The sequence below is a fragment of the Taudactylus pleione genome, unplaced genomic scaffold, assembly GCF_031769625.1.
Source record: "Taudactylus pleione unplaced genomic scaffold, aTauple2 ptg000887l, whole genome shotgun sequence".
Taxonomy (NCBI): Eukaryota; Metazoa; Chordata; class Amphibia; order Anura; family Myobatrachidae; genus Taudactylus; species Taudactylus pleione.
In genome coordinates, this window is record NW_028285288.1 from 835,942 (window position 1) to 980,120 (window position 144,179).

Sequence of the window (144,179 nt, forward strand, 5' to 3'; positions counted from 1 at the left end):
AAAACACTAAACGGTCTGTGCCCCTGCGACTTACTCATCACTCCCCTAGTGGGCACTACATTCACTTTCAATACATTTTAGCAGTGAATAAAGTAATTTACCATTAAAAATTGTTAGACACAATTTTTGATAAACATTTCAATGAAACATACATTTGGGGGGGCTCTCAGAATCAGTGCGATGGGGCGGGACGGGACGACATATGGCATCACGGTACAGTATACGTTGGAAGGTGTATAGAGAAACAGCTCTAGTCGTCAGCATGTGGGTCAGGCTTGCCTACCCTCCCGATTTTCGGGTGCCGCTCCCGGCCCCCCGGGAAGCCAGGCAAGCCTCCCGCAAGCCGCCATCCCTCCCTACCCCCCTGCAGAGTTACTAGGGAAACCCCCGCAGCGGGGAGGCCCGGTGACGCGGCCGTTTACTCCGGCATTGTGATGAGGGGGCGGAGCCGCGATCTCGCGGCCACACCCCCGGCCCACACTGGCCACGCCCCCACAATGGCATTATAGTGCGGCCACGCCCCCCGCTGTAAGCTGACATTCAGCCCCCTCCCGGAAGGTGGGAGCTGAATGTCGGCAACTATGATGTGGGTATGTGCCCATTGCGGTGGAGGTTTACCATTGATTTTGTAGCTCCCAGCTATGTAGTTTGGGGGAAGAGATTGCCCCCTGATATGTTTATTAGCTAATGTCAATATCCTACTATAGGTCTTGTAGATCAGCAGTAACATGTATGTACATATAAACGTGTGGCGCCAGCCGTCACTAATTATCTTATTCTGCATACTGAGTGCAGCTCTAACCACTTATCCTTATTCTCCAGGATTTATAAGTTAACATTTATTGGAGAAGTATATTAATGTACAAAAAAGCACATAAACCTTCTATCGGATGGGTGTGGTATAAGAGATAGACAAAAATTAGTTAGACAATGTCTAGATCTACCCCAGTTGTTAGACAGTCAATAGATCGACAGGTACAAAAGGTCGACAGGTATAAGAGGTCGACACACTTAAGGTCGACGTGTAAGAAGGTCGACAGATACAAATGGTCGACAGGGGCAAAAGATCGACATGAAAAAGGTCGACACGAAAATGGTCGACATTTTTTTTGCGTAAATACCATTGAGCCCCTTGCGGGCACGATGGCTTGCTTCGCTAGCCACATGGATTTATTCCCCCTCCGTACCCACTTGGATGGTAGGGAATGACGTTGGATGGTAGGGAATGACGTTGGACACTGGCTCATCTTATGTGCCTAACCCTAAACCTAAAAAAAAAATAAAAAAAATTTGTGTCGATCATTATCATGTCGACCTTTTGGCCCTGTCGACCATTTGTACCTGTCAACCTTCTTACATGTCGACCTTTAGTGTGTCGACCTTTTGTACCTGTCGATCTATTGACTGTCTAACAACTGGGGTCGGTCTAGACATTGTCTAACTAATTACTGTCTATCTACAGTCCGGCATCCCTATCGGATGAGGTGTTGTCATGTGTGCAAAACACTTATCCAAATAAAATAAAGACACCGAGACGTGGATTTGGCAGATAACTTGATGGCGATTTATTGGAGCAATAATAATAATTTATTATTTATTTAAGGATGTTTGGACGGCCAGAAATCAACCAAATCTGCTATGCCCACACACAAACAACAAAAGGCATAGCAGGCGTAGATCGCCCAGGGTGCATAGACGTAACCATGTAAACCATATCATCAACAAAAGGTAACGCTCACCCTCTACCTTGACTACCTACCCTTTTAGATGACGACACTGCCCCCCGTTAGGTCGGTACAGCCAACTACCAGTCAACGAAGGGAGTGCCCTCAACTCATAATTGCACCCGGACTGGTGACCTGCCGTTCTTTCCCGCCATACAAAAACAAAATCCACAACAAAATGCCAAATATAACAGGGGAGGGTGGGGAATCTGGAAACAAAGAGGCTTTGGACCACACTTCTAGCCCCTTATATAATGTCCCTATTAAAAACCCGCCCCTGCTTGCCATAGGCTAACTCCAACTAGTAATTTGCATACATGCCGGGCCCCCATCCTAGAGGTTTAAAGCACCTCTTTTCTTATGTAATCTTTCGGTTTCTCTTATAACCGAACTTGGGAAACACAACATGATAGGGTTTCTAAAGGTCGTGCATCATGTGATTAGAATACTTTACAGTCCGGGGATCAATGGTCGGCTCATCTAATGTAATACAAAGATCAATAAGTACTGTATACCGTAGCAGCCAATCAGATGTCATCTTTCATTAGCCTGTCTTCTCTGCCTGCTGAAAGCCGATGTCTGGTTGATTGCTTAGGTATACCGCATTGCTATTCGTACCATGTTATTAAATAAATCCTAAATACATGCCAAAAACCAGAGATGTAGGATACTGTGACGTAGATCGTTGAATATATAAATATGAGGGGAAAAAAATTTTTTTTCGGCAGACACAGCCTATTCTTCCGTCTTAGGTCCATGTACACCTGGAAGCAAGTTCCATTCTCAGAAGAATGAAGAGTCTACTTCATATTTTTTTCCAGCCAGTCTTTGAAAGCGACGACTTTCGTGTAACCTGTAAAGAGCTCTCGTTGGCAGGTTTTGTCATAGCCCCAGCTGACCATTCCTATTAGTTGCCATGTGGCCCCCGGTGACGCTGTCCCGGGCAACAGAGCAGTAGCAATCCCGCCAGTCTCCGAGGGACAAATCTGGGGTGTGGTTCCCGGTACCTGCTTGGCGCAGAACATGCTTTCCGTTACGCTGACTGAGATCCCGAACTCTTCATACTGCTGCTCACACATGAGGGAGTCCACAGGCAGCACCAGACCTGCTCGTATCGTCTCGTTCTTGAATCCTGGGGCTTTGGGGTCAGAGAGGATCCTCCAGCCGCTGATGACGATCCTGGAGTCCAGCGTGGACAGATCCAGTTCTGAAGAGGAGGTGAGACACACTGGCTGCACGTAGTCGCTGACTCGGGCCTTGTCCAGCAGTTTAATGACAGCGATGTCGGTATCCAGCAGGATGGGGTCATAGTTCGGGTGGACGATGACTGCCGAGATCTGGAAAGATAGAAGATACAGGACCTGGTCAGTGTACACGGACAGAGCGATCGCTGCAGGGAGCAATGTTATGTATTTCAACAGCCATTCAAAACGCAATGACTGCAGTTCAGTCGGAACATGATGGGGGCTAATTGAAAGTACCTGTGTACAACATGCACATCTCACTGCCTGCCGCTGGAATAAACGCAGAGTCGGAAGCAAGTGAAATGCACATGTATCTCCAACTGCCGGGCTATAAACGGGTCTCTCAGAAAGTATCTAATTCTACCTAACTAATCTTCACCAAGTACCCCTGATGGCTGTATGCAGCACCGAAACTAAGATTTTTGTCACCCGGGACAAGACCATAATTTGGCGCCCCCCCAAAAAAATACAACATCGAGGATAAAAAGGGTGTGTGGTTTTGTGAAACAGTAATGCCCCTTACAACACATTATGCAACACACTAATGCCCCTTACAACACATTATACAACACAGTAAGGTCCCCTTTACATTATGCCACAGTAATGCCCCATATACATTATGCCACAGTAAGGCCCCTTTTACATTATGCCACAGTAAGGACCCTTACACATTATGTCACAGTAAGGCCTCTTTTACATTATGCCACAGTAAGGCACCATCTCCCTTCTCTTACCTACCAGGGCTGTGCCGCAGGTGAGCTCAGGGTGGCGCTGGACGGGACTGCCACACGCTGGGGAACGGTCAGTACTGCCGTCATTGTAATGTGATGCCGCTCGCAAACCAATTGGAGCTCATGGACCGGCAGCCTCTGTTGATTGGCTGCTGGTCTGCGAGCCCCGATTGCTTGCGACCGTCACCACATTAGACTGACTGTCTCTCAAGGCCAGGATGCGGCTCCAAACCCACAAGAGCAGCAACCTAGCCTCCCGGCAGCCTCTCTCCGATACCCCCTCAAGTCCGGCACCTGGGTCACGTGCCCCCTTAGCCCCCCCCTAGTTGCGGCCCTGGCTGAATGGATGGCTAAGTGATGCCAGGGTTCAGAATGGATGGCTAAGTGATGCCAAGAATGGATGGCTAAGTGATGCCAAGTGATCCTGGTGGTCAGAATCCAGACGCCAGCATCCCGAAAGGGCAGTATGCTAACACTCCTCCTCTCCCTACCCTAACCCTCCCCGGTGCCTTACCCTAACCTCCCCCACTAGTGCCTAAGACAAACCTCCCCCTCTCCGGTGCCTAAACTTAACCCTCCCCACCTAGTGCCTAACCCTTACCATCCCTTAAGTGTCTAACCCTAACCCCGTTACGTACCGTCGGGGTGCCGATGCCGGGATTCTGACAGGTGTATTCTGGCGCTGGCATTCTAAGCACCGGGCATCCCGACTGTCGGGATTTTAACCGCATCCCGCACAGATTGTTTTGTTGCTGGCATTATCGCCAACAGCATGTGTGCCCAGTAATAATCCCATTGGCCCTGCCTGAGTAACAGTCATATAGAGTACACCCTTAAATGGGGTAAGAAAATGGCCGCTAGCCGGTGTCACAGTTATTTTCAGTAATGGACCATAGTGCGTACCAGAAGGGACAAGGACCCTCGGTTCAACTATTTACCCAATATAATTTACTGCTTAATTAGGGACATATGTGGAGTTATAATGAATTGTACAACACTCTCTCTCTCTTACTCTGCGGGGTCACAAAGCACAGGTCTATATAGGACTGGGCGTGAGAACGTGAATGTCTGGGGCAGAACGGAGGCAGAAGGGGCATCACTGGCAGAACGGTGGGTGCTCCCAGGATTAATTTAGATAAATAGAGACATCACGGGCCTTTTGGGAAGACCTTGCAGTAAAGCAGCCCCCTTCCCACGTCTATTGTTGTGAACACAGCCTGCACCCCCTGGGAATAACGCTGCCATCCTATACATTCCTGCTCCCAGTTGCCATGGTTACTGACATGCAAATGCTGCTGCATCTTCTCGCTGCGATCGTCGTCTCTGTAGAATTTCCCCAGCACAACTTTCAGGTCTGACACCTTGATAATGGTGCTCTTTCCGAGGTCAGTCACACAGTGAGCGGCTATCACCACCGTGCGTTCGTTTAACAGGGCGCCGCTACACACCAGGACCCAGACACCCTTTCTCAGGTTGGCGTCTTTAACCCCGTTAGACCTGCGATACAGAGCAGCTTGCCACGGCCAACGCGTTCCTGGTATCTGGGGGACCGTGAAGTTACTCAGCTTCCCGCAAACTGCGAAAACAGAGAAAGAATTGGTCATTATGGCTGAGGATAGAGAGAATACTATTTATTTTTATCTTAGAAATGTTCAGCAAAGCACCTCTGTAAGTCATCGGTAATGGCAGCCTGATGCGTCTGTGTATTTGTGCTAATTAGTGAGTGCGCAGCCATATCCCCCATAAACTGTAATGGAACAGAGCTCCGCGGGGCCAAATTATTACAATAGACTATTATTTGTTTTGCTTTACAAATGAATAACTTGGGAACAAAAGATTGCAAAGCATGGGCACAACATTGTAATATTCATTTTCTAGTGCGATTTAAAAAAATAAAAGCCATCATTTACATCGTTGCTACGGGTTATAATCAATGTTAAAAAATAAAAAAACAGTATATTTTCCTAGCGTCTGGTACACGCCTGACCTTTGGGACAAGCTGGGGAAAATACAAGCTTAGAGCACATCCATCCCCTCTCGCCCCAATATGGAGAACCCCACTCTTCCCTTTGGGACATTAAGTTCTCCTCCCTTGGGCTAGGTCAGGTATAGTGTCCTGTGAGTTCCTTTTCTGAACGTCAATTTCAGTAACTTCCTATAAATTAAAGGTTTCATTCCTGCCTGCAACAAATCTTCCAAACTCGCAGCCCCGATTCAGAGATTTACGCAATGCCGATATTTGCGCAGATCGCGCGATTGTTTGCCACTGCGCATGCGTGTAACTGTAAGCCGCACTGCGCACGCACAGCAATTGTTTTGCTAATACTGTCGCACAGAGGATTCATTCACAAAGTGAGTGACAGGTAGTCAGCGTTTGGGGGAGGTAGCGGGGGTGATTAGGCAAACGCAGGAGTGTCGGGACCATTTAAACACCGTTACATGGACGTGCATAAATAGTCACCGCGATCTCCTTTGCAGCATTAGAGCGCTCTGGATGTCAGGGGAGACGCTGTGTTTGGAGACAGGTCAGACTTGCCACATATGCTGCATAGCTGCCCAATCTGAGTCTATGTTACAGATGTGTACGTTGGTGCGTGACGTCGGACGGATACCAGATGGCAGTAGTGGGCGCTCCTATGCCCGGATACGCTTTCTGCAGCTGCGTTCTGTGCATTAGTGCATCTATTTACAGCAGAACAGGTATGGCTCTGCATGTTACACTCACACTGTAAAACAGGTATGGCTCTGCATGTTACACTCACTGTAAAACAGGTGTGGCTCTGCATGTTACACTCGCACTGTAAAACAGGTGTGGCTCTGCATGTTACACTCACACTGTAAAACAGGTGTGGCTCTGCATGTTACACTCGCACTGTAAAACAGGTATGCCTCTGCATGTTACACTCACTGTAAAACAGGTATGGCTCTACATGTTACACTCGCACTGTAAAACAGGTATGGCTCTGCATGTTACACTCACACTGTTTCCTGTAGAACAGGTATGGCTCTGCATGTTACACTCACACTGTTACCTGTAGAATAAGTATGGCTCTGCATGTTACACTCACACTGTTTCCTGTAGAACAGGTATGGCTCTGCATGTTACACTCACACTGTTTCCTGTAGAACAGGTATGGCTCTGCATGTTACACTCACACTGTTACCTGTAGAATAGGTATGGCTCTGCATGTTACACTCACACTGTTTCCTGTAGAACAGGTATGGCTCTGCATGTTACACTCACACTGTTACCTGTAGAACAGTTATGGCTCTGCATGTTACACTAACATGCAGAACAGGTATGGCTCTGCATGTTACACTCGTACTGTTTCCTGCAGAACAGATATGGCCCTGCATGTTACACTCACACTGTTTCCTGTAGAACAGGTATGGCTCTGCATGTTACACTCACACTGTTTCCTGTAGAACAGGTATGGCTCTGCATGTTACACTTACACTGTTTCCTGTAGAACAGTTATGGCTCTGCATGTTACACTAACATGCAGAACAGGTATGGCTCTGCATGTTACACTCGTACTGTTTCCTGCAGAACAGATATGGCCCTGCATGTTACACTCACACTGTATCCTGTAGAACAGATATGGCTCTGCCTGTTATACTCACACTGTTACGTGTAGAACAGGTATGGCTCTGCATGTTACACTCACACTGTTTCCTGCAGAACAGATATGGCCCTGCATGTTACACTCACACTGTATCCTGTAGAACAGATATGGCTCTGCCTGTTATACTCACACTGTTACGTGTAGAACAGGTATGGCTCTGCATGTTACACTCACACTGTTACCTGTAGAATAGGTATGGCTCTGCATGTTACACTCACACTGTTTCCTGTAGAACAGGTATGGCTCTGCATGTTACACTCACACTGTTACCTGTAGAACAGTTATGGCTCTGCATGTTACACTAACATGCAGAACAGGTATGGCTCTGCATGTTACACTCGTACTGTTTCCTGCAGAACAGATATGGCCCTGCATGTTACACTCACACTGTTTCCTGTAGAACAGGTATGGCTCTGCATGTTACACTTACACTGTTTCCTGTAGAACAGTTATGGCTCTGCATGTTACACTAACATGCAGAACAGGTATGGCTCTGCATGTTACACTCGTAATGTTTCCTGCAGAACAGATATGGCCCTGCATGTTACACTCACACTGTATCCTGTAGAACAGATATGGCTCTGCCTGTTATACTCACACTGTTACGTGTAGAACAGATATGGCCCTGCATGTTACACTCACACTGTTTCCTGTAGAACAGGTATGGCTCTGCATGTTACACTTACACTGTTTCCTGTAGAACAGTTATGGCTCTGCATGTTACACTAACATGCAGAACAGGTATGGCTCTGCATGTTACACTCGTACTGTTTCCTGCAGAACAGATATGGCCCTGCATGTTACACTCACACTGTATCCTGTAGAACAGATATGGCTCTGCATGTTACACTCACACTGTTTCCTGTAGAACAGGTATGGCTCTGCATGTTACACTCACACTGTTTCCAGTAGAACAGGTATGGCTCTGCATGTTACACTCACACTGTTTCCAGTAGAATAGGTATGGCTCTGCATGTTACACTCACACTGTTACTTGTAGAACAATTTCATCTGAACCCTAGCCATGCCTCCTAATCTATAATCTTCTATTTCCCCTATTTGCACCAGGAATCAGTAATGACACTTACCGGGGACACAAGATGGCGCTCTCCCGCTCCACTTGCCGGTTTTCAGACAGGTCCTCCTGCTGCTTCCGGTGCGTCGGTAGAAGGGAGAGGCACATTCATATTGCAGTTGGGTGTGAAGATGCTGGTACCCCTTAGGGAGCTCCAGAGGGGGCAGTAACGTCTTTTTGGTGGGGTAAATGTCAATCTTTTCCTTGGTGAATGATGAGGAGTACAGCTGGTGAAGAGGCGTCTCCCTAAATAAAACAGGGGACGTCCATCAGTGCAGCCCCAGGCAGGGGTATCAAGGAAAACATTCTTGCCTGTATCGCTGTACAGTGCAGTTAGGGGCATGCAGTCATCCATCCCTACAGGGGTCCCAGCAGGACATTTTTCCTGCCTAGTAATTTACAATAATGACACCGCGATTATTTATACCACAGACTTCTGTCTCTGACCTAATCGTCTGACTCCCTGTGACATGAGAAACCAAATATCTGCAACTCCATAACTAGTAGCTGGAATAAAGAAGTGGCCAGCGCCCCCTACTGTACTGGAGGATACTAGCATCTTTTTAATTTCCTACAGCAGGGATGGGGAACCTCAGGCCCGGGGGCCATATAAGGCCCGCAGAATCATTTGGTCTGGCCCTTGGAGCTCTTTTCTGCTAGCCTCATCTGGCTGGCAGGGTACCTTGAATGGCATCCAACAGCCAGAATCTATGCAGCAGTGCTCTCTGGAGCGTCCTTAGGACACTTCAGACAGTCACACCGGTGCCCTTACAGCTCCCCGGAGCATCCTCAGGATGCTCTCGGCATTGTTGTAATCACCGGCGATATTGACCCCGCCCTATGTAACGTCACATGTGGGGGGCGTGGCTTGCACTGGGCCCGCGAATAATGTTATATATATCAAAATGGCCCTCGGTAGCAAAAAGGTTCCCCACCCCTGTCCTACAGTGATGTTACAAGATGTGATATATAGTATCTCCAGCACAAGTGATGGTGTTACATATTACCGCCGGCCACCTTCTCAGTGCCGCGCCACATGCAAGACAGAGGTTAGAAATGGACAGTATAGGAAAGATAATAAGGGAGTATCTAGACCAGGGGTCTTCAAACTTGGCCCTCCAGATGCTGTGGAACTACACATCCCAGCATGCACTGCACATAGTTTTAGCATGCTGTTATATCAAAAAGGTGGCAGTGCATGCTGGGATGTGTAGTTCCACAGCAGCTGGAGGGCCAAGTTTGAAGACCCCTGATCTAGACGTGTATGCTAGTATAACGTGCAGGGCCGTAGAGCGCTGTGCCGGGCCCTGGTACTTCTGGTGGGCGTGGCCTAATATAAGGAGGCGTGCTCACGCCTCTTGGTAATTTTCAAGAAAAAAAAAATTGTAATGTGCCGCTCAACCAGGAGCAAATCCAGAGCAAGGAGAGACTGCGGCCGCGGGTAACCAACATCAGCAGTCTCCCAGGACCTACCGCAACCCAGCGCTGAGCTGAGCTGGATGAGACACACGCTGCTGCCGCTGACCGGTATGGGAGGGAGGTTTGGGGGTCCGGGCCCCGCCATCAAGTCCTCCCCCCCTATCTGTGCCCCTGATAAAGTGCTTCTATACAGAATTTCCCTATATTAAGATGATGTAATCATATCATGTGAACAGAGGTAAAAGCTATAACCCACATGAACCAACTTTATTGAGGCCATTGAGTAAATGACAAAAGTCCACACGCTGCAATATTTAAAATTTTATGTATCACCGTAGATATTGCGGCTTGTGAGGCCAGAGCAATAAAATTAAATGTCCGGTTGTTATGGTTTACATTACATTTGTGCTACATTCCAACACATCATTTAATACATCTGATTACAGAATTCATAGGGATTGACAGGAAAACAACAAAAATATACTGTATAGGGATCAACAGCTAAAATCATATAAAAAGTTGTGAACATATTAATCATTCTGCAGGGCTCACACACACATGTATCACAAATACTGAATATGGAAGACATGTTTTAGATATATTATGTTATTGTTGTGATCCCTATGTGACCTGGCGACGCAGCAGTAATCTTTGCCGCAGCAGAGGGCAATCAATTTTCTGTACTATATATTGATTTTTTTTTTTTCATCTACACGTACTTTACAATCATATGTCACAGAACCCCATAGTCTCCAAGGTAGAGATGGATTATATAGGGAATGCACAAAATGCATGACATAAGGCTGGATTATCCCTTACATGCACAATCCTCTTTTTTTTTTTTTCAGATACAACTAATGATGTATTTCATGTTTAGTAAGTAGATCGGCTTACACCATACAGCGCCAGAAACAGTAATCGCAAGAGCTCACCGTGACGGAACTAGCGAAGGCAGCACTTTCTGACGCACCAGATCAGGAATCTTGGGCTCCCGGCAAGCTGAAAAAAAAATAAAAATTAGATGTCAGCGTCTCTTTGTTTAAGCAGTAATCCTAGGGGAAAATCAGCGGGGTTATTTCTAATATACATCATGTGACGGGCTTGGTTTATATATTTCTTCTATTACCGATTTATAATCCTGCACAGTGTCATGTGATTACCATGACAACCACAGTCACTTAGCACATGATTTAGCGCGGGATGTACTAAAGGGAGAAGTCAAACAAAATGCATAAAACTGCCGTTTTTCGGCGTTTTGGCCGCATTCCCCATAGGTACCAAGTTCCAGAATGCGACACCTCCTGGAGCTTGGACCAGTTAGGCAACTCCATCTATACAATAGAAGCCTATGAGCTTCTCACCACAATGTTCATTGAAAGGAATCCAAATTGGATTCATCCCAGTGTTCCCCCGTGATGTGCGCATCACCCAACGCATGCGCAGAGAGACTTCTGGGGGACATCTGGGTCATAAACCCAGGTGTCCAATCATTGCAAAGGACAGCTCTTTTCAGAAGAGCAATTTTAGGTACATACCGGTGTTATTCACACCAGTATGTACCCGATAAGTGGTGGTATGTCCTGCATCCAAAATGCAATGCGTAGTACATCCCGCCCCAAGTGAGATTTTCAATTGCCCCTTTGAGCTCTAGTGCACTGGAAAACCTTTACCCACCTTCTCAACCCCTCTCCTGTCACATGACATTGTGTCTGTGTACGCGCGTCTGGCAGCCATAAGTATCTACCCTTCAGAGAGTTTTTGAAAAGGAGATAATGATTTGTAGGAAGACCTTGAAGAAAATGTTCATCTGATGTATAATTAAAGGTATTTAACTAAGAGCCTGTTTCGTGGGATTGTTGCTCTAATAATGATTTTTGTTTTACTTTTTATTATTATTATATTAGGCAAATGCAGGATGATGTTCTGCACATAGAAGTCGTGTACAGAGGAACATGGAAAACCAGCATGGCCTTGCACCAATATTCCGCAATGCTCCGTCCAGTTAGATTAACGAGTGTGCTACGCTCTGCCACCACAAAGGCAAACTTGTGCCTCAATGTGCCTCAGTGTGTGGAGGGCTAGGGAAATCCGTGGAGTATAATAGCGTTATTCTCTGTGCAAAAGCGTAAACATCACATCAAAATACAACCCGCTGCCCCATTAGTTCCGCTCCGTTCAGTGACAGACATGTAATAAATTATGAGAGAGGGGACAGGTAAACGGTGTTTCATACTTCTGCCACGTTTGGGTGTGTGAAGCTTGCTGCATTGCTTGGAGTGTGCCTAAGAAAAAAACGTGACTCCTCTTCAGTACAACATGGAAGCTCAAATGGGTCCCATCAACTCAGCAGATTCCAGTAATTGGCAACAAAACGCTCACTATACAGCCTGGGATAGTTCCCCAATAACAGGGAGATCTGCTTGGAAAAGCACTGGGGTTCTTCCCAAGCCTCTCGTAGAGGAAGTCATGGTAATTAAAATAACACTGGGACCCATGGAGTGTCATAGATAGATAAATAGAGACAGATAGATAGATAAATAGATAGATATATATGAGATAGATACATTGGACCTCATTCAGAGCCGGTCGCAGAGAGCGTGCGGTCGGTCTGAATGAGGGGAGGACATCTTGAATTTTCAAGACGGCCTCCTTTGCGGTGGTAAGGCTGTGGGTTAACACCCACAGCCTTACGACCGCCTAAGGTGATGGTGTCGATGGTCAAGACCATCGCGACCATCGGGGCTTACGACGAGACCCTAGGGTAGGGTCTCCCTTGTCGTAAGCCCCGGAGAGCTTCTGGCTCTGTCTGAGCCGGAAGCTCTCCACTGACATCACTAGTGATGTCAGTGGGGCCGCCCCCAAACGGTAGGCGTTCCCATGGGAACGCCCCCGTTTGGGCTGCCACTCCCCGGCCCGCCTTCCAAACAGGGCGAGCTTTCAATCAACATCGACAGCTCGCCCCCTTTGGATCGAGACCCGCTACGACCAGCGCTGTCAGTCGTAACGGGTCTCACGCATGCGCACGACGGCGACGGCGCCGTCGTGCGCATGCTCTGTGGGGTGACATCAACCCGGTCTGAGCGCATCGGCGCTAACGACCGGGTCTGAATGACCCTCATAGATAGATAGATAAATAGATATGAGATAGACACTCACTGTGTAGCCAGTCAGAAGCATCCAGAGTAAGTATTTATCATTTTTTAGATGAATTTGGGTTTCCTTTAGCCCCAGCACCTCCCTTCTGCAGGGGATACAGATTACTGAAGTACCATTCCATTGAACACTGCACATAAATGTCTGAGCTGTCAGCAGTCACTCATACATAGCGCTTGCTGGCCGCCTCCCTGCAGTCCCACACTGCCACTAACAGTGCCTGTGTGTGGCTGCATATGGCAGCGTGCGGCCATTCCTATGCAATGTCAAAACACAGAGCAGAGATTTAAAGCCAATGCCCAAAAGATGTTGGGTGGGCGTGCATGGAGTTTTCTAGTTCCTTATATTTATAGGTCTTTGGTCAGGGGTGGCAATGCAGGGAATAACTGGTCCCATCAAATATATAAGCCTTACACAGCGGGGGACTCTTCACCCTCTAATTTCTGTGCTGCTTCACAAAATGAATCGGCAGCACAGTGGTGCAGGGGTTAGCATTGCTATTTCACAGCATTGGGGGTCATGGGTTCAGTTTAGACTAGGGCACAGGTTCTCAAACTCGGTCCTCAGGACCCCAAACAGTGCATGCTTTGCAGTTCTCCTCACAGAATCACAAGTGAAATAATTATCTCCACCTGTGCATCTTTTAAAATGTGTCAGTGAGTAATGAACACACCTGTGCTCCTGCTGGCTGACCTGGAAAAAGTGAACTGTGTGGGGTCCTGAGGACCGAGTTTGAGAACCACTGGACTAGGGGGTAAATTTACTAAAGTGAGAGTTTTTAGAAGTGATGTTGCCCATAGCAACCAATCAGATTCTACTTAACATTTAACTAGCACCTTATAGCATATAATAGCTAGAATCTGATTGGTTGCTATGGGCAACATCTCTTCTAAAACGCACTTCTAAAAACTCTCACTTTAGTAAATTTACCCCTAGGGCTCTGTATAGAGTTTGTATGTTCTCCCAATGTTTGCGTAGGTTTCCTCCAGGTTCCCTGGGGTTCAACCCATACTCCTAAAAACATACTGGTAGCTATATTGGCTTCTGACAATATAATCCCGGTCTGTGTGTGTTCATGCAGGAGGGAACATATAAACTTATGTAGATGATAACAATATTCTCTGTAAAGCGATGTGTAATAAGTAGGCGCTATATACAGGGTACTGTTAATAAATACATAATACATTAGTTTATCTTACTCCACAAACCAATGTGCCCCAACAAGCCAACACTGTGGCACGTAGCAGGTCCAAGACTGCATTTGCGCTGCCGAGAGGCTACTTTGTTGCAGCTGCCATATTAATTGTCTGGCTGAGGTAAACTGATAATGTATGTACATAGAATCCATATTGTGAAACATTAATGCATAAAGAGTGGTGTATTTATCTATCCTAATATGGTTGCAATATAGTCACATAGGCTTTCCCACATGAAGGCCTTTACTGGAGGTGCCCTCTACATAAACAGCCTAGTGTACGAACGTCACGTCTCATAGATGGGCACTAAGGCACCGGAGGGTCATAAAAAACAGAATAGGACCACAGAAAGCTGCAATATGAAGCACCTGAGACATGAGATCCACCCACTCATCAATGCAACCAGCAATCTCAAGGTAAAAGGTGAATATTTCTCTCATTGTGCTCCCTACTTTATTCCCACTCATTTCATCTACAAAATGACTAGTCCTCCTGGATTGCCATCCGCCTGGCAGACGGCGGCAGCAGCGGTGCTTATAGGCTATTGTCTGCTTCCCTAATCCAGCCGTGGGCGGACGGAGGGTACAGAAGACAGCCTTACACATATTTCTCCCATTATATTCAGCAATTACCCTCAACTGAAAATGGAATTACTCTGAAAATATCCACTTTCAATTTATCTAACCGCACAAGTGTAATCCGGATAAAAGTCCCAGAGAACATTCGGAGAGAGAGAGAGAGAGGGAGAGAACAAGACAGGGAGAAAATGAGTGAGAGAGAGAACGAGAGAGGGAGAGAGAACGAGAGAGGGAGAGAGAACGAACAAAAGAGAGATGTCTGCTATCTGTCTACCGCAGATGCCTAGGAAGCATCACATGTCTTATACTGTGTGGTCAATTCCAGATAGCAGGCAATAAAGGTAAAATCCATTATTCTGGACTTTTTCCAGGGTATTGAAGGCACATATACTACTGTTCTCTCCTGGTGTAACCCAGGCACATATACTACTGTTCTCTCCTGGTGTAACCCAGGCGCATATTCTACTGTTCTCTCCTGGTGTAACCCAGGCGCATATTCTACTGTTCTCTCCTGGTGTAACCCAGGCACATATACTACTGTTCTCTCCTGGTGTAACCCAGGCACATATACTACTGTTCTCTCCTGGTGTAACCCAGGCACATATACTACTGTTCTCTCCTGGTGTAACCCAGGCGCATATACTACTGTTCTCTCCTGGTGTAACCCAGGCACATATACTACTGTTCTCTCCTGGTGTAACCCAGGCGCATATTCTACTGTTCTCTCCTGGTGTAACCCAGGCGCATATTCTACTGTTCTCTCCTGGTGTAACCCAGGCGCATATTCTACTGTTCTCTCCTGGTGTAACCCAGGCGCATATACTACTGTTCTCTCCTGGTGTAACCCAGGCACATATTCTACTGTTCTCTCCTGGTGTAACCCAGGCACATATTCTACTGTTCTCTCCTGGTGTAACCCAGGCACATATACTACTGTTCTCTCCTGGTGTAACCCAGGCACATATTCTACTGTTCTCTCCTGGTGTAACCCAGGCACATATACTACTGTTCTCTCCTGGTGTAACCCAGGCACATACACTACTGTTCTCTCCTGGTGTAACCCAGGCACATACACTACTGTTCTCTCCTGGTGTAACACAGACACATATACTACTGTTCTCTCCTGGTGTAACACAGACACATATACTACTGTTGTCTCCTGGTGTAACACAGGCACATATACTACTGTTCTCTCCTGGTGTAACCCAGGCACATATACTACTGTTCTCTCCTGGTGTAACCCAGGCACATACACTACTGTTCTCTCCTGGTGTAACCCAGGCACATACACTACTGTTCTCTCCTGCTGTAACCCAGGCGCATACACTACTGTTCTCTCCTGGTGTAACCCAGGCACATATACTACTGTTCTCTCCTGGTGTAACCCAGGCACATACACTACTGTTCTCTCCTGCTGTAACCCAGGCACATATACTACTGTTCTCTCCTGGTGTAACCCAGGCACATATACTACTGTTCTCTCCTGGTGTAACCCAGGCACATATATTACTGTTCTCTCCTGGTGTAACCCAGGCACATATACTACTGTTCTCTCCTGGTATAACCCAGGCACATATAATACTGTTCTCTCCTGGTGTAACCCAGGCACATATACTTCTGCTAGTAAATTACAAATTATTATACAGGGGCATAGCTAGGTATTTGAAGGCCCCAACTATCCAATGGTGAAAAAAATGAACACATGTAACTTTGACAAGGAAGATGGGGCCCCCAGCTCTGGGCCCCATAGCAGCTGCGCCCCTTGCACCAATGGTAGTTACACCCATGGCATTATACAGTTATGATATGGATCACATTCCAGCATATTTGGTTGAGTTCTTGTTTGTAACATATGTTGATATATAAGGTCATAGTGGTGCATATTTTGCCTATGTCAATGTGTCTTTAATCCATCACTCTGACTGATCAGTACCTTTAATGCAGACAGGCTGCTTCCCGGACCACTGACCCGTCTCCAGACACTTCCTCTCCTGGTTTCCGCTCAGAACATGAGAGTTGTTACAGAAGTAGTGGATGGTGGAACCTATATTGACATGTCGCCCGAGTCTAGGACCCCCTTGTTCGGACAATTTCCTGTAGCCGTTGAGCGGATTTCCTGGGTCCGTGCAGCTCTTCTCCTCTATAACTAAGAGCAGAAATGGCGCATTTCATGACAGATTTCATCACTTGTGTTTCATAGACCAATAAACCTAAAAATACATAGGGTCCCATTTATCAATGATACATCACCCTCTTACCACTTGCTACAGGGGTTATGTCATGTTTTCAATATTTAACAAACAGCGGTAATCTAAGATTACCGGTGATTGTCACTGTTACGCTCTCGCTATGTTTAGATTGTCGGCAATGGGAACGCGGCAGCAGCCTTTCCGGCTTCAGCGAAGCCTTCCAGGCACTGCGGGGTCCCCGCAGAGTTTAACATTCATGCTCATGAACAGGCAGACCACCGCGCATGCGCATGACATCGAAATCGGATGCTGGCAGCGACAGTCTACCAGCAGCTGAACGAAAGACATTCTGGATGAGGCCCATCATGCACAGTTTATACATCGCTCCATTACTGGGATAAACAGCTTTATAGAAGATCATTCTTATGTTTTACATGTAGTTTAGATTTAGTTGGGCTTTCACATAAATCCGTACTCTCGGGATAAACATACTTTACTTTCAGCGATCGCAATTTGTCAGTTACACACAGGACAATAGGTTACTCCAAACTTGTGCTGCGGTTCTAAAGCTTCTGTCTGTCACAACACGAACCTCAGTCTTATCACATTTACTGCGAAATTCACTTAGCTCCGCCATAATTGAGATCAAGACCTCAGTCCTGTGTGATTGGCAAGCTTGTTACAGGACCTGCTGTGTGCTGATTGCATTAATAGCCCTCGTACAAATTGACATTATTTGCACAATATATATCAAACCAGGTTGTACAGAAGTCTTACACACTGTGCCAGGTACTGGGATAAACTATACAGTGAGACAAGATTTCAGGATAATCCTCAAGTGACAAAACGAGAAACTAATTCTCGGAATCACGACAAAATTGCTCGCATCAAAAAATTCAATTATAATGAGCGAGGAGGAGAGTGACAGGAAGCATCTGGGCTGCAGGATTAATGAATAAAATGCCCATGAAATGTTCATGTACTCTGATGATTAACAATGAAACACACTTTTCTCCCTGTCCTGATAAATTGCATATAAAGTCAATCTGGAGCCGTCTGCCCCTCTGCAGAGTCACCTAAATAGAAGCAGACAATTGAGGTTTAAAGAGATTCTACGATCATTTTTTCCCAATGGTATTATTCATCTCCTTTTGCACAAGCGAAATACATTTTACAGGTATCGGCACAGGTTTACGGGCAAAGAATGGATGTGAGGTATAAAGAAAGATTAGGCGAGGTATAAAATGTTTGCGCCATCCCGTGAGAATAGCGATGTGGACAAGGAGCATGGCTTGAAAAGTGCGCACTGAGCACATGACTGCGACCACTTTGCATTAAAGTAAATACAATATTATATTGAATACTTGACCAGCCTAGGCCGCGCCATGGTGCGGGACTTTTATTCTTTTTATAAGTCGCTGTAAACACACTGGAACGCTGTGATGTCTGGCTTCAAAACGCGCTGGATATTGCCATGTTGTCGCGGCTCATCCTCCAAATTGCGGGCTATTTCATCCCGCATCTTGGAATCCAAAATTGCCAGAGTGACGCCACGATTTTTGTTTAAACTTGTCAAAACAATACCAACAAAAACCCTCCAAATCTACAACAATCTGACTGGTGAGAAAAAAAACATCACAGTGGTTGCAGTACCACTCCTGACCAGTAAATGTCACTGTAGAAAATGCTTATTGCAGTGTTTCCCAAGATGTGCGCCGTGGCATCCTGGGGTGCCTCGGGACACTTGCAGCGGTGCCTCAGGTTGGTGGTCCAGCACCAAATCAAATTATTTATGGTCAATGTAATGTAAATATGTGGACAAACAGAAGCGCACACCTGTCCACCATCACATAACTGAACCCAAGGATGACCGGTCAGCACAATTGACTTCACTTTACTAAATTTTTTTCTGAATTTCTCAAGAAGAAACTTTTGGCTTAGGGGTTGCCATGAAAACATTGCCGATACTGTAGGACGCCGTGATTCAAAAAAGTTTGGGAACCACTGGCTTTTTGGCATCTGTCTGGTGTAAGTACAGTTATGCGGCTATTTTTAGACTTGGCGCAGGTGCGTTTGTGCATTTTAAATACGTGTTTTGTGCAAAACTTGCTGCATGCTGCAGCGCCCATTGCGCTTGGAGAGGCAGGGCAGAGGCGTTCATTGGCATGTGGAGTAGAATAAGGGAGTGGAGAGGACTCTGGTTTGAAGGCAAATGCACAGCACCTTCTGACATCCCAGCATGCATCTCTGCACTCCCGGGGAGGTTGCACATAAGATGTGACTTACACAAAATATAATGAGCAACTGGGCGCACACGAGAAGGGGCATCTTTTATGCCCGACACGGTGCCTACGACACAACTGTAATATATATGTGCACAGTAACGTCCCGTTATACCTAGGCGTGTGTGATATGTACACGGCCAGGTTGCATACGGACAGCATGGCTCTCCATCTGCTGCGCTGATCGCAGCTGATTCTATGTGTAGACTGGGACTAGTGAAACTCTATGGAGACATTCTCACGGGGTGCTATAACCGCCGCAAGAAGGTAAACTGTGCGTTAGCGCACCGCAGACATGGCAGCCTAAAAGGCAGAACTAGAACACAGCACAAATAGCGCACAGCAACCAGGCATCAACATTTATTATCATGGCGCATATTGTACTGGACTGATCAAAAGAGAATATCTACTTGGATCACGTAGGCTAGAAGCATCATTCCTAAACAGGGAGAAATGTGTAACTGTTCATATGTAACCCATCACCCGTTGTTACACCCATTGTAGATCTGCGCGAGGCTGCCAATATAAATCCGTGTTTACGGATCACGGAGATGTTCATGTTGGTGGCGGCTGTTTATCTCACTGCCCGTATATAAACCGCCTGGAATCTCCCACTCCGCAGCGGCTGAGGAACAACTGGCAGAGGGGGTCATTCAGACCCACTCGCAAGCGGCAGTACGCTCGCAAGTGGGTCGACGTTCCCCACTGCGCATGCGCACGACAGAGGGAGCTCCGTTGTGCGCATGCGCGAGACCCGGACTGCGACAGCCAAGCTGTCGCTCCGGGTCTCGCACCAAAGGGGGCGTGCTGTCGATGTTGATTGACAGCACGCCCCCTTTGGTGGGCGTGCCGGGGGCGTGCCTGCCAGACGGAGGCGTTCCCATGGGAATGCCTTCCGTCAGAAGCCGGCCCCACTGACATCACTAGTGATGTCAGTGGGAGTGATTTTGGCTCTGATAGCCAAAATCACTCCAGGGCTTGTGGCAGCGAGAGGCTACTGCAGGGTCTCCGTCGCAAGTCCGATGGTCGAGATGGTCAAGACCATCGCGACCATCTTTTTGGACACTCATATATGCTGTGGGTGGTGACCCACAGCTACACGAGCATCCAGGAGGACGCTCCATTTTAATGGAGGAGGGCCCTGATTCAGAGCGAGCGCTCTGGTCAGAGCGTCCGGCTCTGAATCAGGCCCAGAGACCACTCTGTAGTGTACTGGACTTTATAGCTGTAGTATATTTGTATCAGTGGGAAATAAAAGGCATCTGATGAGGATAGAATAAAAGCCTGCAGCTCCCAAAGTAACTCACTATCTCTTTGCCTGAGAAGTCCCAGAATTGGGCAACCTGTTCCGCTGCTGTAGAACTAAAAGTCACAGCAATTTGGAATTTGTGGTCCTATAATAAACAGGCATGTTGTTGCCGGTTCTATTTAATAATGACTGGTCACCTTTTCCCATGCCTCTGGTGTCTTTCTTCTCTACATAGGTGGGTTAGTGAGAGAAGTAGTCAGAGCCTGGACTGATGAGTCGAGGACATATAAGCTGTATTAGAGACACCAGCCCTGTACTGATCAGTCCGGGAGCAGGGGATGATTATAATGGAGGTACCTATTATAGGGATAATACGGCTGGCTTGTGCTGGGGTTGATAATAGAATTTGGAAGGGAGGGGTGCGTGCTGCCCCTTTGCAACTATTTATGTTATTTCTGTACTGACAGCACATGTCCCATCTCGATAAGAAGAACGGGTCATCCTCAGAGCCGTAACTAGACTTTTTGTACCCTGTGGCAGAAAGAGCATTAGCGCCCCCTCATTTTTCAAAGGGACATAATGCACCCAAAAAAGGGCCATGGTCTCATGGGGAAGGGCCAGGGAAGAGATAGGGGAGGTCAGGAGATGCTGGGGATAAATAGGGACATAATATAGTGCACCTAAGATAGGGCCATGGCCTCATGGGGAAGGGCCAGGGAAGAGATAGGAGAGGCCAGGAGATGCTGGGGATAAGTAGGGACATAATATAGTGCACCTAAGAGAGGGCCATGGCCTCATGGGGAAGGGCCAGGGAAGAGATAGGAGAGGCCAGGAGATGCTGGGTATAAATAGGGACATAATATAGTGCACCTGAGAGAGGGCCATGGCTTCATGGGGAAGGGCCAGGGAAGAGATAGGAGAGGCCAGGAGATGCTGGGGATAAATAGGGACATAATATAGTGCACCTGAGAGAGGGCCATGGCCTCATGGGGAAGGGCCAGGGAAGAGATAGGAGAGGCCAGGAGATGCTGGGGATAAATAGGGACATAATATAGTGCACCTGAGAGAGGGCCATGGCCTCATGGGGAAGGGCCAGGGAAGAGATAGGAGAGGCCAGGAGATGCTGGGAATGAAATAAGAGGAAGCTACAAGTGAGAATGATAATAAACAGAAATTTGACAGGCCCAAACAGCGCCCGATGACCTGTGCTGCCCTGAGCGATGGCACCGGCCGCATTACCCTAGCTACGGCCCTGGTCATCCTATAGATGTAGAACCAGCACAGCTATAAGAAATACACAGCAAACTTCTCAGTATTTCTGTAACAAAGACCCGGCTTCTTACTAGCTCTGGAGCGTGGATCCTCGTATTTCTGAACTTGTGATCTACTGTAGATTACCAGGATCTTGAAACTGAAAGTTTACCTGGCCTCATAGTCATTCTCTCAGTTTAGCCCTTGTTATTAGTCTCCCAACGTTTGGTCGTTACATATTCTTGGGATGGAGTTAAGGCTGCAATACATTAGGAGAGTGTGAGGTAATGTCTCCAGCAGGTGTGACCACAGTAAGTGTGTTTACCCTAGAGTCACAATTGTTGTCACTATCGGTCTCCATTGTGAGTTGCAAGGAAAGTACCTACCGCAAAATGGGACATGTGCCAATCACATGATGATGGGACAGTCCCTAGTTGTCAGTATAGCAACAGATTCAGGCAGAGTATTGCTTGAGAAATTGTACGAGAAGGACAGCAGGTGGTGCTGTGTCTTAAGCTGTCACTGTTGTAGACACTCTTTGATGTGTTAGTATTAGGGGTGAGTGGGTTCGGATTTCTGAAATCTGAACCCCCCCGATCCGAGTCAGATCCGAGTCAGGCTCGACTTTTCCCGCCTGACTCGGATCTGAAATCGAGGCAAAACGTCATCATCCCGCCTTCCGGGTCTCGCGGGTTTTGGATCCTATATAAGGTACCCGCGTCGGCGCCATTTTCTCACTCGGCTGTGGACAGTGAAGAGGGAGGGTGGGAGTTAGGGCTGGCTGGGCTGTGTAGTGTAGTGTAGAGTAGTGTTGTGCTGTGCTGCGCTGTGCTGCTGTTGTCCACTACTTCAAAGTCCATAGGGGCTGGCTGTGTTGTGCTGTGCTGCTGTTGTTAATAGGGGCTGTGTCCACTACTTCAAAGTCCATAGGGGCTGGCTGGACTGTGTTGTGCAGTCAGTTCTCCATAGGGGCTGTGTCCACTCCAAAGTCCTGTGCAGTGTCTCAGTCCTAAAGGGGTGCTGTAGTGTTGTCCAGGGGGTGCTCTGTCCATCAGGGGTGCTCCCCCCAAGTGCTAAAAAAATTATATTTTTTCTGTGTTTGTGAATTGTGTGCGCAGTAGCCGCACATGCATCAACAAAGTAGTGCCAAGCGTGCGCCTGTGTCATAAGTAAAGGGCCGGCTGGCTTGACCATTAAAGGGTGCTGTAACCCCCAAAGTACACTCCAGTCCAAACCAAAAAAAAAAATATTTTCTGTGTTTGTGAATTGTGTGTGCAGTAGCCGCACGTGCATCAACAAAGTAGTGCCAAGCGTGCGCCTGTGTCATAAGTAAAGGACCGGCTGGCTTGACCGTTAAAGGGTGCTGTAACCCCCAAAGTACACTCCAAACCAAATAACAAAATATTTTTTCTGTGTTTGTGAATTGTGTGCGCAGTAGCCGCACGTGCATCAACAAAGGAGCAGCGCCAAGCGTGCGCCTGTGTCCCGTAAGTAAAGAGCCAGCTGGCTCATTTCTTAAAGGGTGGTGTAACCCACAAAGTGCACTACTCTCCAGCAAAAATAAAAAAATATTTTCTGTGTTTGTGTGCGCTTTAGCCGCACGTATATATCAATATAACATAAATGGAGGACCAAACTTTCTCCGATAAAAATAAAATAGGGAAAGATCAAGAACCACTTCCTCCTAGTGCTGTTGCTGCTGCTGGGAGTTGTTCATCATCCCAGAGAGGAAGTAGGAACATCACCATTTTACTAAACAATTGACCCTCCAACAGTCCCTAGCGATGAGGATGAAGTACAACAGCAGTCATCCTGAAACAAAACGTATAACTGAGGCCTTGACTGCTATGTTGGTGTTAGACGTGGGTCCGGTATCCGCCATTAGTGCAGTGGGATTTAGACAATTGATGGAGGTAGTGTGTCCCCGGTTCCAAATCCCGTCTAGATTCCACCTGCATCCTCAAAGCAGCAGCGACAAGCGTGCATCTGTCTGTTAAAGGGTGGTGTAACCCTCAAAGTGCGCTCCACAAACAATAAAAATATTCTTATTTTTTTTCTGTCTTTGTGAATTGTGTGGGCTGTAGCCGCACTTGCATCCTCAAAGCAGCAGAGACAAGCGTGCGTCTGTCTGTTAGAGGGTGGTGTAACCCTCAAAGTGTGCTCCACAAACAATAAAAATATTCTTCTTTGTTTTTTCTGTCTTTGTGAATTGTGTGGGCTGTAGCCGCACTTGCATCCTCAAAGCAGCAGCGACAAGCGTGCGTCTGTCTGTTAAAGGGTGGTGTAACCCTCAAAGTGCTCCAAAAAATAAAAAATATTTTTTTTATGTGTTTGTGACTTGTGTGCGATGTAGCCGCACGTGCAGCAACACAGTAGCAGCGCCAAGTGTGCGCCTGTGTCATAAGTCAAGGGCCGGTTTGGACATCTGGTCCGGACTGAAGGACGTGGCAACAATTTCTGACAAGTCTACTGTCACTGCATATGATACTGTCCTCAAAGCAGCAGCGACAAGCGTGCGTCTGCCTGTTAAAGGGTGGTGTAACCCTCAAAGTGTGCTCCACAAACAATAAAAATATTCTTCTTTTTTTTTCTGTCTTTGTGAAATGTGTGGGCTGTAGCCGCACCTGCATCCTTAAAGCAGCAGCGACAAGCGTGCGTCTGTCTGTTAAAGGATTACATCGGTGACAGCATCCAAGCAGGCATGTCAGACAGTCCGTACCTGTACTGGCAGGAAAAAGAAGCAATTTGGAGGTCCCTGTACAAACTGGCTCTATTTTACCTGAGTTGCCCCCCCTCCAGTGTGTACTCCGAAAGTGTGTTTAGTGCAGCCGGGAACCTTGTCAGCAAAAGGCGTAGGAGGTTGCTTCCACAAAATGTGGAGAAGATGATGTTCATGAAATTAATTATCAACTCTTCCAGGGAGACCAGCCTCCAGAACGTACAGAGGGACCTGTGGTTGTGGATTCCAGCGGGGACGAATTAATACTCTGTGAGGATGAGGATGTACACAACACTGAAGAGGGTGAGGAATCGGAGGATGAGGACGACATCTTGCCTCCGTAGAGCCAGTTTGTGCAGGGACAGATTAATTGCCAGCTTGTTTTGTGGGGGCCCAAACGAACCAATCATTTCAGCCACAGTCGTGTGGCAGACCCTGGCGCTGAAATGTTTGGTTTGTTAAAGTGTGCATGTCCTGTTTATACAACATAAGGGTGGGTGGGAGGACAATTCCATCTTGCACCTCTTTTTTTTCTTTGAATTATGTACTGTTTGGGGCCTAGTTTTTCAAACTGCCATCCTGTCTGCCACTGCAGTGTCACTCCTAGATGGACCACGTGTTTGTGGCTCCCACTCTTATCTCTTAGCATAGTCATCCAGCTACCTCGGTGCAACCTTTTGGATATAAAAACACTATTGTGAGGTGTGAGGTGTTCAGAATAGACTGGAAATGAGTGGAAATTAAGGTTATTGAGGTTAATAATAGCATAGGAGCAAAAAAACCCACAAATTCTGTGATTTTAGCTGTTTTTATGCTTTTTTTAAAAAAAATACAGATCCAAAACACAAAACCCAGAACCCAAAACACGGAAGGGTGGTTTTGGCAAAACCAATCCAGATCCAAAACACGAAGAAAGATCCAGATCCAAAACCAAAACACAAAACACGAAAAGTGGCCGGTGCACACCCCTAGTTAGTATATTCTCTTCCGTAATCCTCCATGTTCACTTATGATGCATTACATGAGCCATTATGGTCGCAGTAGAGTTTACCTGACAATCTTTTGCTACGTGTTTGATACTTGAATAGAGATGCAAATTCTGCCACAATTAGTAGCTTAGGAAATTCAACCCAACTTGACGTTTGATCAGGGACTGTTCTGTGGCATGTTTGCAAGTGGCCTCCTAGTTCCTTAGAACCTCAATTTAGAGTATTAATGTTTGTAACATTTTCAATGATTACAATTTTCTCATTATTATAAGGATGGAACCTCGCCAGCTTGCATTTACAAATCCTGGCTTCCTGCACTGTAACGGAACGATTGTTTGCCTTACAACTTAATTTACTAATTTGTATTGAAACAATATCTAACTTGTTAATAGTTCTAGACAATTGTCTGCCAGCAGCTTTATTGGGGGAATCTGAATTGTGACCCTGGGCTAACAACTTGCCTCACGGTATTTATTAAAACTCCAGCTGTAATTGGAACAAAACATGTTGTACTGCTGAAATGGATACAGTCAATAGCTCTAGACCAGTGGTTCCAAAACTCTGTCCTCAAATGGTTCCCAAACTCGGTCTTAACAGTCCAAGTTTTCAGGATATCCATAGTTAAGCACAGATTATTTAATTAGTACCTCAGTCAATCTACAAAGAGACCAAAACAGGTTTTGAAAGTACTCACAGGGTGTGCTGTCTAGCAATATGCGATACTTACCACTCTCGCAGTGTCTTCCAGTATACCCAGCTAGACATGCGCACTTATAGGTCCCGGTCTTCTCCACAATGCACCTCCCATCATGAAGGCAAGGAGATGAGGAACATACTGTAAGACACATGCTATGATATTACATTTAAACACACTGATTTGGTTGCACTATTTTTGCAACAAGTAAAATGTTAACATGCAAAGCAGGCAAGAAAAACTAGACCAAATATTAAGGTTTCTATTAGCACCAAGAATGGCTAGGTTCACAGTAGATAGGGTATACCGAGTGGTTAGTTGATTAGTTAAGCTCCAATCAATCACTAATTGGATACATCAATAAAAACAGGAAAAAAAAGTCTGTAGCAGAACAAACGAGGGTTCCTGTAATACACTCAAGGAAAGATTGGAAATGTTGAAAATAATGGATTGCGCTGACCTTATTCTGTATATTGACAAATATGTTGAGCCACGATTGTGCATAAAAATATGCACAATTTATTCAGAGCTAAGCAGGTTATACATATAAACCAAAAACTCTTTTAAAATCATGTAAAAGAGCCCATGAGTCCTCAGAACACAATGTATCTGATTGAATTCTCTTCATAAAGCACACTTCAGTAACAGACGGTGTAAATACAGCCACAGATTTAGGAGATCGCTGTTCATTCAACAGTAGTAAACTTCAGACAAAACATTAATGTCCTGTAAAGTCCACAGTTTATAACAGAAGACCGTGCTTCAAATGAGAAAAACATCCACAGTGGACGTCAATTATAAGAAAAATAAAAACAAGCAATACAAGGACCATAATATTTATTTATATATTACCAGCTGTTTATATAGCGCACACATATTCCGCAGCGCTTCACAGAGAATATTTGGCCATTCACATCAGTCCCTGCCCCAGTGGAGCTTACACTCTATATATCAAATGCTCACACACATACACAGGGTTAATTTGTGTTGGGAGCCAATGAACAATAAGGTCAGCGCAATCCATTATTTTCAAATTTTCCAAAGCAGGTAAGAAGCATTTGGTGGAAGGATGTATCACTACTAGTCTCAGGGACACTCATTTGCCGATTCAGAAAGGACGCGGGATTGACTCTCAAGGACATATGGCAGTGTATATTGAGCAACTGCAGGATTTTCAGGAGTATAAAGAATTGTTTGACATTTATAGTATGTTGAAATATTTTCGTGCTGTATAATAAAAAAACCTGTAATTATAATAATAATAATAGGTGATTAAAGTACAAACAAATGTTACATACGTAATTACGCATGAGTAAAACAAAATGGCACTCGATCAGTATTCTTATGCTTTGACTCTGCTGAGTGTGGCATATTTTAGACAAGATGGTCTCTAAGTAGTAACCTAGGGCCTGATTCGCTACGGATCGCAATCCTGCAAATGCACACAGTTCAACTGCGAACGCAAGCCAAACCACTGCGATTGCAATGCAACCTCAGCACCACATAGGGGCGCCCACTTTACCATACGCACATCCGTAACACTTAGCAGAATAGCAAAACCATCGGTACACTAGAGTACCATCGAACCCATGCGCACACTTGCACAAGCCCTGACCTTACTCAGGAATTGATAACGAACACACATGCTATGAGACCTCACATTGCATAGGGCTTCACAGTGGATAATTTATGCACGCCCCTGTAACGGCGTGCGAACGCACTGGCACGCCTGCGTTCGGCCGACCACCTCTCGTCACCATCCACAAACGGCACTTCCTGTCAATCACTCCGCCATGGGTCTGCGTATCCTCTGTGATCGGGACTGTCCCAATCGCAGAGGCTAGGTCACGGACGCGCACTGCGATGCATAAGCATGCGCAAATCGCAACAATTGGCCGATTGCGTGCGTATAAGCAACTGCGTTCCTTGCTGAATCAGGCCCCCAGTAAGTAGTAAATTAGTAACCAATGTAAATAAATATTACCGGGTAGCCTAGCAGTAAATATTATGTGCCCAATGCATTGTCAGAAGTAAAGCTAAATACCGCTGCAGCTTTTTTAAATGAGCGACCCAAGCGATTCATCTCACAAGACGGCTACCTGCACTCCTGACAAGCGATGGGTTAATCTTACGAGAACAAGAGCGAGTTACCTGTAACTTCTTCAAACGTGGCGTAGAACCCATCAAAGTTCTTGGAGCCGTCGGACTGAAAGAGAAGATGCAGAGCGTTCCCTGAGCTGCGGATGGACAGCGGACGCTCGTTGCCACAGAAGCGTTTGATGATTTTCGCATCCACGTTATCACCATCCCGCACTTCCAAGTAGTCATACTGACACATGTAGTCATATTCCAAGCTAAGCATAGCAAACCTGGGCAGGAGGACACGGTCACGCGTGTCAGTGCTGGTAACCTTTCTTTGCATTACATGTTAATGTGTTTATAAAATACATTTCTATATACGAAGCAGTCAGGTGTAAAGCTGGGTACACACTATATGATGTATTGAGCTATATATTGTTCACATCATATAGTATGTACTCCTAATTTGTAGTTCACGACAGTCATTCAGCATCGTGTTACATGCAGTATGTAATAGCACATTGCGCCGAAGTACACTGGATTGTGCTGCATGTACAGTATGCTCCATGCAGTGGTGGAACTAGCGGCGGTGCAGCCGGTGACTTGCAGCGGGGCCCGCTGTGGTGCAGGGGCCCATAGCCACCGCCGCACCCACCGCTAGTGTCCCCCAGGCCCCACAAATACAGTTCAGACCGCAGCGAGAGTGGTTAGCACTACACAGTAACAAACACACAGCCGCCAGCGGCGGGCTGTGTGTTTGTTATAGCAGCCAATGAGAGTCAGAGAGACTCTCATTGGCTGCTGCGTCCACGGAGGGAGCCGGTTGGAGCTCACTCATGAGCTCTGCCTTCCGGCTTCCCCCGCAGCGGGTGACGTGAGAGACATCATGACGTCTCTCCCGTAGTGTAGAGCGGGCCGGGAGAAGCGGACAGCAGCATTCGCGGCAGGAGCGAGGATTCAGTTAAGTTGTGTTGTGTGTGTAATGGGGCATGGGAACTGGCACACCATAGGGGGAGGCGCTACTGGGGGCACTGTATATGGGGGACTATTACTGGGTGCAATGCATAGGGGGAGCTACTACTGGGGGCACTGCATAGGGGGGACTACTACTGGGGGCATTGTATAGGGGGGACTACTACTGGGGGCACTGCATAGGGGGACCACTACTGGGGGCACTGCATAGGGGGACCTACTACTGGGCGCAATGCATAGGGGGAGCTACTACTGGGGGCACTGCATAGGGGGGACTACTACTGGGGGCACTGCATAGGGGGGACTACTACTGGGGGCACTGCATAGGGGGGACCACTACTGGGGGCACTGCATAGGGGGACCACTACTGGGGGCACTGCATTGGGGCGACCACTACTAGGGGCACTGCATAGGGGGGCCCAAAGCATATTCTTGCACCTAGGCCCACCACTCTCTAGTTCCGCCACTGGCTCCATGTATCGTCGAATTGCATCACTGGGTCACACCGTTGTACGGTGTGTACCCAGCTCAAGACAGTGGAGTCTCCTTGTTTTGTAAGAACATCCTCATTTACTACACGGTAAAGTCTCTGCACAAAAAGTCTATTCATTCCATTATTATATATCACCATCTTTAGAATGTCAACTTTCTTAAAACACCATTCTTGGACTGTGTTTTAGGCTGTATCTATGAAGGAAAGATCACTGTACTAGTCTGTACACACACTCATACACAAAAGCCCTTTTTGCCGGTCGAACCAATAGAATATATAATTTAGTAAATGCACGATGCCTCTGTGGTGTCATTACTTGCTAGGTAATAAGTAGAATGCCGTCTCAGATATTGGTTTGGCCCACAAAATGGCTGAAGTGTCCCATGCTTCAGCGGTGATGTCACTGGCACCTAGTGAACTGATGGGCTGTATTAGTTCAACTGACAAAATGGCTGCTCACACTATGGAAAGGTGACATGACCACTCTACCTCATATGCAGGCACAAAGATGCCAGACAGGGGTTAAACGGTGCATTACAAATTTTGGGCAAGGGCATGACAAGACTGCTGCAACCTCGCGGCCCCCTTCCAAGCTTTAAAGAAAAAAAAAGAAAAGCTTTGGCCTCTTCTGGGCATGACCTGCTGGCAAGAGCAGCAGGTCCTGATCGCGATATGGGGACCCCAGGTGTGAGGTGGGTCTATTGTGATCCGTGAATCAATGTAGAGACTCACATAGTGGAGCAATAATAGAGGAAGATCAGTCTAGCCACTGCTAGATTTAGGGGAAGACCAATAAGGAGAGTATTGCAGTAATCAATGCAGGAAATACTGAGGGCATGAATTAGAGTTTTTGCAGTATCTTGTGCAAGATCTGGATATATTCTGGGGATGTACATAACAGCACTTATGGTGCGTATCCACTACACGAGAGTGGAACGACTGTACGATTAAAACACTGTAATCATGCAATCATTCATCCTGTTCAGTGGATAATGGGCCTGATTCAGAGCCGGACGCTCTGACCAGAGCGCTCGCTCTGAATCAGGGCCCTCCTCCATGAAAATGGAGCGTCCTCCTGGACGCTCGTATAGCTGTGGGTGACCACCCACAGCTATAGCGAGCGTCCATGATGATGGTCGCGATGGTCAAAGACCATCGCGACCATCGGGCTTGCGACGAGACCCTGCGGCCTCTATCAGAGCCAAAGTCACTCCCACTGACATCATTACTGATGTCAGTGGGGCCGGACTCAGACAGTAGGCGTTCCCATGGGAACGCCTCCGTCTGGCCGGCACGCCCACCAAAGGGGGCGTGCTGTCAGTCACCATCGACAGCACGCCCCTTTTGGTGCGAGACCCCGAGCGACGTATTTGTCGTCGCTCGCTGGGTCTTGTGCATGCGCACGACGGAGCTCCCTCCGTCGTGCGCATGCACAGTATCACAACATCGACCCGCTAGCGAGCGAAATTTGCTCGCGAGCGGGTCTGAATGACCCCCAATGTGCCCACACTGAACGATATGTCCTTCAGTGCAGGCACCCTCCCTCATCCCCGAACATGCCCAACCTGTCGATATCGGCAGGTTGCCTGGCATGTTCAGACGATGACAAGTGCTGACAACGACCAGCGGGAACGCGCATCGCTGGTCGTTTGTCTGCATTTTACTGCACGATTAATGAGCGATTGATAATCGTTCATTCGCTCATTTTTCTCGTCTAGGGGATACGCGCCTTTAGATACAGATTGAATGTGAGCAGCAAGGAACAGTTCCAATTCAAGCATAATACCTAGGCAGCGGGTATGCGGGGCAGGGATCTTAGTTGTGTTGTGGCAGGTCGGTAACTAAATTGATTTCAAGATGACATGAAAAGAGACATTCACTAACGCGGACTTTTGGGGTTACCAGACCACTCCGGTTCCCGACGTATGGGTTAATTGCATAATTTATCAATAATTACTCAACTGCACTGTTTATAATGCACCATTTATCTGGTATTACTCTCTAACCCTGCCACCGCTTAGTGTAAAAGGCCTCTACAAGCCTATACCCCAACAGAATGGCGTAACTCTGCGTCACTTAGCTAGCCAGTTACTGCAGTACTTCCCTCACCAACAATTCATAAGGGTAAGGTAGCAATATGACTCAGGGTAGGGATCTGTAGGAAGAAAAAAAGGATATCACTTATTAAATTGGAATTTAATATACAAGAAAAATGTATTACAGAATTAAAAAGAGTGATGAATAACTAAAGAGTACAAAACAGATATTCAAATACAAAAGCAAAATAAAAGGGAAATTTAAGAAAACAGAATAATTAACTTTCCAGATTACACGAGGGAACCGAGGGCCTGATTGAGTGTTAAATTGTGTCCTCGGCCTGGGCCCTGCTGAAAAATCTTGTTCAAAAGGCAGAAAACCGCACCAGTGTAGGACCCTCCCCTTAAGATAACATCCAACTCGATGTAAATTTTCCCCCAAAGAGGTGCTACCAACTATATAGTACAAGTATTTAGCAACAACAAAAGATATTGGGCCTGATTCAGAGGCTCTCGCGGTTTGCGAGCGCTCGCTCTGAATCAGGGCATTTTTTTTGGTTTCGGCCTCCAGACCACTCGCAAAGCTGTGGGTGACCACCCACAGCTAGTGCGAGCGGCCTGGCGATGGTTGCGATTATCGCGATCATCGGGCTTGTGTCGAGACCCTGCCGGAGGGTCTCGGCTCCCGCGAGCCCGAGTGGACTTCCTGCTCTTAGGGAACGCCTGCATTTGTGCAGCCAACCCCCCCCCTCCTACAAAACAGGGCAAGCTGTCAATCAACATCGACATCCGCCCCATCTTGTATTGAGCCCTGGAGCGATGGAGCTCACTACACATGCATGCGCAGGGGGGTGAACATCGACCCGCTTGCAAGCGATGTGCGGTCGCGAGCAGGTCTGAATCAGGCCCATAGTTTGATGGTGCAATAGGTCACAACAAATTAAAATATAACTTAAATTAATATAATTTATAAAATCATAACACCAAAATAACCCTACATATATTGTATAATGTTCAAGCAAGTAGGGTGAGAAAATATTCTTAAAATGCGTGGCAGGATTATTACAACAATACACTGATAATGAATTATGGGCCTGATTCAGAGCCGCTCGTAAGCGGCCGCTCGTTCGTTCTGACCGATGTTCGCACATCTGCACATGCATACGGATTGTAATACGCATGCGCGAACCAGTCAGTGCGGCCGAAAATCGTTTGTTCGCTATATAGCGAATGCCTGCTATTTTGAGTGACAGGAGGAGGCGTATGTGGGTGGTAACAGGGGAAGGTGCTTGAAAACGGGGGTGTGGAATTAGATCGCAGGCGTGCTTAAAGGTCAAAACGGGCGTTTTAAGGGAGTGCATAATTAATACAGCAGCGTCATTGACCACGTCACTTGGTTTTTTTTTACCCCGAACTGATCGCAAAATAGCGGTTGAAAAAACCAGCCACAAGAATAGCGAGCAGTTCATACGCTGTTCGATGTGCTCGATTAATCTAAAAAATAGCGGACATGACGTAGGATTCGAGCGGCCAGGGGGCATATTTTTCAGAATTACAACCGCAAGTTTTGCTCGCTCGTTCAGACTTAGAGGCGTGAACAGACCGCAATTAGCGAACGGTTCATTTGAATAGCCACCCCTTGTTTTAGAACGAACGACCGCAAATAGCGAGCGGCTCTGAATCAGGCACTATATCCACTGGGATAAATAGTCCCATTACAAATAAATTGGTCTCAAAAAGACTCTGTATCCTTCTGTCACCAGTGACTTGCTATTATTGCAACAAATGTTGCAACTAGCCTCAAGAATAGATAATATTAGAACCGGGATATGGGATGGTTAGATAAGTAAGATAAGAACCAGGATAGTTTCCTGCAGACCTGGGGGGCGGTTAGATAAGTAGGATGAGAATCAGGATAGTTTCCTGCAGACTTGGGGGGCAGTTTATAAGTAAGCTGAGAATCAGGATAGTGTGCTACAGACCTGGGGATGGTTAGATAAGTAGAATGAGAACCAGGATAGTTTCCTGCAGACCTGGGGAACGGTTAGATAAGTAAGCTGAGAACCAGGATAGTGTCCTACAGACCTGGGGATGGTCAGAGAAGTAGGATAAGAACCAGGATGGTTTCCTGCAGACCTGGGGGACGGTTAGATAAGTAGGAGGAGAACCAGGACAATGCCCTGCAGACCTGGGTGGCGGTTAGATAAGTAGGATAAGAATCAGGACAGTTTCCTGCAGACCTGGGGGGCAGTTATAAGTAAGCTGAGAATCAGGATAGTGTCCTACAGACCTGGGGATGGTTAGATAAGTAGGATGAGAACCAGGATAGTTTCCTGCAGACCTGGGGATAGTTAGGTAAGTAGTATGAGAACCAGGATAGTTTCCTGCAAACCTGGGTGGCGGTTAGATAAGTAGGATGAGAACCAGGATAGTGTCCTGCAGACCTGGGGATAGTTAGGTAAGTAGTATAAGAATCAGGATAGTTTCCTACAGACCTGGGGATGGTTAGATAAGTAGGATGAGAACCAGGATAGTTTCCTGCAGACCTGGGGATAGTTAGGTAAGTAGTATGAGAACCAGGATAGTTTCCTGCAAACCTGGGTGGCGGTTAGATAAGTAGGATGAGAACCAGGATAGTGTCCTGCAGACATGGGGACAGCTAAATAAGTAGGATGAGAACCAGGATAGTGTCCTGCAGACATGGGGACAGCTAAATAAGTAGGATGAGAACCAGGATAGTGTCCTGCAGACATGGAGATGGTTAGATAAGTAGGAGAACCAGGACAGTGTCCTGCAGACGATTAGATAAGTAGGAGGAGAACCAGGATAGTGTCCTGCAGACCTGGGGACGGTTAGATATGTAGGAGGAGAACCAGGATAGTGAACTGCAGACCTCAGGGCGGTTATATACGTAGGAGGAGAACCAGGATAGTGTCCTGCAGCCCTGGGGACGGTTATATACGTAGGAGGAGAACCAGGATAGTGTCCTGCAGACCTGGGGACAGTTAGATATGTAGGAGGAGAACCAGGATAGTGTCCTGCAGACCTCGGGATGGTTAGATACGTAGGAGGAGAACCAGGATAGTGAACTGCAGACCTCGGGACGGTTATAAACGTAGGAGGAGAACCAGGATAGAGTCCTGCAGACCTCAGGGCGGTTATATATGTAGGAGGAGAACCAGGATAGTGTCCTGCAGACTTGGGGACAGTTAGATACGTAGGAGGAGAACTAGGATAGTGTCCTGCAGACCTCGGGACGGTTATATACGTAGGAGAACCAGGATAGAGTCCTGCAGAACTGGGGACGTTTAAATAAATAGGATGAGACCCGGGACAGTGTTCTGCAGACCTGGGGAGTGTCAGCATTGGTATGTGATGTGTGACATCAGTGTCACATGCATGAGAGATGTAGGAGAATTACTTAGCAAATGAACCAATCACTGATCATATTAGTCAGCTGCGGAGTGAAAGCCGGGCTGAAGATGGTACAATAGGATGTTTGCAGAAAATACCCAGAAGCTTAGAGGGGCATGGAAGTTCAGAGACGGGACGTGATTGTTTTCCCACTGCTGGCCTTGTGGTGCTGCCTGTGTACTTGCTTTATCTGTCGATGTAATAAAGCAGAGTGCTTTTCCTGCTCGCTGATGTCTTATATCACTTATATCCGGTAAGAAAGAAGCTAGTGAGGCATCTGTGCAGACACATGCTAAGTTTGTCACACGCTTGTCACACGCTTAAATGTATTACATGCTGCTGATACCGCTCTTCCATGTGCCAGCTGCGGGGAGTGGGAGGGGTTAAGCAACCAATGCGAAGCCTATTTATGACTGACAGACCAATGTCGCAGCTCACAGGGAACGAAGCCGTCGCTCAGGTGAGGAACTGGAGAGTACTGAATTATAATAAAGTTAATATTATTATTTTAATAAAAGAGAGATTCGGTGTCAGCGTGGAATGGACCTGGGGACCCGGCTCTGCCTAATCTGTCATTTCATATCTCTCGCTCTCGCCCTGAGCTACTGGCGCCTTATTAATCTTATCCCAATATGCCGCATATTAACAAACGGTTCAGCAGGGAACAGGGACGCTGAATAATTTATACTAGTCACCGTGAACCCTGTGCAGAGCTACGGTCTAATTAATAGCAGCAAGGCGCTGGCAAGGTAAGTACAGTAATGAGACCTTGTAGTTTTAATGAAGCCTGAACCCGATTGCATCACATAATTAACCCTTCCCTTACTGCGGGCACAGCGTGATCAAGCAGCGTTCATTGGCTGAAGGGCTGCTTGAGTAGAAGTGCTGTATGCGCTAATGTGAGAGGCGTCATGTCTAGGGTGACGAGTAATGTAATGGATGCTTCGCTTACCTTTTATTGGGTGGTTCTCCTTGGTGCCTGTTGGAATGGGCGCTGGGATCAGTACACTCAATACTTTAACATTGACGGAAGGTCAACATGACCAGGTCGACATTGTGAATGTTGACTAGAGAATGTCAACAGTTGACGTTATGGTGATTTTAGGGTATGGGTTGGGCTGCGATGAGAATTAGGGTTAGGGCCAGGTTTTGCAATACTCACCGTCGCCGCGGACATCTGCACGCTTGACATGCTGCCGCCGACATTTTGGAAATGACACCATGTCATCCGCCCATCTATGTTGACATTCTGAATGTCGATAAATAGTGTCACACCAGTATGCTGGTGATATGGGGGGGGGTATGGGATCCCAGCGATCAGGATGGAGGCGGTCAGAATATCGACAGCGGCATTGCGACAGTCAGAATCCCCACACCCTCCCTCCCTAGTGCCTGAACCTAACCTCCCCCTCCCCGCACCCTAAACCTAACCCTCCCACCTTAGTGCCTAATCCTAATCCTCCCCCTAACCCCTGATACTTACCTTCGGGATGCTGACTACCTCCTGCTGGTGATATGGGGTACACTGTTTAATGGTCAAATGTAATAGTTTATCATTAGAATATTAAGGCATCTACTCACCATTATGTGGCGGTAGGAGACACTTTCTTCAGCAACCTCTCAGAGATATATAAATACATCTCTCTCTGCAAATTATCATTATAGGCTCTACGGGCAGCTGCCCAGCCCCCTGGCTTACCGCGCTCCCATACACCTTACCGCGCTCCCATACACCTTACCGCGTTCCCATACACCTTACCGCGTTCCCATACACCTTACCGCGTTCCCATACACCTTACCGTGTTCCCATACACCTTACCGCGTTCCCATACACCTTACCGCGCTCCCATACACCTTACCACGTTCCCATACACCTTACCGCGCTCCCATACACCTTACCATGTTCCCATACACCTTACCGCGCTCCCATACACCTTACCGCGCTCCCATACACCTTACCGCATTCCCATACACCTTACCGTGCTCCCATACACCTTACCGCGCTCCCATACACCTTACCGCGTTCCCATACATCGAACTGCAGCACCGGAATTGGGCTTCCAGTTACAGTTTTAGAAATTAAAATATCATACTGAAAAGATTATAATATTTCAATATAACTATGAATAGAAAAATGCTTTATTTTATTAAGTAACATTTATTTCTTTACCACTTTCCCCGGTATCAGCATCCTGAGATGGCGAGAATGGTAAGAGGAGTGAGGCGGTACTAGCCCATAAATAGGCTTCCCATGCCTTGCATAGGGAAGGAGACAGCCAGCTGGCACTATCACCAGGGATCCCGGCTATGGCACTATTACCGGGGATCCCGGCTATGGCACTATCACCGGGGATCCCAGCTATAGCACTATTACCGGGGATCCCGGCTATGGCACTATTACCGGCTGTGGGGCTTTTCAATAGGGAGAATCTTCATCTACAATGAAAAACAAGTTTTCTACGGATTAAGAGCTCTTCTCTATATGATAAATAGACCCTCTAAATAAAGAAGTATTGTATATAGTTATACACGGAATTGGTATGAATGACCTCCGGACGAGGGCCCGGCGGTCGAAATCCCGACGCCGACAGGCCAAACAGCGCAGATCCCAACGGAGGTAAGTAAAGTATCTAACCTTCCCTTCTCCCCCCCCTAACCCTGACCCTCCTTTAGGGGTGCCTAACCCTAACCTCCCCCTAGTGCCTAACCCTAATCTCCCCCAGGGGTGCCTAAACCTAACCATCCCCTCCCCGCACCCTAAACCTAACCCTCCTGAGGGGAGGGGGTGCCTAACCCCAAACCCCCCTTCCCCTAGCCTAACACTAACACTCCCCGGGGGGGTGCCTAACCCTAAGTCACCCTGAGAGTCCCTAAACCTAACCCCCCCATCCCCGGCTACGTGGATACTTACCCCCGGCGTTGGACGATCGGTCTGGTGTCCTGTCGGGGTCCTGCCGTCGGGATTAACATAGGCGCCTATTTTAGGTCCCTTGCCAGGATTACACTGCCGGGATTGTGAATTGCGGGCGCCGGTCACATGACTGCATCCCGTTATACACAGACAGAACAGTATATCACATTCAGGCAGTACAGTGTATAGTCATATACAGGCAGCACAGTATACAGTATATAGTCATACACAGGCAGCACAGTATACAGTATATAGTCATACACAGGCAGTACAGTATACAGTCATACACAGGCAGCACAGTATACAGTATATAGTCATACACAGGCAGCACAGTATATAGTCATACACAGGCAGTACAGTATATAGTCATACACAGGCAGTACAGTATACAGTCATACACAGGCAGCACAGTATACAGTATATAGTCATACACAGGCAGTACAGTATACAGTCATACAAAGGCAGCACAGTTTACAGTATGTAGTCATACACAGGCAGTACAGTATACAGTCATACACAGGCAGCACAGTATACAGTCATACACAGGCAGTACAGTATACAGTCATACACAGGCAGCACAGTATACAGTATATAGTCATACACAGGCAGTACAGTATACAGTCATACACAGGCAGCACAGTTTACAGTATTTAGTCATACACAGGCAGTACAGTATACAGTCATACACAGGCAGTACAGTATACAGTCATACACAGGCAGCACAGTTTACAGTATGTAGTCATACACAGGCAGCACAGTATACAGTATATAGTCATACACAGGCAGCACAGTCTATAGTCATACACAGGCAGTACAGTATACAGTCATACACAGGCAGCACAGTATACAGTCATACACAGGCAGCACAGTATATAGTCATACACAGGCAGCACAGTATATAGTCATACACAGGCAGTACAGTATATAGTCATATACAGGCAGTACAGTATACAGTCATACACAGGCAGCACAGTTTACAGTATATAGTCATACACAGGCAGCACAGTATATAGTCAAACACAGGCAGTAAAGTATACATTCATACACTGGCAGCACAGTTTACAGTATGCAGTCATACACAGACAGAGCAGTATATAGTCATATAAAGGCAGAGCAGTATACTGTATATAGTCATACACAGACAGAGCAGTATATAGTCATATAAAGGCAGAGCAGTATACTGTATATAGTCATACACAGACAGAGCAGTATATAGTCATATAAAGGCAGAGCAGTATACTGTATATAGTCATACACAGACAGAGCAGTATATAGTCATATAAAGGCAGAGCAGTATACTGTATAGTTCCACAGAATACTATGTATGGCTTAGATGAACTGGAGTGTGGACTTTTTTTCTCCCAATTTCTTTACATGAATATAGGGGTGCTAGATTATAATGTCACATAAGCTACTTCTATTTACCACACTACCTACTCAAATAGGATCAGAAAATGTAATTATTTGTCTATTACCAACGGTCACCTGAGAAGGCGGCCATTTTGTAGGCTGAATTAGCAGCCTATTGAGTCACTAGAAAAGTAATGTTACCACATAGGCACAAAACTACTCCACCGGTAATCATTAGAGACATGAAACATAATGAAGTCTTAAAATAGAGTAACATCTGTCCTTAGTAATGATTGTGTAATATTATAGGTTTAAAGCAGAACAGTAATGGGGTAAGGCAAGTCATGACTAGGTTGGGTGTTCCCCATATAAATGTAATTCCCGGCTTGCTGAATTTATTATACAGAGTGTGATTTGTAATCACTGTAATCACTGAGGGTGACAGGGTTATGTAACACCACCTGCGGCTGTCTGCAATCTTATTCTTTTCTCCAGGAAAATACATTAAAGGTGAAGTTTGATGTATTGTCATTATCACTACACTAACAATATTTCACATGATTTTAGACCACCTAATGTGTTTACCTACTGTCTGTCTGTCTCTACATAGGATATAAGCTCCCCCACCTGTGAGCATCATTTATGGGGTTGTTTATCACTATACGGTCATGTTTGATAGGTGTTCCATGATGGAAGGTAAAAGTAGTCAGCAAATGCCTGGAAGATACTGAGCCCCACTGCTGTATATAACACTTATCCCGCCTCTGTATATACACACACTGATCCCCACTGCTGTATGTAACACTTATCCCGCCTCTGTATATACACACACTGATCCCTACTGCTGTATGTAACACTTATCCCGCCTCTGTATATACACACACTGATCCCCACTGCTGTATGTAACACTTATCCCGCCTCTGTATATACACACACTGATCCCCACTGCTGTATGTAACACTTATCCCACCTCTGTATATACACACACTGATCCCTACTGCTGTATGTAACACTTATCCCACCTCTGTATATACACACACTGATCCCCACTGCTGTATGTAACACTTATCCCTCCTCTGTATATACACACACTGATCCCTACTGCTGTATGTAACACTTATCCCTCCTCTGTATATACACACACTGATCCCTACTGCTGTATGTAACACTTATCCCACCTCTGTATATACACACACTGATCCCCACTGCTGTATGTAACACTTATCCCTCCTCTGTATATACACACACTGATCCCTACTGCTGTATGTAACACTTATCCCTCCTCTGTATATACACACACTGATCCCTACTGCTGTATGTAACACTTATCCCTCCTCTGTATATACACACACTGATCCCTACTGCTGTATGTAACACTTATCCCACCTCTGTATATACACACACTGATCCCCACTGCTGTATGTAACACTTATCCCACCTCTGTATATACACACACTGATCCCTACTGCTGTATGTAACACTTATCCCACCTCTGTATATACACACTGATCCCAACTGCTGTATGTAACACTTATCCCTCCTCTGTATATACACACACTGATCCCCACTGCTGTATGTAACACTTATCCCACCTCTGTATATACACACACTGATCCCTACTGCTGTATGTAACACTTATCCCACCTCTGTATATACACACTGATCCCAACTGCTGTATGTAACACTTATCCCTCCTCTGTATATACACACACTGATCCCCACTGCTGTATGTAACACTTATCCCACCTCTGTATATACACACACTGATCCCTACTGCTGTATGTAACACTTATCCCACCTCTGTATATACACACTGATCCCAACTGCTGTATGTAACACTTATCCCACCTCTGTATATACACACTGATCCCAACTGCTGTATGTAACACTTATCCCACCTCTGTATATACACACACTGATCCCCACTGCTGTATGTAACACTTATCCCGCCTCTGTATATACACACACTGATCCCCACTGCTGTATGTAACACTTATCCCTCCTCTGTATATACACACACTGATCCCCACTGCTGTATGTAACACTTATCCCGCCTCTGTATATACACACACTGATCCCCACTGCTGTATGTAACACTTATCCCACCTCTGTATATACACACACTGATCCCCACTGCTGTATGTAACACTTATCCCTCCTCTGTATATACACACTGATCCCAACTGCTGTATGTAACACTTATCCCTCCTCTGTATATACACACACTGATCCCCACTGCTGTATATAACAGTTATCCCACCTCTGTATATACACACACTGATCCCCACTGCTGTATGTAACACTTATCCCTCCTCTGTATATACACACACTGATCCCCACTGCTGTATGTAACACTTATCCCACCTCTGTATATACACACACTGATCCCCACTGCTGTATGTAACACTTATCCCACCTCTGTATATACACACACTGATCCCCACTGCTGTATGTAACACTTATCCCTTCCTCTGTATATACACACACTGATCCCCACTGCTGTATGTAACACTTATCCCACCTCTGTATATACACACACTGATCCCCACTGCTGTATGTAACACTTATCCCGCCTCTGTATATACACACACTGATCCCCACTGCTGTATGTAACACTTATCCCGCCTCTGTATATACACACACTGATCCCCACTGCTGTATGTAACACTTATCCCGCCTCTGTATATACACACACTGATCCCCACTACTGTATGTAACACTTATCCCACCTCTGTATATACACACACTGATCCCCACTGCTGTATGTAACACTTATCCCGCCTCTGTATATACACACACTGATCCCCACTGCTGTATGTAACACTTATCCCGCCTCTGTATATACACACACTGATCCCCACTGCTGTATGTAACACTTATCCCGCCTCTGTATATACACACACTGATCCCCACTGCTGTATGTAACACTTATCCCGCCTCTGTATATACACACACTGATCCCCACTGCTGTATGTAACACTTATCCCACCTCTGTATATACACACACTGATCCCCACTGCTGTATGTAACACTTATCCCGCCTCTGTATATACACACACTGATCCCCACTGCTGTATGTAACACTTATCCCTCCTCTGTATATACACACACTGATCCCCACTGCTGTATGTAACACTTATCTCACCTCTGTATATACACACACTGATCCCCACTGCTGTATGTAACACTTATCCCACCTCTGTATATACACACACTGATCCCCACTGCTGTATGTAACACTTATCCCGCCTCTGTATATACACACACTGATCCCCACTGCTGTATGTAACACTTATCCCTCCTCTGTATATACACACACTGATCCCCACTGCTGTATGTAACACTTATCCCACCTCTGTATATACACACACTGATCCCCACTGCTGTATGTAACACTTATCCCACCTCTGTATATACACACACTGATCCCTACTGCTGTATGTAACACTTATCCCACCTCTGTATATACACACTGATCCCAACTGCTGTATGTAACACTTATCCCTCCTCTGTATATACACACACTGATCCCCACTGCTGTATGTAACACTTATCCCACCTCTGTATATACACACACTGATCCCTACTGCTGTATGTAACACTTATCCCACCTCTGTATATACACACTGATCCCAACTGCTGTATGTAACACTTATCCCACCTCTGTATATACACACACTGATCCCCACTGCTGTATGTAACACTTATCCCTCCTCTGTATATACACACACTGATCCCCACTGCTGTATGTAACACTTATCCCACCTCTGTATATACACACACTGATCCCTACTGCTGTATGTAACACTTATCCCACCTCTGTATATACACACTGATCCCAACTGCTGTATGTAACACTTATCCCACCTCTGTATATACACACACTGATCCCCACTGCTGTATGTAACACTTATCCCGCCTCTGTATATACACACACTGATCCCCACTGCTGTATGTAACACTTATCCCTCCTCTGTATATACACACACTGATCCCCACTGCTGTATGTAACACTTATCCCACCTCTGTATATACACACACTGATCCCCACTGCTGTATGTAACACTTATCCCACCTCTGTATATACACACACTGATCCCTACTGCTGTATGTAACACTTATCCCACCTCTGTATATACACACACTGATCCCCTACTGCTGTATGTAACACTTATCCCACCTCTGTATATACACACACTGATCCCCACTGCTGTATGTAACACTTATCCCACCTCTGTATATACACACACTGATCCCTACTGCTGTATGTAACACTTATCCCACCTCTGTATATACACACTGATCCCAACTGCTGTATGTAACACTTATCCCTCCTCTGTATATACACACACTGATCCCCACTGCTGTATGTAACACTTATCCCACCTCTGTATATACACACACTGATCCCTACTGCTGTATGTAACACTTATCCCACCTCTGTATATACACACTGATCCCAACTGCTGTATGTAACACTTATCCCACCTCTGTATATACACACACTGATCCCCACTGCTGTATGTAACACTTATCCCGCCTCTGTATATACACACACTGATCCCCACTGCTGTATGTAACACTTATCCCTCCTCTGTATATACACACACTGATCCCCACTGCTGTATGTAACACTTATCCCACCTCTGTATATACACACACTGATCCCCACTGCTGTATGTAACACTTATCCCACCTCTGTATATACACACACTGATCCCTACTGCTGTATGTAACACTTATCCCACCTCTGTATATACACACTGATCCCAACTGCTGTATGTAACACTTATCCCTCCTCTGTATATACACACACTGATCCCCACTGCTGTATGTAACACTTATCCCACCTCTGTATATACACACACTGATCCCTACTGCTGTATGTAACACTTATCCCACCTCTGTATATACACACTGATCCCAACTGCTGTATGTAACACTTATCCCACCTCTGTATATACACACACTGATCCCCACTGCTGTATGTAACACTTATCCCGCCTCTGTATATACACACACTGATCCCCACTGCTGTATGTAACACTTATCCCTCCTCTGTATATACACACACTGATCCCCACTGCTGTATGTAACACTTATCCCGCCTCTGTATATACACACACTGATCCCCACTGCTGTATGTAACACTTATCCCACCTCTGTATATACACACACTGATCCCCACTGCTGTATGTAACACTTATCCCTCCTCTGTATATACACACTGATCCCAACTGCTGTATGTAACACTTATCCCTCCTCTGTATATACACACACTGATCCCCACTGCTGTATATAACAGTTATCCCACCTCTGTATATACACACACTGATCCCCACTGCTGTATGTAACACTTATCCCTCCTCTGTATATACACACACTGATCCCCACTGCTGTATGTAACACTTATCCCGCCTCTGTATATACACACACTGATCCCCACTGCTGTATGTAACACTTATCCCACCTCTGTATATACACACACTGATCCCCACTGCTGTATGTAACACTTATCCCACCTCTGTATATACACACACTGATCCCCACTGCTGTATGTAACACTTATCCTTCCTCTGTATATACACACACTGATCCCCACTGCTGTATGTAACACTTATCCCACCTCTGTATATACACACACTGATCCCCTCTGCTGTATGTAACACTTATCCCGCCTCTGTATATACACACACTGATCCCCACTGCTGTATGTAACACTTATCCCGCCTCTGTATATACACACACTGATCCCCACTGCTGTATGTAACACTTATCCCGCCTCTGTATATACACACACTGATCCCCACTGCTGTATGTAACACTTATCCCACCTCTGTATATACACACACTGATCCCCACTGCTGTATGTAACACTTATCCCGCCTCTGTATATACACACACTGATCCCCACTGCTGTATGTAACACTTATCCCGCCTCTGTATATACACACACTGATCCCCACTGCTGTATGTAACACTTATCCCGCCTCTGTATATACACACACTGATCCCCACTGCTGTATGTAACACTTATCCCGCCTCTGTATATACACACACTGATCCCCACTGCTGTATGTAACACTTATCCCACCTCTGTATATACACACACTGATCCCCACTGCTGTATGTAACACTTATCCCGCCTCTGTATATACACACACTGATCCCCACTGCTGTATGTAACACTTATCCCGCCTCTGTATATACACACACTGATCCCCACTGCTGTATGTAACACTTATCCCGCCTCTGTATATACACACACTGATCCCCACTGCTGTATGTAACACTTATCCCGCCTCTGTATATACACACACTGATCCCCACTGCTGTATGTAACACTTATCCCGCCTCTGTATATACACACACTGATCCCCACTGCTGTATGTAACACTTATCCCGCCTCTGTATATACACACACTGATCCCCACTGCTGTATGTAACACTTATCCCACCTCTGTATATACACACACTGATCCCCACTGCTGTATGTAACACTTATCCCGCCTCTGTATATACACACACTGATCCCCACTGCTGTATGTAACACTTATCCCGCCTCTGTATATACACACACTGATCCCCACTGCTGTATGTAACACTTATCCCGCCTCTGTATATACACACACTGATCCCCACTGCTGTATGTAACACTTATCCCGCCTCTGTATATACACACACTGATCCCCACTGCTGTATGTAACACTTATCCCTCCTCTGTATATACACACACTGAGCCCCACTGCTGTATGTAACACTTATCCCGCCTCTGTATATACACACACTGATCCCCACTGCTGTATGTAACACTTATCCCTCCTCTGTATATACACACACTGATCCCCACTGCTGTATGTAACACTTATCCCGCCTCTGTATATACACACACTGATCCCCACTGCTGTATGTAACACTTATCCCACCTCTGTATATACACACACTGATCCCCACTGCTGTATGTAACACTTATCCCTCCTCTGTATATACACACACTGATCCCCACTGCTGTATGTAACACTTATCCCACCTCTGTATATACACACACTGATCCCTACTGCTGTATGTAACACTTATCCCACCTCTGTATATACACACTGATCCCAACTGCTGTATGTAACACTTATCCCTCCTCTGTATATACACACACTGAGCCCCACTGCTGTATGTAACACTTATCCCGCCTCTGTATATACACACACTGATCCCCACTGCTGTATGTAACACTTATCCCTCCTCTGTATATACACACACTGATCCCCACTGCTGTATGTAACACTTATCCCGCCTCTGTATATACACACACTGATCCCCACTGTTGTATGTAACACTTATCCCACCTCTGTATATACACACACTGATCCCCACTGCTGTATGTAACACTTATCCCTCCTCTGTATATACACACACTGATCCCCACTGCTGTATGTAACACTTATCCCACCTCTGTATATACACACACTGATCCCTACTGCTGTATGTAACACTTATCCCACCTCTGTATATACACACACTGATCCCTACTGCTGTATGTAACACTTATCCCACCTCTGTATATACACACTGATCCCAACTGCTGTATGTAACACTTATCCCTCCTCTGTATATACACACACTGATCCCCACTGCTGTATATAACAGTTATCCCACCTCTGTATATACACACACTGATCCCCACTGCTGTATGTAACACTTATCCCACCTCTGTATATACACACACTGATCCCCACTGCTGTATGTAACACTTATCCCACCTCTGTATATACACACACTGATCCCTACTGCTGTATGTAACACTTATCCCACCTCTGTATATACACACTGATCCCAACTGCTGTATGTAACACTTATCCCTCCTCTGTATATACACACTGATCCCCACTGCTGTATATAACAGTTATCCCACCTCTGTATATACACACACTGATCCCCACTGCTGTATGTAACAGTTATCCCACCTCTGTATATACACACACTGATCCCCACTGCTGTATGTAACACTTATCCCTCCTCTGTATATACACACACTGATCCCCACTGCTGTATGTAACACTTATCCCTCCTCTGTATATACACACACTGATCCCCACTGCTGTATGTAACACTTATCCCTCCTCTGTATATACACACACTGATCCCCACTGCTGTATGTAACACTTATCCCTCCTCTGTATATACACACACTGATCCCCACTGCTGTATGTAACACTTATCCCTCCTCTGTATACACACACACTGATCCCCACTGCTGTATGTAACACTTATCCCACCTCTGTATATACACACACTGATCCCTACTGCTGTATGTAACACTTATCCCACCTCTGTATATACACACTGATCCCAACTGCTGTATGTAACACTTATCCCTCCTCTGTATATACACACACTGATCCCCACTGCTGTATATAACAGTTATCCCACCTCTGTATATACACACACTGATCCCCACTGCTGTATGTAACACTTATCCCACCTCTGTATATACACACACTGATCCCCACTGCTGTATGTAACACTTATCCCACCTCTGTATATACACACACTGATCCCTACTGCTGTATGTAACACTTATCCCACCTCTGTATATACACACTGATCCCAACTGCTGTATGTAACACTTATCCCTCCTCTGTATATACACACTGATCCCCACTGCTGTATATAACAGTTATCCCACCTCTGTATATACACACACTGATCCCCACTGCTGTATGTAACAGTTATCCCACCTCTGTATATACACACACTGATCCCCACTGCTGTATGTAACACTTATCCCACCTCTGTATATACACACACTGATCCCCACTGCTGTATATAACACTTATCCCACCTCTGTATATACACACACTGATCCCCACTGCTGTATCTAACAGTTATCCCACCTCTGTATATACACACACTGATCCCCACTGCTGTATATAACAGTTATCCCACCTCTGTATATACACACACTGATCCCCACTGCTGTATGTAACACTTATCCCACCTCTGTATATACACACACTGATCCCCACTGCTCTATGTAACACTTATCCCACCTCTGTATATACACACACTGATCCCCACTGCTCTATGTAACACTTATCCCACCTCTGTATATACACACACTGATCCCCACTGCTGTATGTAACACTTATCCCGCCTCTGTATATACACACACTGATCCCCACTGCTGTATGTAACACTTATCCCTCCTCTGTATATACACACACTGATCCCCACTGCTGTATGTAACACTTATCCCTCCTCTGTATACACACACTGATCCCCACTGCTGTATGTAACACTTATCCCTCCTCTGTATACACACACTGAGCCCCACTGCTGTATATAACACTTATCCCTCCTCTGTATATACACACACTGATCCCCACTGCTGTATGTAACACTTATCCCTCCTCTGTATACACACACTGAGCCCCACTGCTGTATATAACACTTATCCCTCCTCTGTATATACACACACTGATCCCCACTGCTGTATGTAACACTTATCCCTCCTCTGTATATACACACACTGATCCCCACTGCTGTATGTAACACTTATCCCTCCTCTGTATATACACACACTGATCCCCACTGCTGTATGTAACACTTATCCCACCTCTGTATATACACACACTGATCCCCACTGCTGTATGTAACACTTATCCCTCCTCTGTATATACACACACTGATCCCCACTGCTGTATGTAACACTTATCCCTCCTCTGTATATACACACACTGATCCCTACTGCTGTATATAACACTTATCCCTCCTCTGTATATACACACACTGATCCCCACTGCTGTATGTAACACTTATCCCACCTCTGTATATACACACACTGATCCCCACTGCTGTATGTAACACTTATCCCACCTCTGTATATACACACACTGATCCCCACTGCTGTATGTAACACTTATCCCGCCTCTGTATATACACACACTGATCCCCACTGCTGTATGTAACACTTATCCCACCTCTGTATACACACACACTGATCCCCACTGATGTATGTAACACTTATCCCTCCTCTGTATATACACACACTGATCCCCACTGCTGTATGTAACACTTATCCCTCCTCTGTATATACACACACTGATCCCCACTGCTGTATGTAACACTTATCCCTCCTCTGTATATACACACACTGATCCCCACTGCTGTATGTAACACTTATCCCACCTCTGTATATACACACACTGATCCCCACTGCTGTATGTAACACTTATCCCGCCTCTGTATATACACACACTGATCCCCACTGCTGTATGTAACACTTATCCCACCTCTGTATACACACACACTGATCCCCACTGCTGTATATAACAGTTATCCCTCCTCTGTATATACACACACTGATCCCCACTGCTGTATGTAACACTTATCCCACCTCTGTATATACACTCACTGATCCCCACTGCTGTATGTAACACTTATCCCTCCTCTGTATATACACACACTGATCCCCACTGCTGTATGTAACACTTATCCCTCCTCTGTATATACACACACTGATCCCCACTGCTGTATGTAACACTTATCCCACCTCTGTATATACACACACTGATCCCTACTGCTGTATGTAACACTTATCCCTCCTCTGTATATACACACACTGATCCCCACTGCTGTATGTAACACTTATCCCACCTCTATATATACACACACTGATCCCCACTGCTGTATGTAACACTTATCCCTCCTCTGTATATACACACACTGATCCCCACTGCTGTATGTAACACTTATCCCTCCTCTCTATATATACACACACTGATCCCCACTGCTGTATGTAACACTTATCCCACCTCTATATATACACACACTGATCCCCACTGCTGTATGTAACACTTATCCCTCCTCTGTATATACACACACTGATCCCCACTGCTGTATGTAACACTTATCCCGCCTCTGTATATACACACACTGATCCCCACTGCTGTATGTAACACTTATCCCTCCTCTGTATATACACACACTGATCCCCACTGCTGTATGTAACACTTATCCCTCCTCTGTGTATACACACACTGATCCCCACTGCTGTATGTAACACTTATCCCACCTCTGTATATACACACACTGATCCCCACTGCTGTATGTAACACTTATCCCACCTCTGTATATACACACTGATCCCCACTGCTGTATGTAACACTTATCCCTCCTCTGTATATACACACACTGATCCCCACTGCTGTATGTAACACTTATCCCTCCTCTGTATATACACACACTGATCCCCACTGCTGTATGTAACACTTATCCCTCCTCTGTATATACACACACTGATCCCCACTGCTGTATGTAACACTTATCCCTCCTCTGTATATACACACACTGATCCCCACTGCTGTATCTAACACTTATCCCACCTCTGTATATACACACACTGATCCCCACTGCTGTATGTAACACTTATCCCGCCTCTGTATATACACACACTGATCCCCACTGCTGTATGTAACACTTATCCCTCCTCTGTATATACACACACTGATCCCCACTGCTGTATGTAACACTTATCCCGCCTCTGTATATACACACACTGATCCCCACTGCTGTATGTAACACTTATCCCTCCTCTGTATATACACACACTGATCCCCACTGCTGTATGTAACACTTATCCCTCCTCTGTATATACACACACTGATCCCCACTGCTGTATCTAACACTTATCCCACCTCTGTATATACACACACTGATCCCTACTGCTGTATGTAACACTTATCCCACCTCTGTATATACACACACTGATCCCCACTGCTGTATGTAACACTTATTCCTCCTCTGTATATACACACACTGATCCCCACTGCTGTATATAACACTTATCCCTCCTCTGTATATACACACACTGATCCCCACTGCTGTATATAACACTTATCCCTCCTCTGTATATACACACACTGATCCCCACTGCTGTATGTAACACTTATCCCTCCTCTGTATATACACACACTGATCCCCACTGCTGTATGTAACACTTATCCCTCCTCTGTATATACACACACTGATCCCCACTGCTGTATGTAACACTTATCCCTCCTCTGTATATACACACACTGATCCCCACTGCTGTATGTAACACTTATCCCACCTCTGTATATACACACACTGATCCCCACTGCTGTATGTAACACTTATCCCACCTCTGTATATACACGTACTGATCCCCACTGCTGTATATAACACTTATCCCTCCTCTGTATATACACACACTGATCCCCACTGCTGTATGTAACACTTATCCCTCCTCTGTATATACACACACTGATCCCCACTGCTGTATATAACACTTATCCCTCCTCTGTATATACACACACTGATCCCCACTGCTGTATGTAACACTTATCCCTCCTCTGTATATACACACACTGATCCCCACTGCTGTATGTAAAACTTATCCCACCTCTGTATATACACACACTGATCCCCACTGCTGTATATAACACTTATCCCACCTCTGTATATACACACACTGATCCCAAATGCTGTATGTAACACTTATCCCACCTCTGTATATACACACACTGATCCCCACTGCTGTATGTAACACTTATCCCACCTCTGTATATACACACACTGATCCCCACTGCTGTATGTAACACTTATCCCACCTCTGTATATACACACACTGATCCCCACTGCTCTATGTAACACTTATCCCACCTCTGTATATACACACACTGATCCCCACTGCTGTATGTAACACTTATCCCACCTCTGTATATACACACACTGATCCCCACTGCTGTATATAACACTTATCCCACCTCTGTATATACACACACTGATCCCCACTGCTCTATGTAACACTTATCCCACCTCTGTATATACACACACTGATCCCCACTGCTGTATGTAACACTTATCCCTCCTCTGTATATACACACACTGATCCCCACTGCTGTATGTAACACTTATCCCACCTCTGTATATACACACACTGATCCCCACTGCTGTATATAACACTTATCCCACCTCTGTATATACACACACTGATCCCCACTGCTGTATATAACACTTATCCCGCCTCTGTATATACACACACTGATCCCCACTGCTGTATGTAACACTTATCCCGCCTCTGTATATACACACACTGATCCCCACTGCTGTATCTAACACTTATCCCTCCTCTGTATATACACACACTGATCCCCACTGCTGTATCTAACACTTATCCCTCCTCTGTATATACACACACTGATCCCCACTGCTGTATGTAACACTTATCCCACCTCTGTATATACACTCACTGATCCCCACTGCTGTATCTAACACTTATCCCTCCTCTGTATATACACTCACTGATCCCCACTGCTGTATATAACACTTATCCCTCCTCTGTATATACACACACACTGAGCCCCACTGCTGTATGTAACACTTATCCCACCTCTGTATATACACACTGATCCCCACTGCTGTATGTAACACTTATCCCGCCTCTGTATATACACACACTGATCCCCACTGCTGTATATAACACTTATCCCGCCTCTGTATATACACACACTGATCCCCACTGCTGTATGTAACACTTATCCCTCCTCTGTATATACACACACTGATCCCCACTGCTGTATGTAACACTTATCCCACCTCTGTATATACACACACTGATCCCCACTGCTGTATATAACACTTATCCCTCCTCTGTATATATACACACTGATCCCCACTGCTCTATGTAACACTTATCCCACCTCTGTATATACACACTGATCCCCACTGCTGTATGTAACACTTATCCCACCTCTGTATATACACACACTGATCCCCACTGCTGTATATAACACTTATCCCTCCTCTGTATATATACACACTGATCCCCACTGCTCTATGTAACACTTATCCCACCTCTGTATATACACACACTGATCCCCCCACTGCTGTATGTAACACTTATCCCACCTCTGTATATACACACACTGATCCCCACTGCTGTATGTAACACTTATCCCTCCTCTGTATATACACACACTGATCCCACTGCTGTATGTAACACTTATCCCTCCTCTGTATATACACACACTGATCCCCACTGCTGTATGTAACACTTATCCCTCCTCTGTATATACACACACTGATCCCCACTGCTGTATGTAACACTTATCCGCCTCTGTATATACACACACTGATCCCCACTGCTGTATGTAACACTTATCCCACCTCTGTATACACACACTGATCCCCACTGCTGTATCTAACACTTATCCCGCCTCTGTATATACACAGACTGATCCCCACTGCTGTATGTAACACTTATCCCGCCTCTGTATATACACACACTGATCCCCACTGCTGTATCTAACACTTATCCCGCCTCTGTATATACACACACTGATCCCCACTGCTGTATATAACACTTATCCCACCTCTGTATATACACACACTGATCCCCACTGCTGTATCTAACACTTATCCCACCTCTGTATATACACACACTGATCCCCACTGCTGTATGTAACACTTATCCCTCCTCTGTATATACACACACTGATCCCCACTGCTGTATGTAACACTTATCCCTCCTCTGTATATATACACACACTGATCCCCACTGCTGTATGTAACACTTATCCCTCCTCTGTATATACACACACTGATCCCCACTGCTGTATGTAACACTTATCCCTCCTCTGTATATACACACTGATCCCCACTGCTGTATGTAACACTTATCCCACCTCTGTATATACACACACTGATCCCCACTGCTCTATGTAACACTTATCCCACCTCTGTATATACACACACTGATCCCCACTGCTGTATATAACACTTATCCCTCCTCTGTATATACACACACTGATCCCCACTGCTGTATGTAACACTTATCCCTCCTCTGTATATACACACACTGATCCCCACTGCTGTATGTAACACTTATCCCTCCTCTGTATATACACACACTGATCCCCACTGCTGTATATAACACTTATCCCACCTCTGTATATACACACACTGATCCCCACTGCTGTATGTAACACTTATCCCTCCTCTGTATATACACACTGATCCCCACTGCTGTATCTAACACTTATCCCTCCTCTGTATATACACACACTGATCCCCACTGCTGTATGTAACACTTATCCCTCCTCTGTATATATACACACACTGATCCCCACTGCTGTATGTAACACTTATCCCTCCTCTGTATATACACACACTGATCCCCACTGCTGTATGTAACACTTATCCCTCCTCTGTATATACACACACTGATCCCCACTGCTCTATGTAACACTTATCCCTCCTCTGTATATACACACACTGATCCCCACTGCTGTATGTAACACTTATCCCTCCTCTGTATATACACACACTGATCCCCACTGCTGTATATAACACTTATCCCACCTCTGTATATACACACACTGATCCCCACTGCTGTATGTAACACTTATCCCTCCTCTGTATATACACACACTGATCCCCACTGCTGTATCTAACACTTATCCCTCCTCTGTATATACACACACTGATCCCCACTGCTGTATGTAACACTTATCCCTCCTCTGTATATATACACACACTGATCCCCACTGCTGTATGTAACACTTATCCCTCCTCTGTATATACACACACTGATCCCCACTGCTGTATGTAACACTTATCCCTCCTCTGTATATACACACACTGATCCCCACTGCTGTATGTAACACTTATCCCTCCTCTGTATATACACACACTGATCCCCACTGCTCTATGTAACACTTATCCCTCCTCTGTATATACACACACTGATCCCCACTGCTGTATGTAACACTTATCCCTCCTCTGTATATACACACACTGATCCCCACTGCTGTATATAACACTTATCCCTCCTCTGTATATACACACTGATCCCCACTGCTGTATCTAACACTTATCCCTCCTCTGTATATACACACACTGATCCCCACTGCTGTATGTAACACTTATCCCACCTCTGTATATACACACACTGATCCCCACTGCTGTATGTAACACTTATCCCACCTCTGTATATACACGTACTGATCCCCACTGCTGTATATAACACTTATCCCTCCTCTGTATATACACACACTGATCCCCACTGCTGTATGTAACACTTATCCCTCCTCTGTATATACACACACTGATCCCCACTGCTGTATATAACACTTATCCCTCCTCTGTATATACACACACTGATCCCCACTGCTGTATGTAACACTTATCCCTCCTCTGTATATACACACACTGATCCCCACTGCTGTATGTAAAACTTATCCCACCTCTGTATATACACACACTGATCCCCACTGCTGTATATAACACTTATCCCACCTCTGTATATACACACACTGATCCCCACTGCTGTATGTAACACTTATCCCACCTCTGTATATACACACACTGATCCCCACTGCTGTATGTAACACTTATCCCACCTCTGTATATACACACACTGATCCCCACTGCTGTATGTAACACTTATCCCACCTCTGTATATACACACACTGATCCCCACTGCTCTATGTAACACTTATCCCACCTCTGTATATACACACACTGATCCCCACTGCTGTATGTAACACTTATCCCACCTCTGTATATACACACACTGATCCCCACTGCTGTATATAACACTTATCCCACCTCTGTATATACACACACTGATCCCCACTGCTCTATGTAACACTTATCCCACCTCTGTATATACACACACTGATCCCCACTGCTGTATGTAACACTTATCCCTCCTCTGTATATACACACACTGATCCCCACTGCTGTATGTAACACTTATCCCACCTCTGTATATACACACACTGATCCCCACTGCTGTATATAACACTTATCCCACCTCTGTATATACACACACTGATCCCCACTGCTGTATATAACACTTATCCCGCCTCTGTATATACACACACTGATCCCCACTGCTGTATGTAACACTTATCCCGCCTCTGTATATACACACACTGATCCCCACTGCTGTATCTAACACTTATCCCTCCTCTGTATATACACACACTGATCCCCACTGCTGTATCTAACACTTATCCCTCCTCTGTATATACACACACTGATCCCCACTGCTGTATGTAACACTTATCCCACCTCTGTATATACACTCACTGATCCCCACTGCTGTATCTAACACTTATCCCGCCTCTGTATATACACTCACTGATCCCCACTGCTGTATCTAACACTTATCCCTCCTCTGTATATACACTCACTGATCCCCACTGCTGTATATAACACTTATCCCTCCTCTGTATATACACACACACTGAGCCCCACTGCTGTATGTAACACTTATCCCACCTCTGTATATACACACTGATCCCCACTGCTGTATGTAACACTTATCCCGCCTCTGTATATACACACACTGATCCCCACTGCTGTATATAACACTTATCCCGCCTCTGTATATACACACACTGATCCCCACTGCTGTATGTAACACTTATCCCTCCTCTGTATATACACACACTGATCCCCACTGCTGTATGTAACACTTATCCCACCTCTGTATATACACACACTGATCCCCACTGCTGTATATAACACTTATCCCTCCTCTGTATATATACACACTGATCCCCACTGCTCTATGTAACACTTATCCCACCTCTGTATATACACACTGATCCCCACTGCTGTATGTAACACTTATCCCACCTCTGTATATACACACACTGATCCCCACTGCTGTATATAACACTTATCCCTCCTCTGTATATATACACACTGATCCCCACTGCTCTATGTAACACTTATCCCACCTCTGTATATACACACACTGATCCCCACTGCTGTATGTAACACTTATCCCACCTCTGTATATACACACACTGATCCCCACTGCTGTATGTAACACTTATCCCTCCTCTGTATATACACACACTGATCCCCACTGCTGTATGTAACACTTATCCCTCCTCTGTATATACACACACTGATCCCCACTGCTGTATGTAACACTTATCCCTCCTCTGTATATACACACACTGATCCCCACTGCTGTATGTAACACTTATCCCGCCTCTGTATATACACACACTGATCCCCACTGCTGTATGTAACACTTATCCCACCTCTGTATACACACACTGATCCCCACTGCTGTATCTAACACTTATCCCGCCTCTGTATATACACAGACTGATCCCCACTGCTGTATGTAACACTTATCCCGCCTCTGTATATACACACACTGATCCCCACTGCTGTATCTAACACTTATCCCGCCTCTGTATATACACACACTGATCCCCACTGCTGTATATAACACTTATCCCACCTCTGTATATACACACACTGATCCCCACTGCTGTATCTAACACTTATCCCACCTCTGTATATACACACACTGATCCCCACTGCTGTATGTAACACTTATCCCTCCTCTGTATATATACACACACTGATCCCCACTGCTGTATGTAACACTTATCCCTCCTCTGTATATACACACACTGATCCCCACTGCTGTATGTAACACTTATCCCTCCTCTGTATATACACACTGATCCCCACTGCTGTATGTAACACTTATCCCACCTCTGTATATACACACACTGATCCCCACTGCTCTATGTAACACTTATCCCACCTCTGTATATACACACACTGATCCCCACTGCTGTATATAACACTTATCCCTCCTCTGTATATACACACACTGATCCCCACTGCTGTATGTAACACTTATCCCTCCTCTGTATATACACACACTGATCCCCACTGCTGTATGTAACACTTATCCCTCCTCTGTATATACACACACTGATCCCCACTGCTGTATATAACACTTATCCCACCTCTGTATATACACACACTGATCCCCACTGCTGTATGTAACACTTATCCCTCCTCTGTATATACACACTGATCCCCACTGCTGTATCTAACACTTATCCCTCCTCTGTATATACACACACTGATCCCCACTGCTGTATGTAACACTTATCCCTCCTCTGTATATATACACACACTGATCCCCACTGCTGTATGTAACACTTATCCCTCCTCTGTATATACACACACTGATCCCCACTGCTGTATGTAACACTTATCCCTCCTCTGTATATACACACACTGATCCCCACTGCTCTATGTAACACTTATCCCTCCTCTGTATATACACACACTGATCCCCACTGCTGTATGTAACACTTATCCCTCCTCTGTATATACACACACTGATCCCCACTGCTGTATATAACACTTATCCCACCTCTGTATATACACACACTGATCCCCACTGCTGTATGTAACACTTATCCCTCCTCTGTATATACACACACTGATCCCCACTGCTGTATCTAACACTTATCCCTCCTCTGTATATACACACACTGATCCCCACTGCTGTATGTAACACTTATCCCTCCTCTGTATATATACACACACTGATCCCCACTGCTGTATGTAACACTTATCCCTCCTCTGTATATACACACACTGATCCCCACTGCTGTATGTAACACTTATCCCTCCTCTGTATATACACACACTGATCCCCACTGCTGTATGTAACACTTATCCCTCCTCTGTATATACACACACTGATCCCCACTGCTCTATGTAACACTTATCCCTCCTCTGTATATACACACACTGATCCCCACTGCTGTATGTAACACTTATCCCTCCTCTGTATATACACACACTGATCCCCACTGCTGTATATAACACTTATCCCTCCTCTGTATATACACACTGATCCCCACTGCTGTATCTAACACTTATCCCTCCTCTGTATATACACACACTGATCCCCACTGCTGTATGTAACACTTATCCCGCCTCTGTATATACACACACTGATCCCCACTGCTGTATGTAACACTTATCCCTCCTCTGTATATACACACACTGATCCCCACTGCTGTATATAACACTTATCCCACCTCTGTATATACACACACTGATCCCCACTGCTGTATATAACACTTATCCCACCTCTGTATATATACACACACTGATCCCCACTGCTGTATGTAACACTTATCCCACCTCTGTATATACACACACTGATCCCCACTGCTGTATATAACACTTATCCCACCTCTGTATATACACACACTGATCCCCACTGCTGTATGTAACACTTATCCCTCCTCTGTATATACACACACTGATCCCCACTGCTGTATGTAACACTTATCCCACCTCTGTATATACACACTGATCCCCACTGCTGTATGTAACACTTATCCCTCCTCTGTATATACACACACTGATCCCCACTGCTGTATGTAACACTGATCCCTCCTCTGTATATACACACACTGATCCCCACTGCTGTATGTAACACTTATCCCTCCTCTGTATATACACACACTGATCCCCACTGCTGTATATAACACTTATCCCACCTCTGTATATACACACACTGATCCCCACTGCTGTATGTAACACTTATCCCTCCTCTGTATATACACACTGATCCCCACTGCTGTATGTAACACTTATCCCACCTCTGTATATACACACACTGATCCCCACTGCTGTATATAACACTTATCCCTCCTCTGTATATACACACACTGATCCCCACTGCTGTATGTAACACTTATCCCACCTCTGTATATACACTCACTGATCCCCACTGCTGTATCTAACACTTATCCCTCCTCTGTATATACACTCACTGATCCCCACTGCTGTATATAACACTTATCCCTCCTCTGTATATACACACACACTGAGCCCCACTGCTGTATGTAACACTTATCCCACCTCTGTATATACACACTGATCCCCACTGCTGTATGTAACACTTATCCCGCCTCTGTATATACACACACTGATCCCCACTGCTGTATATAACACTTATCCCGCCTCTGTATATACACACACTGATCCCCACTGCTGTATGTAACACTTATCCCTCCTCTGTATATACACACACTGATCCCCACTGCTGTATGTAACACTTATCCCACCTCTGTATATACACACACTGATCCCCACTGCTGTATATAACACTTATCCCTCCTCTGTATATATACACACTGATCCCCACTGCTCTATGTAACACTTATCCCACCTCTGTATATACACACTGATCCCCACTGCTGTATGTAACACTTATCCCACCTCTGTATATACACACACTGATCCCCACTGCTGTATATAACACTTATCCCTCCTCTGTATATATACACACTGATCCCCACTGCTCTATGTAACACTTATCCCACCTCTGTATATACACACACTGATCCCCACTGCTGTATGTAACACTTATCCCACCTCTGTATATACACACACTGATCCCCACTGCTGTATGTAACACTTATCCCTCCTCTGTATATACACACACTGATCCCCACTGCTGTATGTAACACTTATCCCTCCTCTGTATATACACACACTGATCCCCACTGCTGTATGTAACACTTATCCCTCCTCTGTATATACACACACTGATCCCCACTGCTGTATGTAACACTTATCCCGCCTCTGTATATACACACACTGATCCCCACTGCTGTATGTAACACTTATCCCACCTCTGTATACACACACTGATCCCCACTGCTGTATCTAACACTTATCCCGCCTCTGTATATACACAGACTGATCCCCACTGCTGTATGTAACACTTATCCCGCCTCTGTATATACACACACTGATCCCCACTGCTGTATCTAACACTTATCCCGCCTCTGTATATACACACACTGATCCCCACTGCTGTATATAACACTTATCCCACCTCTGTATATACACACACTGATCCCCACTGCTGTATCTAACACTTATCCCACCTCTGTATATACACACACTGATCCCCACTGCTGTATGTAACACTTATCCCTCCTCTGTATATACACACACTGATCCCCACTGCTGTATGTAACACTTATCCCTCCTCTGTATATATACACACACTGATCCCCACTGCTGTATGTAACACTTATCCCTCCTCTGTATATACACACACTGATCCCCACTGCTGTATGTAACACTTATCCCTCCTCTGTATATACACACTGATCCCCACTGCTGTATGTAACACTTATCCCACCTCTGTATATACACACACTGATCCCCACTGCTCTATGTAACACTTATCCCACCTCTGTATATACACACACTGATCCCCACTGCTGTATATAACACTTATCCCTCCTCTGTATATACACACACTGATCCCCACTGCTGTATGTAACACTTATCCCTCCTCTGTATATACACACACTGATCCCCACTGCTGTATGTAACACTTATCCCTCCTCTGTATATACACACACTGATCCCCACTGCTGTATGTAACACTTATCCCTCCTCTGTATATATACACACACTGATCCCCACTGCTGTATGTAACACTTATCCCTCCTCTGTATATACACACACTGATCCCCACTGCTGTATGTAACACTTATCCCTCCTCTGTATATACACACTGATCCCCACTGCTGTATGTAACACTTATCCCACCTCTGTATATACACACACTGATCCCCACTGCTCTATGTAACACTTATCCCACCTCTGTATATACACACACTGATCCCCACTGCTGTATATAACACTTATCCCTCCTCTGTATATACACACACTGATCCCCACTGCTCTATGTAACACTTATCCCTCCTCTGTATATACACACACTGATCCCCACTGCTGTATGTAACACTTATCCCTCCTCTGTATATACACACACTGATCCCCACTGCTGTATATAACACTTATCCCACCTCTGTATATACACACACTGATCCCCACTGCTGTATGTAACACTTATCCCTCCTCTGTATATACACACACTGATCCCCACTGCTGTATCTAACACTTATCCCTCCTCTGTATATACACACACTGATCCCCACTGCTGTATGTAACACTTATCCCTCCTCTGTATATATACACACACTGATCCCCACTGCTGTATGTAACACTTATCCCTCCTCTGTATATACACACACTGATCCCCACTGCTGTATGTAACACTTATCCCTCCTCTGTATATACACACACTGATCCCCACTGCTGTATGTAACACTTATCCCTCCTCTGTATATACACACACTGATCCCCACTGCTCTATGTAACACTTATCCCTCCTCTGTATATACACACACTGATCCCCACTGCTGTATGTAACACTTATCCCTCCTCTGTATATACACACACTGATCCCCACTGCTGTATATAACACTTATCCCTCCTCTGTATATACACACTGATCCCCACTGCTGTATCTAACACTTATCCCTCCTCTGTATATACACACACTGATCCCCACTGCTGTATGTAACACTTATCCCACCTCTGTATATACACACACTGATCCCCACTGCTGTATGTAACACTTATCCCACCTCTGTATATACACGTACTGATCCCCACTGCTGTATATAACACTTATCCCTCCTCTGTATATACACACACTGATCCCCACTGCTGTATGTAACACTTATCCCTCCTCTGTATATACACACACTGATCCCCACTGCTGTATATAACACTTATCCCTCCTCTGTATATACACACACTGATCCCCACTGCTGTATGTAACACTTATCCCTCCTCTGTATATACACACACTGATCCCCACTGCTGTATGTAAAACTTATCCCACCTCTGTATATACACACACTGATCCCCACTGCTGTATATAACACTTATCCCACCTCTGTATATACACACACTGATCCCCACTGCTGTATGTAACACTTATCCCACCTCTGTATATACACACACTGATCCCCACTGCTGTATGTAACACTTATCCCACCTCTGTATATACACACACTGATCCCCACTGCTGTATGTAACACTTATCCCACCTCTGTATATACACACACTGATCCCCACTGCTCTATGTAACACTTATCCCACCTCTGTATATACACACACTGATCCCCACTGCTGTATGTAACACTTATCCCACCTCTGTATATACACACACTGATCCCCACTGCTGTATATAACACTTATCCCACCTCTGTATATACACACACTGATCCCCACTGCTCTATGTAACACTTATCCCACCTCTGTATATACACACACTGATCCCCACTGCTGTATGTAACACTTATCCCTCCTCTGTATATACACACACTGATCCCCACTGCTGTATGTAACACTTATCCCACCTCTGTATATACACACACTGATCCCCACTGCTGTATATAACACTTATCCCACCTCTGTATATACACACACTGATCCCCACTGCTGTATATAACACTTATCCCGCCTCTGTATATACACACACTGATCCCCACTGCTGTATGTAACACTTATCCCGCCTCTGTATATACACACACTGATCCCCACTGCTGTATCTAACACTTATCCCTCCTCTGTATATACACACACTGATCCCCACTGCTGTATCTAACACTTATCCCTCCTCTGTATATACACACACTGATCCCCACTGCTGTATGTAACACTTATCCCACCTCTGTATATACACTCACTGATCCCCACTGCTGTATCTAACACTTATCCCGCCTCTGTATATACACTCACTGATCCCCACTGCTGTATCTAACACTTATCCCTCCTCTGTATATACACTCACTGATCCCCACTGCTGTATATAACACTTATCCCTCCTCTGTATATACACACACACTGAGCCCCACTGCTGTATGTAACACTTATCCCACCTCTGTATATACACACTGATCCCCACTGCTGTATGTAACACTTATCCCGCCTCTGTATATACACACACTGATCCCCACTGCTGTATATAACACTTATCCCGCCTCTGTATATACACACACTGATCCCCACTGCTGTATGTAACACTTATCCCTCCTCTGTATATACACACACTGATCCCCACTGCTGTATGTAACACTTATCCCACCTCTGTATATACACACACTGATCCCCACTGCTGTATATAACACTTATCCCTCCTCTGTATATATACACACTGATCCCCACTGCTCTATGTAACACTTATCCCACCTCTGTATATACACACTGATCCCCACTGCTGTATGTAACACTTATCCCACCTCTGTATATACACACACTGATCCCCACTGCTGTATATAACACTTATCCCTCCTCTGTATATATACACACTGATCCCCACTGCTCTATGTAACACTTATCCCACCTCTGTATATACACACACTGATCCCCACTGCTGTATGTAACACTTATCCCACCTCTGTATATACACACACTGATCCCCACTGCTGTATGTAACACTTATCCCTCCTCTGTATATACACACACTGATCCCCACTGCTGTATGTAACACTTATCCCTCCTCTGTATATACACACACTGATCCCCACTGCTGTATGTAACACTTATCCCTCCTCTGTATATACACACACTGATCCCCACTGCTGTATGTAACACTTATCCCGCCTCTGTATATACACACACTGATCCCCACTGCTGTATGTAACACTTATCCCACCTCTGTATACACACACTGATCCCCACTGCTGTATCTAACACTTATCCCGCCTCTGTATATACACAGACTGATCCCCACTGCTGTATGTAACACTTATCCCGCCTCTGTATATACACACACTGATCCCCACTGCTGTATCTAACACTTATCCCGCCTCTGTATATACACACACTGATCCCCACTGCTGTATATAACACTTATCCCACCTCTGTATATACACACACTGATCCCCACTGCTGTATCTAACACTTATCCCACCTCTGTATATACACACACTGATCCCCACTGCTGTATGTAACACTTATCCCTCCTCTGTATATATACACACACTGATCCCCACTGCTGTATGTAACACTTATCCCTCCTCTGTATATACACACACTGATCCCCACTGCTGTATGTAACACTTATCCCTCCTCTGTATATACACACTGATCCCCACTGCTGTATGTAACACTTATCCCACCTCTGTATATACACACACTGATCCCCACTGCTCTATGTAACACTTATCCCACCTCTGTATATACACACACTGATCCCCACTGCTGTATATAACACTTATCCCTCCTCTGTATATACACACACTGATCCCCACTGCTGTATGTAACACTTATCCCTCCTCTGTATATACACACACTGATCCCCACTGCTGTATGTAACACTTATCCCTCCTCTGTATATACACACACTGATCCCCACTGCTGTATATAACACTTATCCCACCTCTGTATATACACACACTGATCCCCACTGCTGTATGTAACACTTATCCCTCCTCTGTATATACACACTGATCCCCACTGCTGTATCTAACACTTATCCCTCCTCTGTATATACACACACTGATCCCCACTGCTGTATGTAACACTTATCCCTCCTCTGTATATATACACACACTGATCCCCACTGCTGTATGTAACACTTATCCCTCCTCTGTATATACACACACTGATCCCCACTGCTGTATGTAACACTTATCCCTCCTCTGTATATACACACACTGATCCCCACTGCTCTATGTAACACTTATCCCTCCTCTGTATATACACACACTGATCCCCACTGCTGTATGTAACACTTATCCCTCCTCTGTATATACACACACTGATCCCCACTGCTGTATATAACACTTATCCCACCTCTGTATATACACACACTGATCCCCACTGCTGTATGTAACACTTATCCCTCCTCTGTATATACACACACTGATCCCCACTGCTGTATCTAACACTTATCCCTCCTCTGTATATACACACACTGATCCCCACTGCTGTATGTAACACTTATCCCTCCTCTGTATATATACACACACTGATCCCCACTGCTGTATGTAACACTTATCCCTCCTCTGTATATACACACACTGATCCCCACTGCTGTATGTAACACTTATCCCTCCTCTGTATATACACACACTGATCCCCACTGCTGTATGTAACACTTATCCCTCCTCTGTATATACACACACTGATCCCCACTGCTCTATGTAACACTTATCCCTCCTCTGTATATACACACACTGATCCCCACTGCTGTATGTAACACTTATCCCTCCTCTGTATATACACACACTGATCCCCACTGCTGTATATAACACTTATCCCTCCTCTGTATATACACACTGATCCCCACTGCTGTATCTAACACTTATCCCTCCTCTGTATATACACACACTGATCCCCACTGCTGTATGTAACACTTATCCCGCCTCTGTATATACACACACTGATCCCCACTGCTGTATGTAACACTTATCCCTCCTCTGTATATACACACACTGATCCCCACTGCTGTATATAACACTTATCCCACCTCTGTATATACACACACTGATCCCCACTGCTGTATATAACACTTATCCCACCTCTGTATATATACACACACTGATCCCCACTGCTGTATGTAACACTTATCCCACCTCTGTATATACACACACTGATCCCCACTGCTGTATATAACACTTATCCCACCTCTGTATATACACACACTGATCCCCACTGCTGTATGTAACACTTATCCCTCCTCTGTATATACACACACTGATCCCCACTGCTGTATGTAACACTTATCCCACCTCTGTATATACACACTGATCCCCACTGCTGTATGTAACACTTATCCCTCCTCTGTATATACACACACTGATCCCCACTGCTGTATGTAACACTGATCCCTCCTCTGTATATACACACACTGATCCCCACTGCTGTATGTAACACTTATCCCTCCTCTGTATATACACACACTGATCCCCACTGCTGTATATAACACTTATCCCACCTCTGTATATACACACACTGATCCCCACTGCTGTATGTAACACTTATCCCTCCTCTGTATATACACACACTGATCCCCACTGCTGTATATAACACTTATCCCACCTCTGTATATACACACACTGATCCCCACTGCTGTATGTAACACTTATCCCACCTCTGTATATACACACACTGATCCCCACTGCTGTATGTAACACTTATCCCTCCTCTGTATATACACACACTGATCCCTACTGCTGTATATAACACTTATCCCTCCTCTGTATATACACACACTGATCCCCACTGCTGTATGTAACACTTATCCCACCTCTGTATATACACACACTGATCCCTACTGCTGTATCTAACACTTATCCCTCCTCTGTATATACACACACTGATCCCCACTGCTGTATCTAACACTTATCCCTCCTCTGTATATACACACACTGATCCCCACTGCTGTATCTAACACTTATCCCTCCTCTGTATATACACACACTGATCCCTACTGCTGTATCTAACACTTATCCCTCCTCTGTATATACACACACTGATCCCCACTGCTGTATCTAACACTTATCCCTCCTCTGTATATACACACACTGATCCCCACTGCTGTATCTAACACTTATCCCTCCTCTGTATATACACACACTGATCCCCACTGCTGTATCTAACACTTATCCCTCCTCTGTATATACACACACTGATCCCCACTGCTGTATCTAACACTTATCCCTCCTCTGTATATACACACACTGATCCCCACTGCTGTATCTAACACTTATCCCTCCTCTGTATATACACACACTGATCCCCACTGCTGTATGTAACACTTATCCCTCCTCTGTATATACACACACTGATCCCTACTGCTGTATATAACACTTATCCCTCCTCTGTATATACACACACTGATCCCCACTGCTGTATGTAACACTTATCCCACCTCTGTATATACACACACTGATCCCTACTGCTGTATGTAACACTTATCTCACCTCTGTATATACACACACTGATCCCCACTGCTGTATGTAACACTTATCCCTCCTCTGTATATACACACACTGATCCCCACTGCTGTATGTAACACTTATCTCACCTCTGTATATACACACACTGATCCCCACTGCTGTATGTAACACTTATCCCTCCTCTGTATATACACACACTGATCCCCACTGCTGTATGTAACACTTATCCCGCCTCTGTATATACACACACTGATCCCCACTGCTGTATATAACACTTATCCCGCCTCTGTATATACACACACTGATCCCCACTGCTGTATGTAACACTTATCCCACCTCTGTATATACACACACTGATCCCCACTGCTGTATGTAACACTTATCCCTCCTCTGTATATACACACACTGATCCCCACTGCTGTATGTAACACTTATCCCACCTCTGTATATACACACACTGATCCCCACTGCTGTATGTAACACTTATCCCTCCTCTGTATATACACACACTGATCCCCACTGCTGTATGTAACACTTATCCCTCCTCTGTATATACTAGAGATGAGCGGTTCGGATTCTGTGGAATCCGAACCGCTCCGAACATTGGGGATCCGAGTCCACCCGAACCCTGTTCGGGTGTTCACCGCCTGACTCGGATCCCCGTTCGGGGCCGAACGGCGGCCGCCTGATGTCGGATTCTCACTAGAGAATCCGACATCAGGTCTCCTCGCGTGTAGGGCAGAGCGCAGTGATAGCGCTCTGCCCTACACAGACACAGACACACAGCCGCCAGCGGCAGCTGTGTGTTTGTTACAGCAGCCAATGAGAGTCACACAGACTCTCATTGGCTGCTGCACGGAGGGAGCCGGCTGGAGCTCACACATGAGCTCCGTCTTCCGGCTCCCTCCTCAGCGTGTGACAGAGCGGACGGCGCAGGAGCGGGGATACAGGTAAGTTTTATTTTTTTTATTTTTTTACTTGTCAAAGGTCCGGGGGCGCTACTGGGGGGGGGGTCTGCACTACTGGGGGGGGTCTGCTACTGGGGGGGGGCTATACTACTGGGGGGGCCATACTACAGAGGGGCCTGCTACTGGGGGGGCTATACTACTGGGGGGGGTCTGCACTACTGGGGGGGGGTCTGCTACTGGGGGAGGCAATACTACTGGGGGGGCCATACTACAGAGGGGCCTGCTACTGGGGGGGGCTATACTACTGGGGGGGGGTCTGCTACTGGGGGGGCCATACTACTGGGGGGGCCTACTACAGGGGGGGCCATACTACAGGGGGGGCCCATACTACAGGGGGGGCTACTACTGGAGCAGCCTACTACTGGGGGGGCCTGCTACTGGGGCAGCCTACTACTGGGGGAGCCATACTACTGGGGGGGCATACTACTGGGTGGCATGCTAATGGGGGGCATACTACTGGGGGGGCCTGCTAATGGGGGACATACTACTGGGGGGGCCTGCTAATGGGGGGCATACTACTGGGGAGCATTCAACTGGGGGCACTGCATAGTGGACCGTACTACTAAGGGGACTGCATAGGGGGCACCACTGCTGGGGGACATTGTGTAAGGGACACCGCTACTGTGGGCATTGTGTAAAAGGGTCACTACTGTGGGCATTGTGTAAAAGGGGCACTACTGTGTGTCGTAACATAAATAAGAGACACTACTTTATGGTGTAATGTGAATCAGGCCCTATGTGCGGTGTAATGCTAATAAGATTGTGCACTGTGACTCCTAGGGCCGTAGCCCACTTTGTAAACAAGTACTGTGACTCTGCTGGCCGTACCCCACTGGGTGGGTGCACTACTTTTCATTTCTGCCACTGCTGTGTGGCAATGTGTCATAGATGTGCTTTATACTGTGGTGTCTGTGTCGTTGTGCCGCTGCTTTGTCGCTTAGTAACCAGTCAGCTCACTGCAACCTTTGGCCAATAATGTTGAAAACAATATTATAAGCTGTGATATGGTCTAAATTGACTGGAAATTAATGTTATTGAGGTTAATAATACTCTAGGAAGAAAAAAAAGACCAATTTATGTGATTTTAGCTTTTTTTGTCAATTTTTGTAAAAAAATCCAAATCCAAATCCAAATCCAAATCCAAAGCCAGTCACCGCAGTTTGGCAAATCCAAATCCAAATCCAAAGCCGGACGACGAATTAGAACCAAATCCAAATCCAAATCCGGCAAAAATGGTCCGGCGCACATCCCTAGTATATACACACACTGATCCCCACTGCTGTATATAACACTTATCCCTCCTCTGTATATACACACACTGATCCCCACTGCTGTATGTAACACTTATCCCACCTCTGTATATACACACACTGATCCCCACTGCTGTATATAACACTTATCCCTCCTCTGTATATACACAGAGTGATCCCCACTGCTGTATGTAACACTTATCCCTCCTCTGTATATACACACACTGATCCCCACTGCTGTATGTAACACTTATCCCTCCTCTGTATATACACACACTGATCCCCACTGCTGTATGTAACACTTATCCCTCCTCTGTATATACACACACTGATCCCCACTGCTGTATATAACACTTATCCCTCCTCTGTATATACACACACTGATCCCCACTGCTGTATGTAACACTTATCCCTCCTCTGTATATACACACACTGATCCCCACTGCTGTATGTAACACTTATCCCTCCTCTGTATATACACACACTGATCCCCACTGCTGTATGTAACACTTATCCCTCCTCTGTATATACACACACTGATCCCCACTGCTGTATGTAACACTTATCCCGCCTCTGTATATACACACACTGATCCCCACTGCTGTATATAACACTTATCCCACCTCTGTATATACACACACTGATCCCCACTGCTGTATGTAACACTTATCCCACCTCTGTATATACACGCACTGATCCCCACTGCTGTATGTAACACTTATCCCGCCTCTGTATATACACGCACTGATCCCCACTGCTGTATGTAACACTTATCCCACCTCTGTATATACACACACTGATCCCCACTGCTGTATATAACAGTTATCCCGCCTCTGTATATACACACACTGATCCCCACTGCTGTATGTAACACTTATCCCACCTCTGTATATATACACACTGATCCCCACTGCTGTATATAACACTTATCCCACCTCTGTATATACACACACTGATCCCCACTGCTGTATATAACACTTATCCCTCCTCTGTATATATACACACTGATCCCCACTGCTGTATATAACACTTATCCCACCTCTGTATATACACACACTGATCCCCACTGCTGTATGTAACACTTATCCCTCCTCTGTATATACACACACTGATCCCCACTGCTGTATATAACACTTATCCCACCTCTGTATATACACACACTGATCCCCACTGCTGTATGTAACACTTATCCCGCCTCTGTATATACACACACTGATCCCCACTGCTGTATATAACACTTATCCCACCTCTGTATATACACACACTGATCCCCACTGCTGTATCTAACACTTATCCCTCCTCTGTATATACACACACTGATCCCCACTGCTGTATGTAACACTTATCCCTCCTCTGTATATACACACACTGATCCCCACTGCTGTATGTAACACTTATCCCTCCTCTGTATATACACACACTGATCCCCACTGCTGTATATAACACTTATCCCGCCTCTGTATATACACACACTGATCCCCACTGCTGTATATAACACTTATCCCGCCTCTGTATATACACACACTGATCCCCACTGCTGTATGTAACACTTATCCCACCTCTGTATATACACTGAGCCCCACTGCTGTATGTAACACTTATCCCGCCTCTGTATATACACACACTGATCCCCACTGCTGTATGTAACACTTATCCCGCCTCTGTGTATACACACACTGATCCCCACTGCTGTATGTAACACTTATCCCACCTCTGTATATACACACACTGATCCCCACTGCTGTATATAACACTTATCCCTCCTCTGTATATACACACACTGATCCCCACTGCTGTATGTAACACTTATCCCTCCTCTGTATATACACACTGATCCCCACTGCTGTATCTAACACTTATCCCGCGTCTGTGTATACACACACTGATCCCCACTGCTGTATATAACACTTATCCCGCCTCTGTGTATACACACACTGATCCCCACTGCTGTATGTAACACTTATCCCACCTCTGTATATACACACACTGATCCCCACTGCTGTATATAACACTTATCCCTCCTCTGTATATACACACACTGATCCCCACTACTGTATGTAACACTTATCCCTCCTCTGTATATACACACACTGATCCCCACTGCTGTATGTAACACTTATCCCTCCTCTGTATATACACACACTGATCCCCACTGCTGTATGTAACACTTATCCCACCTCTGTATATACACACACTGATCCCCACTGCTGTATCTAACACTTATCCCTCCTCTGTATATACACACACTGATCCCCACTGCTGTATGTAACACTTATCCCTCCTCTGTATATACACACACTGATCCCCACTGCTGTATGTAACACTTATCCCTCCTCTGTATATACACACACTGATCCCCACTGCTGTATGTAACACTTATCCCTCCTCTGTATATACACACACTGATCCCCACTGCTGTATCTAACACTTATCCCTCCTCTGTATATACACACACTGATCCCCACTGCTGTATCTAACACTTATCCCACCTCTGTATACACACACACTGATCCCCACTGCTGTATGTAACACTTATCCCACCTCTGTATATACACACACTGATCCCCACTGCTGTATGTAACACTTATCCCACCTCTGTATACACACACACTGATCCCCACTGCTGTATCTAACACTTATCCCTCCTCTGTATATACACACACTGATCCCCACTGCTGTATGTAACACTTATCCCTCCTCTGTATATACACACACTGATCCCCACTGCTGTATGTAACACTTATCCCGCCTCTGTATATACACACACTGATCCCCACTGCTGTATGTAACACTTATCCCGCCTCTGTATATACACACACTGATCCCCACTGCTGTATGTAACACTTATCCCACCTCTGTATATACACACACTGATCCCCACTGCTGTATGTAACACTTATCCCTCCTCTGTATATACACACACTGATCCCCACTGCTGTATGTAACACTTATCCCACCTCTGTATATACACACACTGATCCCCACTGCTGTATGTAACACTTATCCCACCTCTGTATATACACACACTGATCCCCACTGCTGTATGTAACACTTATCCCACCTCTGTATATACACACACTGATCCCCACTGCTGTATGTAACACTTATCCCTCCTCTGTATATACACACACTGATCCCCACTGCTGTATGTAACACTTATCCCTCCTCTGTATATACACACTGAGCCCTACTGCTGTATATAACACTTATCCCACCTCTGTATATACACACACTGATCCCCACTGCTGTATGTAACACTTATCCCTCCTCTGTATATACACACACTGATCCCCACTGCTGTATGTAACACTTATCCCTCCTCTGTATATACACACACTGATCCCCACTGCTGTATGTAACACTTATCCCTCCTCTGTATATACACGTACTGATCCCCACTGCTGTATCTAACACTTATCCCGCCTCTGTATATACACACACTGATCCCTACTGCTGTATGTAACACTTATCCCTCCTCTGTATATACACACTGAGCCCTACTGCTGTATATAACACTTATCCCACCTCTGTATATACACACACTGATCCCCACTGCTGTATCTAACACTTATCCCACCTCTGTATATACACACACTGATCCCCACTGCTGTATCTAACACTTATCCCTCCTCTGTATATACACACACTGATCCCCACTGCTGTATATAACACTTATCCCTCCTCTGTATATACACACTGAGCCCTACTGCTGTATATAACACTTATCCCACCTCTGTATATACACACACTGATCCCCACTGCTGTATATAACACTTATCCCTCCTCTGTATATACACACTGAGCCCTACTGCTGTATGTAACACTTATCCCTCCTCTGTATATACACACACTGATCCCCACTGCTGTATCTAACACTTATCCCACCTCTGTATATACACACACTGATCCCCACTGCTGTATCTAACACTTATCCCTCCTCTGTATATACACACTGATCCCCACTGCTGTATATAACAGTTATCCCTCCTCTGTATATACACACACTGATCCCCACTGCTGTATATAACACTTATCCCTCCTCTGTATATACACACACTGATCCCCACTGCTGTATGTAACACTTATCCCGCCTCTGTATATACACACACTGATCCCCACTGCTGTATGTAACACTTATCCCTCCTCTGTATATACACACACTGATCCCCACTGCTGTATGTAACACTTATTCCTCCTCTGTATATACACACACTGATCCCCACTGCTGTATGTAACACTTATCCCTCCTCTGTATATACACACTGATCCCCACTGCTGTATGTAACACTTATCCCACCTCTGTATATACACACACTGATCCCCACTGCTGTATATAACACTTATCCCTCCTCTGTATATACACACACTGATCCCCACTGCTGTATGTAACACTTATCCCTCCTCTGTATATACACACACTGATCCCCACTGCTGTATGTAACACTTATCCCACCTCTGTATATACACAGACTGATCCCCACTGCTGTATATAACACTTATCCCTCCTCTGTATATACACACACTGATCCCCACTGCTGTATGTAACACTTATCCCGCCTCTGTATATACACACACTGATCCCCACTGCTGTATGTAACACTTATCCCGCCTCTATATATACACACACTGATCCCCACTGCTGTATGTAACACTTATCCCACCTCTGTATATACACACTGATCCCCACTGCTGTATGTAACACTTATCCCACCTCTGTATATATACACACTGATCCCCACTGCTGTATGTAACACTTATCCCACCTCTGTATATACACACACTGATCCCCACTGCTGTATGTAACACTTATCCCACCTCTGTATATACACACACTGATCCCCACTGCTGTATATAACACTTATCCCACCTCTGTATATACACACACTGATCCCCACTGCTGTATGTAACACTTATCCCTCCTCTGTATATACACACTGATCCCCACTGCTGTATGTAACACTTATCCCTCCTCTGTATATACACAGACTGATCCCCACTGCTGTATGTAACACTTATCCCACCTCTGTATATACACACACTGATCCCCACTGCTGTATGTAACACTTATCCCTCCTCTGTATATACACACACTGATCCCCACTGCTGTATGTAACAGTTATCCCACCTCTGTATATACACACACTGATCCCCACTGCTGTATGTAACACTTATCCCGCCTCTGTATATACACACACTGATCCCCACTGCTGTATGTAACACTTATCCCACCTCTGTATATACACACACTGATCCCCACTGCTGTATATAACACTTATCCCTCCTCTGTATATACACACACTGATCCCCACTGCTGTATATAACACTTATCCCTCCTCTGTATATACACACACTGATCCCCACTGCTGTATGTAACACTTATCCCTCCTCTGTATATACACACACTGATCCCCACTGCTGTATGTAACACTTATCCCTCCTCTGTATACACACACTGATCCCCACTGCTGTATGTAACACTTATCCTGCCTCTGTATATACACACACTGATCCCCACTGCTGTATGTAACACTTATCCCTCCTCTGTATATACACACACTGATCCCCACTGCTGTATGTAACACTTATCCCTCCTCTGTATATACACACACTGATCCCCACTGCTGTATGTAACACTTATCCCACCTCTGTATATACACACACTGATCCCCACTGCTGTATATAACACTTATCCCTCCTCTGTATATACACACACTGATCCCCACTGCTGTATGTAACACTTATCCCGCCTCTGTATATACACACACTGATCCCCACTGCTGTATGTAACACTTATCCCGCCTCTATATATACACACACTGATCCCCACTGCTGTATGTAACACTTATCCCACCTCTGTATATACACACTGATCCCCACTGCTGTATGTAACACTTATCCCACCTCTGTATATATACACACTGATCCCCACTGCTGTATGTAACACTTATCCCACCTCTGTATATACACACTGATCCCCACTGCTGTATGTAACACTTATCCCACCTCTGTATATACACACACTGATCCCCACTGCTGTATATAACACTTATCCCACCTCTGTATATACACACACTGATCCCCACTGCTGTATGTAACACTTATCCCTCCTCTGTATATACACACTGATCCCCACTGCTGTATGTAACACTTATCCCTCCTCTGTATATACACAGACTGATCCCCACTGCTGTATGTAACACTTATCCCACCTCTGTATATACACACACTGATCCCCACTGCTGTATGTAACACTTATCCCTCCTCTGTATATACACACACTGATCCCCACTGCTGTATGTAACACTTATCCCGCCTCTGTATATACACACACTGATCCCCACTGCTGTATGTAACACTTATCCCACCTCTGTATATACACACACTGATCCCCACTGCTGTATATAACACTTATCCCTCCTCTGTATATACACACACTGATCCCCACTGCTGTATATAACACTTATCCCTCCTCTGTATATACACACACTGATCCCCACTGCTGTATGTAACACTTATCCCTCCTCTGTATATACACACACTGATCCCCACTGCTGTATGTAACACTTATCCCACCTCTGTATATACACACACTGATCCCCACTGCTGTATGTAACACTTATCCCTCCTCTGTATATACACACACTGATCCCCACTGCTGTATGTAACACTTATCCCTCCTCTGTATATACACGCACTGCAGTCAGCAGCAGACAGGAAATGTTGAAACACGCAGGTGGCACGTGGAATTAATACCTCTCTTGCTGAAATGTCTCAGACGATGCAGTAACAATTCAGAAGATGGACAGTGACTTTACACAGCAGAATGCGGACCCCAGGAGAGGCGACATGACCACTTTCCTCATTAATGACTCACAATGCCATGCATAATTCTGCAGACACCATGGGGCCATTAATGCTCCTCCGGAGCAAGGAAAACGTACACGTATATATCTTGCTACCGACAGTTTTTGTAACATGTTAAAGTGCTGGCACACACTGTACCAGGAAGGTACAGAACCAAAATACAGGAAAGTAAATTTACAACACACATTATATATATATCATTTTTTTTATTAATCTAGACTAGTTTTTATGCACCAAGATATTATAAATGTTCATTATTGTGTGGGGCAGCATAGTAGCGTAATGTTTAGCATTACTGCCTCACAACATTAAGCCAGTCTTGGTTCATCTGTGTAGAGTTTGTATGTTCTCCCTAGGGATAACCATTTGATGGTTTGCCATCGATAGTGGAGATCCAAGGGTTCTCGGCCATTGATGGCTTAGAGGCAGCAATGCTTTTTTTTTTTTTTTCACTCGCAACAGAGGTACTGAGCTTAGCCACGCCCCCAGCTACCCCACTAAGCCCACCCTTTCCCTGAGTGGCTTGCTGCCTGCCATTCCCCACAGCATTGGTGCTTAGCATTGATGTCATTAATGATGTTATGACATCATTGCTGTGCACCAATGATGCCCATCGATGTTTAACCCACCAATGTCCATCCCTATTTCCCCCAGGTGTTCCAGTTTTTTTTCACTTTCCAAAACACATACTGGCAGGTTAATTGAAAACTGGAGAAAGTAACAGTGGTGTGAATGTGTGCTCGCGTACGTTAAGGAATTTAGGGCCCGATGCAGAGATGGACAGTATTGCAGAGCCGCACAGATGAGGCTGTGCAATACCACCCAACGAAATGTAAATGCAGCAGGAGGTGTCTGAAGGAAAAAGACCTCTCCTTGCTGAATCTGAGATGCAGCAAGGCATCGGATCACCATCACAGTCATTGGTCGCGATGGCTGACCCTTTGGCCAGGCTGAGTAAGATTACTTGCGAGGCCAAGAAATCTATGTCCACCGATGCAGACTCTGGCTTTGTCCCTCTCGATACATCCCTGTGTCCGGAAATGCTGGCCAGGAACGTCCCCACTCTGCCCCTGTGATTCAAGCTGCAGCTGGGAGACACTGCAAGCAGTCTCGCAGATTGAGGGCTGCACATGCACAGTACACATCCTGTGCATGCGTAGTCCTCCAACAATTAGAGATGTGCTCCAACAATCAGAGAAGTGCTCCAACAATCATTGAAGTGCTCCAACAATCAGAGATGTGCTCCAACAATCAGGTTAGTGTACATCTCTGATTCAGGCTCTTAGACTTAGCAAAGGGGCAGGGCAGTGTGAGCAGCCTTGGAGGGGTGTGGCCGCACAGACCAATAGGAAGCTATTACACCACACAGTCACAATTTCCACTCCCACTATAATCTGGCGCAATCAAGACCGTTAATGGTTGGATGTAGCCGTAGCCCCAACTTACCCGATGATCACCACCACCACTGGGCAGCCAAGGGAGGCCCGGGATACTTTTCGCCACTTACACATATACTTGGAACCCCTATGTATGTGGGGTACAGCCAGTGCGTGGATTCTTCTCATCCTAGGTGTCACCGTCCCCTTATGTCATCCATTTAGCATTCGAGCCCCCCACACAAACCCATCAAATTTGACCTGACAGAAGTAGAACTGAAATTTCAGTCTCCCAGACCACAGAGCATGTGCGACTGAACTGGTAAAGCCGGGTCACATATGCGCAGGTGCCAGCAGGACTGGTTGGCAAAGAGGTAAGACTCCCCCTTACAGCTGCTGCTCAGCATCGCTGGGGCGCTGGTATTTTGTTAGGGATAAAACAGCTGCATAGGCCCAATGATAAGGACACACGTTCATTGCACAATGTTTTGACATACCATGAGCTTCACAGAACTTACTATATGCCCTATCCAGTGTGTAACACAATGCACTATGAATACACGTTTAACTATAGTGCACCGCACACGGCGCACTGACACTGGTTATCCTCTGTCACACGGAACAAAAATAATCCCCTCGTTGTTTGAGGTCAGACAGTACCGTTACTCGCACCACGGTTGGCAGCCTTACACCTGGGGGATGTCCCTGGAGCCAGCGCCAGTTATGTATTTCCTAGACAGATTGTCGTACAGCATGTCGGGATAAGTGCATTCTCTACCTGAGCTCTACGGAATATTCGGGCGAGACTTGGATGCTCCATTCACAGCGGGCATTAAACGGGTAACTCTCCAGCATGATCTCTCCGCGAGCAGCTTGTATTACCTCCCCACATCCTATGGTAGAACAGAAGAACATATAATCAAACCATCTTATCGGCAAAACAGTCCCCTGCCCGGATAAAGTACAAAATTCCTGCCGCCCCATGCCATCGGCTTACATTACATAGTATCTCACAGCAGCTCTTTTTATTTTTCTTTCATTTTAACTTTGTGTCTAGGGCCTGGCAGAGTGGGTTATATTTATTGTGTGAGGAGCAGCACCCTCTCCTGGTCACACTACTGTACTACTCTTAGTTATGTCTATCGTATCCAGCAGAGACAATTCCAGATGCACTTTGTACAGGAAAAAAGTATTTTATCCTATATAATAAAAACACTCAAACACACAAAAGCATGTAATAGGGAAATTACATGCTTTATTTGTGTTCTCCTCACGGCGCAGAGTATTTAAGCAGCCCATAGATACCGTCATCAATTAGATAGCTGTTAACATAATTGGCCACAAATGACATGAACACAAAACAGCTAAATGGCAGAGTTCTGAATAGGAGTGTAACTCTTTGATAGACTGAGCCAAATATACTTTCTTTGCTAATGTATGAGATCACAGTTTTGTCCATACAGATGCATGCATTATCGATAATCAATAATAAAATATTACACATCTAACAGATATTCACACCCTGGTCGGTGATACAGAGAGGCCAGATCACCCCCCTGTATAGGCACCTTAACATCAGGTACAAACGGTGAGGAAGAGAGCAGTAATTTAGGCACATTTCCAGCCAGACCTGCAAAAAATCCCATAGAGTGTTCTTACCAAGCCAATTCTAAGACTCGGAATTAAAGGTATACAGATTTTTTTTGTTTTATTACACAAGTACGCCTATTTCTGCATATTAGAACAGTGTAGCTGTGTGTGGTGGGGTTTGGCACCGTACAGCTCACAGTACCGCCAAGAAACGTATAGTATAACCCACCCAATCACTGACATTTTCAGCTCTGCGTGGAGGCGTACGGAAATTGCAAACCAGTTTGAAATTCGAACAAATTTTACTACTTTGATGACGGCGAAGATGTTAACATTTTTGGTCCAAGCTTTCATCTGCATATCATATTCGAGGGTCACGTTATATTTACAGTTCAGGCCTAAATGCTTAGAAATAACAAAAAATAAATATGCAATTTTATTTCAAACTGCGAAATTCGCCATTTGCGAGCAAAGTGCACTGTTAACACCAGTTTAAATGTATCCATTTAAACGACATTTGTGAGCCTGCTCGATCACATACAAACCATTATGGTTGAACCCGTGTGACTTTTTTCATTTTACCTCTATTTTTTTTTTTTTTTTTACAACGAATGGTAATTTTAGCAATTCCAGTGAATTCCCAGTTGCAGAAACGATGAGCAGCTGTTCCCAACATCTCTAATTAAAAGTTGTAGCATCTGCAGACAGTAATACATGTAACACCGTACAGAAAGACTTAAAATAAATGCTGTTTGTAATTGTTCCTTGGGCTTTGTTGGATACGCCGTGTATATAATTCATATATTAAAATCAGGCCATAAACTGGACCTGGACACAATATAATTGGACAATTGCAGCAGGTTTCCCAGCACTACAGGGGTTAAAGCGCCCTCCCCACGCTGCCGATCCTCCTCTGCTGTTGAAACCTTAATGAAAATGGAGAAGCTGCCGTCTGAGTTTTGTGTGTGGGGGTTTTGGCAGTTGCCATGGTAACAGGTACCACTATTAGGGGGCCCAAGCCAGCAGGCCAATTGGAACGCTACATCTTCCTTAATCCCTCAGGGAAGATGGGTGTGAGTTTAATAGTGCAGTTCATGAAAGGTTTATAGATTTACTATAAATAACATAAACCCAAAAATATGCCGTATAGACACGTTCTGGGATCGTTAAGGGTGATAGCGGCCCTCGCTGTTTATCATCGGATACACTATGCCCCCCAGAGAACCAAAAACATTAACTGTGTGTCTATTTATACTTCAAACACCAGACTCTACAGAAGGGTTTAGCACAGTATAGCACTCCAGCAGCTGGGGGGACTACACATGCCAGCATGCCCTACCAGAATTTTACTATTTCCCAACATTAAACTCTTCGGCATGGCACCACAAAGAGGCATGTCCATGCCGCCTAGTGCCAGACAGATCTCCCAGCGACCCAGGAGGTCTTGGTGGTCACTGTCCTGTACAGTCAGTGGGAGGCTTTTTGCATCTTCCAGGTCCACTTGAGGTGGGAAAGGACATTCATATTCCCATTTTCACCAATGAGATAAAGACATGAAAATTTTAGATAGTAACACATTAAATATAAGGTCATTACGTCCCTCTCTCTCCTGAATAATTTCCAGCAACTAATGAAGCCGAAATGAAAAGTTCCCGTTTACAAAGTCAGACCCGCAATCCCAGCAAGGTAGGAGCAGGGTATATTTATGGAGAGTGCTCCCACCTGAGTAGAAATATTATTATCCTATATTTATATGGCACCACAAGGGTTCCTCAGCGCCTCACAAAGTACATAAACAAATGAGCAAACAAGAAAAAAGCAACTTATAGTACAAAACAATGCAGGACAAGGACATAATTTATAAACATTGCTGCAATAGTGATTATAACACTCAATTAAGCAGCAGGGAGTCAGCAACCAAGTGTTAGGCGTAGACAATCATATGAGTGAGGGAAGGAGAAGCACATGAGGGTAGAGAGCCCTGCTCGCAAGAGCTTACATTCTAATGGGGAAGGGCAGACAGATAGGGGTGACATAGATGGGGCAAACAGTGAGGAAGGAGCAGCAGGTCAGGATGAGTGCTGGAAGGCTTTGATGAAGTAGTGGGTCTTGAGAGCCCGTTTGAACATTTGTAGAGAGGTGCAGAGTCTGATAGGGAGAGGGAGAGAGTTCCAAAGGTGGGGAGCAGCGCGGGCAAAATCTTGGAGGCGGGAGTGGGAGGAAGTAATAAATTGGCAGGACTGGCGGCGTGCATTTGTTGAGAGAAGTGGGCGGGCAGGAGTTTGAAGTGAGATGAGATCCGAGATGTAAATGGGAGAGGATTGGGTGAGGGCTTTGTAAGTGAGCGTAAGAACCTTGAATTGGGTTCTGAACGGTAAAGGGGAGGCAGTGTAGGGCTTGTCGGAGAGGGGAGGCAGATGTAGAACGTTTGTAGAGGAAGATGAGCCGAGCAGCAGAATTGAGGACAGACTGAAGAGTAGAGAGGTGGGAGTTGGGGAGGCCAGATAAGAGGAGGTTACAGAAGTCCAATCTGGAGATGCCAGTGAGTGGATGAGAGTTGCCTACAGGGTGAGGGTCTGATCCTGGAAATATTTTGGAGAGGACTGCGTGAGGTGCTGAATGTGTGGTTTGAAAAGAGGGAAGAGTCCAGGATAACTCCAAATAGGCCCAGCGGCACCTTTATGGTTACTTTACCGGCAGCTTGTATGTTGTATTACACATCACCTCCTAAACATTGGATGATCCACACCATGTGGGTTTGTGAAGTTTATATACTGTGCCCAGCGACGGGAATAAATTGATATTTAATAATTATTGTTTGATTAACAACACTTTTGGATTAAAAAGCTCTAAATGAACAGTGACTGCTAATTCATAAGTATTCACAGCTGGAAAATAACCTTCTAAAGGAAAATGCTAAGAAAATGGGACTAATTATTGACACTCTGCTCATAGTTTAATACATTTGCGCATGTGATGGAACGGTGACATCCCATTTACTTAGTGCCCAGAGATTTGGCATCGTGAGCAGACGGTGAAATGTGGGCACCGTGCCGCCTAAAGCCTCTTCTCATCCTGTGCCAGCACAGACTCACTGGCAGCCAGATGAAGTGTAATTAGCGGTGAGAATACAGAGCAATTAAAAAGGATCCTTCTGCCTGGCCTGAATGGTGAAACAGTCTAATTAATGGTCCGTCACTATGTGAGCGTGCAGGTAACGTGCTGCGTTCTGTAAAGGGGAAGGACAAAGAGGAACAACTTGTTGTGTTGCGCTCATTCCTGGGCGCTCTGACTAACCGCAACGCTGCAACAAACGCGGCCTTATCAACTGCCAGAAATGACAGAGGGTAAACATAAGACAATTATCAACATTGAAAGAAAAAAAAAAAGGGGAAGAACAATCCCATTCTGATAACAAATGATGGCGTTTATTCCATAGTTATTTAGTGAATAACATATTAGCGAACCCCAGCCAAAAGAATAACCCATATTGTGAACCCCGCAATTCCGGAGGAAACTCCCCATCCCATCCCCCCCCCCCCCCCGGTCCCTGTCTGCATTGATCATTTCTACATACAGATGTGTCCTCTTGTATCTTTGCCGTTTGTGCGGCAAATTGCGCCACGCATGGCGTGAGTCGCGTACCCTAAAACGGATATGTGCGCTGCGTTCGCACCCGCAACTCCGTAGTATTGCATGGTGCGAACGCAGCGACCGGCATGGCGCAGCGTGCCACACGACTGCGGCTAATCACATGGTGCGATGCATGCGCACGTTTGCAGTGCAATAGGACATATCTGTAGATCACCATCACCGTGAATTTTTCAGAAATAAGCTGCTCAGATGCAGCGGCGCGTTTTTCCTGAAATATGGAGGCAAGTATAGGAATCTCGTGGTTTGGACAGTTTATTTCTATTTTTTTTTTTTTTTTGTGTGGTTACTAAACTTGGATTACCCCGTACAATCCTACGTCTAGGGGCAGGAGCACGTTAGTCCCACGGGAGCCTCGCGTGATCTCACAGGTAAGAAACTTGGCTGATTTTTGCTCGCACAGTTATAAAGGTGCAAACAAAAATAAGCAGCGTTTTACTTACCGCAACACCCAGGCGCACACACTGCCAGGAATCACGCAAGCCTCCAGCGGGACCTTGCACTGATCTCAATCTGCCCAAAAGGGGTCACAAAAAAAGTAACCACAAAAAGTATTTCAGAATTACCCATAGAAAAATAGCAAATCACAAATCATTGGGCACTGAAGAGTCAGGAAGTTCGGCCTTACTTACATCTAACACGTCACAGCCACATAAGCGTTGGCACCGGAGATTTAACAATAATAAATCTATACATTTAACTCACTAACCCTATTTAAAGGGCATTAATTGTAAATATGTGTAACACATTCAGTAACAGCAGGTTTTACAAATGGAAATGATAAAAACACATAGGAGTGTATATAAGCTTATTACTTATTTATGTACTGTGTAAGTCGCTGCGAAACACTTGTGGCACCATATAAATAAATGCTAATAATAAGCTAGGGATATACAGACACGAAGCCTGGTCACACATTCATTTTTCCCTCCCTCCCTCCCTATCCCCCCCTCTCTCCCTCCCTCCCTCTTCCCCCCTCTCTCCCTCCCTCCCCCTCCCTATCCCCCCTCCCTCTCTCCCCCCCCTCTCTATCCCCCACTCTCCCCCTCCCTCCCTCTCCCCCCCTCTCTCCTCTCCCCCCCTCTCCTTCCCTATCCCCCCCTCTCTTCCTCCCTCCCTCCCCCCCTCTCTCCCTCCCTCCCCCCCTCTCTCCCTCCCTCCCTCCCCCTCCCTATCCCCCCTCTCTCCCCCCTCTATCCCCCCCTCTCACTCCCCCCCTCTCCCTCTACCCCCCCCTCTCCCTCCCTCTCCCCCTCTCTGCTTCCCAATCTCCCCCTTCTCACCCTCCCTCCCTCTCTCCCTCCCTATCCCCCCCTCTCTCCCTCCCTATCCCCCCCTCCCTCCCTCCCTCTTCCCCCCTCCCTCTCCCTCCCCCTCCCTATCCCCCCTCCCTCCCTCTCTCCCCCCCCTCTCTATCCCCCACTCTCCCCCTCCCCCCCTCTCTCCCTCCCTCCCTCTTCCCCTCTCTCCTTCCCTATCCCCCCCCTCTCTTCCTCCCTCCCTCTCCCTCCCCCCTCTCTCCCTCCCTCCCTATCCCCCCTCTCTCCCTCCCTCCCTCTCCCTCCCTCTCCCCCTCCCTATCCCCCCCTCTATCCCCCCCTCTCCCTCCCCCCCTCTCCCTCTCCCCCCCTCTCCCCCTCTCTGCTTCCCAATCTCCCCCTTCTCACCCTCCCTCCCTCTCTCCCTCCCTATCCCCCCTCTCTCCCCCTCCCTCCCTCTCCCTTCCTCCCTCCCTCTCTCCCTCTCCCTTCCTCCCCCTCTCTCTCCCTCCCTATCCCCCCCCTCTCTCCCTCCCTCCCTATCCCCCCCTCTCCCTCCCTCTCCCTCCCCCTCCCTATCCCCCCTCTCTCCCTCCCTCCCTCTCTCCCTCCCTCTCCCCCTCCCTCTCCCCCTCCCCCCCCTCTCTCCCTCGCCCTCCCTCCCCTCTCTCCCTCCATATCCCCCCCTCTCTCCCTCCATATCCCCCTCCCTCCCTCTCTCTCTCCCCCCCTCCCTATCCCTCCCTCCCTATCCCTCCCCTCTCTTCCTCCCTCTTCCCCTCCCTCCCGCTCTCCTTATCCCCCCCTCTGTCCCTCCCTCCCTCTCCCCCTCCCTCCCTCTCCCTCCCTCCCTCTTCCCCTCCCTCCCTCGCTCTCCTTATCCTCCCTCTCCCTCCCTCTCTCTCTCCCTCCCCTCTATACCCTTTTTATACCTCCCTCCCTCACTCACACCCTCATCCCCTTCTTACTACCCCCTCCTCTCTCTCCTTCCACATCTCACCTCCTCCCTCTGTCTCTCGCTCTCACTCCTTCCCTGTCTTTCCACGTCTCACCGCCTCCTCCCTCTGTGTCTCGCTCTCTCGTTCCTCACCACCTCTCTCTCACCTCTCCCCTCCCCTCACCCCCTCACTCACACACCTTCTTGACATTTACTAAACCAAGATCCACTACCGCAATTTCTAAATACCGAACTTGGACGTTACTTACTCATGCAGTCTCCTCCATACCAGCCAATGCGGCACTCAGCGCAGTAACTGCCCTTCACGTAGAAGTCGTCCAGCATGCCTCCCCACGATCCATTATGGCAGGACTTGCAGTTGTCAAATATAGAGCAACCTGGGGCAAGAGGAGGGAGAGGTGAGGGTCTTATGAGTCATCAGGAGGGTCCTTTCTGCCGCTCAAACAATGATAGGTAGAGGCAAACAATCTGTGCAGCAACGCACGTAAACCTTGCAAAATGCAAGAGAGCAGACTGACGCTCCTTGCCGCAATGATACCGGTACACTAGAAAGGCAACCGCAGACCCAGAGGGTCGGCGACATCAAGGTTTGAAGGCAATTTAAGGATTAATGTCAGCCGGGGACAGGTTTGGTCTCGCTGGAAGACATCCCGTAGAGAACCTTATAGATGCAGGTCAGCTCTTGGAATCTCTATAACTGTTTATTAACTTCCACCGGCTCTGTCAACATTTCAGTATTAAAGACAGACCACCCAATATAAACTCCATATGTGCACACGTTACATAAATATTTCTGTCAGAGTATCTCTACATGCAATAATGTATCACTTGCCAAAATACTGAATCCCCATGAATGTCCTGAGTTATAAATATTTCGAACATTTGCTTTAACTTATGGGTTACTGTTATGTTCCATCTATCATTTTTTGTAGTCATGTTGTGCAAGGCGTCATTTATGGACGGTAACGATGCGCTCTTTGTGCCTAAGCAACGCTGCTTCGGTACACTGTGTTTTCAGTTCTAACTGTATATCTGTATATCTAGCATATACAGTCAGGTGCATAAATATTGGGACATTGACAGAATTTTCATATTTTGGCCTCTATTCACCACCACAATGGCTTTGAGATGAAACAAACAAGATGTGCTTTAACTGCAGGTCAGGGGATTGACTTGGCCATTGCATAACATTCCACTTTTTAACCTTAAAAAACTCTTTGGTTGCTTTTGCAGTATGCTTCGGGTCATTGTCCATCTGCACTGTGAAGCGCCGTCCAATGGGTTCTGAAGCATTTGACTGAATATGAACATATAATATTGCCCGAAACACTTCAGAATTCATTCTGCTGCCCTTGTCAGAAGTCACATCATCAATAAATACAAGGAAACCAGTTCCATTGGCAGTCATACATGCCCACGCCATGACACTACCACCACCATGCTTCACTGATGAGGTGGTATGTTTTGGATCATGAGCAGTTCCTTTACTTCTCTTACCATCACTCTGGTACAAGTTGATCTTTGTCTCATCTGTCCATAGGATGTTGTTCCAGAACTGTAATGGCTTTTTTAGATGTTGTTTGGCAAACTCTTATCTGGTCTTCCTGTTTTTGTGGCTCACCAATGGGTTACATCTTGTGGTGAACCCTCTATATTCACTCTTGTGAAGTATTCTCTTGATTGTTGACTTTGACACATATACACCTACCTCCTGGAGAGTGTTCTTGATTTGGCCAACTGTCGTGAAGGGGTTTTTCTTCACCAGGTAAATAATTCTTCTGTCATCCACCACAGTTGTTTTCCGTGGCCTTCCGGGTCTTTTGGTGTAGCTGAGCTCTCCGGTGCATTCTTTGTTTTTAAGAATGTGCCAAACAGTTGATTTGGCCACACCTAATGTTTTTGCTATCTCTCTGATGGGTTTGTTTTGATTTTTCAGCCTAATGATGGCTTGCTTCACTGATAGTGACAGCTCTTTGGATCTCATATTGAGAGTCGACAGCAACTGATTCCAAATGCAAATGTCACACCTAGAATCAACTCCAGACCTTTTACCTGCTTAATTGATAATGAAATAATGAGGGAATAGCCCATACCTGTCCATCAAATAGCTTTTGAGTTTAGTCCCATTACCAGAGCCGAAACTAGACTTTTTGGTGCCCTGTGCCAGAAAGCATTGGTGCCCCCCTCATTTTTCAAAGGGACATAATGCACCCAAAAAAGGGCCATGGCTTCATGTGGAAGGGCCAGGGAAGAGATAGGAGACTCCAGGAGAACCTGGGGATGAAGTAAGAGGAAGCTACAAGGAAGAATGATAATAAACAGAAATTTTACAGGCCCAAACAGCGCCCCCTGACCTGTGGTGCCCTGTGTGATGGCACCGGCCGCACTACCCTAGCTACGGCCCTGCCCATTACTTTTGGCCCCTTAAAAAGTGGGAGGCGCATATAAAAACCATTGTAATTCCTACGCCGTTCACATGATTTGGATGTAATTACCCTCAAATTAAATCTGAAAGTCTGCAGTTAAATCACATCTTGTTTGTTTCATTTCTAAGCCATTGTGGTGGTGAATAGAGGCCAAGATATGAAAATTCTGTCAATGTGCCAATATTTATGCACCTGACTGTAGATGGGCGCAGGGCAATGATGCAAGAATCAACATCGCCAACTACAAAACTAGCAGCCTATGCAGACGGATACTTTACGACTCAAAGCTAGTGTGTATGTCAAGATCGGTGTTATAATTTATTTATTTATTAACAGTTTATTATATAGCGCAGTATATTCTGTTGCGCTTTACAATTGAAAACATTTATAGAACAAAACAGGGTAATAACAGATAGACATAGAGGCAAGAGGGCCCTGCTTGCAAGATTACAATCTATAAGGAAATTGGCATTAATACACAAGGATAGGTGCTATATATATTGCATAGTGGTCCAGCCAGAATGCAGAGTTTCTTGGTGGGCTGCATGATCCAGTCACACAGGAATGTCGGCCAAATGTCAGGAGTATGTGAAAGAAAGACAATGTGTGAGGTTATGTGTGGACTGTGAGAGGGGATGTAATAAGATATGGAAGCTATGAAGGTTATGTGGTCGGTTCTGGAATCTGATAAGCTTGTCTGAAGAGGGGAGTTTTCAGGGAACGCTTGAAGGATTGAAGACTAGAGGAAAGTCTTATTGTGCGTGGTAAGGCATTCCATAGAGTGGGAGTCCTGTAACCGTGAATGGGAGCAAGTAGTGCGTGGGGATGAGAGACGCAGATCTTGTGCTGAGCGGAGAGGTCGGGTTGGGAGATATTTTGAGATGAGTGAAGAGATGTATGTTGGTGTAATTCGGTTAATGGCCTTATAATAATGATAATAAATTATTATTAGAATGACAGCCACATTACGTCATAGATCATTCTGTAAGGGAGCTGCTGGTTTGGAGTTTCCTTCCTGCTGATTACAGCAGGAAGGAAACTCCCTCTTTCAGCCAATCAGAGAGCAGTTTATCTACGCCAATGTGTATGAACATCTACTAGCCAATAGACTTTAATTAAATGCCACTCTCTAGACCAATCAGAACACTGAAACCAGATCTAACTGTAAAAAAAACATGACGTAGTTAAAAATAATACACTGATTGTAAAGAGATTACTGGTTTCTAAATACAATATTCATGAATAAAGAGAGCTTTCAGCAACGCACAAGTAACAGTCTACAAATTAGATAAGGGACTGTCTAATCCACTCGCTTAGGTGACATACTTTCATTTTCATGTCTTACCCCAATACACTACCAATGCCCTGACTCGGTACCTGGGTGTATGAGACAGGAGTCACACTCGTTGTCCTCATTCCGGCAACAGGGGATGGTGTACCCCACTTTCTTATTGCCCCCCGGGCACACGCACTCCACCTGGTCATATTCACAGCAGTCACGGCACATGATGTTCCACTCAGCCCCGGGGCAGTTTTCATTGATTACGGTGTATTCTAGAAAAGCAAAGACAGTAATGGTCACCTATGAATATGGAATAAGCGCCCCCAGCAGGCAGCATGAGCCCTCTAACAACATCATGCTCCTATGCATCTGCAAATTCCGCCTTGTATACCGGGAGCCCACGGTTCTGAGGAAACGGTTTGCATCTCCTGCTGGATGAATCTGGGCGGACGCTCAGGGGATGCCGGTAAACGGGATTCATCCTCTATGGTCTTTGGGGCAAATATTGTGGGGTCGTTATTACACTTTCCACCATGCAAATTCTCCTCCACAATCCTGCAGACGTAGGTACATTCAGGGGGTGATCCTGGCCGTTCTGCTGCAGGTAAAGGGTAAAATTGTGGAGTATTCATTCATCCAACCCTCAAACTATAGTAATATAGATCTGTCCTGATACATCTGGCCTCAATACGGCACGCAGCGCGACTTGCCTGGCGTGAGCTAGCCGCCAGGTCTCGAGCAACTCTGCTAGCATTAGGCGACTGTTCTTTGTCGAAAATGTGTCCAAGTCGCAATGCGATACAACTAGGACGCCCAGCAGACTGTGCGGATTCCTTTGATACGCGACACTTATATATCTGTGTAGTGTTAATTCTTGGCTCAGCAACCTGTAGGGCGCCGTACCATATGAAGAGTCAGAGCTGAAAGGGGCGTGGCCATGACAATAGGGAGCATATCCTTAAGATGTGTCCCCTTTTGGTCAGACTTGGGGGTGTACCCAGCACTAATGGACATGCTAGGCTGCCCTCAAGCTCTCCCCACACTGTGAATAGATGTTGTGCAAATGCACCACAATTTTTCCCCCCTGCGGGATGTTGCAGCCCACAGATGGGGACAGCACCCGAACACCCGGTAGACTATTTTAGCAGGGCGCCGGCAGAGTGCAGGACGTATTTTGGCGCTTTAAAATCAGGCAGGGCATGGCGTCCAGCTAAAACAGCCTAGAGGGCAGACTATGGTCCGTATTCAATTAAGTACGAAAAGTTGCGTTTCTCAAAAAGCGTTCACCAGTGCAAACTTTTCGCACGTATTGCGCTATCCAATTGCCAGAGTGTTCACATGTGCGAACGTCCCATAGGCAGAAACCAGCGAAAAATTTTCACCATCTCAGAGCAGGTGATAAAATGTGCAAAATCTCTATTTTTGGCTACAAATGTGGGTACTTGGTTCAGAACCCTTTGGACACTTCTCCTAATTACTAAGTAAGCAAACAAATATTCAAATTAGCTTGATTCAACCTAATAATGACATGTCATTTTTGGGTGAAAGTGTAAAAAGTGTTGGAAAATGGGTTTAAGGTACTGGGTCGGGTATTTCGGGGGCCTGAATGGATGGGACAGGTACTTTTAGGATTGCAGGAGGGTGCAGCAGGTGTATTTTACATTTTCTAGCACCCATTTTAATGTACCCCCAATTTTAACTACAGCAATTATTTTTCCAAAAGAAATTGCTTTATATAATTTTTCCACACTTATGCACATATGCATATAACAGCCATTTTACTTAAAACACTTTTATTGAGGCTATTAATACTCTTCTATATTGATTTCCAGTGTCAGTTAGGCTTTTTTATGGGGTACAGACTGATTTCCCCAAAATGTGCTGTACTTTTCGCTAGTTTCGCCATATGCAATTATCGCACTATTTGCATTTCTGCGTGCATTGTAATTGGATAGGGCAAAAAGCTAACGCGTGCATTGAGAAAGTATGCAAAAAGATTGCATCAAAACTGGCAAATGCGGCGTTAACTTATCCATGCGAGCGCTTTTCGCCAAGCGCGGCTTTTTGCACCTAATTGAATACGTGCATCCGAGTTTGTATATGAACCACAACGGAAGTCGAAAAAAGCTAAGTGTTTATGCATACTGTGAAGGTAAAATACTGTCCTGTGTCACTGTGACATTCTGCTGCAGCACTGTTGAAAAATAAAGTGTAATGGTGGGTACACACTGGGCGATATTACTGAGCGACTGCACGATTACGACATCGTAATCGTGCAATCGCTCAGTAATCGTGCACAAATCGTGCACTTTTATGTCGGAAACTACCAGCGATGCGCACTCCCGCTGATCGTTTCCGACATGGTCCATCGCCTGAACATGCAGCACAATCTGACGACCTCGTCAGGTTGCTGCATGTTGGGGAATGGGGGAGAGAGCCCGGCGCTGAACGATATCGTTAATGATATCGTTCAGCTGGTGTGCTCAATGTCATGAACGACATTGAGCACAGCCTGCCGGGGACACACTACACGATATCGCTCAGGGAGCATATCGTGTAGTGTGTACGCACCATTACTGCCCATTCCATACAGCTCCTCCCACATCACTAGGGCAGATTTCTTATGGCATAAGTTGCAGGTCAAAAAGCTGCATATGTGGTTATCTGAGTCATTACTGCCCCTACCCGTGTGTATTACAACCAATTCACACGGAGCATTTCTGTACAGCATGTCTGCAAAGCTGTCAGTCACTCTGCATCTGCTCTACTGACAACTCTCTCCTAACATGGCAACTCACTGCAGGGTAATGAAAGCCAGGGAGCATGGTGGATTTACTGGCTTGTGTACAGACACGCTAGCTACAGTATACAGAACCCGTCCCACAGATCAGCCACTGCGCAGGCTCTCCCACATTTTGTAGATGATCCTGCAGAACTGCTGCCTATAATGTAGCATTTGGGTTCAGGTTTGGCTCAGTAATTAAACAGTAAAATGGGCTCTGAAGACAAATTTGCTCAAATCAAGCACCACCTCCAAAAAATAGGAGGAGACATTGGGCCTGATTCAGAGCCACTCGTAAGCGGCAGCTCGTTCGCTCTGAGCGATGTTTGCCCAACTGCGCATGTGCACGGATCGTTATACGCATGCGCGAACCAGTCAGTGCGGCCGAAATTCATGTGTTCGCAAAATAGCGAATGCCTGCTAATATGAGTGACAGGTGGAGGCGTATGTGGGTGGTAACAGGGGAAGGTGCTTGAAAACGGGGAGTGGAGATCCGATCGCAGGCGTGCTTAAAGGTCAAAACGGGCGTTTTATGGGTGTGCATAATTAAAACAGCAGCGTCATTGACCACGTCACTGGGTTATTTTTTTAGCCAGAACTGCTCGCAAAATTGTGGTAGCAAAAACCAACCTCAAGAATAGCGAGCAGCTCATACCCTGTTCGATGTACTCTATTAATCTAATAAATAGCGGACATGACGTAGGATGCGAGCGGCCAGGGGGCGTAGTTTCCCAAAAAACGACCGTAAGTTTTGTTCGCTCGTTCAGACCTAGAGACATGAACAGACCGCAAACAGCGAACGGTTCATTTGAATAGCCACCCCTATTTTCTGGACAAGCGAGCGCAAATAGCGACCGGCTCTGAATCAGGCCCATATGTTGGGCCATATCAGGCGCAATGTTGTGGTAGGAAAAGGCTACCACAAGCGCTGCAAGCAGCTCCGATGGCTCTCGATGTTCCCGATTAATCCTACAACTGCCGGAGATGACGTGTGTTGCGAGTGGCAAAGGGGCGTCTTTATACAGGTGCGAGCGCATAGTGCGGCCGCTCACTATTACTTAGTGGCCGGCTTTATGCGACGCAGTGTGAGCACATGATTTAAATAGCCGGCCCCTTTTAGCCAGCGAGCGGCCGCAAATAGCGTCCGGGTCTGAACCAGGCCCATAGACTGGGTATGATGTGGTATAGAGAGGGCGGTAAGACGTCACGTCTAATTCATATCGGACACCAGCAGCCAATCAAACGCAGTCAACTATTTAACTCATCCGTCATTATTAGTATGTTCATGTCAGATACATCCCCTAGGGGCATCCCTATAGTACCCTTCCTCAAAGCTGAATGTGGGAGTGCTTGTATATAGTGGCAGAATGACCGCCACTGCAAGGGGACAGCCACCATGGGCCTAGAGATCAGGACGTTCCACCACCTGAGGCCCCCCAGCTCCAGCCCCCAGCTCCAGCCTCGTGACTATGCAGCACATGTATAAACAAACACCATTGTACATGACCGGTACTGACCTTGTGATCTGCATTACAATGTGACATAGTACACTAAGAGGGGTATTCAATATGAAAGGTTAACTTCCCTGGCGAAGTTAACGTTTCATATCGGAGTTTTTTTCTGCGTAAAGGTATGGTGCGCGCTCCCGCTTCTCCCCGTATTCAATATCAAATTAACGAAAACGGGAAACTCAGAAGTTGGATTTGCGTAAAGTTACGAATTTTTCCTTAAAATAATTGTAAGACCTCCCTAAAGTTGTAAAAACATGGGGGAACACTATGGGTACCCCCGTTTTAGCCTTTAATTGAAAGTCGGGGATTTAAATAGCCGCAGCAGGTGTTTTTTTCCCGACATTGAAGAAGTGACGCAGAAGAGCACTTAGGTTATTTTTTTCGTTTTTTTAAGTGGTCCCATCAAATTTGGGGTACATGAAAATGGGTACTAGCATATTTTGATGTCCCTAAAGTAAGTTTTTAAAAATTCTGCATTTGTGCACCTGCCACTATAAATCTATTCTAGAAAACACGTGCCGCATACATGCAGAATAGCCCTGAACCTATTTCCCTATTGTTTAACAATTTTTTCCCTTTTTTTTTTTTTTTGCACCCCAATTTTTAAATTAATTTTTTGGGGTGTCCCTATTTTATTTTTTTTACTTTTTTTGACACAGTTCTTTTTTAAATGTCAATCTCAGGGGTGCAGGCTATTTTTTTTAAGCCTGCACCCCTAAACCCCAATTCTGCACTTTTTTTCGACACCTATTGAATGGTGAAAAGTTATCCCCGTTTTTTATCAAAGACATTTCAAAACTGCGATAAGTCTTTGAAATTGAATACGGTGTAAAACTAAAACAAGTGATATTAACCCAAAAACGTTAAAAAGTGCGATATTAACGCAAAAAACGATGTTATCGCACACATATTGAATACCCCTATATAAGCTGCACTGTTGTCTGTCACTAACTCGTAAAACTTCCGAACTTTGGGCCTTCTGCCCTGATTGCTCCCCCAGTCCTCCTGTCGGTTTCTCCAATGTGTACTCATATTATGGTCTGCAGAAACTCGCCCCTTGGGCCTGAGCAACATGCAGCAGCTCTTAAAAACTATTTACTATTATTTGGGTGGAAGCTCAGATACATCTGGTGATGAGTTTTCCATGAGCAACAGCATTAAAACTCTCCCACAAGACCAAGTTTTTCCCTCTTATAAACTAGAAGGTTATTACATATGCTGAATTGCAAGAACTGAGCTTTAAGAACAGCTATAATCTAGATCAGGGGTCTTCAAACTTGGCCCTCCAGCTGCTGTGGAACTACACATCCCAGCATGCACTGCCACCTTTTTGATATAACAGCATGCTAAAACTATGTGCAGTGCATGCTGGGATGTGTAGTTCCACAGCATCTGGAGGGCCAAGTTTGAAGACCCCTGATCTAGATAGAGAAATAGATTTAATTTATGGATTTCTAGCTCAAACTCTGATCAATACTTACCCAATATCCCTCTACCCTTCAGTACCCAAACACAGACATCAAAGTGTGGTCCACTAAATGGTAAATAGTCTGTAAATGGTTTACACTGGATACAAAGAGTTAACCAATCACTTAGTGAAAGCATGGAATCAATTTGTGTATGTAAATCCAGACAAAAGTTTGTGGCTAGTTAAACATTATGGAAAAAATGCTTACGCTGGTTTTGATTTGGCATTTGCAGAAAGCTATGCGCCAAGAACCACTTATCGTAAACAGATTTGGTCAATTAATAATCATTAAACATTATGGAAAAAATGCTTACGCTGGTTTTGATTTGGCATTTGCAGAAAGCTATGCGCCAAGAACCACTTATCGTAAAAAGATTTGGTGAATTGATAATCATATCTGTGACTTAAGTCATCCCTACATGAAATAGAATCCTTCCGCGACCAAAACAACTGGTTCTAAACGATCTGATCCCCACATGGCCAGAAACTTGTATACTTTGTATTGTAATTAAAGTAAAGGATGTGCTAGTCATTTATTGAAAATAAATATTAGTTAAAAATTGTAGCAATGTGGAGAAAAAAAAAAAATCACTTAAGTGGTGCTACAATTATTCAATACGTCCTCCATTGTGGTCAACAACAGTTTATATTTGATGAATGGTATTCTCTATAGCAGAAGCTAGCATGTCAGGTGGGATAGCCAGGATGCAGTATTTGTAAACTGCTGAGCAATAAATATAAGTGCATTTCTGCCATGAAGAGGATTTGGGCAGAGTGAGGACGGCAATAGTTTGTGCACCGCGCGGAAATGGGATTTCAGAAAAAGATTACAGAAATTTAAAGGGGAGGGTAGAGAGTGGGCATTTTTTAGATCTGTACTTTGCCTCAAAATGGGGTACACGGCCATTTACACGCTGCAAAAATAGTTGATGCTTGCACTAGATGAAGCTCGCAGGGACTGGATCTTGTTCTTGACTTTTAGTGGGACCTGTTTTGCACATTAGTGGAGCAAAAGAAATCTTCCCAAGCTTAATACACAGACACTTCCACCTGTTATAAAGACATTTCCACCACATCACACACTGCATGGTTATATATTAAAAAGCGGACAAGTTACCCCTCACTAAACCCTTAAACTGCTGCAGCGATAGATATGATGGGCAGCTCTCCACTATAACATGGAGACTACAAGTGTTGGGCGCCTTTGCCCTGATGAAAACTAGACCCAGACTGATCAGAGCAGGACAGGTGCCTCTTTGGGTAAATAACGCCCTAGCACCAACCATGTCTAACAGTTCCTGTGCGCCAAGGAGCCAATAACCAGCAGCCAGCATGGGCGATCAGGAACAGTGCCAGGCACACAGGACCTCATTCAGAGCCGGTCGCACAGAGCGTGCGGTCTGTCTGAATGAGGGGAGGACGTCTTGAATTTTCAAGACGTCCTCCTTTGCGGTGGTAAGGCTGTGGGTTAACACCCACAGCCTTACGACCGCCTAAGGTGATGGTCGCGATGGTCAAGACCATCGCGGCTTACGACGAGACCCTAGGGTAGGGTCTCCCTTGTCGTAAGCCCCGGAGAGCTTTCGGCTCTGTCTGAGCCGGAAGCTCTCCACTGACATCACTAGTGATGTCAGCGGGGCCTCCCCCAAACGGTAGGCGTTCCCCCGTTTGGGCTGCCACCCCCCCGCCCGCCTTCCAAACAGGGCGAGCTGTCAATCAACATCGACAGCTCGCCCCCTTTGGATCGAGACCCGCTACGACCGGCGCTGTCGGTTGTAGCGGGTCTCACGCATGCGCACGACGGCGCCGTCGTGCGCATGCTCTGTGGGGGCCATCGACCCGGTCCGAGCGCATCGGCGCTAACGACCGGGTCTGAATGACCCCCACAGTTTGGTCAATTGCACCTTTGTAAATTATAAAGGTCATAGATGAAGCTAAATCAAGTAGTATTGTAATAGAAAACCAGTAGCATTTATTTAATGGAAGAGGGTGGCTCTAAAGGGCAGGCGGCTGGACTTTAATGGGCTGGATATACTCTTACACAAAGCAAGCCATACAATCCAACTTGCTGTACATTCACGGACACCTTTAATTCATGGAGTCATCTTTTGGGCACAAGGTCTAGGTACCGTGACGTGCAGACGTGTAAAACCAGGCGTGTGGTGGTGCACATCTGTTGTGATTTACAAATGGCCTCCAATGTAAGCGATGCTTTTGTATACGGGGCCCCCAAGTCTTTGCTGAGCTGTAGGCAAAAAGCCTCCTAGGTTACTTTTAAAAAATATACCCCAGTAACTCCAAGCTGCAACTAATCTATCACAGAATCAATGACAGCGAACATTGCCGCAGATTCTGGTCTGGATCACAGAGATCCCTAATGTGACGATGAACGATATTTTTTCTATTTTAAGTTCCAAGTAACATTATCTTAAAAGCTGAAACAGACAGATACTGTAACTCCATATAACTATGTTACTGTGGACAAGATACAGTGGTAACATTTATACAAAACGATAAAGAATAAGAGTCTATCAACCAGGACTAGACACAACAAGAAGAACATCAAAAGAAGGGGACTGCGAAATTTAACATCTGTCCCGGATTCCTCAGATAACAAAGACTAAATAGCTCATGGAAGAGGCATCTAGTTATACACATGAAAGCAGGACATTAGTCTTTTCTAGTTTACATCAATCTCACCCTAGGTAAGCTCTGATTACATACGTTTAACCCCTATGGGGACGGTTACAGACATCAATGTTAGACGTGCCATATCTATACATAGGGGTTTATTTTATACATATAACCAATAAAGATGGCGACACAGTTATCGGGCATAGCTGGACCTCTTGGCCGCCTGGTAGTGCAGTGTTGGACATAGGGGTGTAGGTGCAGCATTGGAAGTAATTTGTGTGTAGTCAACGAGACGTACATATAAAATCGTACATTCAGACAGACTTCTGCGTGCGTAGCATACGCGCCTGGCTTGCTGCTAGTCACCGTGGATTACTTACACAGTGTTCCCCCCCAGAAAATTTTTGCAGCCGGATGGCAAAGAAGTAGCTGGGTGGGGACCTTCGCAATAATAAAAGGTTTTAAATCCTGACCTTATAACGATTTAAACTTCAAATAACAATTTATATATTAATTCTCTTCTTCTTAGGGGCCCAGATACTGTCCCCACTTGCAGGCTACACAGGATATATTTTTTAGACAGCTCTACAGATACTGGCCCCACTCGCAGGCTCTCTTTAATCAGTTCAAGTGACTGTTCCCGTCTGAACTTTTATACAGGAGGGATCTTTGCCCTCCAGCCTGACACCGCCCCTGCACTGTGATGGACAACTACCCCCTGTTATGTTCTGGGTTGTTTGTGGACCCGGGGTGGTAGCAGGAGCGATCACAGAAGCAGGTTTGAATAAAAAAACTAGGTTTTTTAATATGTGCTTAAGCAGACATAAATTATGGCAGTAAATAAAAGTCCAGGAATATATAAATGTGCACAAGAGTTCTGTGGTGGGAGTAATGGGTTAATGTCCAAGTAGAAACAATTAGAGCTGTCCAGGTGTGCAGGTAGTGAGACTGAAAATGATCAAGCAGGAATGCAGGTAGTGATGCAGGAAATAATCCACCAGGTATGCAGGTAGTGAACTAAGGCAATGAGGAGGATGTCAGCAGGCTCAGGCACTCAGGTATGGGCAAGGGTGATGGAGGAAGCGGGGTATTCCAGCGGAAGTTAGGAGCTGACAGGCAGACTGGCAGACAGCGGATTACACAGGAACAGGATAAGCACAGAGAACTCCCTCTCAGCTAGGCTGAGATACACGTTGCACTGGCAAAGAAGGAAGGCACTGACCCTTCCTAAATACCCCATGCCGTGCTGTTACTGGCCGGAGGGAACATGTGACTCACCAGGATTGGCCAGCCGCATCACATGGCCAGAAGGCAAGATGGCGGCGCCCATGCCAAACGGAACGGAGACGCCGCCAGGCCTTTCCAGCGCAGAGTGACAACAGGCCCACACAACAACGCGCGCAGCCAAAGCCCCCCGCCAGACACAAGCTCCACCACCAGACAGCCCGCGCCACAACGACCTCACAGGTAACACCCGCCTAGCGCCATGCTGAAATACCCTGGCCGTGACAGTACCCCCCCTTTTGGGGTGGCCTCAGGACACTCACCAGGCTTCTCCGGATGGGCAGAATGGAATCTCCTGATGAGCGTGGGAGCATGGACATCACGAGCATCGGTCCAGCAACGTTCCTCTGGACCATAACCTTTCCAGTCCAGCAAACACTGTAGATGACCTCTGCGTAGACGAGAGTCCAAGACCTGGGCGACCCCAAACTCAACTCTCTCCGTCTGGACTCGAGGAGAAGCAGGTAGAGCATTATGGAACTTATTCAGGACCAGGGGCTTTAATAAGGAAACATGGAAGGAATTAGGAATTTTTAGGTATGGGGTAACTGTAAACGGTAGGCCACTGGATTAATGACTTCTGTTATGGTGAAGGGACCAATGAAGCGGGGTGCAAATTTCATTGAAGAAACTCTTAGATGAAGGTTCCGGGTAGACAACCATACCTGGTTTCCAACTTGCATGCGTGGAACTATTCTACGCTTCTTATCGGCCTGGGTCTTAGCGAGAGGATGCCTTCAACAAATCAGACCGTACTTGAGTACAGATGGCAGCAAAATTCCGCACCGTGTCCTCCACGGCCGGAACATCAAAAACAGGCAGGCTTCGGAATTCGGGAACACGAGGATGATGGCCATAAACAACCTAAAATGGCGTTTGGTTAGTTGACGAGTGGTAGGAAGCATTATGTGCAAACTCGGTCCATGGCAGAAAGACAGCCCAATTGTCCTGGGAAGATGACAAAGATTCTTAGGAAAGTCTGTAGGTCTTGATTAACTCTCTCGGTGGAGCCGTTGCTTTGCGGATGGTAGGCCGTGGAAAAGTTTAACTTCGCTTGAAGAACAGAACACAAAGCCCTCCAGAATTTTGCAGTAAACTGCACACCACAGTCAGAGACAATTTCAGCAGGAAGGCCATGAAGACGAAATATGTGTTGGACAAACAACTGTGCCAGGTCAGGAGCAGAAGGTAACTTCTTCAATGGTATATAGTGAACCATCTTAGAGAATCGGTCTATTACAACCCAGATAGAATTGAAGCCTTGAGAGACTGGCAGGTCTGTGACGAAATCCATGGAGAGATGCGTCCATGGACGTGATGGAGTAGGTGGTGGAAGCAATTCCCCAGCTGGAGCTTGTCGTGATGATTTATGCTGGGCACAGGAGGAGCAGGAAGAGATGAACTCCATTATATCTGCCTTCATAGAAGTCCACCAATAGTGTCTTTTCAGGAACTCCAGTCTTTCGAGTGCCTGAGTGTCCTGCGAAGCGAGAGGAATGTGCCCAAGTGAGGAGCCGCTTCCTTAATTCCGGGGCCACAAACGATTTCCCTGTAGGAGGCTGAACTTGTAATGCGGCGAAAACTCTTGATTCCAAGACAGGGGTATTGCTTTGATTTTCAGATTGATCATCACAGAGGAGAGATCTCGACAGGGCATCAGCCTTCTGATTAAGTGCCCCAGACCGAAAGGTCAGGGTGAACTGAAACCTGGCAAAGAATATTGCCCAGCGGGCCAAACTAGGACTCACACATTGAAGGTTTTTGAGAAATAGGAGATTTCTATGGTCCGTAAATACAGTAAATGGAAACTTGGCGCCTTCTAGCAAATATCTCCATTCCTTCAACGCCAACTTTACAGCTAGTAGTTCTTGCTCACCTATGGCATAGTTCCTTTCGGCAGGAGAGAATTTTTTAGAAAAGAACCCACAAGGATGGACTCGGTTGTCCTCATAACGTTGAGACAAGACTGCTCCCACAGCTTCAGATGATGCGTCTACTTCCAACAAAAAAGGCCTGTCCAGATCTGGTTGTCGAAGAACTGGTGCTGGGATAAAGGCCTGTTTTAGAAGATGAAAGGCAGACTCTGCCTCAGGTGACCATTGGGCAGGATTAGCACCTTTGCGGGTCAAGGCTGTAATGGGAGCCAGCAATGTAGAAAATCCCTTAATGAAGAGTCTATAATAATTGGCGAAGCCCAACAATCTCTGGATGGCTTTCAGTGTCTGAGGTCGGGTCCAATCCAGAATTGCTTGTACCTTCTTGGGGTCCATTTCTAAACTGGAGCCAGAAATTACATAGCCGAGAAAAGGTACACTGGGCACTCCAAAGACACACTTCTCCAGTTTGCAGTAAAGGTGGTTCTCTCTCAAACGGGTCAAAACTTCTTTAACATGTTCATGATGTTTAGCTACAGAGGATGAAAAAATCAGTATATGGTCCAGATAGACAACAACTGAAACATATAACAGGTCTCGGAAAATCTCATTAACGAAACTCTGAAAGACAGCAGGGGCGTTGCACAATCCAAAAGGCATTACTAAATATTCGAAATGTCCATCTCTGGTATTGAAAGCGGTCTTCCATTCATCGCCAGCTCGAATACGAATGAGATTGTAAGCCCCTCTCAGATCTAATTTAGAAAAAATGACAGAGCCCTTGACCCTATCAAACAACTCAGTAATCAGGGGAAGAGGATATCGATTCTTTACAGTAATGTCATTAAGGACTCGATAATCGATACATGGCCTTAAACCACCGTCCTTCTTGCCAACGAAGAAAAACCCAGCTCCGGCAGGTGAAGTAGAGGGGCGAATTAACCCCTTTGCCAGGTTGTCCCGGATGTACTTGGTCATGGCTTGAGTCTCAGGTAAGGACAGCGGATAGGTACGACCACGAGGTGGTATCTTATCAGGTATCAAATCAATTGGACAGTCCCATTCCCTATGAGGAGGTAAAATATTTGCTTGCTGCTCAGAGAACACGTCGGTGAACATCTGATATTCCTTGGGAATGGCAGAAGAAACTAATGGAACTGTCTTTCTTACTGGTCGAATTTTTGGAAGACAGGATTTCTGACAGTCCATACCCCATGACAGAATCTGCATAGAAGTCCAATCTATCCTGGGATTATGTTGACGCAACCAGGGTAGACCAAGAACAATTTCTTTAGAGGCCTCTGATATCACCAGGAATTTTAAGAACTCAGAATGGAGTGCCCCAATTCGGACCAATACTGGTTGAGTCTCCTTGGTGACTATCCCGTCAGAGGGTGTCCGTCTATAGAGGTCAGAGAGATGGCATGGTTGAGAGACAAACAAGGAATCTGAAATTTATCTATGAAACTAGACGTTATGAAATTTCCGGCTGCTCCCGAGTCAAGTAGAGCAGTAGCAAAGACAGGTTTGGGTTTAAGATCCAAAGCTAGGGTAATCGTGAAATCTTTAATTTTTGGAGACTGGCTCATAACTCCTAACTTGATGTCTCCAAGGTCAGTTAGGATTTGGCATTTCCCGGTTTACGGGAACAGGAGATCAGCAGGTGACCTGACTCTCCGCAGTACAGACAGAGGTTCTTTTGCATTCTTCTCTGACGTTCTTCTTTGGAGAGGTGTGTATGATTCACCTGCATAGGCTCCTCTTCAGTAGGAGAAGGAATGGGACGGGTAGAAATGGAGGGGGCAAATGACCTTTGCTGGTCAGTTCTGTGCTTTTCAGCCTGACGTTCCCTGAAGCGTAGGTCAACTTTGATACACAACGAAATCATGTCGTTCAGATTAGTAGGAAGCTCTCGAGTGAAAAATCATCCTTTAGTCGGTCTGACAACCCATGCCAGAAGGCCGAGGTGAGGGCTTCCTCATTCCATTTGAGTTCTGATGCTAAAATTTGAAATTGCACGGCATATTGACTGACAGGACAGACCCCTTGTCTCAGTGTCATGATGTTTGATGATGCTGATACAGTACGCCCAGGTTCATCGAAAATCCTCCTGAAGGATGACACAAAGCCTGCGTAATTATCCAGCAGCGGATCTGAGCGCTCCCAGAGTGGGTAAGCCCATTCCAAGGCCTGGCCGGATAACAGAGAGACTATATAAGCCACTTTAGTTCTTGCAGTTAGAAAGTTGTCAGGCTGCAGGGTAAAATGTATGTCACACTGGTTTAGGAATCCTCGGCAGGGTTTAGGACTGCCGTCAAATTTACTTGGTAAAGGAAGATGTAAGCGGGGAGATGATCTGCCTCCTGTATTCCCAGACGCTGATGCGGATGTAGATGCTGGTACTTCAGGGGTAGAAAAGGAAGTTTGCATACTATCCTGTCGCTTGGACATCTCTTGCAGAAATTGAGCCATCTGATGCTGCATGTTTTCCAGATTTTCTAAACGACCAGAAATGCACCGGAACTAATCCACTCCTGACTCCTGATCCGTGGCCGGCTCCATGGGGCCAGTGCAAACTGCTATGTTCTGGGTTGTTTGTGGACCCGGGGTGGTAGCAGGAGCGATCATAGAAGCGGGTTTGAAAAAAAAACTAGGTTTTTTAATATGTGCTTGAGCAGACATAAATTATGGCAGTAAATAAAAGTCCAGGAATATATAAATGTGCACAAGAGTTCTGTGGTGGGAGTAATGGGTTAATGTCCAAGTAGAAACAATTAGAGCTGTCCAGGTGTGCAGGTAGTGAGACTGAAAATGATCAAGCAGGAATGCAGGTAGTGATGCAGGAAATAATAAGCCAGGTATGCAGATAGTGAACTAAGGCAAATGAGAAGGATGTCAGCAGGCTCAGGCACTCAGGTATGGGCAAGGGTGGTGGAGGAAGCGGGGTAGTCCAGCGGAAGCTAGGAGCTGACAGGCAGACTGGCAGACAGCGAAGTTCACAGGAACAGGATAAGCACAGAGAACTCCCTCTCAGCTAGGCTGAGATACACGTTGCACTGGCAAAGAAGGAAGGCACTGACCCTTCCTAAATACCCCATGCCGTGCTGTTACTGGCCGGAGGGAACATGTGACTCACCAGGATTGGCCAGCCACATCACATGGCCAGAAGGCAAGATGGTGGCGCCCATGCCAAACGGAATGGAGACGCCGCCAGGCCTTACCAGCGCAGAGTGACAACAGGCCCGCACAACAATGCGCGCAGCCAAAGCCCCCCGCCAGACACCAGCTCCACCACCAGACAGCCCGCGCCACAACGACCTCACAGGTAACACCCGCCTAGCGCCATGCTGAAATACCCTGGCCGTGACACCCCCCACCCCAATGCTACATCCCCTGCTTGGCACTCTCCCCTGACCTATTGCTGCGTCCCCTGCCCGGCACCTCCCCCCGCTCCAATGCACCATGTCCCATCACCTGGAACCTTCACTAACATGTCCTTATTGCCGGCGGACACGGAGCCTCCAATGTGAAGAACGTGACGTCGGCGCAGCTCAGCGTTGCATCCGGCATCAGTGTCCGTGGCAACAAGGACACATGGAGGGTGATCCGGAATGCGGTGCATTGGGGCGGGGTGGAGTGCCAGGCGGTAGGCTGTCTCTGCCTGGGCGATGCGCCCGCAGAAAACAGCCTGGGGAGAACACTGCTTACACATGCCTTATACTTTGTGCAAAAGACAGGCCTCCCTACATATACACTTACATGCAGGTCTACTTGTACAAACGCACCTTCAACAAACTAGGTCTAGGTGAGAACGCTCTGTCCCATGGGAACGCCTACCGTCTCAAGCCGGCCCCACTGACATCACTAGTGATGTCAGTGGGAGTGATTTTGGCTCTGATAGAGCCAAAATCACTCCAGGGCTTGCGGCAGCGAGATCCTACCGCAGGGTCTCCGTCGCAAGCCCAATGGTCACGATGGTCTTGACCATTGCGACCATCATCATGGACGCTTGCTATAGCTGTGGGTGGTAACCCACAGCTATGCGAGCGTCCATGAGGACGCTCCAAAAAAAGGTAGGAGGGCCCTGATTCAGAGCGAGCACTCTGGTCAGAGCGTTCAGCTCTGAATCAGGCCCTATGTACAGAAAACACAGAAGCTCTGCACTCTCCATAATAAAGCATGGGGGGGGGGGGGTAGTTCATATTCTCATCAAAACATGTAAGATTGCAGCCCCCATCAAAGGAACCCACTTTTCTGTAAGTACCTACTCTATCACTCTGAGGGGCCTATTTATCATTGTACATTTGCTGCTTAATCTCTGAAACACCAGTATTCGGGGGTTAACCGCAAATATTACGTTTCCCCCGTATGTACGAAGGAGGGACTGCAGCAGATATCTCCTGCGATCCCTCCATTCCCGCCGGCAGCCCCTTCCCCCATAGGTTTCTATGGGGGATGCGATGCTGCCAAATTTACCAGCTTTCGGAATGCGATGCTTTCCAGAGATTGGCCCCCGCAGCTACCGCCATCTGAAAACTCCCCCCCAGGAATGGCGGCCGCGCATCTGCAGTCAGTGAGATTGTGCATGCGCAGTAGTTCCGGCAGTTCTCCGGGCACATCGCAGGGACGGGCTACTTTTGGAGCCCCTGTTCCTCCGTGTGCCGAAAGATACATGCTGGCGCTAATGATCACATTTTGCAAAACGATAATGGGAGGTAATGTGATGCCCTGAACGCATTGCAAATACGTCCCGCAATAAATGGACCCCCAGCTACCATATCAAAATATGAACTAACACCTCATGCTTTGTTATGGCATACTTGCCGACAATCTGGATGCTCCTTCCGGGAGGGAGCAGCCAGATCGGCAGAACAGGGGGCGTGGCCGGCAAAAGGGGGCGGGCCAAACGAGCTGAGGTCGGTTTGCGGGCGTGACAGGGGCGGGGCCACACAATTACGTCATTTTAGCCCCACCCCCGCTACACAATGCAGAAAAAAAGGCATTTAGAAGCAGGGGGCGGGGCCAAAATTATGCGAATCGCTACGGGGGTTTATCAGGTAATGGAGAGGGGGGTTCGGGGGATCGGCGGCAGGCGGGAGGCTTGCCTGCCTTTCCGGGGGGGCGGGAGCTGCACCTGTTTATCGGGAGGCTCCCGCCCGAATCGGGAGGGTAGGCAACCCTGTGTTATGGGGAGTGAAGAGATATAGATTATATTATATATATATATATATATATATATATATATATATATATATATATATATATATAGTTTAAATGTTAGTGAAAAAAATATACAATTCAGTAAATGTGAAAATAAAAGTAGCTAACTTAATTCTTGCATATGTACTGATTACATGCACTTCAAAGTGTCTCCCTCTGTTTTTATACACATTTAACAATTCCCAGGTCAACTGGAGGGATGCAATCAGGAAGCCGACGGTCGAAATGCCGACCGCCGGCTTCCCGTCTGTGTAATCTCGACAGGACAAATGATAGGTGTTGAAATCCCGACACCTATCATTATCCCTACGCCGGATGAATCACTAAAAGATGTGAAAACTGGTCTCCTCATTAAAGTGCCAAACGCAGAAGGTCATTAAGAGGGTAAAGAAGATTTATAAACGGTTTAGGCATCAAAATGGTTTATTAACAAACACCAGTGATTTGGCATGTGGGACAGACATTGTAATAAGTATGGCAGCTTGAAGTCAGGAACTTTGACATTTCATCATAAATAAAGTCAATTCGGTATTTCTGAGATGGTAACATGAACAGCTTCAGCTCATTCATCTGTCCCCACACACACTTAGACGTCTATGTACTAAAGCTTGATGAGAGATAAACTTGTGAGAAAAAGTATTAACCAATCAGCTCCTGTCATTTTTCAAACACAGCTTGTAAAATGTAATGGTGCATACACATGGTCAGACTTTTCTTCAGATCTGAACGATAACGATTTAAAAAATCGTTCAATCGTTCATACCTGAAGGAAAATCTGACATATCTGACATGCCTGAACGATGGACGATGAACGATGCGCGTTCCCGATGGTCAGATAACGATATCTGACATCTGATGTGTTTGCAGTCAGACTTGGACGATTCCATTCATTTTAATGCAGTCAAAAATCGTTCAATCGTTCAAATCTTTGGTAAAATCGTTGAAATCGTTCATCTGACAGATCTGACAAATCTGTCCGTGTGTATGCTCCATAATGATTTAAAAAATCGTTCATATCTGAAGGAAAATCTGACATGTTTGAACGATAAACGATGCGCGTTCCCGATGGTCAGATAACGATATCTGACATCTGATGTGTTTGCAGTCAGTTTTGGACGATTTCAGTCATTTTTAATGCAGTCAAAAATCGTTCGTAGCTCAAATCGTTCCAATCGTTGGTCAAATCGTTCATCTGACCGTGTGTATGCTCCATTAGAAGCTGATTGGTTAGTGCTTTTCACTCTCTCCAGTCTGATAAATACCCCCCTTTGATTGCCAACTTTCAGCAAAAAAATTGATTTACACAAATAGTGAATTGGGATAGAATTTGGAATTTTTAGAACTCTTATTGTAACACAAGAGACCTGTCCATAACACCTGGCCACCTGCCCCCTCCTGGCCATAACACCTGGCCACCTGCCCCCTCCTGTTCATAACACCTGGCAACCTGCCCCCTCCTGGCCATAACACCTGGCCACCTGCCCCCTCCTGTCCATAACACCTGGCCACCTGCCCCCTCCTGTCCATAACACCTGGCCACCTGCCCCCTCCTGTCCATAACACCTGGCCACCTGCCCCCTCCTGTCCATAACACACCTGGCCACCTGCCCCCTCCTGTCCATAACACCTGGCCACCTGCCCCCTCCTGTCCATAACACCTGGCCACCTGCCCCCTCCTGGCCTGGCCACCTGCCCACTCCTGTCTATAACACCTGGCCACCTGCCCCCTCCCCTGACAGCTCAGGTGTGTGGTACTCACTGGGTCCTCTGGGGTGGGCAGAGACATGAGCAGCTCCCAGGTAAGACAGCAGCAGCAGACTGGTCCACAGGGTGAGGGTCATGATGGACTCCAGGGTCCCAGGCAAGACACAAGGGCTAGATTCAGGGTCTCCGCCTTTCCATGCTCCCTCTCAGGGGTTGTGACAGCCTCACAAACGCTTCCACCGGGGGTCTTCCAGCTGCGTCACTCCAAAAACACTCAATTGCGTCACACACACAAAAAAAAATCCAACAGCTGCTTCACGCTTTCACCGCAAAAACATTTAACCAAGCCACTAAGAAAAAAAAAAAAAACAACCACCACTGCGTCATTCAAAAACAGCAACACAGATCTGCGTCACTCCAAAAACACTCAGCTGTGTGACCTCCTCAGGGGCTGCTGCAAGTAGAGCAGGATGCCGGGGGGGGGGGTCCCAAATAATGCTCCCAGGGGCTGCAGCAAGCCCTCAGCTCCCTCGCAGACAGCAGGTAAGGGAACAGTCCCAGGGAGGGCAGGGGTTCTCCCCCTCCCACCAGCACCAGGAGGCTGGAGCAGCTCTCATGCAGGTCCCGTGCACAGAAGAACCATGGAAGTGTGGGAGTAACTCCCTGCAGCACCGTCCTGACCTGGCATGAAGTCTGGAAAACTGCTCAGCTCTGGGTCCAATACATGTGTTTGCAATAACATAAGTACATTCCTCATCAGTGACCACATATCACAGAAAGTCATTACATAGTAACTAATTTATAGTGTGTGCAGGGGTGACATTTACACCAATTGGCTGTCTCTAGAGCCCCACGTTTATTTAGGATGAGGAGACAATTGGTATTTAAATAGACATATAATAAACACCACTGTAATGTCCTCTCTCTGTGCCTCTGTGCAGTCTGCAATGTATGTGTCTTATAATAGTTCCCTTATTTTTTTTCATTGTTTGGATTTTTTTTGGGGGGGGGGGGGTGTTTTTTTTTAAAGCACTAAAAGCTTTTTTGGTTGTTGTTGTTGCATATAATAATATATTTCTGAACAATTTTTCCTAAAAGCAGCCCAACTTTTAATAAGTGGAAAAAAGGGGTTTTACTTTACATAAACACTGTAGGACTATGTTTTTTTATTATTATTATTTTGACAGCTGTGAGCACTGTTTAAGTCAATTGGAACTTTTACAATGTACACGCAGCATAAAGGATTCACATTTCTAGCTTTGTAATGAGGAATACAGAGACCAAAGGCACTGTACACACACATCTATATATACTGTGTGTATGTAACAATTCTCTCTACCTTTTGCCTGTTTGCATGTACGATGTGCTACCTTTCATTCCCAGACAATAAGTGTATATATAGAGCTAATGGTTACTAACGTATCACCTTCTGTAAGTTAAACAGTTTTGAAAACATCCGCATTAATAGGTTTTTAGACTAAGTTATAGGGGCAGGGCTCCGTCATCATTGGCTTCAAACTCAGTAATACCCCTTTCAAACATCTCGAGATTCCCGGGAATTTGGCCTGCCTCAGCCAAATTCCCGGGTAGCCGTGTCTGTCTGAAAGGTACCTACCCGGGTAACCGCCCCTGCAATCGACCAGGGTTTTTCCCGGGACTTAAGTCCCGGGAAATTACCCTGCTTCTGTCTGAATGGTGCTACCCGGGAATTTACTACTCCTGGGCAGCACCAAGCAGCTTTTACATGTAGTTGAAAGCGCAGAGTGTCCTATAGGACGTTCAGTGCTGCTGCTTTGAGCTGACAGAGCAGAGCGTCCTTTAAGACGCTCAGCGCTGCTGCTTTGAGTTGGCAGCACAGAGTGTCCTATAGGACGCTCAGCGCTGCTGCTTACCACCCCCAGCGCCAGCCGGCTGTGTACAGAGAACCCCAGCCAGATGGTGGGGACACAGGACCCCAGCCGGACGCCGGGGACACCCGCGCTGGAGACCGCCGACTGGTCCCAGCCATAGCGGGCCACCCGCACTCCCGCTGGATCACCAGGGAATTAAAATAAATTTGAAAAAAATTATAATAATAAAAAAAACAAACAAAATTTGCGTTATGATTGACCGGCTTTTGGCAGCTGAATGATGACATCATCATCATCAGCCAGAGAGGGGATAGGCTAGGAGGAGCAGACGGCAGAGAAGAGGCAGGTAAGCAGAAAAACCCTGCTCTTGTCTGAAAGGGGTCTACCTGGGAAGTTCCCGGGTAGACACTGTAGCGTGAAAGGGGGGTCTCGACCAAATACCCGGGAATTTGCACAGGAGAAATTCCCGGGCCTGAGCAGGAAATTTCCCGGGTTGTATATCTGAAAGGGGTATAAGAAGCCATCGATGGTTTAACTCATACCTTTGTTGTCCATCGGTGACCTCCCAGCGATAGTGAAACTAGTTACCATCGCCATCCGATCACAAGTGGTTGCTAATTACGAATGGTTGATGGCCAGCCTTGTCCTAGCCGTGACCCATGGAGCTGCTTTGTAAGGATACACCGATTGGCCACAATGTTCAAATACCCGTGCAATATGGCTGCACCCAAGATCTTTCATGAAAGGGTGACCACTGACTATTACATTGGCACCAATCCAGCCTGGATTGTGCACACTTTTGCCAAGATATGTTTTGGGCTCATATAGTTTCACTATACAAAGGTCTTCTGATTGGCGTTTCAAAGTAAGATGGAGGATTCACCAAATTTCATGTGTCCGATACTGCAAGTTCTTGTGTCTGGGGCCAGGGCGATCTCTTCTACTGGGCTTGATGGGCAGTTGCCCAAGGGCCCGAAGCTTGTAGGGCCCCGCCAACCCGCCCCCCTGCAGTCACGGCCAGTTGGTAAATTTGTGATATTTTTATAAGATGGCCGCTGGTGCACTGTATTCTGATCTAATCTCCCCCAGACCATTCCCCCACCTCAGAGTCTCTCTGCATGATTGGGAGGTCTGATGGGCATGCAGGAGGGTTTAATTTTATTGACCATTTACATTTTTTTCCAGTAAATGGGTGGGTAGGGGCCCCAGTGCATTGTTTTGCCCAGGGCCCACACTGCTGTTAAGACAACCATGACTGGGGCTAAATTCAACTGGGTCTACAGCTGCTACCACATCGTGACCAGTTGTGTATGCACTTCTCACAACTGTTGTACCAGGCTAGGAGTAGCCAGACAATAGCCCACTGGGCACTCTGCACAAGCGGTGACCCTGTACTTCAACAGGTATCACCGGTTTGCTTCTAAGGAGACCATCGCAGTGAGCTGGATTTAATTTGGCCTGCACAATCTACGAAGGATCACTTGCCGAGCTGCACTGCAACTCTCAAGGAATGATTTACCTTCAAAAAGTTGACCAGCAAAGTTCATAACATTTAATACCCAGCACAACAAGTAGCACCTCGTACAATGGCAGAATTAAGGAGACCATCGCTCTTTAGAAATATAAGCAAGGTGATATTGTGCACTAGGCACGAGGTCATTAAGATGTCAACATTTTTTACAAAAACTGGTCTCACAAGACTCTGTCATTACCCAGCATCCCCGTCTGGCTACAGTCAGACGTTAAGAGGTGTGGTCCCGCCGTCTGATGGCTTCCAGAGGCCGTTAACCACACTGTGGTTATCTGTCGCGACTCACTCATTCTGTGCAGACGTTACAAAACACTTAGGGCCCCCCCGAATCTCCACGTTAAATGCCTGCAGCTCTCCAGTGTCTGATGAGATCATAGGGGCTGTGATGCAATTACGGACATGGAATGTGACATAGTTTCAACCACCCCATATAGGGATAATACACAGGTGACATGACGAAAATATGTGAAAGCTTAGCAGTATATTTTGTGAGTGGTGATGTCATCACTTACAGTATATGTGGTGAAGAATCCTGTCTCTTGTCACATGACCCATTTTTAAAAGTATACAGATGTGACCACATACACCTAGCCTCAAAGTGCGCCAAATAACCTAGTGTTTCTTAAAATATGCGTCTTAATCTGCGACTTTATATATACCAATTCCTTTGCAACATAAAACAATCCTAACTAGGGCCTATGTAAACCCGATGGCTTGCGCACTGCGCCGATGTTAGAAGATCAGCGAATGTGCAGGCACTTTTACTGCAAGCTCTCTCGCACTTCCCCAAAGCCACAGGCTGATCGACGGGCTGCGGTCGTTTTAGATGGGAGAGTGGGCAGGGCCGGCCACCATTCCGGAAAACGGGGGCATGTCGCAAAAGACAGATGTCCGACATGAGTGACCTGCGCCAGACCTCAACCCATTCATAGTTATGCTTAAACTGCAACTTTATACCAATTTCTTTGTGAGAAAAAAACATTTGAGATGACCGGCCCAAGTTTGTGCTCAGGAGCGGGCGCGGCCATGACAGTCTCTCCGAGGGAGGAGGAAGCCTCGGTAATTGGTGGCGAGAGATAATCGGTGTGTTCCGACAATTGTGTTTTATTTCACAGCACTTCAGTCCACACTTGGCAGGGTACAGGCCACAGCTGATATCACTGTGCCTTTTCCATTGGTACCAGTTCACCCTGACAGTTACCATTATAATGGCCAATGTCACATGCTCTATTTCAAACTGTTAGCTGGGATCGGAGGCCATTATATCGTTCCCTGCTTAGACTGTTTACATGCCTCCTTTACCTTTTCTGGTCTTCTTGGCGTCGCTGAGCGCTCTGAGGCAAGTTTCAGCTAGGCTTGGGGTGTCCCCTTGCCCCCCAGAAAATACATAGGGCCCATCCCTTGCTAAGGTCACTAATGCCCTGCTCACTGCCAAAGTCAGCGGTCACTTCTCCATTCTCATTCTTATCTGCTGCCTACAACACTGCCCATCACCCACTTCTCTCATTCCCGTGGTCTCTGTGAACCTGCCCTGTTCTCTGTCACCTCCTACATCACTGATAACATACACACCAGCGGAATTGTATTTAACCCTATCACAACGCCAGGGGCTTAACCAATAGTGTCGTTATTATTGATAAGTGATGGTACAGCCGTACTAATTATTACAGTGGTTGAGGTATGAGGTGGAGCAGCCTTGGGACAGCTCACCAGCCAGTGAATGTTTTCTGGATGCAGTTAGCGGAGCAGGGTGCTGGAACAGCAGTATCGCTGGTCAAAGCGGAAGGTTTCTGGGAGCTAATGGGGAGACATCGATCTCCCACTATGTCAGTCTACACACACAATGAGCCAAGATGGCGCCGCACATGTGCAGCAGTAACGGTGTTGGCCATCTTGGTAAGGGAATGAAGGAGCACATCAATTTCGAACTGGGGAATGAAGGGCCCACCGGGGGAAGGCAGTGGTAGGGTCCCCAGCTTAAAGGGTGAGACCAGCCACCTCCATTATAGAGGACATAGCCTGCAGACAACATGGATACTACAGTGCATGGTCCGTTCATCCATGTTCCTGCTCTGACAGGTAACTCACCCTGTAATAGAGTAACAATGTATAATTCAAGTGCACTGTTTGAAACCTGAAAGAGGAGGTGGGGTCCACCAGGGATTTCCCCTGTACCCCTGTGGGCCAGTCCGACCCTGAGCATCATCCCTGGAGGAGCCATATTGGAGAATGCGCAGTAATTCTCTCCCATTCTCATAGTTTTCACCTATGAAACATCTCTAAGATCAGGGCCATTCTCACCTCGGTTGCCACTAAAACCTGTATCAACGCACTTATCATCTCCCCACTTGGCTATTGTAACCTCCTCCTCTCTGGCATCCCACTTATCTTTTTCCATTTCAATCTATCAAACTCCTGATCCTCACTTACAAAGCACTTAACCACTCTGCCCCCCCCATCCCTAACTAATTTCAGTCTGTACTCCCTCCTGTTCCCACCGCTCCTCTTCTATTGCCCCCTCATCTGCAGCCTGGTTATCTTCTCTCATGCTCGGCTCCATTAGCTTCCCTCCTCTGGAGATCTCACTAGCTTCAAACATTCACCCTATCTCACCCAGGATGCTACAAAAACCCTCATACTGTACACTCACTGGTCATCTCCAGATTGGACTATTGTAACCTCTTCCTATCTGGCCTCCCCAAATCCCATCTCTCTCCTCTCCAGTCTATCCTTAATGCTGCTGCTCGGCTCATCTTCCTCTCCAAACGCTCTACATCTGCCTCCCCTCTCCTACAAGCCCTCCACTGGCTCCCCTTCCCTTTTAGAACCCAATTTAAGGTTCTCATGCTCGCTTACAAAGCCCTCACCCAATCTTCCCCCATTTATATCTCTGACCTCATCTCCCTTCACTCGCCTGTCCGCCCTGTTAGTTCAACTAATACATGCCGCCTCTCATGCCAACTGATTGCTTCTTCCCACTCCCGCCTCCAAGATTTTGCCCGCACTGCTCCCCACCTCTGGAACTCTCTCCCACTCCCCATCAGACTCTCCACCTCTTTGCAATCCTTCAAACGGGCTCTCAAGACCCACTACTTCATCAAAGTCTTCCAGCTATCATTCTAACTCCCTGCTACATGCTCCTTGATCTCCGTCTGCCCCATCTGTGTCACTCCTGTTTGTCTTCCCCTCCCCTTTAGAATGTAAGCTCTTACGAGCAGGGCCCTCTACCCTCTTGTGCTTCTCCCTACTTTAGTTTCATCTACTTCTTACTCACCACTAGGGCACCTAACACTTGGCTGGTTATGTTCTGTTGCTTATCTGGGTGTTATGGTCGCTAATGTAGCAATATATATATTATCCATGTCCTGGTCCTGTAGTGTATTGTTCTGTAAGTCGCTTGTCTACAACTTGTTTATGTACTTTGTAAGGCGCTGCGGAACATTTGTGGCGCCATATAAATAAATGATGATAATAATAATAATAATTATAATAATAATAATAATAATCAGAGTCTATCATCCCTCCTCCTAAATATTTGCTCTCCCCATACAGTAGTGTGCAGGTGTGATCTCGTCACCCATGCACACTAACACCGGTGATTGATTGTTTTGGGCAACTTCTATACTTAATCTTTCACCAAGACTTGATACATCTCCCCCTTTGTGTTCTTGCCTTCATTGGGAACAGTCACACTGAGTGCTGAACTGCCCTCCCCTTCCCCGGACTCCCCAACACTTACTGTCAAACTACAGGGAGTTCTCCAACCCTCTCCTTCACCCGCGTTATACCAAATTTTTTTTTTTAAACTGTATTGTTATAGTATAGTTATAGTTATAAAACTCTTAGGCATTGAGTTTGACTCTGAGCCTACTGAGTGCTACTTACCCATGGACGAGTTTCGGAGTTCCTCTTTTTTTTGTGTAGATGTTACATCATGCTTAGTAAAAACATGAAGTTCCTCGAGCTGTTTCCTGTTGTGGATGCGACTGAGCTTTGGGGGGTGCATTTTTTGTTGACTATGTGAATGGCAACCTATTGTTCAGGTTCCAGGTATCCTTTATCTTAATGCATAAATCCAGTTTTACAGAACCTTGTAAAACAAATGCAAATGATCCCAACAGCGGACTGAGGGCCTGATTCAGAGCTGGACGCTATTTGCGGATGGTCGTTCCAAAAAAGGGGCCGGCTATTTAAATTGAACGCTCGCTCTTTGCGGTTTGTTGATGCCTCTATGTCTGAACGAACAATGAAAAATGCGCTAGCTATTTTGCAAAGACACCCCTTTGCCGTGCGCACCACACATAATCTCCGGTATTTATTAGATTAATCGGGAACATCGAAAGGCATCTGAACTGCTCGCAGTGCTTGTGGTAGGTTTTTCCTACCGCAATCACTGCGAGCAGTTCAGGCTAAAAGACAACCAAGTGACGTGGTCGATGACGCTCCTTTACTAATTATGCACTCCCATTAAACGCCGTTTTGACCGTTTGGCACGCCTGCGTTCGGATCTCCACTCCCACGTTTTCAAGCACCTTCCCCTGTTACCACCCACAAACGGTACATTCTGTCAATCAAATTAGCAGCCCCTCGCTGTTTTGTGAGCGCACGATTTCCGACTGCAATGACTGGTTAGCGCATGCGCATTACGAACCATATGCATGCGCAGTTGTGCGAACATCGCTCAGAGCGAACGTGCGGTCCTTACGAGCGGCTCTGAATCAGGCCCTGAGAAAGTTGCACTATCTAGATCTAGATCACTTACCAGAAAATATTTTACTACGTACCCTTAATGTTCACAACTTTCGCAGCCGTAGAAGACACTGAACGATTGTTGTAAGACTCTAACCCTTGCTATAGAGTCAGGCAGTTTTTTTTTTATAAATTCAGATTCACTGTGGATTATTAGAATTGCGTACTGAATTAGAATGAGGCCACAAAAAGCGTCATTTCTTGCTAACCCATTTTTGGTGGGTCTGTAAATGAAAATGAATAAACCTAATTTTACGTTAGGGCATTGTATATTGTAGACTGTTACTAAAAAAAAGTCTGAAGGTAAATGTAAAGGCGTAACATAAAAACGTGTTTAGTCCATGTCGGGTGCATTACAGCTGTAACCTGTGTTTCCACTTTGAAATTTCCAGATTTCCTGGCCTCTACCTGCTTTTTCCTGGTTACAATGTCAAGTTTCCCTGTCAATTTTGCTGCCAGACTTTGCATTGGAAATGCTGAGGTACAGAATGTACATAACAGGAACACTAAGGAAACTTAGATCATCCTGATCATTATTACATTTCCCAGTAAAGGGGGAAAATAAACCTGTAAGTGGAAATGCAGGTTATAATGGATAACATAAACCCTGACCCCTCCCACTAGTGTCTGTGATGTCACATCCTGCAAACTCATGTTGGATGCAGTTACTTCTGCAAATAGCATTGCATTAAACCATTGTATTGAAAGGTTAATAATCATGTAATATAATATTATGATATATTTATGACACGCTCTTTGTGACATAATACATAAAACAAACCTGATCCAAAAGTGACTTTTCTTTAGGATTCCTCCTTTTCTGGTTGCTATTATCGTTATCTTAGTCATCTTTGAGAAGGACCGTATATCACCCTGCTATAATGTTATGTAATGTAAACAATATTCAGTTATTTTATGCATTTTTTTTCTTTGTTATTGCTTTTGTTACAATGTGTGTATATAATATTATTTTTGTACACATTTCAACAGTTTCTTGCTTTATGGTTTACTGATTCATAAGCACGTATCTTTTATATGGCATTGGGATCTATTGAAATATTTTGGAAGATCTGGTAAATAAAGGTTGAGCAGGTGAGGGTGCCTTACACCGGTAAAACGACGTTTAAGAGCTGTAATTAGGAACATCATCCACATATACTAAGAATTTTGTGGAGATGTATTTTGAAGGGGTTGGGTATGGATTGCCGGCGGTCAGAATCCCGACACCCATAGATAAGTATGCTAACACTAACCTCTAGCCCCAAAAACCCCCCTCCCAAGTGTCTATACCTAACCCTCCCTCCCCGGTACCTAACACTAACCCTCCCCCTAGTGCCTAAACCCGCACCCTAACCCTCGCCAAACTGCCATTACTTATTTTCAGGATGCCGGAGCACCCCTTGCCTTGCAACATGCTTTGTTGTAGGTGACACTTACCTGCTCTTTTTTGCTTTCCTCCCAAATCAGAGTCTGGCCGATACTTTGTCAGTTACAACCAGGGGGGGCGCCAAGAGGGGCCAGTCGGGGGCCCAAATAAGCTGCTGAGGGGGAACATCTGGGACCCATAGCGATGGCACCCCTTGCACCCACTATAGCTCCGCCTATGGCAACATGTTACATAGAGTCCCATTTATTAATGATGGCATTTGCGGTGCGGTCTGTGCGTGATATTAGCGCCCATGACCGCATTGCAGGGAGGAACCCGTCACTGCGATGCGCTGGGAATAAATTGACCACATCAGCGTCCTCTTCACTCCTGTGCCAGGATTCCAGCGCATGCGCGGTCTACTAACCACGCATGCATAGCGCTCATTGCCGGGAGAGGGTTCCTCCTGGTAGTATATGTGATGTGTAGCCCATAGGCTTCAGCGGGCTACCGCCATCCTCAGTAGTTGCGGTGGCCAATCCCCGGAATGCATCACATTTCGAAAGTTGGTAAATATGGCGGCATCGCATCCTCCATAGAAACCTATAGGGTTTGCGGCTGCCGACTAGAATGGAAAAATCGCAGCAGGTATCAGAGATATCTGCTGCATCCCCTCTGTCATACTTTCGGGGGGGATACTAAATATTTGCAGTTACCCCCCCCCACAAAAAAAACACAACACCCGTTTTAGATGCAAATATTGTCTAGCAGAGTTACACATACACAATCCTATCCACATTTCCCCACGCAGCTATTTAGCTACAGAAGACCGTTGTGGCCACAGCGAAACGCGTAGTAACTATCACCCAGCATTCCATCATTGGCTGTGTTAGTATAGTAAAGAAATAAATAAAATACATTACATGGCTTTGAATTTGCAGCCTATTCTAAGTAAGTCACCAGTATGTCGTATTTCACTGTAACAGATTTGTTCTATAACGCAGAAATGCCAAACAAAGCAAAGGAACACGATATGCTACAAAAAAGTGATATCCTACTTATAAATGAGATCTCTACACAAAAGGGTGAAGTCTTTATAACAACTTCAATGCAACAAAACATTGATCACAATGACGGGCACCAAGGTATCGTTTACAAATTGCAACCTTTTCTGCCTCCATTGTTTTTACGTTTATGATTTAACATTTTGTGCGCACAGACAAAAAAAGCCCGAGCAGATCGTCGCTGACACTTCCTGGGGCCGTTTGGATAAAGAGGATAATAGCGTTAATTATTTGAAGTATTTGCTCTGATTTCCCTGCACTTCGGTCAGTACCAGATCTGATTATGTATAAAGCATTTATGTCTGTTAGACAAATAACGTCTATGGAGTTTATGAGGAAGCCAGGAGCTGCGTGTGTATATATTAGTAGAATCCATCCATTATACAGAATAAAATCAGTTTTTCTGCGTGCGTATAAACACAGTAGACATTCAGATTATTATATTCACTTTACCTATCAAGAAAAAATACATTATCCAGTTGGCCATGCCAATAAATGACTGTAAAATCAGATACCGGGAACTACCTCTCGCTCCCAGAACAGCCAGCACGGTGCTGTAAACTTTCACAATGTTATAAATCGCACTCATTGTTGAAATCGCCATTTTGCAAAAAAAAATTAAAAATTTAATTACCAGTAATCCTGCACTTTAGAAGATTTTAGTTACAAAAGATCTAAAGTATAAGTGCATTATTGTCTTTATTATATATATATATGTATATATATATGTATATATACTGTATATATATATATATATATATATATATATATATATTATATATATATATAATTTATTACTTTTTTTGGGGGGGGGGGTTTAACTTGTATTTTGCAGTTTAAACATAAATAAATTGCTAGATTAAAAGGAATGTAAATGATCTGGCCAAGATAATAGGGCACATACAGAGATGTACGCAGTGACAATTTTTACATAAATCGAGTGTTTGTTTTGCGATTGCGCATGCCTGTCAGAGGATCCATTCGCAAAGTGAGTGACAGGAAGTCACCATTTGGGGGAGGTAACGGGGGGGGGGTTGGTTAGAAAAACACAGGTGTGTCTTACCGTTTAAACGCTGTTACAAGGGTGCGGCATATATTACCCATTGCCAGGGCCGCCTCTTGGGGTGCGGTCGAACAGGGCGCCACCCCATAGAGGGCGCACTCCTCCCCAACATCCCGATTTCAGTGCGACATCACTGTCCCGCTGTTCCACTTGCGGGCCGAGGTGGCCCACTGGTGTTCTGGTCAGGAGCTTTGGTACCCCCACCGCGAGGTGCCGGACACCGGAGTCTGAATGGATGCTGCGCGCACGTGCACGGCAACCATTCAGTGCCAGGAAAGGGCTGGGGGAAGCCCAGCTAGTGACGAAGTTACACGGGAGGCGTGCCATGCGGGCACGCCCCCAAAAAAACGTCATTTATGGGGCGTGGCCTATGGTAATTAGGCCACGTCCCCATTTTCGTACGTGCGCGACTAGAGGGGGCGACCATCGCCCGGGCGGCACTACGTAGGACGCAGATGGGAAGGCAGCGGTGGGCGTCCCTATACTAGGGGAAGCTTCGGACTATTAGCATATTTTTGCAGCTGCGTTCCGTGCGAAATTACAGCTGCCATCGCAGTAACGTCCATCTCTGCATCCAGCTAATTGTTAAAATGTGTAATAATAAGTGTTAACGTGCTCCAACAATTGAGGGCAGAGAGTGCGTCCGTAACAGACCCAGAGATCAGTGGACCGGTCAATGCCAGTCACCCCAACCCCTGCCCCAAATTCCAGTTATCTGTTTAAGCTTTTCTGCAGATTGTTACATACATTTATTTTCTGATAAAGTTTTCGTTCTATAGCTGTTCTTGTTACATAATCTGATCTTTTATACTACGACAGACTGACGCTTTGTTGTATGACATGATGTTTGGGGAGTTTGTTATTCTTTCTGTTGTATATTTTTGTAAGATTTATATCTGTCTTTTCACCAAGTATAATTGTATAGTAAGGCCGAGGTTTTTATTTCAGCTTTATCCTATTTTTATCCTGGAACAGGACCCAGATGACAATAGTCCAATTTGAAACCTTAATAATGAGTTTGTATTTGGTTGACTATAAAAGCATTCACCAAGGCAGGAAACTGTTCATCCAAATACATATTTTTAAAATATGCAATAATGTAACATGGAGGGGGCAGTTAGCAGGCTGCACCCTCCTCCCCACTGCGAAGCCCACGCCGCTACGCACGGTTACTCCAAGTCTCCAGCCCATCCACGGGGCCCCCACCTCCTCTAATGGAAGGTCCACTACTATGGAGGGGAAGGGAAAATGGGCATAATGTCAAACCACTTACAAATGGTAACATATTAAACCAGTTAGTGACTTTCATCCGAATCAGTTACTCCTGACAATGCCGCAGAATTCTCTTCCAATACTAGTAAGATGATATCCGCATACAGTACGTGAAACCCCAGAGACCCAAACACAAAATATAAAAGGTTTAACCATTTTTTATGGGGTGCTTTCTTATTTGCATAACATGTTGCAGAGTGCGGTGGGAGGAAATGGCCAGGTCCCACTCTGTCCTCTATTATTGGTTCCTCATCAGTGGTAATCAGGAATTATGGGCCTGTTTCAGCAAGGAACACAACTGTGAATGCAATAGTGATTACACACGCAGTCTCACTGCGATAGTATGCTAATCCATTGAGATCGCTATGAAGTCACAGCACTACACAAGGACGCCCACTTTACTTAGCACACATCCGTAATGTTTAGCAGGACTGCAAAACCATCGGTACAATCGAGCAACATCGCAGCCTCACGCACACTTGCACAAGCCAGGACCTTACTCAGAAATTACTAACGTTTACTAACGCACGCTATCAGGCCTCAGGCTGCATAGGGCATCTCAGTGGTTAATTTATGCACGCCCCCGCAACGCAGTTGAAACACACTGGCACGCATACATTCACACGACCACCCCCCCCCACCCCCCCGTTAACACCCACAAACGGCACTTCCTGTCAATCACTCTGAAAAGTCCAGTGCCCAGCAGGAATCCCAGACACGTTTCCCTGTCATAGCAACATATCAACTTCTTAGGCCTTGATTCAGAACCGCTCGCTTGATGCGTATGTAAATTCGTCTAAGTGACGGCAAGGCAGGCAATCGCACGCCAAGGCATAAGCACGCCCACTATGTCTTGGTGTGCGATCTCTCAGTGTAGGCAGACGCCCTGTCTTAAGACGCCCACTTGCGCACGTCATCTCCGGGAAGTGTATGCAACTATTGGTACCATCGAGTACCATCGGATGCACGTGCAGCGTTTGAGGTGGACTGTACCCTACCGCAAGCACTGCGATCACTAAAATTCAACCAGGTGACTTGTACTGTGACACTGCCTGATAATTACGCACGCCTCTGAAATGGTGTTGAGATGCTCAGGCACGCCTGCGTTTGCACCTCCACTCCCCCGTTTCTAGCGCCCAACCTCTGTCACCACCCACAAATGGCTTCTCCTGTCACTCATTCCGCCGGGCTGTCTATGCTCGGCGAGCATACTGTATGCTTCACCGATCGCTCGGACTAGTTTGTGCACGCTCACTGCGATGCATAGGCACAATGTGAACCATCGTCAGCTGCGAGCAAACACTTCCAAGCGAGCGGGTCTGAATCAGGTCCTTAATGCCCAGATTTGAACTTGAGCACAATTTAGTAAAAGTAAAATAAAAAACTGTTTATTTTAAAAAGTTCCAATTTTGTATATTTTTATTTTAAATACATGTTCATTACAAGCAAGTGCGTTTCCTCCATTACCACAACCCTGAGATAGTGATGCCAGAAGAGTATTCTCAGCGGTACTAGTACCACAATGATACATGATAAATAGGTTTCCCCCATACCGCCAACGCAGTTATCACTGGCAGCAGGGCAACCATCTTCCCTGTACTGGCCCCGCCCCCTGAATGTGATGTCAGCACCAAGGCCCTCATTCAGAGGCGGTCGCAAGAAGCGATCGTTCTCTCTGAATGAGGGCAGGCGCTTCTTTTTTTTAGTGCGGCCTCCTGGTCGCTAGCTAAGCTGTGGGTTTACCACCCACAGTTTAGCGACCGACTAGGGTCAAGACCATCGCGATCTTCGGGGCTTGCGATGAGACCCTAAGGTTGGGTCTCGGCAACCGCAAGCTCTAGGGAGCTTCCTGCTCTGATCGAGCAGGAAGCTCCCCACTGACATCACTGCTGATATCAGTGCGGCCGCCCACAAAACGGCAGGCGTTCGCTTGGGAACCCCTCCGTTCATGTAGCCACCCCCCCCCGCCCCACCTACAAAATGGGTCGAGATGTTGATCAACATCGACAGCCGGCCCTTTTGTAGTGAGCTCCGGAGCGAGAGAGATTCTCTCTCGCTCCGGGGCTTGCGCACGCGCAGTGCGGCCGCTGCGTGTGCACGGGGCCTTAACAGCGACGCGGTTGCGAGCGCTCCGCGCTTGTGACTGGGTCTGAATGAGGTCCCAAGTGTCTAAGCCGCTGGTACCATGAAGAACATGAGCGATGCCTGGGCGGCTTTGCTGCAGGGATACCATTGCAGGTCAAATGTGAGAGCCGCTGGACAATCCGTCCCCTAGGCCCTGTGCACCTCTAGTTATGTCCCTGACAGGCAGTAACCCCCTTAATTAATTTGGCAAAGCTAAAATGAGCCCTATCAATGAGTTTTTTATTTTTTATTTTTTTTTATATCAGTTAGGAAGACCAAAAATAAAGATCTATGGAGATAAATATTTATCTTGTTAGTGACAGCTTCCTGCCCCCTATGAGCTAACCTTCCTGGAATAATTGAAATCGTCTGCCGCCCAGGATAAGCGAAGCTCCCAGAATTGTGAATTGCGTGTTCAATTCCCAACGCGGCATGAGAAAAGTGCGAGGATGGAGCTACGTGCAGGCTGCGCAGGAGCGATATTTTAGCTATGGAGCCACACGGGGGTGGACTCCCACTCTGCTCTCCTTGAACTTCCTCTGACGGATTCCTGATTCAGCCTGGGCGTGCGCTGGATTTGCATACACTGGGAACGAGCGATCGCATCTAGTGAGTGGCTCTGAATCAGGCCCAATGTTTTTATATCTGTTCTGTGGTCTAGGTAACAGTATTCTTAAGCATTTACTTAAATAATAATAATAATATTAGTATACGGTTCCATGATGCAAACCATGTCCTAAACAGTCTCTGGAATATTACCAGAAAAGAGTTTTCATATTCATTGTACAACATCTCCCTGATAAAGCCCCTGACAAGCCTGCGCATTTGTAGAGTCAGCCTAAAGGCAGCTTGTGCTCAAACTGGACGGCCTGCTGTCATCTGTGTCCAACATCTCCAGAACTTCCTCAGCCATCCAGGTCCTCCTCCCTACACCGCCTGTGGCCACGTCCTCCTCTATAAATTCATCTGAAATCATTTTACTAGGAGGTAAATTGTAAGCCCCCAGCTAACCGAATGTAAATTAACACAGGGATTAGCTAATGTTCTAGTTCACCTTTAATACACCCCACGGGTGAAGCAGAACCCACCCCCTCCACAGTAACCCACATTCATCTCCCTGAAATGATATTTAAAGAGTAGGCAGAAATGCCTTCCCTGCCTGCCACAAGCACAGGGAAAGGAGCTGTTCTGGGGTCACTTACAATACTGATAACTTTGTTTTACATGAAAAATTATAGGGGCCCATTTACCATAAAATATTAGCTGATGTTTGCAGGGGGTAACCGCAAATATTTAGCATCACCCCCATGTATGAAGGAGGGAATGAAGCAGATATCTCCGATACCTGCTGCGATTTCTCCATTCCCGCTGGAAGCCGCAGACCCCATAGCAGGGGCGTATCTATAATGGGTGCAGGGTGTGCGGGGAACACGGGCCCGAGTACAGGGGGGCCCCGCACCGAACATCCTGCACCCATAGAATTACTTACCTCTCCGGAGTCCCACATTGAAGCCGTCGTTTGCGCATGCGTAGAACAGAAAATAGCCGGCACGGCCATTTTCCCGGTGACCTGTGCATACACTATAGACTCTAGGCACACTCTAGTGTCCAGAGTCTATAACTCCGGCACTGACCCCGCACAGCTCAGTGCACTGACGGCCGCCGGGAGGAGAGGAGGGGGCCCGTGTCTGAGACTGCACACGGGCCCCCTCCTCTTTAGAAACGCCCCTGCCCCATAGGGTTCTATGGGGGATGCGATGCGGCCAGATTTGCCAGATTGGAGCCCCTGTCCCTAGCGGGTGCCGGATAATACATCTTGCAATGCGACCATGGGCGGTAATGTCATGCCCAGATCGCATCACAAATGCCATCATTAATTAATGGGTCCCTACGCACTACAGCACAGCACCTCTCCATTCACCCCAGCCCCCCACAGTACCCAGTGGACCCCCCATCCTCCGCAGCGACTTACCGCCCCTCTTTCCCTCAGTACAAACCATAAAGCGCATCCCTCCCCCCCTGTACACTCCAGCGCCTCAAACCCAAGAGAGGTTGCCGCTGCGGCCAGGCTTGTTTCTGCGGACCAATGCTGATAACTGGCTGCCATTACCGTTCAGTTATCCTAGAGGGGAAGGCAGCTGTAGCCCCCCCCCCGGGAATCAGCATCAGTCCGCACAAACAAGATGGCTCCCTTTCCAGATCTCCTCACCGTCTGGTCTGCTGAACTGCTCATGCGCACAGTTCACACATGAAAACAAATCTACTTCATTCGGCAGCGCTGTTTAAGAGAGAGAAACAGCGCTGCCGGGTTTTTTTTAACACTAGCGCTCGCCAGCCGGCTTCTCCATGATAAATTCAGGATTGAAAAAAAAAAAATTGTGGGTGAGCGCTAGTGCTAAATATCTTTAGTGTAAAATATGGAGCCCTTAGAATTGTTATTAATACAAATCCCAAGTATCTTGGGTATCCCCCAACCAGTTGTAGTCACAAAATTAGGGTGGGGAGGAGGGCTTCTAGCTACCTGAAAACCACCTCCCTGGCCCCTGGCACCAGTCATCAATATACAGCGCTGATGACAAGATACAGCCCTGGGTGGGAGAAGCTGTTGGCTCTTAGGGGGTCTAGTTACTAAGCAGTGTTAGGCGACAGAGTGAAAAGAGATAAGGTGCCAGCCAATCAGCTCCCAACTGTCATTTTTCAAACACAGCCTGTGAGATGACAGTTAGGAGCTGATTAGCTGGCACCTTATCACTTTTCACTCTTGGCCTGATTCAGACGCGCTCGTGAGCGCTGAGTGCTCGCAAGCAGGTCGATGTTGCCCAAGTGCGCATGCGCAAGACGGAGGCGGCTCCGTCGTGCGCATGCGCGAGACCCGAATAACCACGGCCAAGCCGTCGTTATGGGTCTCGCACCAAAGGGGGCGTGATGTCAATGGTGATTGACAGCACGCCCCCTTTGGTGGGCATGCTGAGGGCGTGGCTGGCCAGACGGAGGCGTTCCCAAGGGAACACCTACCGTGTGGGGCCGGCCCCACTGACATCACTAGTGATGTCAGTGGGAGTGCTTTTGGCTCTGATAGAGCCAAAAGCACTCCAGGGCTTGCGGTCACCGAGACCCTACCGCAGGGTCTCGTCGCAAGCCCGATGGTCGCGATGGTCTTGACCATCGCGACCATCATTTTGGCTGCTCGCTATAGCTGTGGGTGGTCACCCACAGCTATGCGAGTGGCCAGGAGGCCGCTCCAAAATGGAGCAGGGACGGCCCTGATTCAGAGCGAGCGCTCTGTCAGAGCATCCGGCTCTGAATCAGAGTCTCTGGGGGTCATTCAGACCCGGTCGTTAGCGCCGATGCGCTCGGACCGGGTCGATGGCCCCCCACAGAGCATGCGCACGACAGCGCCGGCGTGCGCATGCGTGAGACCCGCTACGACCGACAGCGCCGGTCGTAGCGGGTCTCGATCCAAAGGGGGAGAGCTGTCGATGTTGATTGACAGCTCGCCCCGTTTGGAAGGTGGGGGGGTGGCAGCCCAAACGTGGGCGTTCCCATGGGAACGCCTACCGTTTTGGGGGCGGCCCCACTGACATCACTAGTGATGTCAGTGGAGAGTTTCCGGCTCAGACAGAGCCGAAAGCTCTCCGGGGCTTACGACAAGGGAGACCCTACCCTAGGGTCTCATCGTAAGCCCCGATGGTCGCGATGGTCTTGACCATCGCGACCATCACCTTAGGCGGTCGTAAGGCTGTGGGTGTTAACGTCTTGAAAATTCAAGAGGTCTTCCCCTCATTCAGACCGACCGCACGCTCTGTGCGACCGGCTCTGAATAAGGTCCTCTGTCTCCTAACACTGCTTAGTAAATAGACCCCTAGGGTAATATGGTTAGTTTGCGGCATAAGCTTATAATTCATACTTGCCTACCCTCCTGATTTGGTCGGGAGCCTCCCGAAAATCGTGTGCCGCTCTCGACCTCCTGGGAAGGCAGGCAAGTCTCCCGGCAGCTGTAGCTGTGGTGCTGCGAAAAACATCGCATCCGCATACCGACACCGTACCAAACGCCATGCGCAAATCTTCAAACCTCAGAGTTCTTCACAAGTCATGGGGTTTGCATACAAATCTGAATCAGTCTCACAGACTTTAATAAAGAGAAATCTCAAATAGACATCGAGCAATCGCCAGAAAGGTCACAGGTGAGATGATCAAACGTTGGTTCTGTGCCACCATTGTAATGAGGCAGGGACAGATTGCTTCCTCAGGGCACAGATAAGTGAATCCGGCAGCTGGACCGTTGTTTCCCCAACAGAGGTGGATGAAGCACTGAACAAATTATTTGGATGTGCAGTTAAGTTTTTTTTGGTTTTTTTGACAAATCTTTTTTGGAATGGCGGCGTACTGTAATTCCCTCTCTTCCCCTAGGACTAGGAGTGAATTCCAAGCTGATCCTTCTCAATTGTAAAGAATTAGGTATAATTTCCAGTGATTCATATAAAGATGTTGTTCTCTTTGGATATTTGCAGAGCTGCCAGGGTATATTTACTAATCATTGGGGCTTGATCTCGATAATTATAATTTATCATCGCCTATCGCAGCAACAACTAAGTGTAGCAGGAATCTACAAAACAAACTGGGAGCTCAAGTAATATCACTAAAATATTTTGATTATAACATAGTAGTCATATATGATAACAGCAAATAGTATACAAAATATATAAACAAGCACTAAACTAGCCACAGAGAAAAAATGAAAAACTGCATGCATATATAAAGAAGTGATGATACTAAAAAATATTGATATATTGAGGTTGCTGATTTTCTTTAAAAAAGTACCGTACTTACCCCTCACGCCGGTGTACCAAGGACTTTAGTGCACCCTGAGCGTACTTGAAGCCGACCTCAGTGATATCACACTACGGGACTGCTCACTCAATAACTAGCACACGCTAGTGGTCCAGCAGCCTGTTATTGCATCTATGCTGCACCACGCTCTATGACTCCACGTGTGAGGCTATATGGCAGCTAACAGGAATCTCCTTTTGCCGAAGGACGGAGGAGATTCCTCTCCGAAGATTCACGCTGCATAGCAGCAGTACGGTACATTGGCCCTGATTCAGATATAGAGCCGGAAGCTCACCACTGACATCACGAGTGATGTCAGTGGGGCCGCCCCCAAATGGCAGGCATTCCTTCGGGAACGCCTCTGTTTGGCCAGCCAGCCCCCCAACCCGCCTACAAAACGGGGCGAGCTGTCAATCAGTATCAACAGCCGCCCCGTCTTGCAGTCAGCCCAGGAGCTACGGAGCTGCCGTCACTCGCTGCGGCTCGCGCATGTGCAGTGGAGGACCATCGACCCGCTTGCGAGCGGGTCTGACTCAGGGCCTTTTTTCCATATCCTCAACACGGCGTCTATAGCCTATTGTGGATTAGTGGAGATAGACAATTATCCCCAGATGCGATTCCCAATTAGGGGTGTGCACCGGCCACTTTTCGTGTTTTGGTTTTGGATCTGGATCTTTCTTCGTGTTTTGGATCTGGATTGGTTTTGCCAAAACCACCCTTCCGTGTTTTGGGTTCTAGGTTTTGTGTTTTGGATCTGTATTTTTTTGAAAAAAAGCATCAAAACAGCTAAAATCACAGAATGTGTTGGTTTTTCTGCTCCTATGCTATTATTAACCTCAATAATCTTAATTTCCACTCATTTCCAGTCTATTCTGAACACCTCACACCTCACAATAGTGTTTTTATGTCCAAAAGGTTGCACCGAGGTAGCTGGATGACTATGCTAAGCGACACGAGTGGGCGGCACAAACACGTGACCCATCTAGGCGTGATACTGCAGTGGCAGACAGGATGGCAGTTTGAAAAACTAGGCCCCAAACTGTACATAATGCAAAGAAAAAAAAGAGGTGCAAGATGGAATTGTCCTTGGGCCCTCCCACCCACCCTTATGTTGTATAAACAGGACATGCACACTTTAACAAACCAATCATTTCAGCGCCAGGGTCTGCCACACAACTGTGGCTGAAATGATTGGTTCATTTGGGCCCTCACAAAACAAGCTGGCAATTAATGTGTCCCTGCACAAACTGGCTCTACGGAGGCAAGATGTCATCCTCATCCTCCTCATCCACCGATTCCTCACCCTCTTCAGTGTGTACATCCTCATCCTCACAAAGTATTAACTCGTCCCCACTTGAATCCACCACCACAGGTCCCTCTGTACGTTCTGGAGGCTGGTCTCCCTGGAAGAGCTGATAATTCATTTTGATGAACATCATCTTCTCCACATTCTGTGGAAGCAACCTCCTACGCCTTTCGCTGACAAGGTTCCCGGCTGCACTAAACACTTTCGGAGTACACACTGGAGGGGGGGCAACTCAGGTAAAATAGAGCCAGTTTGTACAGGGGCCTCCAAATTGCCTCTTTTTCCTGCCAGTACAGGTATGGACTGTCTGACATGCCTACTTGGATGCTGTCACCGATGTAATCCTCCACCATTCTGTCAATGGTGACAGTATCATATGCAGTGACAGTAGACATGTCAGAAATTGTTGCCAGGTCCTTCAGTCCGGACCAGATGTCCAAACTTGGTCCTGCCTGCCCTGCATCACCGCCAGCGGGTTGCTTAGGATACCTAAGTTTTTTCCTGGCAGCCCCAGTTGCGGGAGAAAATGAAGAAGGAGCTGTTGACGTGTCAAGTTCCGCTTCAGCTGACAGTGTGTTCATCAGCAGGTCTTTGCACCTCTGCAGGCTTGTGTCGGCCGGAAAGAGAGACACCGCATAGGCTTTAAACCTAGGATCGAGCACGGTAGCCAAAATGTAGTGGTCTGATTTCAACAGATTGACCACCCTGGAATCCTGGCAAAGCGAATGAAGGGCTTCATCCACAAGTCCCACATGCCGAGCGGAATCGCTCTGTCTTAGCTCCTCCTTCACTTTCTCCAGCTGCTTCTGCAAAAGCCTGATGAGGGGAATGACCTGACTCAAGCTGGCAGTGTCTGAACTGACTTCACGTGTGGCAAGTTCGAAGGGCTGGAGATGTTACGTTCTGGGTTATTTGTGGACCCGGGGTGGTAGCAGGAGCGATCACAGAAGCAGATTTGTAAATAAAACTAGGATTTTTAATAAGTGCTCGAGTGGACATATAATGTGGCAGTAAATAAAAGTCCAGGAAAATATAAATGTGCACAAGAGTTCTGTGGTGGGAGCAAAAGGGTTAATGTCCAGGTAGAAACAATTAGAGCAGTCCAGGTGTGCAGGTAGTGAAACTGAAAATAAACAAGCCAGGTTTTCAGATAGTGAACTGAAGTGCAGGATGTCAGCAGGCTCAGGCACTCAGGTATGGGCAAGGGTGATTGAGGTAGCGGGGTAGTCCAGTGGGAACTAGGAGCTGACAGGCAGACTGGCAGACAGCGGATTCACAGGAACAGGAAAGCACAGAGAACTCCCTCTCAGCTAGGCTGAGATACACGTTGCACTGGCAAAGAAGGAAGGCACTGACCCTTCCTAAATACCCCATGCCGTGCTGTTACTGGCTGGAGGGAACATGTGACTCACCAGGATTGGCCAGCCGCATCACATGGCCAGAAGGCAAGATGGCAGCGCCCATGCCAAACGGAATGGAGACGCCGCCAGGCCTTACCAGCGCAGAGTGACAACAGACCCGCACAACAATGCGTGCAGCCAAAGCCCCCCGCCAGACACCAGCTCCGCCACCAGACAGCCCGCGCCACAATGACCTCACAGGTAACACTCGCCTAGCGCCATGCTGAAATACCCTGGCCGTGACAGGAGAACCTTGCACAACACGGAAATCATTCTCCACTGCGCTTGAGTCAGGTGCATACCCCCTCCTTTGCCTATGTCATAGGTGGATGTATAGGCTTGTATGGCCTTTTGCTGCTCCTCCATCCTCTGAAGCATATAGAGGGTTGAGTTCCACCGCGTCACAACCTCTTGCTTCAGGTGATGGCGGGGCAGGTGCAAGAGTGTTTGCTGGCGCTCCAGTCTTCGGCACGCAGTCGCTGAATGGCGAAAGTGGCCAGAAATTTTTCGGGTCACCCAAAGCGTCTCCTGCACGCCCCTGTCGCTTTTCAGAAAATTCTGCACCACCAAGTTTATTGTGTGAGCAAAACATGGGACGTGCTGGAATTTGCCCAGATGTAATGCCCGCACAATATTGGTGGCGTTGTCAGATATCACAAATCCCCAGGAGAGTCTAAGTGGGGTAAGCCACTGGGCGATGATTTCCCTCAGTTTCTCTAAGAGGTTGTCGGCGGTGTGCCTCTTACTGAAACCGGTGATACACAGCGTAGCCTGCCTTGTAACGAGCTGGCGTTTCTGAGATGCTGCTACTGGTGATGCTGCTGCTGTTGCTGCGTAAGGTGATACATCTACCCAGTGGGCTGTCACAGTCATATAGTCCTCAGTCTGCCCTGTTCCCCTTGTCCACATGTCCGTGGTTAAGTGGACATTGTGTACAACGGCATTTTTCAGGACACTGAGGACACTTTTTCTGACGTGTCTGTACAGTCTCGGTATCACCTGCCTAGTGAAGTGGAATCTAGCCGGGATTTGGAACCGGGGACACACTACCTCCATCAATTGTCTAAATCCCAGTGCACTAATGGCGGATACCGGACGCACGTCTAACACCAACATAGCAGTCAAGGCCTCAGTTATACGTTTTGCTTCAGGATGACTGCTGTCGTACTTCATCCTCCTCGCTAAGAACTGTTGGAGGGTCAATTGTTTAGTAAAAGTAGTGGTGTTCCTACTTCCTCTCTGGGATGATGAACGACTCCCAGCAGCAGCAACAGCAGCAGCGGCAGCAGGAGGCGTAGCAATGCAGGATCCTCTGGAGGAATCCCGGATATGAGAGTCAGTCATGCCAGTGACATGGCCTGCAGGACTACTTCCGATCCTGACTAAGGAGGAAATTGACGAGGAGGGAGTTGACGGTGTGGTTTGCAGGCGCTTGGATACAACAGGACAACGGGATTTAGGTGTCCCTGGACTGCTTACGGTCTTAGCCAAAGTTTCTGAACTTGACAGTAACTTTTTATGAACGCGCTGCAGGTGCCGTATAAGGGAGGATGTTCCTAGGTGGTTGACGTCCCTACCCCTACTTATTTCACCTTTACATATGGTACATATGGCAAGACAGTTGTTGTCCGGATTTGGATAGAAATATTGCCAGACCAAAGAGGTGGAATGTTTGGTCTTCTGCCCAGGCATGACCGTGATGGGCTTTTTCATCCCACGGACAACAACTGTCTCCCCCGGAGCCTGATTTAAACAAACCACATCACCATCAGAATCCTCCTCGCCAACTTCCTCCTCAGCGCCAGCTACACCAGTATCCTCATCCTGTTGTACTTCAACAGTGACATCTTCAATTTGCATATCAGCAAGTGGACTGTGGGTGCTCCTTTCAGCACTTGCAGGGGGCGTGCAAATGGTGGAAAGAGCCACCTCTTCCCGTCCAGTGCTGGGAAGGTCAGGCATCGCAACCACCACCACACTTGGACTCTCCTTGGGGATTTGTGATATCTTCTTAGAAAGCACAGTTCTTCGCTGTGCTTTTGCCAGCTTAACTCTTTTGATTTTTTTAGTGGGAGGAGGGCTTCCATCGTCATGTGAAGCTGAACCACTAGTCATGAACATACTAGGGATCGACCTTAGACGTTCCTTGCCACTCCGTGTCGTAAATGGCATATTGGCAAGTTTACGTTTCTCTTCAGCTGATTTAAATGTTTTTTTCAAGGTCATTTTCCTGAACTTTGTCATTTGGGATTGTATGTGCCCTCTATTATGACATTGGGCATCGGCCTTGGCAGACGACGTTGATGGCATGTTATCGTCTATGTCATGACTAGTGGCAGCAGCTTCAGCACTAGGAGGAAGTGGTTCTTGATCTTTCTCTATTTTATTTTTATCGGAGAAAGTTTGGTCCTCCATTTATGTTATATCGATTTGATATATACGTGCGGCTAAACACAGAAAATATTTCTTTATTTTTGCTAGAGAGTAGTGCACTTTGTGGGTTACACCAGCCTTTAAGAAATGAGCCAGCCGGCTCTTTACTTATGGGACACAGGCGCACGCTTGGCGCTGCTCCTTTGTTGATGCACGTGCGGCTACTGCGCACACAATTCACAAACACAGAAAATAATTTTTTTTTTGGTTTGGACTGGAGTGTACTTTGGGGGTAACAGCACCCTTTAACGGTCAAGCCAGCCAGCCCTTTACTTATGACACAGGCGCACGCTTGGCACTACTTTGTTGATGCATGTGCGGCTACTGCGCACACAATTCACAAACACAGAAAATATATATTTTTTTGGTTTGGACTGGAGTGTACTTTGGGGGTTACAGCACCCTTTAACGGTCAAGCCAGCCGGCCCTTTACTTATGACACAGGCGCACGCTTGGCACTACTTTGTTGATGCACGTGCGGCTACTGCGCACACAATTCACAAACACAGAAAATATATATTTTTTTGGTTTGGACTGGAGTGTACTTTGGGGGTTACAGCACCCTTTAACGGTCAAGCCAGCCGGCCCTTTACTTATGACACAGGCGCACGCTTGGCACTACTTTGTTGATGCACGTGCGGCTACTGCGCACACAATTCACAAACACAGAAAATCATTTTTTTTTTGGTTTGGACTGGAGTGTACTTTGGGGGTTACAGCACCCTTTAACGGTCAAGCCAGCCGGCCCTTTACTTATGACACAGGCGCACGCTTGGCACTACTTTGTTGATGCACGTGCGGCTACTGCGCACACAATTCACAAACACACAAAAAATATAATTTTTTTGGTTTGAACAGGAGTGTACTTTGGGGGTTACAGCACCCTTTAACGGTCAAGCCAGCTGGCCCTTTACTTATGACACAGGCGCACGCTTGGCACTACTTTGTTGATGCACGTGCGGCTACTGCGCACACAATTCACAAACACACAAAAAATATTATTTTTTTGGTTTGAACTGGAGTGTACTTTCGGGGGTTACAGCACCCTTTAACGGTCAAGCCAGCCGGCCCTTTACTTATGACACAGGCGCACGCTTGGCACTACTTTGTTGATGCACGTGCGGCTACTGCGCACACAATTCACAAACACAGAAAATAATTTTTTTTTGGTTTGGACTGGAGTGTACTTTGGGGGTTACAGCACCCTTTAACGGTCAAGCCAGCCGGCCCTTTACTTATGACACAGGCGCACGCTTGGCACTACTTTGTTGATGCACGTGCGGCTACTGCGCACACAATTCACAAACACAGAAAATATTTTTTTTTTGGTTTGGACTGGAGTGTACTTTCGGGGGTTACAGCACCCTTTAACGGTCAAGCCAGCCGGCCCTTTACTTATGACACAGGCGCACGCTTGGCACTACTTTGTTGATGCACGTGCGGCTACTGCGCACACAATTCACAAACACAGAAAATAATTTTTTTTTTGGTTTGGACTGGAGTGTACTTTGGGGGTTACAGCACCCTTTAACAGTCAAGCCAGCCGGCCCTTTACTTATGACACAGGCGCACACTTGGCACTACTTTGTTGATGCACGTGCGGCTACTGCGCACACAATTCACAAACACAGAAAATATTTTTTTTTTGGTTTGGACTGGAGTGTACTTTCGGGGGTTACAGCACCCTTTAACGGTCAAGCCAGCCGGCCCTTTACTTATGACACAGGCGCACGCTTGGCACTACTTTGTTGATGCACGTGCGGCTACTGCGCACACAATTCACAAACACAGAAAATAATTTTTTTTTTGGTTTGGACTGGAGTGTACTTTGGGGGTAACAGCACCCTTTAACGGTCAAGCCAGCCAGCCCTTTACTTATGACACATGCGCACGCTTGGCACTACTTTGTTGATGCATGTGCGGCTACTGCGCACACAATTCACAAACACAGAAAATATATATTTTTTTGGTTTGGACTGGAGTGTACTTTGGGGGTAACAGCACCCTTTAACGGTCAAGCCAGCCGGCCCTTTACTTATGACACAGGCGCACGCTTGGCACTACTTTGTTGATGCACGTGCGGCTACTGCGCACACAATTCACAAACACAGAAAATAATTTTTTTTTGGTTTGGACTGGAGTGTACTTTGGGGGTTACAGCACCCTTTAACGGTCAAGCCAGCCGGCCCTTTACTTATGACACAGGCGCACGCTTGGCACTACTTTGTTGATGCACGTGCGGCTACTGCGCACACAATTCACAAACACAGAAAATCATTTTTTTTTTGGTTTGGACTGGAGTGTACTTTGGGGGTAACAGCACCCTTTAACGGTCAAGCCAGCCGGCCCTTTACTTATGACACAGGCGCACGCTTGGCACTACTTTGTTGATGCACGTGCGGCTACTGCGCACACAATTCACAAACACACAACAAATATTATTTTTTTGGTTTGAACAGGAGTGTACTTTGGGGGTTACAGCACCCTTTAACGGTCAAGCCAGCCGGCCCTTTACTTATGACACAGGCGCACGCTTGGCACTACTTTGTTGATGCACGTGCGGCTACTGCGCACACAATTCACAAACACACAAAAAATATTATTTTTTTGGTTTGAACTGGAGTGTACTTTCGGGGGTTACAGCACCCTTTAACGGTCAAGCCAGCCGGCCCTTTACTTATGACACAGGCGCACGCTTGGCACTACTTTGTTGATGCACGTGCGGCTACTGCGCACACAATTCACAAACACAGAAAATATTTTTTTTTTGGTTTGGACTGGAGTGTACTTTCGGGGGTTACAGCACCCTTTAACGGTCAAGCCAGCCGGCCCTTTACTTATGACACAGGCGCACGCTTGGCACTACTTTGTTGATGCACGTGCGGCTACTGCGCACACAATTCACAAACACAGAAAATAATTTTTTTTTGGGTTTGGACTGGAGTGTACTTTGGGGGTTACAGCACCCTTTAACGGTCAAGCCAGCCGGCCCTTTACTTATGACACAGGCGCACGCTTGGCACTACTTTGTTGATGCACGTGCGGCTACTGCGCACACAATTCACAAACACAGAAAATATTTTTTTTTTGGTTTGGACTGGAGTGTACTTTCGGGGGTTACAGCACCCTTTAACGGTCAAGCCAGCCGGCCCTTTACTTATGACACAGGCGCACGCTTGGCACTACTTTGTTGATGCACGTGCGGCTGCTGCGCACACAGTTCACAAACACAGAAAATCATTTTTTTTTTGGTTTGGACTGGAGTGTACTTTCGGGGGTTACAGCACCCTTAACTGTCAAGCCAGCCGGCCCTTTACTTATGACACAGGCGCACGCTTGGCACTACTTTGTTGATGCACGTGCGGCTACTGCGCACACAATTCACAAACACAGAAAATAATTTTTTTTTTAGTTTGGACTGGAGTGTACTTTGGGGGTTACAGCACCCTTTAACGGTCAAGCCAGCTGGCCCTTTACTTATGACACAGGCGCACGCTTGGCACTACTTTGTTGATGCACGTGCGGCTACTGCGCACACAATTCACGAACACAGAAAATATATTATTTTTTTAGCACTTGGGGGGAGCACCCCTGGTGGACAGAGCACCCCCTGGACAACACTACAGCACCCCTTTAGGACTGGGACACTGCACAGGACTTTGGAGTGGACACAGCCCCTATGGAGAACTGACTGCACAACACAGTCCAGCCAGCCCCTATGGACTTTGAAGTAGTGGACACAGCCCCTATTAACAACAGCAGCACAGCACAACACAGCCAGCCCCTATGGACTTTGAAGTAGTGGACAACAGCAGCACTACACTACACTACACTACACAGCCCTAACTCCCACCCTCCCTCTTCACTGTCCACAGCCGAGTGAGAAAATGGCGCCGACGCGGGTACCTTATATAGGATCCAAAACCCGCAAGACTCGGAAGGCGGGATGATGACGTTTTGCCTCGATTTCAGATCCGAGTCAGGCGGGAAAAGTCGAGCCTGACTCGGATCGGACTCGGATCGGGGGGGCTCGGGGGTGTTCGGATTTCAGAAATCCGAACCCGCTCACCCCTATTCCCAATAGAGATTTATATTGACTATCCATCCATTGATTGCAATCTTGTTTTGTTACAAGTATAATAGTTGTTACACTTGAGACATTGGCCCTCATTCAGAGCCACTCGCTATTTGCGGTCGTTCGTTCTAAAACAAGGGGTGGCTATTCAAATGAATCGTTCGTTGTTTGCGGTCTGTTCACGCCTCTAGGTCTGAACGAGCGAACAAAACGTGCGTTCGTTTTTTGGAAAGATACGCCCCCTGGTCGCTCGCATCCTACGTCATGTCCGCTATTTATTAGATTAATCGAGTACATCGACAAGGGTATGAACTGCTCGCTATTCTTGGGGTTGGTGTTTGCCACCACAATTTTGCGAGCAGTTCTGACTATAAAATAACTCAGTGACGTGGTCAATGACGCGGTCAATGACGCTGCTGTTTTAAATATGCACACCCATAAAACGCCCGTTTTGACCTTTAAGCACGCCTGCGTTCTGATTTCCACTCCCAATTTTCAAGCACCTTCCCCTGTTACCACCCACATACGCCTCTTTCTGTCACTCAAAATAGCAGGCATTCGCTATTTTGTGAGCACATGAATTTCGGCCGCACTGACTGGTTAGCGCATGCGTATAACGATCCGTACGCATGCGCAGTTGGGCTAACATCGCTCTGAACGAACGAGCGGCCGCTTACGAGCGGCTCTGAATCAGGCCCATTGTTTCTACTTCATGGTATACATAGACTAAACAAACAAGAAGTTTAACGTTTGGTCTATCAATATCTTGGATAAAGAAAATCAGCAACATCAATATATCAATATTTATCATCATCTTATATATGCATGCAGTTTTTCATTTTTCCTCTGTGGCCACAGTGCTTGTTTATATATTTCGTATACTATTTGCTTTTCTCATATATGACTACTACGTTATAATCAATTAATAAATATTTTAGTGATATTACTAGCGCTCCCAGCTTGTTTTTGTAGTTTCCATAGGTTATGCAGAGGTTAGCCACCTCTCTCTAGGGAGCTGCTTCTGGTTTCACTTATTGTTTAGTTGAATCGTCTACCCCTATCTCTCTGTGTAGCAGGAATGTATGGTAGGTGCCCAACCCTGCAATGTGTACAAGCAAGGCCGGAGGGAGGGGTGTGCGAGCAAGCTAGCGTCGCCCAGGGCGCTGGGTGTGGCACTGTCTGTGTCCCACCACGACCCCTACATTTGGATAGCAGTCTGCCTGGAACGGGACCATGCCGCCAGTAGCGTTGCTTCTGAGTGAACATGCACCCTGCTGCCGCCTCAGCCCCTTGCATGGCAGCATGGGTACTGGTACGGAGCCGGCACAGGGCAGCAGTGAGCCCTGCTCCCATGTTGTGTACATGTACAGTGATCGCTAATGCAATCACTTTACTTCTGGATTCGGGACCCGGCCACTCTACTGCGCACTAGACTGCGCGTATGCGAACGCCCATTGCTGGGGAATTTTGGGGATCTGTATTCCTCTAGCACAGCGGTTTTCAACCGGTGTGCCGCGGCACACTAGTGTGCCGCGGCCGGTTGTGAAGTGTGCCGCGGAGCTGTCAGAGCCACCGAGCACATTTTACTGTACTTCAGCATCCCAGGCCGCTGAGCTCCTCTGGGAGACTCAGGCGCGACCGGGTAGTGACCTGCAAAGATGCGGCGGCGTGACATCACAGGTCACACACGCCGCGTTGTCCACTGCCCTCCAGCCCGCTCTGCCAGCCAACGCCCTGCGCCAATCAGCCAGCCTGCGCCCTGTCCAGGCAGGCTCTGCAGCCTGCCTGGAAGCCCGCCCGCACGCGATCCTGCTGCAGTGAGAGTGACAAGGGGGGAAGAAATGTGGGTTTTGTGGGGACCAGACATTTTTTCCTTCTTAGTGGGTACCAGCCATAGTTTATTTTTTCGTGGGAACCAGTCATGTCATTTTTTTTTGTGAGAACCAGCCATATGTTATCCAGCCATATATTTGCCTATTTAGTGGGGAACAATGTGTTTTGTTTTGTTTTTTGTTTCTGTGGGGCCAGCCATAGATTTCTTTTTCTGTGGGGAGCAATTCTGTGGGGCGCAATGTGGTATGGTTGTTTTTTTTGTGGGGAGCAATGTGGGTTTTTTTTTCTGTTAGACCAGCCAATGGGATTGTTTTATTCTTGTGGAGGCGAATGTAGTGTGTTTTTTATTCTTGTGGGGGCCAATGTAGTGTGTTTTTTATTCTTGTGGGGGCCAATGTAGTGTGTTTTTTATTCTTGTGGGGGCCAATGTAGTGTGTTTTTTATTCTTGTGGGGGCCAATGTAGTGTGTTTTTTATTCTTGTGGGGGCCAATGTAGTGTGTTTTTTATTCTTGTGGGGGCCAATGTAGTGTGTTTTTTATTCTTGTGGGGGCCAATGTAGTGTGTTTTTTATTCTTGTGGGGGCCAATGTAGTGTGTTTTTTATTCTTGTGGGGGCCAATGTACTGTAGTGTGTTTTGTTCCTGTGGGAACTAATGTAGTGTATTTTTTCATAGTCCGCGCACACCGCATCGCCGGATAGTGTGCGTTGGCAATTTTAAAATCTTGTGTAGTGTGCTGCGAGTTAAAAAAGGTTGAAAATCACTGATCTAGCAGATATCACAGATTAAGGGTCAGGGAAACCTTAATATTTGTGGGTACAGCCTGAAAACAAGTGTTTCCGTGGGATATCCTGTGAATGTTTTTGTTATAAAGGCCTCTCGGTACTTGTTACGTTTAGGCGCGGTCATGTGACTGGAGTAAATAATCGCTATATTGCTACATAGCTGAGCTTATACCACTTATAGCAACTACTGGTGATTAAGGGGTCTATTTACTAAGCAGTGTTATGAGACAGAGTGAAAAGTGATAAGAAAGTGATAAGGTGCCAGCCAATCAGCTCCCAACTGTCATCTCACAGGCTGTGTTTGAAAAATGACAGTAGTGAGCTGATTGGCTGGCACCTTATCACTTTCTTATCACTTTTCACTCTGTCTCCTAACACTACTTAGTAAATAGACCCCTCAGAGTTATACTCATCCCGGCCGCACAGAGCGCAATGGCTCTGTGGGCAGCTCCGTCTTCTGGCTAGCAGGGTGCCTGGAATGTCCTGTGGACGACACAGACGGGCACACTGCAATCTGTGCAGCAGACTGGTCAGCGCTGCATTTACCAATGCTGCCAGCCCCTCCCCTTTTTTGTTATTCATGCGTTGCCCTTCTAGGGGACGGAGCCAGCAAAGAAAGTATTATTTCTACCGTGTTATGGTTAGGTGAGTGGCAGCAGGGTGTTCGCACGCTGTGTAAGTGTTCCACCTGAGCGGCCACACGAGGGCGCCACCTACAGTGGGTGTGCCGATTTTTAGCCGCCTTTATCCCTGGCTGGCCCGGCCCTGTCGCTGTCAAACAGGGCTTTGCCCAGCCCACCCACCCCGCTGCTGGGCTTTCGCCCAGCGTGTCTGCAGACTCTGCACCCTGGTCCCTGAGGCTGAGCACCGGGCGGACGCTGAGGCCTGGACGATGCGATGAGGGCATCTGTGCGGAGGAGAGACGGTAAGTGAATGCATCATCATGGGCTCAGGCTGGCTGCTGGCACTGGCAGGGCAGGCTGTGTGTGTGTGTGACTATGTGCCCGGTGTGTCGCACCCCACCACATACAGCCTGCCTGTCAGTGCCAGCAGCCAGCCCATGAGTAGAAAAACGGTGCCAGAGTCTGAATGGATGCTGCGCGCATGCGCATGGCATCCATTCAGTGACAGGAGAGGGCTGGGGGAAGCCCAGCTAGTGAGTCTCCTCCCAACCTGACGTTATTTGGAAGCGTGCCATGCGGGGATGCCTCCAAATAACGTCACATAGGTGGCGTGACCAATGGTAATTAGGCCACGCCCCCATTTTTGGTCGCCCTCTAAGGAACCGGCACAGGGTGCTCCGACCCCTGGAGCCGGCCCTGACTAGCAATATTTATGCCATAAAATCCTTAATATAACATATTTGAGCACATAATAGATTTGCTCATGAGGAAATACTGGCAAGAAATGTATACAATAATGCTTAAACTATTTTCATAGGTCTAACTAATATTTGAATATTTATTTCTCACAATCATGGCTTCTCTGCACCGTTTTCCCACAAAATGCATGAATCATAAACAGGATAATGAACAGCGCTGCCCTCGTATTCCAGGCTACTTCAAGCCGGCAGTGAGATAATCCTATATTTTGCATCTTGCCTTTTTATTTTGTCACATTAAGGAATTAGACGGCAGTTTGGGAGGAAGAGCAGACTCAGTTATTAGGTAGATAGAAATGACAAGAACTCCACTGAGAGGGTAAACGCTGTGACACAGAGAATGTGATTGTGCCATTTGCTGCCTTCTGTCATTGTCTACTTTCCACTCTTCCTAATATTTGTTGTCCATCGTTAGTTCGTCATTAACCCTCAGGGCAGTGGCGGAACTAGTGGCGGTGCAGCCGGTGGCTTGCACTGGGGCCCGCTGTGGTGCAGGGGCCCATAGCTGCCGCTGCACCCACCGCTAGTGTCCCCCGGGCCCCACAAATGTAGTGCAGACCGCAGTGAGAGTGGTCAGCACTACACAGAAACAAACACACAGCCGCCGGCGGTGGCTGTGTGTTTGTTATAGCAGCCAATGAGAGTCAGACAGACTCTCATTGGCTGCTGCGTCCACGTAGGGAGCCGGCTGGAGCTCACTCATGAGCTCCGCCTTCCGGCTCCCCCCACAGTCAGTCTTGGGAGAGACGTCATGATGTCTCTCTCATAGTGCAGAAGTGCGGGCCGGGAGGAGTGGACAGTGGCGGTCGTGGCAGGCGCAGGATTCAGGTAAGTTATGTTTTTTTGTTGGTGTGTGTAAGGGGGCACGGGAACTGGCACAGCATAGAGGGGCGCTACTGGGGGCACTGTATAGGGGAGTTGGCCACTACTAGGGGCACTGTATAGGGCGGGCGCTACTGGGGGCACTGTATATGGGGGACTACTACTGGGGGCAATGCATAGGGGGATTACTACTGGGGGCAATGCATAGGGGGATTACTACTGGGGGCAATGCATAGGGGGGATTACAACTGGGGGCACTGCATATGGTGAATTACTACTGGGGGCAATGCATAGGGGAGACTACTACTGGGGGCACTACATGGTTGTACTACTTGGGGCACTACATGGGGGGACTACTACTGGGGCAGTGCATAGGGTGAATTACAACTGGAGGCAATGCATAAGGGGGACTACTACTGGGGGCACTACATGGGAGGACTACAACTGGGGGCAGTGCATAGGGTGGATTACTACTGGGGGCAATGCATAGGTGAGACTACTACTGGGGGCAATGCACAGGGGGATTACTACTCAGGGCAATGCATAAGGGGCACTACTACTGGGGGCAATGCACAGGGGGATTACTACTCAGGGCAATGCATAGGGTGGATTACTACTGAGGGCAATGCATAGGGGAGACTACTACTGGGGGCAATGCATAGGGGAGACTACTACTGGGGGCGATGCATAGGGTGGATTACTACTGGGGACAATGCATAAGGAGGACTACTACTGGGGGCAATGCACAGGGGGATTACTACTCAGGGCAATGCATAAGGTGGACTACTACTGGGGGCACTGTATGGGGTACTACTATCGGGGCAATGCATAGGGGAGACTACTACTGGGGGCAATGCATAGGGGGGATTACTACTGGGGGCAATGCATAAGGGGGACTACTACTGGGGGCAATGCATATGGGGTCTACTACTGGGGGCAATGCATAGGGGGGATTACTACTGGGGGCAATGCATATGGGGGATTACTACTGGGGCAATGCATAAGGGCGACTACTATTGGGGGCAATGCATAGGGTGGATTACTACTGGGGGCAATGCATAAGGGAGACTACTACTGGGGGCAATGCATAGGGTGGACTACTACTGAGGGCAATGCATAAGGGAGACTACTACTGGGGGCAATGCACAGGGGGATTACTAGGGGCAATGCATAAGGGGGACTACTACTGGGGGCAATGCATAGGAGGTCTACTACTGGGGCAATGCATAGGAGGGATTACTACTGGGGGCAATGCATAGGGGAGACTACTACTACTGGGGGCATTGCATAGGGGGATTACTCCTGGGGGCAATGCATAAGGGGGACTATTACTGAGGGCACTACATGGGAGGACTACTACTGGGGGCAATGCATAGGGGAACTACTACTGGGGGCAGTGCATAGGGTGGATTACTACTGGGGGCAATGTATAGGGGAGACTACTACTGGGGGCAATGCATAAGGGGGACTACTACTGGGGGCAATGCATAAGGGGGACTACTACTGGGGGCACTGCATGGGAGGACTACTACTGGGGGCAATGCATAGGAGGTCTACTACTGGGGCAATGCATAGGGGGGATTACTCCTGGGGGCAATGCATAGGGGAGACTACTACTGGGGGCAATGCATAGGGGGGAGTACTACTGGGGGCAATGCATAAGGGGGGCTACCACTGGGGGCACTACATTGGGGGACTACTACTAAATGTCTTTGTAAACAATATTTGCAGTTTTTCCATTCAGGGCTTAACACAAAAAGATGCTTAGGGCTACTAACTCATGAGCAAGCCACTTAACCTACAGCAACTGTAGCGACTCTATGATATGTAGTATTTGTCTTGGTGCGCCATCTACTGGATTGACATGTATACTGCAACTTCAGGAGTTAAAATAAGCTGCCTGATTAGTGCTTAATATACAGTATAGTTGGATGATTCCTGAAAATAGATCTTGAGCTACATATATATATATATATATATATATATATATGCATATATAACTTTGCATTCTGGGTGTGTAATATATGTATATAAATATATATATATATATATATATATATTTATATACATTTAGTAATTTGGACTTGAGGAGCCTGTGCATTTTACGATAAAATATATGAAAAGCTAATGCTGCTCTTCACCTCTATGGGGGGATTTCTAGTGTGTCGC

At 46.5% G+C, this 144,179-nt stretch overlaps 1 protein-coding gene across 1 annotated transcript; it reads right to left on the minus strand.

The window, feature by feature from the left end:
* Positions 1-1,549: 1,549 nt before the first annotated feature.
* On the minus strand, positions 1,550-108,833 carry PAMR1 (peptidase domain containing associated with muscle regeneration 1). The gene is made up of 11 exons (XM_088459027.1): positions 108,183-108,833; positions 89,746-89,922; positions 86,191-86,319; positions 79,263-79,377; positions 28,271-28,488; positions 26,153-26,260; positions 16,680-16,892; positions 10,752-10,818; positions 8,414-8,646; positions 4,983-5,275; positions 1,550-3,061 (listed from the first exon to the last, which is right to left on the minus strand). The coding sequence occupies exons 1-11, from the start codon at positions 108,262-108,264 to the stop codon at positions 2,525-2,527; spliced, it is 2,172 nt and encodes a 723-aa protein (XP_088315153.1). The 5' UTR covers positions 108,265-108,833; the 3' UTR covers positions 1,550-2,524.
* Between the last annotated feature and the right edge of the window lie 35,346 nt (positions 108,834-144,179).

Bases quoted from the DNA above. Each gene is read 5' to 3' on its own strand.
- PAMR1 (XM_088459027.1), bottom strand. From the start codon at position 108,264: ATGACCCTCACCCTGTGGACCAGTCTGCTGCTGCTGTCTTACCTGGGA. The intron at 10,819-16,679 runs GTACTGATCAGT...TTTTTTTTTCAG, and splicing joins GCAGCCTGTCTGCATTAAAG to CTTGCCGGGAGCCCAAGATT. The intron at 5,276-8,413 runs GTAAGTGTCATT...CTGTTTTCGCAG, and splicing joins AGCGCCATCTTGTGTCCCCG to TTTGCGGGAAGCTGAGTAAC.